General features: G+C 40.8%; 1 protein-coding gene across 1 annotated transcript; it reads left to right on the top strand.

Annotated features, from left to right (window-relative positions):
- The first annotated feature begins 59,656 nt into the window (after window positions 1–59,656).
- On the top strand, window positions 59,657–113,564 carry LOC148011134 (uncharacterized). The gene is made up of 2 exons (XM_087670638.1): window positions 59,657–61,068; window positions 112,881–113,564. The coding sequence occupies exons 1-2, from the start codon at window positions 59,754–59,756 to the stop codon at window positions 113,246–113,248; spliced, it is 1,683 nt and encodes a 560-aa protein (XP_087526764.1). The 5' UTR covers window positions 59,657–59,753; the 3' UTR covers window positions 113,249–113,564.
- The last annotated feature ends 30,615 nt before the right edge of the window (window positions 113,565–144,179 follow it).

Genomic DNA, 144,179 nt, shown 5'->3' with positions numbered 1-144,179 from the left:
ACTTTTCAATGAAGATAAACTCTAAAGATTGTAAAAAAATAATTGCTATCTAATATAGAGAAAATATAGGGATATTGAATAAATATTAATTAAATAAAAATATATAAGTCAAATAATTTCTTTATTTAAGAAAAGTGTGAGTTTTAGGCATCTTAGGATTAAAATATTTCAAAAATAAATAATACTTAGACTAATTTGCATTAAACAAAACTTCAAGTCTCCCTAATAATCTAGAAAATGTAGTAGTTAAATATCCCAGCTAAAAAATAGAGAACAATTGACTAAATCAATACTTGAAAATGATGAGAGAGTATTTACAAGTTTACAAAATTACTCTAAGAGGCTAATGTTGTCTAAGATTAACTTCAAAACTATGTATATTTAGTCAAAAACATCTCTAATAGTGATTATATATATATGTACAAGCTTTTGTTTTAGAGTATATTCAAAATCCAATTGGAGTAAAAGTTACCTTGCTAAAAAGTTAAGTATCTATATTTCTTTGATTTTGAAAATTTTATAAGTGTGGGTTATTTGCAATGTCAATTGTTGTCATAAATAGCTTTATAAGTCTATACAATCACATCAAAATCATCACTGGACAGTTATAGATAACAAAAAATTCTATAGTTCATGTATTGATAATAAGTTGCTAATTCAAAAGGTAAGGTTATCAAACTAGAATATTCCACAAAGCACTCCTATAGCCTTGAATATACCTATAGATTGAGCCCACAATCTCCGTTAATGAAGGTTAATAAAGGAAGCATAATAGCAGTAAGTTTTAGAATAGCAGTGCCCTACTATAATATAGCCTTATAAAATGTTGCTTTTAGCAATGTCGTGGCACTGCGCGTCTACCATTGCAAACCTGATCAGGGCGGAATTTTCTACCAAGATTTTGAACTCTTAAGTCAGCATCATTATGAGTTTGATTTCCATTGTGTGTATCTTTTGTGTTTGCATTTCCATGACGCACGAGCACCTATAGTTAGGCTAGGCACAATTTCTTCAATGCATTCATATATTTTTTTAACATCGCTTGATTGGTTGCATATCATGGATCATACGACATTTTGTATTTTCTTGAAACATGAGAGGATGAACATGAAGTTTTGTTTAAAAGCATTATTTCTTGTTAGGGCACATTGCATGGAAAATAAGGTTCTTTGGATGTGATGAAAGATGTTGTAAAGAAAACTTGGACCAATGTTGATTTTCCACTGCCATTTCTTCTTACAACACCTAACTTATGCTCATTGGCTTCCTTTCAGAATTCTGAGGGGCCAACTCAACAACTTTTCAAGCAATTTCTACTTCCTAAAGCTCGTGTACTTGACTGGAACTCTCTAGGAGCTTCATTTTTTCCAAAATAATCACTAGTGCATGCATCTCAAGGTGATCTTAAATCGATTGCATCCAAGAATCCAATGGAGCTGACTATCCTTTTTGAGCAAAAAATTTTGCATCTAAGGAGTACAGGAAATACTATGAAAAGTTGGAAAGTTCAATAATCACATGTAGAGGAAAAGTGTGCATATCAAAAAAAGAGGATTGTTGCAATTGAGAGGAAGCAAAGAAAGAGTAGATAGAACTCGAAAGTAAAATAGTAAGGAGAAGGGTGGAAGTGGACAAAAAGTATCCTAAAATCTTGAAACTTAAGGATGAGTGAAAGTGAAAAACACTGAAAATAAGAAACTGCGAGAAGGATCTAAAGACTTGTGTAAAATCTACTCTGAGTACTTGATCTGCTTCCGACCGAATGGTATCCATACACCTTCTAAAATAATTTGGTTTTATCGAGTCATGAAGTAATCAATTGTAAAAAGTTTGTCAAAGGTTGGTGACAGAAAAAGCTTTTTTATCTGTAAGCTTTCCCTGGAGGCTCGTGATGGCCTAATTGGCAACTTGATTTGTTTCTGTGGCTTGAGAGGGGAGTGCCTTTTCTTGGCATTAATCTATTGGCCCCCTCGTGAATATTGCTTGAAGGCTGATGGTGTCCATGTCAAGAGGAGCTGCTATAAGAACCAGCCAAAGGTCTTTTCTACTATTCTGAGGTTTGATCGAAGGACATTCCTAGACAAAGCTAAAGTGTCCAAAAGCTTACATGAGAAAGCAAGAACAATAGCCAATTTCTCTCCTCACCTCTATCTTTTCATAAGCTTAAACATTGCAATGAGTAACCTAAAGAAATAAATTGACTTTCTCCATATCCAATGACAATTTATCTATTTTGTCAATCTATTCATACCTAAACTCAAACTCTCACAATAATTCTATTGTTGGACTTAACAATCCACTCCAAGAAGGGTCTTTTTGTTCTTGTTTAGCATCCTCCATAAAATACCCATCCTTGAGTGCTTTTGAGAAATCATTCTAGCTATTCCCGTGTTCTTTTAAAAATAGCTCTAATGTGCCAAATCTAATCTCCAAGACTACAAGCCGCACAAATTAATGGCTCATCTAGTTTATAGGAAACCCAACAAAATTTGATTTCTCTACATAAAGCCATGAAGATTGAAAGACATCTCGAACTTCAGATTGCTTTAGTTTCGTTTCGTTTCACTAACTCAAGCACATTTCTAATAGCCTCTTTGTGCTTTAACATCCCATATGTTTGCATAATCTATTAGAGATCAGTCTATTGTACAAATCTTATATCCATATGAATCATGCATGATGTAGAACTCTTTCTTTGGCTTCATCCAAGATATTGAGAGACTTGGCATGTATGGGCAAAAGGCATTGGGTCTTGTGAGAAAAGAGAGCTCATATCACAAAGTTATATATATCATTGGTAGAAGCTAAAAAGAAAGATAGAAGGTATGTAGATCTACACATAGGGAGTTAGATGTGCTCAAAATATAACCACAAATGCCATATATTCTATAAGAGGACAACATGTATGCCTACATGTATATCAATTTTTCAGACTTTTTCTCAACATAAATTTGTGTATAATTAGCCTACATACATATACTTCACTGTACAAAATTTTGGACAGCAAAAAATGTTTCTATAGACCCAAAATCATACTCATTTAGGAAAACATTTCAACCATTATGTATTAGTTTTGCAATCCATGATAACAACGATTCAAGAAAGTATCAAGATAGTCCACTATGTCTCTTATTTCAAGACAACCAAGTACATACATTAGAGGAGGGACTTATGATGGATGTGAACTAGTCTAAAATCCTTGTTTACATTAGTTCATAATAGTACTTTTGAGCATAAAACAACCCTTAGATAGAAGCCCATAAGTATGAAGTATGCAATCCATACATGCCTCTTGATAGTAGTGAATAAGAAGTAGATTTGAGACAACAATATGCCTATGTCTAGTTTCTATTTTCCTCACTTTACAATGGTAAATTTCAGCATATAACAGTCCACAGAGAACCCATGTTCAGACTTGAAGTATATCTCAAGATTTAGCCCACAATCTCCCTTGATGCAAGAAAACAAAGGAAGCATAATAGCAATAGAATTTAGAATATCAATGCCCTATCATAATTCAACCTTGTGAAACTCTATTTTTAGCCACAAACATCAACCCTAAAGCCTTTAATATTCAATTGCGTTCCTATTTCAATACTCAACTACAAAGCATGTTACCCAACCCACAAAATCTAGTGGAAATTGTGTTGGCTACCCTATTCATTCCATGAGTACTTATGCCACTTCTCCTTTTTAGATCTTTTCCAATTCCTCCTCACACAATTAACTCAACAGTCCTACTTTTTTTCCTTCATCTTTACTCTCAACCCTCTGTTGAAATATATGACACGTGATATATGCTCTAGGAAGAGATTTCATGAATCCCATAGTGGGCACAATGAGGCAAAATGCTACTGTCCAACTACTATAAGGCTTTATACTTGACTATCACTTTCAAGAGTTAAATGCAATACATCATGATGCTTTCTTCTTTCAATTAGTGTCATTGTCATTGTCAGTCTCTTACACAAGATTGTGTTTATGAGTCCAAGCTTCCATCTTGGAACCTAATTCACTTGTGTAATAGTCAGTCCATTGTCTATCTCATCATGAGTCTTGTATTCATCTTCCAACCTCCATAGCTCCTGCCATCCTCTAGATCCATCTTTGCGAAACCCTCAACACCATAAAGATAGGTTCATACGCTCTTTTCCACTCTTCACACATGCATGTAGGATGCATAGTATTATATCCAAAATGTGTCAAATTTCCAAAACAACTCCAAAGCCTTGAATTCCTACTTAGATGATAGAGAAGCAATAAAAATACATTTTCACCCTATTCTCTTTTTTTGTGCATGATCTTTTTGCTTTTATAAATGAGGCTATTGAAGCTTTCTATAATTGAACCACGTAAAGGAATTAGTAGAGCATTACAAAGAAAGCTTATTTTGACAAAAGCACATCCTAAATCTAATATGCTAATATTATACATATTAGAATAATTATTCAAACATATTAATGATAACCCAAAAAATTTTTAATCACTAAAATTTTTAAAGTTTATAATTCATAACTAAATCAATATTTTTTATAATATACTATATCAAGTGTATACATACCGTACTATTATACATTATGCTTGCTATGTTGATTCACTTAAAGATTATTTAGACTTGATAATTTTTCAAAAATATTAATTTTTCTAATTTTATGTAGTAATCTACTCACCACAATTCCTTGCCATCTATCTAGCAAGCATAATGCAATGAATGTCGCACTTAAGAGTTACATGTAAAAGTCATGATTATGTAGCAAACAGGCAATGCATATTGCAAATCCACAAATAAATAGATATAAAACCATCTTATTTTCATAGCAATTTCCCTAATAAGAATGCACCAAAAATTCTTAGAAGTTGTAAGATAAAGAAACACGCATATAAGAAAATGAAACATATACACAATACAAATGTAGTAGCAATTATTACTATTAATAGAATTTAACTAATAAATAATCGTGTATCATACTCATGAATTTGAGAATAACACTGTGATGGGTGCTGAGAATGGCTATGGGTTTTTCCCCATGCATTCTTGTAACAACTTTACACGCATTTTATGTCGTGGATGTGTGCATATCCTTATATTATGAGGAGAATTATATAAAATAGAAGAGTCGCTCTAAAGAGAATAAATCCTCTCTACATGTGCATGGTTATATTGAAAAAAGAGGATGGCTTGCTAATAATAAAGATACATGGACAACTTTCACTAAAAATAGGGATGCTTAATCTTTACTCGCTAAATATTAATTTCAAATTAGAAGCATATGCTAAATCATGCTATTAATAACTTATATAAGTCTTGCTAATAAATTGTTAAATATAGTATAACATTGCTAATATAATTGTTGCCAATAAAAATAATTAAATAATGTGATATCACAACATGTCTTGGGGATGGTGAAGAATGTTTGAATCTTTCTCAACGTGCATTCAAATGATGAGTCTAGTGGCAATTACTACTAAAGGAATCATAAACATTCAAATAGAAAATAACAAGAAGTTAACAAGCAAGTAACTTTACAAAAGTCATTATAAAACAAGTAGATAGGTCTTAGATTTTTTGGATAATTATATTGTCTTACTCTTAGATATGGCTAGAAAAAATTGCATTCTCAACAAAGCTCTTTTGTGGAAATCAAAATCTACACATATATGTACTACACATAAACCAAGAACAGTCCTTTAGTGTACTAACTATGAAGTGTGAATAACCTTCAAATATATGTATATGTCACAATTAATTAGCATAGATTTTCTAAATGAGTAAATCCCCATGTATATGCCAAGTAATGTCAACAACAAAAAGGAATGGGCATTTCCATTTACTTTTTTCCCAAGAGGAGAATCATCTAAGGCCATCCACCCCTTGAGAATATGGCCAAGTATACCAAGGAGAACCTTAGAGCTGATAAATGTTTCATGGGGCCAATAAATGCTGCTTGAAATAAGCATATCCTCAAGGTAGATATAGCAATTATCCACATGCAATATGAGATAAATAGGAAAAATGTAGAACAAAAGGTGAGAGCATGGTTGGCAACCAAATTCTAGTCATCCCTAGAGAAAATGTCAAATCAACAACAATAGAAGTTCACTCAAGGCTAATACTTTCTTATATGAATAGAAATAAAACGCGTCACATATCTAGAAAATATTTGACAAATGTGAAAATACAATAGTTAAGAGAGACTTAATAAAGCCATGCCTCTTATCTAGTTTTAAAGTTTCAAATTCATATATCTTGCAAAAACTATTATTTAAGTGAAGTCTACACTAGCTTCAAAAAATTTATGATCTTATCTATATATATTTTAAGTACTTCATCTTTGTACTATTGTTTCATTTTGAGTTTTATCGCTTTATTTAGTTTGATGTGGATGATAATACAAAAACGAAAAAACCAAGGTGTTGGCAACAAAATTATAGCTCCACACTGTCACAAGAGCCTTTTTTAATGCTTCATAGGAGACATGACATTCCTCGGTCCACTCCTAGGTAATTAGTAGCTTGTAGAAAGGGTGAGCAATAGCTATGTACTCAAACACAAAGTGGCTATAGTACCCAATGTGTCTGAGAAAGCAATGCACTCCCTTAGCATTGGATGGAGGTGGTAAGTTGATGATGACCCTAACCTTAGTAGTGTTTATTGCAATTCCATTTTTGGATACGACATGGACAAGGATGGTGTAATATTCCTAAAATGGGGTATAAGTTAAACTATTTCAAAGTCAGAGTCCATGTCTCCATTTATATCTAAATTGGAACCCATTGTGGCTTCTTGCCGGTAAGGTTGGGCTAGAATTAACTCAAGGTTGGAGTCTAAATCATCATCTTTCTTAAATGATTTGAGAGTGGGATTTTAAGCCTAGAAAAAAGCCAAAAACATGCCAAATTTTGTTCATTTGAGGTGGAAATAGAACCTCACCGGAAGCAGCGGATGTGGACTTGACAATTTTAAGCAAACGTGCAAAGGTGGGATTTAAATGCACTTTTGAAGATAGACCTCACAGTAGTATTTAATTTTTAGTCATTTTTTGAGGTGACGGAGTGAAGTGAAGCAAGTTCCACATAGTGTGGGACTCTAAGACAATCATGCAGAAATTTTGAGATTTCAATTTGGCCGCCAGAAACTAGAGCTACAAGCCTGAGCAAAGGGGGTCAAAAAAGATCAATGTGAAGAGACTTTAGAGGGGGGTGTGACCTTTGGGGCCTACCCACCCCCAATTTTTCAGCAAGGGGGGGGAGGGGGGGGAGGGGGGGCAAGGGGGCATTTTTTTAATGGCGGCGAAAAAAAATTAACCCCTCCTGGGTGAGGATTATTTTTTATAATTCATGATTCAAATCATGTTCATATGTGATGAGAATTTTTTTGAAGCTTGGCTGTGATGTATTTGATGTCTATGAACCTTAAAATGTAGAATTCATAATTGTGCTTGTGAGTTATTAGCTCTAAGAAACTCGAAATACATATTTTAAGTGGAACATGATGTTTTTCTTGGTTTCGTGTGATCAAATCATGTTCATATGCGATGATATTAAATGGGATGATGGATCAAAGTTTAAATTAATTTTTTAAATCTAAAAAATATAAAATATAGCAATTTACATAAAGAACATTAGAAAAAATATCAAAAAATATGATTTTGGGACAAGGAAAATAGAAAAAATTAGTTTTTGTACGTAAAAAATATGAAAAATTAGGGCTATGTTTATGCAAGTGTAATGGAGGTAAATCATGAGTATTTTTCTTATTTTACCCCCATTTTTATGTTTTAGTGCGTATTTATTGCTTTCATTATGAAAAAACATACATGAAAACACCTCTAAAACCTACCCATTTGCGGCAAAACCCTAAATGGTAGGGAGAGGGAGGGTTTTATGTGTTGAATATGGTTCAGAATATGATTTGATTGCCGCACTTTTTATATAGGTTTTGATCTTATTTTAAGTATTAAGAGGTACAATAGCAAAGTCGATAGTGGAGTAAAATCATGAAAAGAATGTTTAAGCACATTCACAATGCTGATGTTGTTTAAGTAAAATCTTGGTGCACTCAAAGTCATCCACTTTGCATTGCATTGCATCGACATGGTATAAAGAGAACTATCTCCTGGATGCATAGCACTTGGTTTTTCAAACTATTGATCCATGATGAGTGTAAGGCTCCCTATATTGTAGCTTTAGTATAATTGTTTCCTTGGGGATGGATTGGTGAGGAATATGCTATCTCCTTGAATAAATATTATGAAGAGTGGACTTTGTGCATGGTATGACATGTTATATATAATGATGCATCCTAGGGCCAACCCGTGGGGTGTAATAGAGTCGTAGTGGGGCCATAACGATAAGCTAGGGGGTGTTCCATTTGTTTATGTTATGAGCTGCTAGCCACCTATATGTTTGGGTACTCCCTCTACTTGGAGTCAAGAAGTGCATCACATTGGACTACAATCTAGAGATTGTATCTACAAATGCATTCTTTTGATAAATCGATCCATAGTATCTATACACACTCTTGACCGCAAGGCCATGGGGTTGTTTAGGTGAGTATAGTAGGCCCAACTAAAGCTCTAAAACCAGTGTTGAGCCCATTTCTTGTCCCAACAAGATTTTTTATCAAATGGATTGGAAGTTTAACTTTAGCATTCCTAGATTGGGGTTGTTGAGCTATTTTAGGGTCAAAGTCCATGTCTCCATTTGTATTCGAATCCAAACTTATTATGGCTTCTTGTGGGTAATTGTCGTGAAAGAAAATACCTTGATATTTTTGTACTTTTGAATCATGCTAATTCCATACCTTGTAATTTCCAGCCTGAAATGTGAGAAGGATCGAAGCTTGCACTCGAGAGCTATGGCAGGAGAGCAAGAGCAAGAAAAAGAGAGACAAAAAATGGGAACTCCAACAGTCACAATGTGTGAGCAGACCTTTTTTTATTCAAACTATCACTAAAAGAATAAAGAATAAAGTGACGGTGATGGGTGCCCGCCACCTGCAGTGTGCAGTGGCGGTGACTGTTAGTGTAGTAATACACGGGCAGTTAGGCGGAGGCGCCTTTATCCCCAACAACCTCCCACTTAAAGGCGAATCTGCCCTAGTGAGGAGTGAAAAGAAAAAGAAAAAGATAGTACAACATGTACACATGTACAACATGGTGAGGAAAGACGTCATCTCATCCCACACCCATCAACCTCCTGAGGAAGGCAAAGCGCTCTGTAGAGAGGCTTTTTGTGAGCAAATCTGCAAGATTCTGGTCAGTTGAGATCTTGACAAGATCAACAAACTTGTCCTCAACGACCCCATGTATGAAGTGATACCTCACCTCAATGTGTTTCGTCTTCGCATGAAAGACCGGATTCTTGGCTAACTGAATAGCACTCATAGAATCTGAATGCAGTGTAGGGATAGCATCAATACCAAGGTCAACAACCAAACGACCCAACCAAATGGGCTCTTTGCAAGCCTCAGTGGCTGCAACATACTCGACCTCTATAGTAGAAAGGGACGTGCATTTCTGCACCCTAGACATCCAAGAAACAACACCTCCAGCATAGGTGAATACATAGCCAGAAGTGGACTTCCTACTATCTGCATGTCCTGTGTAATCAGAGTCAGTGTACCCCATGACTCCTATATCCTGGCTGCCATAGCATATGCACATATCTGCAATGCCCTTCAGGTACCTCATGATACCCTTCACGTCATCCCAATGCTTCTTGCCAGATGTAGCCATATAGCATGCTACAACACCAACTGCAAAGGCAATATCTGGACGAGTGGCGATCATGGAATACATAAGACTGCCCACTGCAAATGCATGGGGAATCTTGGCCATCTCGACCCTCTGCTCATCTGTCTGCAGACAATCAGCCTGTGATACCTTCACATAAGAAGGCAATGGGCAGCCAATAGGCTTTATGTCCTGCATGCGGAAGCGCTCAAGGACTTTATGAATGTACTCCCTCTATGACAAGTAGAGGAGTCTCTGATGCCTATCACGTCTAATGCGCATACCAAGTATGTGAGAGGCATGTCCCAGATCTTTCATCTCAAAGCTCTTCTTGAGCTGAGCCTTGAGAGCGTCTAGCTCATCATGAGCTTTCCCTGCTATCAGCATATCATTCACATAGAGTACCAAAATCAATAAAGAACCATCAGGGCTTTCTTCGTGTAAAGACACAGATCCATAGCACTCCTGCTGTAGCTTTGTGAACTGCATAAAGGCATCGAACTTATGATACCACTCCCTAGGTGCTTGCTTCAAGCCATAAAGACTTTTCTTCAATTTTCACACTAGGTGCTCCCTGCCAGGTTTTGCAAAGCCCTTAGGCTACTCCATATAAATCTCATCATTCAAGTCCCCATGTAAGAAAGTCATCTTGACATCCATCTGGCATAAATCCAAGTCAAGCTGAGCAACCAAAGCCAAGACTAAGCGCAGGGTGGTCATCTTAACCACAGGAGAAAAGACCTCATCGAATTCCACACCATGCTCCTGCTTAAAACCCTTTGCTACCAGTCTAGCCTTGTATGCCGGCTTGGGGTGTCCAAGGGTACTTTTTAGCTTGTATACCCACTTGCATGGCAAACCCTTCTTGCCCTCAGGCAAGGAAAATAAATCCCAAGTCTCATTCTTATGCAAGGATTCTATCTCAGACTGCATAGCCCTCTCCCAGGAGTAACTGTCCCCCCTGTGCATAGCCTCATCATAGGTGAAAGGCTCTCCTGCATCTATAACCAAGACATAATGCATCAAGGGCTCAGGTGGACATTTGTCTCTAGTAGACCGTCTCACGGTAGGCTCTACAGCTTGCCCAGCTTCCTGTCCAACACCTTGACCATGAGCATCTGCTGCAGCTGTAGGCTGTCCAAGTGGCTATGCGGGAGCTCTCGGCTCCTCCTGAAATATGACCCTGCAGATCTCAACAACTATCTCAGGATGCCTATGCATCTTGTCTTCATGGAAGACTACATCATGACTGTGGATGCCTCTTCTGCAACCTGGAAATCCAAACCACTAGAAGGTGATCTGTTTATGACATGCATAGCTATACTAACTGCCTCAGTCCAAAAGCTATGTGGTAGGCCTGCATGGCTAAGCATACTGCGTACACGTTCCTAGATGGTTCTATTCATCTGCTCAACCAAACCATTCTCGGGGGGTGTAGGGGGCGGTCAACTGACGCTTAATACCCCTCCCGTCACATAATTGCTCAAAAGTACGTGAGACATACTCGCCCCCATTATCTGTCCTTAGGCATTTTAGCCTATACCCAGACTAGTTCTCAACCAATGCAAGTCATCTCTAAAACACAATCAAGACATCAGATTTCAACTTAATGGGATAAGCCCAAACTTTTCGTGAAAATTTATCTATGAAAGTAACAAAATACTTTGCACCACCCACAGACTGACAAGGCATAGGCCCACAGACATCCGAATGTACCAATGCCAAGGGCTCACTCATGCGTGGCCTACCAGACTTCTTATGCGTAGACCTACTCTACCTGCCATAAAGACAATGCTCACATGAATTAAAACATGCATAATCAAGGGGTAGTAAGTACTACAAACCAGAAAGCATTTTCATTCCCTTCAAAGATATATGGCCCAAATGGGCATGCCAAAGAGATACATTTGGGATAGAACCCATAGACAAAACATGATCAAGGGAAGAAGCGGATACAATCAAGGGATAGAGGCTGCCAACCTTGGCACCTCTCGCAATCACAAGTCTGCCATGAGTGATCTTCCATGCAGAGTCTCCAAAAGATACATGATAACCTGCGTCATCAAGCTGTCCAGCTAACATGAGACTGCGTGGCAAAGCAGGTACATGACGTATATCCTGCATAACAAAACTGCTGGCAGAAGGAAACTGTGACCTTACATCACCAATGCCCACAATATCAAGAGAGTTGTCATCACCCAAGCACATAGAACCCGAAATAGTATGGTATGAATGAAACCACTATCGCCAAGGTGTCATATGGAAGGACGCACGTGAGTCCAAGAGCCAACATTGTGCATACATAGAGTGTATCTCTGTCATCTGCAAAGCACTAGAAGAAGCTGCAAGGATATAATCATCATCAACATCCTCAGGCTGCATAACATTAATCTCTTCAATTTTAACACTGGACTTTGCAAGCACTATGCTGCGATCAAAAGACTTATCCCCCTGGACAATAGGGCAAGACCTGACACTAGTAGGTATATGCTCACAAGAGTGCAAATCCCAAGCTCAAGTCAAAAGCAACTCCGAGATATCAGTGCATGAACCATGCAACATTTAAGTGTAAGAGATCCCAAAGTCTCAAGTATCTGCAAAATTCTCAAAATAGCATAAACCTCCTACTCAATGTCGATCAAGCATACAAGATGCTCCCACTGGCATAAAAGGTGGATAAATGAGCTCAACAACTCAATCAAACCAAGTCAGAGTACCAAAGACAGGTAACCAAGACAATGCCTCAATAGCATCCAAGGGCGTAATGGAAAAATCCAAGTCGTAATAGAAAAATCCAAGTCAATGTCCAATTGCTCAAGGGAATACTCAAATGAATGTCGAGACAAGCTCAAACAACTGCCATCCATAGCCAAAGCATAAAGCATTCACCAAGACATCATAACCCGTACTGGGTAGCCTAGGCATAAACCATGTCATAGATGAAATGCCAGCTACAAAGAAGTGATAGTCAAAGTCAAATCGAGCTCTAATCTCATCTCAAAAGCATTTCGGAGCATAAACAAGACATGTGGCATAGTCCAAATACATCATGACATCATACTGAGTAGTCAGGAGCGCCCCGTGGTGACCAATAGGCATAACCCAACTGTAGCATAAATAGCTTCAGGCCTGAAGTTTTGAGCAGCATATAACCTCTGTAAACTAAGAAAATCGGTGCTCAATCCAAGCTCAAATCCATAGGCAAACCATAGGCATATATTCCCGTATGTATAGGCACCAACCGGGCATCAAATGCCAAAACCTATATGCATAAAATTGAAGTAATAGGTGGCTACCCTATTTTGGACAGATCTGGGATTGTTCAAAATAGTCAATGGCTGAGCTAAATCAGCTCCAAATGTGTCTCACATAAGAGGCATAACATCCACAAGTGATCTGGTATCAATAGACATCAGTAGAAGCATCACATAAGCCATAGGCATACAAACACATGCTGTCTCAGACCTAAAATCTATTGTAAAATATTCTATCATCATAATTTTGCATATTTGACATCACCATCGCGTCTGGAGCGTGCCAAAACCCCAACTTAGACTCTTACCTTGCCTGAATCGGGTTCTGAATGCCTGAGATATGACGAAAAGAGTGTTTTTTGCCAGATTTTGAAAAATGCGCAAAAAAAACGTGAGCCAGCTAGGGGGTTTGATGTCCCATGTGTCAACAATGGGGCCTAAAGGGGGCACAAATGGGGGCCAAAGAAGGCCTACACCAAGCCTCAGCAAGCCTTGAAAGGCTAGAAGCAAGATCCAGGTGAAGGAAGCTCCAAGAGGTGTGAGCTATAGCTGCCCACAACCTGTGAAACCTTGTTTACCTAGACCTATGGACTAAAGTAAAACTCTGAAATAATGAAGCAATACATCAATATCAACGCCCTGATGGTGCCTCAATAGGCCGGGAAGAATCTCGGGAAGCCGGGGAGTGACGGGAGCTCAAGAGAATGAGCTATGGCTGTCAGGAAGGAGACCCAATGTGAGTGGGGAGTCAATGGGAAGCTAAGAATGGCACGAGCCAAGCTCAAGAGTCGGGAAGCCGTGCTCTGATACTAGTTGAAATGTAAGAAGGATCAAAGCTTGCACTAGAGAGCTATGGCGGGAGAGCAAGAGCAAGAAAGAGAGAGACAAGAAATGGGAGCTCCAACTGTCACAATGTGTGACCGGGCCTTCCTTTATTCAAACTGTCACTAAAAGAATAAAGAATAAAGTGACGATGGCGAGCACCCACCACCTGCAGTGTGCAGTGGCGGTGACTGTCAGTGTAGTAATACGTGGGCGGCTAGGCGGAGGTACCTTTACCCCCAACATAGCGAAGACATCTTTTGGCTCATTCTCTAAGTTTCATTGTTTACTTTCTTGATGTTAGCTTCCTTCTTGCTAGATGAAGCATCAGCCATGGCTATCATGTATTTTTGGAGCTCTCATCATTAATACATGGAAGACGTATTGGTACAATAGTTTTTTTGTTATTTCATGTCTATTTTAGTTTTAGTTAGATTTCTTTTCCTGGTTGAATGCTTCATTACATTGGTATCAGAGCATTAGTTTAGATCCTGTCAGAAGTCATTTTCATGCAATAGATTTAGTTGCAATGACTAGGGAGTGAAAACCGCATTTAAAATTCAATCACAAGAGTTAGTTCTTCCATAACCAAGGCCTGACATGGAGAACTCTTACAAACTGTGACTAAGATGGAGGTTCTTGTCATGAACCAGTGGACAATGGCGGGCTCCAACCAATTTGGCAACTCATGACTAAGTTTTGGACCAAAAATTGGGGTAAGTTGGACAAAACAAAGGTTACAAGACTTATTTTGGTTCAAACTTGAGTTACTTTTCAAGAACAAGGGTTTCTTCCTTTTTTCTTCAAGCTTCTCTCACGAATCCATGGCCAAAGGATGAGCAAGATCTCTTGCCAGTGACTTCTATCATGCAAAAGGACTTCATAGCCTTGTCCTCCATCCCTCAAGCTTTCAATGGAATGGTGGAATGGCACCATATGCTTCATTTCTATCCATGTACACAGTAGTAGGCAGCAGCGTGAATTGCACCTGCTACATATTCTTGCCTATTTCTTGCTAAAGATGAGCTATGGAGCTCAAGTTGCTTATGATTCATGCTCTGCAGCACTTGGCAAGTGATCTCCTTCAAGCTTTGGCAATATTTCTCTCTATTGTGGACTCTTCTCTTTCCCATGGAACCCTATTATTGACAGTTTTGGATAGCAAGCTTATTTTCACAAATTTCTTATCAAGATCATGGGCGTTTTGGTCAATTTCACTTCCTGAAGCCTCTACACAAAGGATAGTACCAACATTGCATGGATTTCCCACCGTTGTGGAAGAATGGAGTGGATTCTTGAAGGATTCATGGAAGGGGCAGAAAATATCATTTGAAGGAAGGAAATTATTGGATTCTCTTTCAAATTTTAAAGTTTCTTTGAAGCCTACTTCATACAACGAAGAGTAGTTAGCATCTTCAACTCAAGTGGCATCTCTATTGAAGCCTTCTTCATCAAATTTTGGGTCCAGTGGTTCATGGGAGCACTCTTCATGAAGATTCTTGATCAAAAAGCTGGATATTAGCATTGGAAAGCTAAAATGGGGATTTCTTGGATTAATAGAAGCTGAAGTCAAGCTCTATTTGCTGAAGCCAAGTTCTATTTATGGGAGATTCCTTCATCAACAACAACACTCTTCTCCTACCAGCTTAAGAGGTACTCTAATCATTTTAATCTCTCTTTAAATCCTCTTGTTGAGCTAAGTCCAATTGGTGAAAGAGGGATTAAAATGATAAAGAATCCCATCCATTCTATCAAATGCATTTCATGGGAAATTCATAGAGTTATTTTAGTGATGATTGATCATTGCATAATCACTCTCATTCGCTAAAATAATCACTTCCAAGTGCCTCAAATTCTCATTTCATTTACCTAACCCTGATATTGAAGTGTTTGCTCTTTTTGTTTCATTGACATGAGTCAAAATTTTACCCAATGGTGAGTGGAATAACAATTGTTAAGCAATGAGTCACTGTTGAGGTTATACCTTACCTATCCCCATTTCAATTTCAGACTATTCCATTCAAGTTCTTGCATATCATAAAAGGGGCAATCAAATTCTTTTCATTCCATGCATTTCATTCCCTATTGACAAGGACCCTGAAGGGGAGCACAAACCGGCTTGAGAGGAAAATTTGTACACCCCTCAAGTCTCAGATCCCACGCATTTAAAGTTTAAGTGCAGGTACCACTCAAGGGAACAAGAATTCAATTTTCAGCATGGTAATTTTGACATTGGATAAGCATTGAGGTTTTGAGACAGGGTATACAAACAGGGTCCCATTAATCTTGCAGCCTATAGTGGACTATTCAACCATTTTGGTTATTGCAGAGGGTATTTTCAACTTTGGCAGATGTATGGAGTTCCCTTACATGTCTATACGGTTGGTACATGCATGAAAATTGAAGGTACAAGTCATTAAATGATCAAAACAGAGCATTCACAGGTTGCAAGAATTTTCAGACAGCTATAGTAAACTATTTACAGAATTTCTATAGTCAACTACTTTCAACACTTGATAGTTCGTTAAAAAGGGGGCTTCTTAAGCTTCAAGAGCCAAATATTTTGTTATTCGGAGCACTAGAACTCAAGATATTTGAGTTTTTCTTCTGCTATATATACAGGACAAGAAGTTACTCATGGCAAGGAATAAGAAAAATGATCCTATTTTGGAGACCATCAATGAAGAGTTGAGAGAATACCAACATGAGCATGAACATGAAACCCCTCAAGAAGCTATATGCCACAGGAATTATGAGAATGAAGAGGTTGACGTAAGCTCCACTCATTCCCCTATCAGTCAACCAATGAACGGAGTTGAGATGTCCCATGCTTCCATGAACTCTAAGAGCCTACGACAAGTCTCAAATGATATTAAAGAGATGAAATCAGGCTTTGATGGTATGAGGATGGGTATTGACAAGTTAGTGGCTATCTTTAGTGAAAAGATGTTGCCTACAGTTGGTCCCAATGTTCCAAACCCTCCTTTGGCTGAAGAGCAATCCAAACCCTGTACTCCAAAGGTGGTAGGACAATTTGAGATTGGGGAATCCTCAAAGGCTAAAGATTTTATTTAGCCCACTTCATTTCAGCCTCAGCCCTATCAATCAAAGGCCTATTCTCAGCCACATGGGCAAGATCCACACGATAGGGCTCAAGCAAGCTCTAGGCATGAAGAGGACATCCATGGTTGCCATCCATTTTATAAACAATTCTATCCTCAACTAAATATTGGTGGGCATGAACAAGGGCATGTGAATTCATCCCCAAACTCCTATGGACAGCAACAACACAATCCTCATACTCAAGTTCAACCTAATAGGCCAAGCCCTTTATCCAATCATGGTTGGCCTCAACAAAACAGTGGGCAGCAACCACCATTTAATACTCCTATGCATGGACAACATCAACGGTACCATGGACAACCTTCCAATATGGGCAACACTCATTTTTAGCCTCAAGGACATTATTTCCAGCCACAAGGTTATGGCATGCAATATGGACAGCAAACCCCATATGCACAAGGAACTTGGAATAATGAATTCCCTAGGCAAGGCTCATTTGGGAACTCTTTTGGACAACAACACCATAATGGACAGCAGCACCACAATGGGCAGCCACCTCAATATGAGAGAGAGTATAAAGAGAAAATTGTCATTTCAAATTTCAAAGGAGAGAATCCTTCACCCGTGGAGTTGGAGGAGTGGTTTGACAAATTGGAGATGTACTTTTCCCTTTATCCAAGGCCCAAAAATGCCAAAGTGAAGTTTGCAACCCTTCATTTAGAAGGCTATGCACATACTTGGTGGAGATATATGATGAGAATTGGGCATGACTTCTTATCTTGGGAAGCACTAAAGAATGCTATGATTGAAATCTTCATCTCTCCCATTGAAAAAGAGCACTTGGAAAAGAAATGGTACACCCTTGAGCAACATGGTCTCTCGATTAGAGAGTATTCAAATCAGTTTTTAAACCTCTCAATGTATGTTCATGGAGTCTCTAATAGTGCCAAATTGAACAAGTATATATTTGGTTTGGAGTCTACCTTATCATCCAAAGTTGGAGCCATGAAGCCTACATCTTTGCAAGCTGCCATTCAATTGGCTGAGCATTATGGACAGAAATACAAGAGTTTCCAGCCAAAAACAGGGCATTTATTTCAGCCTACATAGTTTCTAAAGACATCAGGCCATTATGGGCATGTAAGGACTGAATGTCAGCATGGTGGGAAGCCAATAAATGTTCACAGCAATACCTGCAACAAGATACCAACTTTCCCCACTATTTATGGACCAAAGCAGGGCAGCAATTTCAGATCTAATGCTGAAAATAAGTTTGATGGAAAAATGATTGATATTAGTGCCAAAATTTTAGCCCCTATCCAAGGCAAGCATGTGTCTAATGACAAGCTCAAAGAAATGTATGCCAAAGGACCTTGCTTCAAGTGCGGGGAGAAATGCTCACCCGACCATGAGTCCAAGTGTAAGGCTAAGAATTTGAAGGTTAGTATGATTTTTGAATATGGCCTAATGTTGAATCTATTGAGGGAATTCTAGCACAGCTTGAAGGCTCTACTACTCAAGAAGAGTCCATTACGAGTTTTATGACCCAATGGATGGCTTTCCTTTTGATCCGGGTGGTCATTACATGGATGATTCATGGACTGATTTACATCCTTCACTATGTTCCATATCAAATGATGCATGGAGTGATTCAAGAGGGGACAATACCCTACGCCTCAAAGGCCAAATCAAGGGGACCACTCACATACTCATTGATACGGGCAGCACGCATAGCTTCATCAATTCCAAATCACTCAATGGGTTGAAATTGAGTACACAGGATATGCCTTCTTCCCTAAAAATCCAAATGGAAAACTTTGAAAATAGTAATCTATGATGCCCAAATGTTCCTATTACTCTATCTCCATTGTGCACTACATCAGTGAATTTGATCACATTAGAAATGGGTCCCATTGACATTATCCTTGGTTGCAATTGGTTAAAATCTTTGGGCATATTTACTATGGATCTTAACAAGCTAGAAATGGAATTTCAATGGTGTGGACAACAAGTAATTCTACCTGGTGTTGAGAAGAAAATGGAGGTGATCAACCCCAAGAAGATAAAAAAGGAGATAAATGCAAAGGCATGCATGTTCACTATTCTTCTTTCGAAGATTGATGAGGATCAGCCCTCTCCTCCTACCAATGACATAGACCCATGTCTTTGCAAGTTGTTGAAGGATTATGATGATATTTTTCAGCCACCTACTTCTCTTCCTCCCAAAAGAGAAGTGGATCATCCTATAGACTTGCTGCCCAACTCCAAGCCTATTAACAAACCACCATATTGCCTCTCCAAAGTGGAAAGGGAAGAGGTAGAGCGCCAAGTGAAAGAGTTATTAGAAATGGGTCTCATCAAGGAAGCCAATTGCCTTTTTCCTCTCCGATCCTTCTTGTAAAGAAGAAAGATGGTTGTTTTCGCATGTGTATTGACTACCGCAATCTTAACAAGGTCACTATCAAGAATAGGTATCCAATACCTAGAATAGATGACCTCCTAGATAAATTGAAGGATGCTAAGGTGTTCTCCAAGATTGACTTGAGATCGGGGTATCATCAAATATGCATGAAGGAAGGGGATGAGTTTAAAACAGCCTTTAGGACGGAAAGAGGCCTCTATCAATTCATTGTTATGCCTTTTGGTTTATCCAATGCTCCAGCCACATTTCAATCTCTTATGAATAAGATACTTCAGCCCTTGCTATTTCGGATAGTTTTGGTATTCTTTGATGACATTTCGATCTATAGCAAGAACAAAGAGGACCATTTACAGCATGTAAAAGAAGTCTTCGATATATTGAGGAAGCACAAAGGGTCATATAGTGGGAAAATATGGAATCAAAGTGGATCCTAAGAAGGTGCAATGCGTCAAAGAATGGCCTACCCCAACTAATGCTACTTCTTTAAGAGGTTTTCTTGGGTTATCATCTTTTTACCGTAGGTTTATGAAGAATTATGCTCATGTTGCAGCTCCTCTTACCGATCGGCTAAAAAAAGAGACCTTCTTTTGGGACGAAATCGCCGACAAGAGCTTTAATGAGCTGAAGCAATTACTTGTTTCAGCACCAATACTAGTTTGCCCTGATTTTTCCAAGACTTTTACCATCTACGCGGATGCTAGTGGTAGAGGTTTAGGGGCTGTTTTGGTTTAAGAGCATGGTGTCATTGCATTTGAGAGCAGAAAATTTGATGATAAAGAGAGGGAGATGCATGTGTACGAGCAAGAGATGCTTGCTATTCTACATGCAATCAAGAAATGGCATCATTATCTCTATGGAACACATTTTAAAGTCAAAAGTGATTATAGGGTGTTGAGGTATTTTCTTTCACAGCCCAACCTTTCTCCCAAGCAAAAGAGATGGTTGGCTAGCTTGCAGTCATATGATTTTGAAATAACATACATGGCTGGAAAGGATAACGTTGTGGCTGATGCGTTATCTAGAATGTGGGCATGCAGTTTATCTACAATGTCTACAATTTATAAGGATTGGATAAATGACATCCAAGAAGAATATGTGCTGGATGAGCATGCTGTCCAGATTTTACAGAAATTATAGCAAGGACATGATGAAGAATTTCCACATTTCAAAGTGCATAATGGACTCTTATGGTTTAAGGGTAAAGTGTACTTGGTTCCTAACAGTAAATTCAAGCTGAAAGTGCTCCATGAGATGCCCTCATCACCAATGATTGGTCATTTGGGTCTTTTCAAGACCTTTGACAAGGTCCATAAAAGTTTTTATTGGAAGGGTTTATGGAAGGACTTCAAGGAGCATGTATCCAAGTGTTTAGAGTGCCAACAAAATAAGGACTCCACTTTATTATCAGCCAGACTCTTGCAGCCTTTACCTATTCCTATGGGCAAATGGATCGACATTTCCATGGACTTTATAATGGGATTACCTACTACTAGTCATGGATGGAATAGTATCTATATGGTTGTTGACAGATTGACTAAATCATCCCACTTTATTCCAACCAAAATACAATATTCAGCAAGGCAAGTGGCTGAGCAATGTATGGAAGTTGTGTTCAAGCCGCATGGTATGCCAATGAGAATAGTATCGGATAGAGATAAAAAATTCATGGGCAACTTTTGGAGAAGTCTATTCTCTTCTATGGGTACTTTTCTCACTCCTAGTACAGCCTATCACCCCCAAACCGATGGGCAAACAGAGAGAGTCAATCACTGGGTGGAAGTGTACCTTAGGCATTATTGTCATGACACACAAACTTTATGGGATCGTTGGATCCATCTTGCTAAATTTTGCTATAACAATACGTATCACATGAGCATAGGTATGTCCCCATTTGAAGCACTCTATGGGTACAAAGTCCAAATCCCATCAGTTTTGTTTCATGAAGATATCAACCCCCAAGCAAAGGAAGAGTTGGAAAGGATGGAGACACTTATGAGACAATGCAAGGACAGCATAAGGAAAGCACAAGAATTAATGAAATCCTATACCAATGAGAAGAGAAGACATTTGGACTTCAAAGTTGGAGATTGGGTGTTTCTTAAAGTGCCCAAGACACACTATGCTTCATTGAAGGGTGGGAACAATAAGCTTGCTCACAGATTTTATAGACCATATTTGGTAGTGGACAAAGTTGGAGAGCTTGTTTATAATCTCCAACTACCTTCTTCCACTAGAATACACGATGTATTTCATGTTTCATAGCTTAAGAAGTATGTTGGACCTAATGTGCAAGTATTGGAAGAGTTGCCACCAATGGATGAAGCAAGACTTGTCATATATGAACCTGAAAGTATTATTGGAAAGAGAGAAAAAGTGCTCAGAAATCGTACTCTTACTGAGTCCCTCATTAAGTGGAAGAGCCTACCTATAGAGGAATATTCTTGGCAACCATCCACTTATGTGAATGATTTTCCTTGGTTATTGCAGGATGATACATGGCAGACTGTGTAGGGACAACTTACTATGAGATATTACTATTGGCAATAAAACTATCCTGACTTTATCAAAAATTGATTTTGACGTTAGGCGATGATACTAGGGATTGTGTACTTCATTTCTATACTTCATATGTGTCATTTAGACCACTCTATCAAAAGTTATGACAGTTTTTGTAAATCAGCCATGTTTGGACAATAGCCAGTTTAGTCTCAGTTTGGTATACATAAAGGTCTCTCTTATATGGAAAGTGCTTTCCTATCATATCGGAGCTACATGGACATGATTACTATCATCCTTGCTTGGATTTGGTCCATTTATCCTTGGTTTTGAGGACAAAACCATCTTAGGATGGGATGGTTTGTCATGAAAGAAAATACCTTGATATTTTTGTACTTTGAAATCATGCTAATTCCATACCATGTAATTTCCAGCCCTTGTAAATTCAGCCCTTACCTATGTAAATGTACCCTTAACTTTGAAGATGAGGAGTTAGATAAAGAAGACAAGAGGCTAAGAGAAGACATCTTTTGGCTCATTCACTAAGTTTTGTTGTTTGCTTTCTTGATGTTAGCTTCCTTCTTGCTAGATGAAGCATCAGCCATGGTTGTCACGTATTTTTGGAGCTATCATCATTAATACATGGAAGATGTCTTGGTGCAATAGTTCTTTTGTTATTTCAAGTCTATTTCAGTTTTAGTTAGATTTCTTTTCCTGGTTGAATGCTTCATTACAGTAATGTTGGGCTAGAAGTAACTCAAGGTTGGAACCTAGATTGTCATTTTAAGGTCTAATTGGATCATGATCCACGATCTTAAGATAGTCCAACCATTCTAATTCAAAAGTAACTTTAACAATTCCACCATCAATGAGCAATATTGGCGTTGAGATAGTTTTGAGTCTAGTTGGATTTGTTCTATGTCATAGCCCTTAGTTTCATAATCCATTGAATCTAAGTCATAATCCTCTTCATAGTGATCCTTCTCCGAGTCACTAAGGTCGTTAGCTTCTATGCCTAGCTTGGACATTAATGAGACAAAGAGGTCATTTCCAATCACCGAGTGTAGTAGTGGTCCACTCAATGTCTGGCCTATCTAGCCACTCGTGCCAATTCTCCTACCCACTAAGTTGGATGGCCAAGTGTGCAAGGGGGGAAGCCTTATGCCCACATGACTACACACATGTTTAGGCAGATGCACATAGTGCAGGTAGAAAAATCAATATCTTCCTCTTTTACTCAAATTACAAAATCAATAATAAAAATTCAATTTCTTTATGTTGTATGTGTAGCAATCAATGCACCGACACAAATGGAGTAAGTGCCAAACCTTCAAAGCTCATGCATGTACCAAGGAATGGTTTTCATGTGAAAACATTAATGATGCTTAGGTGGCCTAACACACACCCATCCTTTCACAAGTAATCACTCACCCACCAAGAGGGGTGGGAGTCACCGATAGGGTTAGGTGGGCTCATGATTTGTTATGAACACTTTATTTCTCAAAAGCTTCACATGAAATGATTGAAATGTGCTACCTATAATTGTGGGATTGCCATGGTTTTTGTGGAAATGTTGTTCTTATCTGTGGCAACTTTGTGCTACTCCTCCTCCTTTGATAGTGGCAATGCTCCCTTCTTGATGCCCTCCTTGTTAGTAGCTCTAATTTTCTTTCTCTTCTTCTCTCTCATAGCATGGCCAATGATGTAGGGATTCTTCTGCTTTATAGTGTTGGTGGAGTGACAAAGGTGATGATGATAATGCTAATGGTGGAGAAAATGATAATGAAGGTTGACAAGATGATGGTGAAAATAATGATGATAGTGCTGAAGATGATGATAATGGTGATGATGATGTGGGTGAAGATGATGGTGGCAAGAGCACTGTTGATAATGTTGATGGTGCAAGAGGAGAGGCCGAGAGATTATGTTAATGATGGTGGAGGAGTCAGTGGCCCCAAGATGGGCTAAGGTGACTGCAAACATGACAATGGAAATATGCATTTGTAGCTCATTAAAGATCGAGGAGGTGCGATTGTGGCAAAGGCTAATAGTCACGTGGGGGGGCAAAGAGCAGGGCATGGCATGGTGGCATCAACACACGTGCAAGGTGATGAATACCTTGGTATCTAGAAGGTGCACGGTGGTTGCACACAATGTTTAGTGGTACGATACATGGTGATTGCATACAGAGAGTGGTGGTGATGATGCTGATGGTGGTGGGTATGGAGGCAACTGGGTTGGTGATGGCGAGCATGGCAATATGATGGTTGCAACATGTAGGTTGATGGTCCATGGAGATGATACGCTTGTGAGAAGAGGGTACTTTGGTCGCATGCAAATGAGCCTAACCACATTGAGCCGTGTGGAGAGCAAGACGGTGGCAACATTGTGGTGGCTACACAAGGTGGTGGGTGTTGAGTAGGGTCAAGGCAACGAAGGGAATCACTAGTTGGGTGGGGAAGACCGAGCAAGAGGAGATGGTCACGAGGTAGAAGCAGTGGCGGGCCTTATAGGCGATGGTAGCTTTGGGTAGCCCTGAAGGTGGAGACAAAGACAAAGGCTCCATTGAGGTGGTGAGAGTCAGTGGAGCTGATGGCAGATGTCGCACGAGTGGTCATCAAGGATGTGTAGGTTTGGATGGGCACAGCGCTATCATATAAGAAGGACTTCTCGATTAGTGCTGAGCTACATGGATGTGGTGTTGATGATTGGGGAGCTAATGGGAGAGGTGGGTGCCATCATCATGCTGAGCATTGAGCATGGCAAGGTTGGGAGGCCAAGATGGAGGATGTAGCCATGGTAGGGTGGAGATGGAAAGCTAAAGATTATACATACACCAGCATTGCAGGCAAGTGAGGGAGAGATGGGAGAAGAAGATGACGATAATAACTATGATTGGAGGGGAGTAGTGGTTAATTGTGGAAAGACCTCCTCACTTACAAAAGCAAAAAACTTTTTTTTTTAAGAAAAAGCCTAAGCCCCCCTTTCACATAGTGTGTACCATCATCAAGTATGTTGCATTGTGCAGACACATGCAAACATGGATTCCTCTTTGTATTGCATTGGCTTGCACATGAGGGTCCAACTAACTCTTTGCTCTTTCTCACACTATGATACAAGCATGACTATTGTACTTGGAACAACTTATTAATGGATGTTTCCTTTCAAGAAACTCTCTCTCTTTTCTTATGAGGCACTCTTTCACTTATGCACAAGAGAGGCTATCATTATTAGCAGAATGTCCTAGAAATAAAAGTAGAAAGAACTGCATGAAAAGCATGCATGTTGACATATCTTAAGCTAGCAAAGTCAACTTGTCTAATCCATAATCCACATGCAATGCGAATGTAAAAATCATAAAAACAAAAATTGTAACCAAACTTAACTAACCTTTTACACATGTTTTCAAGTTGATGCAACTAGCACCCTTCTATTTTGGGGCAAAAACCTATGAGTGATCCATGGTACATGTGCTTGATCCTGGCAAAGAAACCAAATTGTTGTGCTACATGCTCAGCATGTTGGGAAAAATGGGCACACTCTTATTCTTTCAAGAGTTTGAACACATTCATCATAGACTAGATCTCACCTAGTCACTCGCACATGGATTATAATAAACCATTGTGTCAAGCATAGGGTCACATACCTCCTACCAAAAAGGTTGCAAGGCCTAGCTCCACAATCCAAGTGAGCACTCCATTGTCCCTCAACCCTCTACAGTCCTCATCATGCAAGAGAAAGCATGGTGGGCATGAGAGAGTATAAGAGAGAAGGCTAGAGGTTTCACTCTCCTTATTTCTCACCACTCACACTCTCTTTCTCCCTCAATCTCACTCTCACACACTCTCTCTTTGTCATGCAAGAGTTTAGAGCAAGAAAGTAGAGGAGCAAAGTTTCTAGACACAAGAATAACCATTTCCATTCAACCTCATTACTTTTATACATAAATTCTAGGGTTATGGTTTTCCCTTTCCCTTGGGCATCTTGCCCAACTCATGGTGGTTAATTGATTAGTCTTCACTCTTTTCCACACTTTTAGTCTCTTTATCTATGCTACTCGTTGACAATTTTCATGGAAGGAGAGATTCGCTCTTGAAGAATTAATACAAGGCTGTGAATAATTGATACAATTTTCCAAAAATCATGTAGCAGTACCATCTTAGAGAATTTGGGAATCTCCCAAGTTCCACTTTCAAATCAGGAGTAAAGATTTGACCAAGTGGCTAAATCTTAGTCACATATTTGAGAGTGGGACTTGGGGGAATTGCTTATATAGTATCTAGGAAAAATTTCACCTTCAAGGGGATAAGATTTGACCATGTGTCTAAATATAATCATATTAGGAATTCCCAAACTTTATGAAAATTCCCAAATTCCTGAATATGTGGTTTAGCCATAAGATCCAACATTGTCATGCTTCTAGACCTGTCAAACAATGTAACCATTTGACCCAAGTGGAGGTTATGGATGCATGTTAATGCAATTAGCAGTTTAGATCAACTTTAATGTTTTTAAAATATATTCTAAGTTAGAGAGGTTTTATAATGGCCAACACTTCTAAGATGGGTGTTTATACATAGGAAAGAGATGCACTAAGTTTGGTTGTCCGGAGTCAGTATTATGCGAGAGCTACAAGATTTAGAAGGTCAATGTTTGTTGACCATGACTATGCATAGGAAAAAAGAGTTCTAGGCTACACAAATTTTTTTGGGGGGTAGAATCTTTTGCAATTATATCCTTGTTTTTTCATAAAAATTACATATTAAAAGTAAGTTATATTTTTGTAGAAGAAATCTCAACAATGCAAGTTACAGATCAAAAGTTATGAGTATTTTTTTTAAGGTGGTCCTAATTAACAATTTTCAAACCATGGAGTGATTAATCTTGATGGGTACAAAATACTATCACTGAAACTTGGAAATAATGCCACATGTAAAATTGAGAAATATGATGATAATTGATCAAATTGGTGAAAGTAATGGTACATATGGAACAAAGTGATGTATCTTGGTTGCCATGATTGTGTTTCTCTATTTTATCATAAAAACTTCTAAATTTATGAGTAATTATGTCAAAAATAATTAAGAAAAATATGTAAAAATAGAGAAAAAATACAAAAAATAGACTTTGAGCCTTTAAAAATACATAAAATTAGGTAAACATCATCGAATGTATGGGAATTGGGGTTTAGCCTCAACCTACACTCCCTTTTCTGTTAAAGTGATCATGTAAGAGTAGTTTCTACGAAAAATGATACAAAATATAAGAAATCAATATATGCGAGATACAAACATAAAATGAATGCTAAAATTCTAAATCTTTGCAATCAAGAAACAAATTCTTGTACATTGTAGTGTGGCATTTAGGGTTTTTTTGAATATTTAAAGGAGTGGAAGCATGGGTTAGCTTGGTTCCATCTCTTCAACACTACACCATGTTAAAATAAATCATGAAAAGAATGGTTTTGCACATCATGTGGCTATTGTTTTTATTCGTTAGAATTTTTTTATCACCATGTGGCATGACACATTGCATACGCATAAAAACATGGTATACCTCCTAGCTGCATAGCACTTATTTGCAAAATTGTTGACCCACATTAAGAGAAAGAGAATCCTTATGATAAACATTGATAAAGGACTTTGTTTTGATGCGTTCTATTTTTAAGATGGTGTATTTTGGGGCCAATACTTAGGGTATAAGAGAAGAGAGCCATAGAAGGCCACAACAGTTTGCTAGGGTTTCCCTTTGTGTGTGTGAATCAAGGTGAAGTAGTCGCCTATGGTAGGAGGCTCCCTTTGCTTCAAATTGGGAAGGGCGATTCATTGGACTTCAATTTGAAAATCACATCTATAAATACACCGTTTAGAAGAGTTATGAATAGTACCAAGATACTCGTGGCCATGATGCCATGTGGGATCATCTGGTGTGTGAGAGCCCGGTTGATAGAGTGAGCGTCTTTTTGGTCCCGACAATTGCTCCTCATTTTATCTTCATTTCCTAGAATATACCTTTTATTGCATTAAACCAACACGAGTGCACTTTTCAAATCCTAATGGTATTAGCATGTGGATGTCTTCTTGCCTTACTTCTTCTTTGTTTTTCTAGTCCTCCTTGCACATTCATTAGTCCCCCTTGTGTGACTTTGAGATTATGGTTCTTCTTCTTGGGTCTCCTAGTTCAAAGGTGTAGGTCTGATCATAGGATTGTCTATATTGGTAGGTTGGCTTGTTACATGGGGGTGACAATTCTATTTATTTTGATGGAGGTTCCATGGATGATGTCATTCAAAACAAGGTAATGGTGTAGGGATAGATGTGCTCATGGATGAAGGTGAGACATTTAGTGTTGGTGTAAATGGTACGTGCACATTACGGGAAGGCACATACACGTCATCATGTGACATGTGCTATGCGATTGCAAGCCTTCAATCAATGAAGAAAGAGCTACAATGCAAGTATTGGAGAGCAAAGTAACACATTATACATTGGGCAATGATTCACAACATTGGCTCCTTTCCTTCATAAATACAAACCTATAAGCAAAACACACTGTGGAGAAATTGCACAAAGATGAACGAACCAAGTAATGGTACATGATCAACCTAAAAGTAACAATATGTGATAGACATACAAGCAACGTAAACTACACACAAGGACGGAAAATGAATAATATGGACAAAGCAAATGATAATGAGAAAGTTGGATAAAAGTGACAATATAGGGTGAACATGAAGGTGAAAATGTGGGATGCACACAAAATCAAAATACTATTTGGGGTAGAAGATCAACATTAGAATACATACATGGGCACAAGGAAGTACATGGGCCACAGTTAGTAAATCAAAAGAGTTATATCAAGCATGGATCATGAAAAACATAATAAAAATCTAAAGTGTAAAATGTATGCATCGTGAACAAAATAATAGGAATGCAAAGTATATAATACATGATTCGTGAAGAAAGTGAGCATTTTACAAACATTAGCTGCTTCATGGATGGAACCTTGAGGGGATTCACTCGAAAATATGTAAGCATATCATATAGATTCAAAAGATGATATTTTCAAAACATCATTTTTACCCATTTCTTACATAGAGGAGCGTGTTATAGATTCAACAAAAAATGAGTGTGTTTTATTTCAAAGAAATTCATAGATAAATGTAATTTTAAATAAGCCTTGAACACATGTGATATAGAGGGTTTACATATATTGAACCTTGGCCTCCCCCTCACGTCATGAGGATGGAGCAAATGTGGCAAAAAGAAGCCTTTGTACCATAATGAGGTAGCAACTTTGATATTTAATTTTACACTTCCATGGGCTTGCGTCCATTGAAGGATAACATGTGAACCATTTGAATGTGCTTGCATCCATTTCCAACACTACAAGATATAGACCTTATACCGATGTTTAAAGCGACGAAAATACAAACAATAAAATTTGCCCCCGTCGTCGCAAAAAGCGTCATTGACGACGCCATAGAAACGTCGCTATTGGCGTCGCTATATGCGTCGCTATATCCATTGCATTTGCGACGCATATAGCGACGCCAATAGCGATGCAACCAGTAAATTTGCAACGGACATAGCGACGCGAGCAGTAAATTTGCGACGCAAATAGCGACGGTAACAGGGAAAAAAAAATTTGTGGCAGGGCAGCTTGCACATATAGCACACAGTGCTATATGAGAGCCATACAAAATAGTTTCTGCACTACTGTATACAAAGAGCTTGCAAACAAAAAGAATGTATACTGAAATCATAAAACTGATACATGAAATAAATACATGATCGCATAAAAAGTGATTGGTACAATCATGATAGGATATCACTAATATATAGAAAATGTCTACATAGATCAGGCGACTAAAAAATAAAGGTGTGTGAGCTCCAAGGATCCAAGGGCGAGCTACAAATCCTCGTCCCCCGAAAGCTCGTCCCGTCACAAAGGAGCATCGAACGGATTCTGCAAAAAAAAAAAACAACACATCAATCCACCATATAATAATGCATTCAAATATCTCATGGTAACTACGGACAAGAAAGATGAGTGACTTACAGGGCCGCCGCGTCTATACAATCGGTCGATCAATGCATTGAGACCGTGCCTCTCTGCATATTGAGTCTCAAGGCCTTGTGGATCGCGATTTGTAATGGAGTGTTGCAAAGAAAAAAAAATGCTAACTATTAGAAACATGATTGTTAGTACAAAGAATATTTCAAAAAAACAAACAAGCAAAACAAAAGAGAAACTTACAAAGTCCTCCAAATATGTCCTGTGGCCGCCACTCCCAAGATGATGGACCACTCTGGCCTCGAGTCATGCCCTCGCCGCCTCGCGCTGCTGACTCCAACGTCCTGGCAAATATGTAGCCTCCTCCCTCATTCGGCACCAGTCGTCTGCATCTAACCACTCGGGCTTTGCAGCCCCACTCTTAATTGCCTTGCGTGCGTCGGATCGTCTATGTGACATGTATGCACGCATGCAATCCATCATCCAGCCTGTAGAGAATCTATCTACTGCGGCTGGCACCGGAAACTCCTCGTGCAAGGATGCTAATATGTAGTCCTTGCTCCCCTCCGGTATGTTCTTCCAATGATCCAAGACGTTGTGTCGAAAAACTTGTTGGCACAACTCTCTCATGCGAGCCATCACCCTCCTCCCCTCATCATTCATGATGATGGCTCCTGACCTACTATCAACCAGATATCCATAACCCCTAGGAGTCTGCCTAAGATGGGTCCTCTCCCATCTTCGTCCACGCTCCTGGGCATATCCAGGAGACCCCTCTACATCTGGTGTACCGACGGGGGTAACCTCTCTAGGAGTGCCACTCAAAGGGGTGCCACTTGCTGACGGCTGCGCAAAAGCCGGAGTAACTGGAGTAGACGTCCCCACAGGTGTGACAAATCCTGGAGGTGATGTAGCTCTAGCTGAACGACGAGACGGAGACATCACATCCGTGTCTCCATAGCAGCATCCCCCTGATCCCGATGCAGTCCCTCCCTCTGGCCCAAGTCGTGAGCGTCGAGATTATCTGCTCGAAGCTGAAGCATCTGATCGCACTGAAGCAGATCTAGCAGAGCGCCCTGACGAAGAACGAGACAGCTCCTGGTCTGCCATCTCTCTGAATCTCGCGAGTTGGTCTAGAGACATGCGTGCCATCATGTCCTGAAACTCCTCATCGCTCATCCCTCGACTCATCTTGAAAATATCACCTGCACATATTAAAAATGGTGTTAGAATAATCAATTTAAACTATACAAAGCACAGTAATATAAATCATTTTTTAAAAATCCCTCTTAAAATGCATATCTTATGTACCTTTATAAGAGATCTAAACAACGAATTGAGTAAGTGGATACTCCAAGAATGAAGTATCCTATGGTCCCATGTTAATCTCCTGACACAACTCTGCATACACTGGAAGGTCGATAGACATGTCACCACAAAAGAATGAGTCTGCCTCGTTCTCAAAAAATTCTTGGACTCCTGTATTTCCATCATTGTTAGCCGATGCGGGCTCCAAGCTTGCGGCGGCCTCCACCCCTTATAATATCGACCCCTCTATTTGCATATTATCTTCATATATGCTTAGAACATCACTTTGATCATATACTCTCGCACTTCGAGGAGTTGAAGGTATAACATACCACCATCGAGGTTGTCGGGGGTTTGGATAGAAGATTACATGTTCACAAACACGTACAAAGCGAGTTCAAACCATTGTGACATAAAGCATGTCGTATTACAATTAGCAAGCAAATGACTCTATGCACCTGTTCACAATGGGCTGGCAACATAAAGGTATCGCGCAAATTTGTCCATTTTTTTTTGGAATCTATTTCGAGAAATCCAGATGGACCTCGTCGAACTGTTGCTCCAGCTGCTCCAAGTACCACCTTGAACCACTACACATCGAATAGTATAATGGAGAAGCTACGGTAATCCACCATACTAATACTTTGCAAGTTCCCAAAATACTCCATCTCATCCACAACCGTATTCGGATCCGTTGCTTGTCGCCGGCTCTCTTGCTCAAACCTTGCCATGACACCACAATCCATTGTGGAGCGCATTTTGTCAATACGCTCCACGCGAAAATGTCGTCCGCGCAACCACGCTACACTATATATTTTGTACTGTACATTGAAACACTCAAATTAGATGTCGCATATAAAATTTAGATATGACATATTCTAAACCCCTCATCACCTTTGGACTACATCCACTTAAGAATTCCCACTCCTCCATTGAGACCTCTGTCCCTTCGCTGGATGCTACGGTCAAGGCTCCATGCAACCAATGTGTTGACATAAACCGTGGCATCTCCTCCATGCCTTCGGGATATCGAATCGGTCGATGACTCATACTGCGTTAGAATTCAGCTCGTGCTTCCTCTCGATCTTGCCTTGCAATCTAGTACTTGGCGAGCCACGTCTCCATGGAGGCATGGTGCAACATACAAAAGCGATTCACCTTCTCTTCCATTGAGACATCCATTCTTTTTTCTACCCCATTTCCAACCACCACATCTCCAATCAGTCTATCATCGTCCTTCAGCGTCCATAGCATTTCATTGTCTGGTTCCATCATTGGTAGCCATTGTGAGATATGCACTAACACCTCTGACACCAACCAACCTTCGGCCATGCTACCTTCTGGCCGAGCTCGTTGTCCCACAAAGCCTTTCAGGGTTTTCATGAAGCGCTCCAGGAAGAACATCCATCGCGTATGGACAGGTCCATCAATCTCCACTTCGTCCACAAGATGCACAAGAAGATGGACTTGTATCGTGAGCATGCTAGTGGGCATGTATTTCTCAAAGAGACAGACCGTCTCCACTGCTCCCCGCCTCACGGATTCAATAGAGGACGTCTTAATCTATTTCTGTGAGATCCATTGCACCAAAGTCACAACTTGTAAATGGCCCTGCGAATTTCTAGAGTAAGGCATCCTACGATCGCGATCGATAGGACAAACTGCCACAAATGAGAAAGCATTATGAATAATGGCCACTTTTCAAATTGCAAAATGCCCACACTAATTACAATCCGTTATGTTCACAAACCTGACATATCTTATGCCAATCATGGGATTTTAGCCCCGACAATTGGTCATCTTTAGAAAATGTGGACCTGAGAGAACGCATCATACCCGTCGGAGTGCAGATAGACTTGATTACTTGCTTCACAATGCGCTCTTCTTTGGTGGACAAAATCCAAGGAGCGCGAGGAAGCTGCACTCCACCATCAGCACTCGACTGCGGGGCCAAAGCGCCTCCATCTTACCTACCTCCTTCAAATCCATTCGTGACCCTATAGTGTCTCTCTTTCCTGTGATGTGGTCCCATAGCAAGCTGCCCACATTCTTGAAAATATGCATGGGATCCAACAAGTGGTTGACCTGTAAGTGGGTCCAATATGGCAACTCGTAGAAAATAGAGAACCATCGCATTCCATTTGGATGTGACTCCAGGTTTACCATTTTCAGCTCGTACCAGCTTGCGGCGTTCATATGTATTGGAAGTCGTCCAAGAAAACCTTCCCTAAGTTCATGATCCTCCGGCAAGAAAGTAGCGTGTCCTTGATATACCATCTTCTTTATGGTTCGTGACCTTCGGGAGTCTAACTATGGCCCACACAATGGACATGCATGATAACCTGAGGTAACCAGACCTGTAAGGCGAGCCACAACCTAGTGAATACTTGATTGAATGAGATAAAATATAGATATTACCAACGAGAACGGAGGTTTGCTCACCTGAGCACTCTCCCAATCCCAAAAAGTCATGCATCGTCCACATGAGAATGGCTCGAATGTTGGCTGACCGCCGCCGACCATCGCGCCTGCTCATATCTTGCACAGTGACCCCCTCCTCCCACAAAATCTTAAGCTCATCGACTAATGGACGAAGATACATGTCCATATTTTTTACTTTGTAGCGGCCTGGGACGAGCAAGCTAAGGATGAGATGTCCTTTCTTTGTAGAAATCCATGGAGGGATGTTGTAGTTGACAAGCACTATAGGCCACACACTTTAAGAAGTTGAGCGGTGCAAACCGAATGGGTTCACACCATCCATTGCGAGACCGAGCCGAAGATTCCTTGGCTCTCGCACAAAGCCTGGGAAGGTAGAGTCAATGTGGCTCCATACGTGCGAATCCGCTGATATTCGTTGAACTCCATCCGTGGACCTATTCTGCACATGCCACATTGCCAAGCTTGCCATGCCGGACGTGTGAAACATGTGGTTTATGCGGGGGATGAGCAGAAAGTGTTTGAGAACTTTTTGAGGGATGGTTTGCCCTTGCAAGTCCTGTCGATACCTGTGAGCACTACACTTTGGACATGTCTCCATAGCCTCGTATTCATCTCGAAACAGTATGCAGTGATACATGCATGGATGTTATTGTAGTCCATGCCAAGCTTCCATAAAACATGTCGTGCATCATCACGAGACTCAGGCATGGTATTTGCAGGTGGTAATATATGATACTTCAATAACCTGAAAAAAAATCATAAAACACCTTGAAAAAGCACAAATGTTTGTCATAATAGTGTCAAAAAAAAAAATCAATGAAGCCTATGTGCAAGGTACCTGAATAACTCGGTCACACTCATATCGCTCCACCCATATTTTGCTTACACACTTAAGAGTGCAAGCAATGTCTTCAACCAAGATACTTGGCACCCATCATATAATGGTATGGATGCTTCCTCTCTAAGTGGGTCAAATGTCTTGACATCCATGGGAATCAATGCATCGATCATTGCCTCCATCTCACGCTCCAAGATTGTAGGTAGGTCGGGAAGGTTGTATGTCTCCTCTGGCATTGACGATATAGATGGGCCTTGCGAGTGGTGGATTGGCTCCTGCAATCCATCCATCACACGTCCACGAACTCTTCTAATTGGCCGCAAAGGGTGCACTCCCCCTTGGGTCGAGACATCACCCCCTGGATAGAAAATTTGCCAACAAGACCCAGCCATTATTGTGTACCCCATTTTCAATTAGCTTGCGAGTACAATGCATGATTAATATTAACTTCAAATTACCATTTGCTGAAAATCCGCAATCACCTGATCAATGATCTCAGATTGAAACTCGCCAAATCATCGTACGTGTTCTATAGACAATCGGCGTTTTCGTCTAATTGCCAACTTGCATTGAGAGCAAGGACATGGGACACGCTGATTAAGATATGCCTTGCGATCTTGAACAATAAGAACTTCTTCGTTTTCCATCTTATCTACATTACAGCAAACAAGGCTCAAATGGATAGCTTTATGAAGATGTATGTCAAGTTGCAAGTTGACCATAAATCTTGCATTGTACATAGTAGTTGAGAAATTTATTGATGTTATATCTCGGCCCTATATCATGCTCAAGGATTTGTTTGTCCCGGTACATAATTATTCATTATTGTAAAAAAATGCACTAGAGGGCTTTGAGTATAAGTAATCCATTTATGAGCATCATTGACGATCTCTTAGTCTAATAATAAATTAGTCTCAATAAAAAGCATCTTAGAAATGTGGTTTTTTTGTCCTAGGATCGCGTATTAAAATTAATGCCATCTATGAAATTTATCAACTATAGTAATAAAATTTGTTTCAATCAATTCTACTCATAGTCATAAGACCTGAGAGAAAATATCCTATACTCAATTTAAGGGATTCTTCTTCTATAACAATACTTTTGAGTTCATTTTGATGAAGTACCGTAATGACCATTAGCTAGGGTATCATTTTCTTTTAGTCCTTCCGTTGACTAGTTGGCATGATTTCTAATTTGTTATGCCTATAAAGTTAATACAAAAACAATGAATTATGCATATCACAATTAGATCCCCTACTTGGACATTATGAAGGACATGACCAATTTTAAGCCATCTTAAAGAGTCACCAATGTACGTGGCCCATGGCAAAGCACATTGCATACCATTATTGATAAGTCTATTATCGTACATCTTAAATCTCCTAATTAGACTTTATAAAGTGTATGTCTAATTTTTAGCCCTCTTAAGGAGTCGATGTAATGGTACCCATAAAAAAAAGCAAAGTGGATACCATTACCATAATCAACAATAGGTTTCATTCCAATATATGTTATATTTCTCTTTCTCTCCCTCTCTCTCCCTCTCTCTCCCTCTCCCTCCCTCTCTTTCTCTTTCTCTCGCATTTCCTCTCCCTCTCACAATATATCTTAACACTCTCCAAAAGCAAAAGGGAGAGGGAGAGAGAGAATGCACTCTCCCTCCCTCTCCCTCTCTCTCTCCCTCTCTTTCTCTTTCTCTCCCTCTCTCATTTCCTCCCTCTCCCTCTCCCTCTCCTCTCTTTCTCTCTCTCTCCCTCTCCCTCTCCCTCTCCCTCTCTTTCTCTTTCTCTCCTTCTCCCTCATTTCCTCTCCTAAACAAGCAAAAAAGAAAGTGATTTAAACATTTAATAAGCAAAAGGGAGAGGGAGAGAGAGAATGCACTCTCCCTCCCTCTCCCTCTCCCTCTCTTTCTCTTTCTCTCCCTCTCTCATTTCCTTCCCCTCGCTCTCTTTCTCTCCCTCTCTCTCCCTCTCCCTCTCTTTCTCTCTCATTTCCTCTCCTAAACAAGCAAAAAAGAAAGTGATTTAAACATTAAACAAGCAAAAGGGAGAGGGAGAGAGAGAATGCACTCTCCCTTCCTCTCCCTCTCCCTCTCTTTCTCTTTCTCTCCCTCTCTCATTTCCTCCCCCTCCCTCTCCCTCTCCCTCTCTTTCTCTTTATCTCCCTCTCCCTCTCTTTCTCTCACATTTCCTCTTCTAAACAAGTAAAAAAGAAAGTGATTTAAACCTTAAACAAGCAAAAGGGAGAGGGAGAGAGAGAATGCACTCTCCCTTCCTCTCCCTCTCCCTATCCCTCTCCCTCTCCCTCTCTTTCTCTTTCTCTCCCTCTCTCTCCCTCTCCCTCTCTTTCTCTCTCATTTCCTCTCCTAAACAAGCAAAAGAGAAAGTGATTTAAACCTTAAACAAGCAAAAGAAAGAGAGAGGGAGACTCACCGATGAGATATGGCGAGTGTGGGGCAGCTCCTCTTTGCGATGAAGGCTCCTCTTCTCCTTCGCGAACAACGGCGGCAGCGGTGGCGGCGGCGGCGGCAAGTCTTCTTCCTCTCCTTCTCTCACGACGGTCGCTCTCTCCCTCGCTCTCGCTCTCAAAATACACAAGCCGCAAACACAAAATGAAATCGCGCTTGGTTTTGGCCCGCTTTTTTTCCCTATGGAGCATCGCAAATGTGACGCAAATAGCGACGTCAATAGCGATGCCGCTACCCGCCGTCGCTAATCGGCATCGCTACTAGCTCAAATCCTTGTAGTGCGATTAGTCTATAGTGTCTATTTCAATCCCATAAACACTAATTAATAGCTGCGAACACTAATTAACAAGACAAAAAACTTCAATTAGCTATAAGATAGCATCATCAGGTGGTGACGAGGCAAGGTGGTGGTGCCAGTCATTGCCCTATGATGGACTTACGACAATGGAGCATTGATCGTTGCAGTCCACGTAATCAGGTAGCTCCTCTACAAAGTAATCCTCCTCTTCTTTGGTAAAGATGAAGGTTAAGTTGGCGATATTATTAATCAATATTCAAGACCATGATTAGATAATGAATGGATGCTACCTCGATATGCATGAATGGCTAATGTTGGCAGGGATGAGCATGTATGCAAAATCATACAATGAAGAGAGAGCACCACATTGGCACCTAATTAAACCATCCATGTAGTAGCTACATTACAACCAGTTAGGTTATATTTGTACTTAATGTTAAAGAGGATATGGTGGTAGTTGTCCAAAGTAACCCCCAAGTGTGTGAAGTAATTTGATTCCTATTAAAGTTACTAGAGCTCATGATGATATCTAACTAGCACTACTCCCAACCTAAATAGCTATTCCTCATGATCGTAAAGCCATAGATTGTTATTGGGTTTCCTCCTTCAAAAGAATGGATTGCAAATTTAGTGTTGTTTGGATTTTAAGCCCATAGTGGGCCTCTTGGATTCTTTATGTTTTAAGGACCACGTGTCAAAACCAACTCCTAAATTTATGATTAAGGTGTCAAATGGGGTCTGGTAGTCTAGCGTAGAGGGTGTTAATATATACTATATACATGTGTGTATATATAATGCTAATATGTGATATGCACACTTGAGGGTGCACATATAAGAGATCATTCATATAACGTGCATTCACAAGATATTAAGAAATACCCTTTCTTTACATGTTGTAAGGTCATAAAATGATCCCTTTTACTTTGCTAAACTTATAGATTTTTTCTTTAAATTGTATTGAAAAAATCTCATTTGTAAATATAATCCCAAGTAAAATTTACTAAATAAAATACCCTTTCTCTTGAACTCACGTGGTATCTTACATGTTCTATAAGTTGCACCTTCTTATCCCCCAAGTATGCATGTGGGGCTATGAGTTAAACCTTAGGTATAATACATAATAAAATCGGGTGGTTATAATATTGTAATGTGTCCACCTATTCCCTTTCAGGACACGTCCTAGCAGCCCATCGGAAAGAGGGTCTAGAAAGCTCCACCCAGCACTCCCATGGAATGTTACGGGGTTTGCGATCTAGGTCTTTCCGAGTCTGCCACATAGCGGAAGTATTCCAGTCGTTCCCACTTAGGACCGACCTGAATCAGGGTTTTCCTAGTGGTCAAACTCCTAGAACGGCAGCTAGCGTCGACGAACCCCGGGCGAACTACTTTTTACGGAAACACCACGGTCGAAGCGGATTCATGCTGCACTTGGTTCAAGGAGAATGGAAAACGAGAGGGATGCAAAGGTCAATCTCTCTGCCCATAAGGCATAGTCCCATTTCGTTCCCCTAAAACAGCATAAATCAAGATTCTAGTAACCTGAACTCTAGGTCAGCATTGCCTGCTGTTCATTTCCTTCGAGAAAAGTTCCTTGCTGTCCATTTCGCTTGAGAAAAGTTCCCGATCAACTAGGACCACCCATCCGTAGGATGGACCCATGGCCACATCCACCGCACTTTCCTCAAGGTTGCTTTAGTTGTCTAATTATCTACCACATTTAGTTGGACACACATAAAATAGCTTCCTTAATTAACAAATTAGACACAGGTTCCTTCACATAATCTTAGTACTGACATAGAAAAACAGTGTCAAACAAGTTCCTTTTCAGCAAGTTATCTTATTATCTTCGGAATACATCCATATGACCCAGCCCGTAGGCTAATCCATAATCCGCCCGAAGGCTATCTAGCAATCCACAAGGATTACTAATCTAAGATTCCACCCGTAGACTAGTATGCGGGCCTCAAGATCCAATCCCGAGTCGCGTTGGCCTCTTGTGCAGGGCCAGGAAGGCAAGGGATTTATGGCCAGAGCCCCCCCTGGCACCCAAGCATCCTCCTGCTCCAAGTAGCGCCCAATGGAGAGACCTCTCGCGGTGGGTTCGGTCCACCTTCCTACGCGGCTAACAACCCCTTTGGTTAGGGTCAGGCAGACAGTCGAGGGTAACTGATGCTGCCTCTCCCTTCAGGCCTTCAACCTTAAGCATTAATTAACTTTCCATCTTTTAGTTCCTTCAGCAAACAATGCAAACAATGCTCTAGACTGTTACAAGCACAATCAATCCAGTGTTCATTTATTTGTCCAACTGCTAAGGAGTAAATCTTTCTCTCCGAATGCATCCAGCATTCGATCCGGAATCAATTACAACTTGGAAAGATCCCCAAGGGTTTGTTTGTTCACCCTTTTGTCCTTGGGTTAGGGTCATACCCTGTCAACCCAAATTAACCAACACCTTAGGTTCCTTAAGTTGCGAGAATGAATCCTAGCAACCACGTCGCTCCAACCTGTTTGATCCTTTGCTTACTAGGCAAAACATAACTTTCCTTAGCTTGGCAAATTACCCCAAGAAAGGTGATGTAATAGGATGACTACTCATCCTCTTGCAAGTTATACTTGCGCTAGAACCTGCTAGCCTCGTTACAAGGAGTGGCAAATCTCTCTTGTAATTAAACCACAAAGCTATGCGACGTTGCAACTTGTTGCACAAGTGTCACACCTAACTCATGGAATCATTTCACCCATCGAACAATGTTTCCTTGTCAAGGAATTATGTTTAGACAAGACGCAGGGTTTGGGGTGTCTTCTTACCAACCCAACCCTATTTGTACGGTCCTAGGGTTTCCAAACTCAATCCGAGTTTTAGCATTAGGTCGAACGATCCTTAGGATAGAAACCCTAGATCGTTGTTTGCATGAGCATCTAATTGACCCAAACATTCTGTGAATGTGGGTAGGACCTTTGGGTTTGAGGGCTTCGACTTGGCGTCCAAGTACGATACTAGGCTGCATTTCTGACGTGCCAAGTCCTAGCTATTACTTGAGGTATTTATCGTATCGACCAGTTATGCCTATACGAATCCCTTGCGGGTTAGGTGATTTAGATAAATTGATCTACTTGTCTTGCGACAAGGGCAATCCTTTCCTAGAGATGCTAGCATTGTTCTAAAGGTGTAAACAGATGGTAGATACCACATTTCGTGCAAATATACGATTTTTTACATCTATGTTCTATAAGGTATGCAATAACCCTTTACTTTTCTTACTAAAGTCACGACGAATGATAACTTGCATGAAACCTACTAGGGTTTACATCAAAGAATCATGGCCTGGTTGTCTAAAACTGCTATCATAAACCACTACCCAATCCCCATCTTGTATAGTTATTGGCATCAATCTATGTCTTTTGTCAAACCATTTCTTGTTTTGTATCCTTGCTGCCCTTAACTTTGCAACTTCTACCTCTATGTCTTCTTACTTTCTTTCTAATTGTCTAATACGTAAGGCCAATAACTCCTTTCGATTCAACTCCTCTTTCCAAAGGTAGCATACTCTAGGTGACTGTCATCTCTTCTATCGACATGATAGGTTTCTGACCATATATCAATTCAACATGCATATATCCTATAACATCACTATGAGTTGTTCTATCAGCCCGCAAAGCATAAGGGAGGAATCCTGCTAGTCTTTTACCTTCTCTCCACATGCTTTTGCCAATGCCTTCACAATAGGTGGATGACCTCTTTCACTTTTGCCATTTCCTTTAGGGTTATAAGTTAAAGTTAAAGCAAGCTTTATCCCCAACCATGCAAAGAAATCATGAGCTTCATCTGCATCTAGTTCACCCCTATTTGTTGTAATTTTTCCCACATAACCATACCAACAAAAGATCTCTTCTAAGAGAAAAGTACACACTGCATTTGTTGTCTTAGTATCTAGAGCTCTCCCTTCCACTTGATTAGTCAAGTATTCACAAGGAAGTATAAGATATCTCATTTTTCAAAGACCTATAGGCATCGTGACTAAATCCACCATCCACTTAAGATGAAGAGACAAGGAATATGTGGGCTGCAATCCATCTTGATGTCTCACAGATGAATGCATTTGACATGTTGTACATGTTTCCACAAAGTGAGCAACATCCTTATACATGCCCTGCCACCAATACCTTTCTTTGATCTTTGCAAAAGTACCCCAAACGCCTCTATGGCAAGCCCATAAGCTTTCATGAAATTCTTGCATAATGTTTACTTGTGAAGATTTGTCGCCCAAAACTCTCAATGGCATACCTTGTTTATTCTTAGCATGTTTCCATAAGTATCCATCTTTTAAGAAAAACCCATAGGCTTTCCTCTTGATCTTCTTAAACTCCTCATCCAATCACTTGTCTCTCTTTGTTAATGTATTGAGGTATTGACCAATTCTCAGCCACTCTCCTGCATATTTGTCTTCTAGAAACACTTCTACACAAGATACGTAACATCTAAAGTGTATTCTCTTTGTTGTCCAAGCTTCTATTAATGCTATAGCAACTCCTTGCATTGCTAAATTCACTCTTACAACATCATTTTTAGTTGCAAGTACACATCTGTACTAACCCCAAGGGAGTCTTCATGGTTGTGATATCCCTACTCTCAATTGCAAGCTAAAATTGATCATACCCCGAGTAAAGATAACCCAAAGAATAGATCGCTCTGCATGCAAAAGCCTCTACAAACTCATTAACCATAGGACCTGCACCCACATTTCCAATGGTTAGTTTATTGACCGACTGCATGTCTTGAATAAATCTCAAAGCCCCATTCTTTTTGGGCATAATAAACCAACAATTTGAGTATGGGGCTAAAGAGAGCTCCAAGATCTTTATGCAAATCTTTTCATTTAGCAAATCCATTAGCTTTGGTAGGTAAACTTTAGGCATTGTAATAGGCCTCAAGTTCCATGGCACATGCGGCACAATAAATATTACCATAGGAGAGGCAACATTCAAATCCACACAACCTAGTTCAGTTGGTTGAAATGCAAATGCTTTTCCATACCTAGCCAACATCTACATAAAACAATCTCTTTCAGCAACAAGCAGAAGAAACTCTTTTGCACCAACCTTCAATTCATGTAATGTTTTAGTTGTAAACTAGTGACCTATATTTTTAAGATCATGTAAGCTTGGATGCCTTGACACTTTTTCATACAAACCCTCACTTTCTAGGGGAAGTGGCAAAGCAACTGGTTCCATCTTTTTGTCAATTGTCTTATACTTAGTCTTCACAAGTGCTTTAGCCCATTGTAATCTTTCTTATTGCTGAGCAAACAATGCTATAGTAACATCATACATGTCCAAAGAATATACTAACAACAATCTACTTTTAGCCTCATTTTCTACATGCATAGTTGCTAAATTTTCAACCATAATGTTAGTAATATTCACCCCATAAGCAAAGCCTGAAATGCCTTCATTTTCAGATAACAACCCTAGTACTCTCAGTTCCTTAGTAGCCTGTTTCATAGATATACATTCAACCTTGCACATAGCTTCCATAAGCTTAAACCAACATGAGTTGTTTGTTGTAAACTGAGAATAACCAAAGTAAATACATGCTTTATTCCATCAAGAGGCGAGTACATCCTCTGAACAGCACTATTGTAGCCCCGCATTACAGCAATGCTCAATCCGGGTCTTTGAATTCCCTTGCATTTGGAGGCAAAGAAGATTCTTAAAGCATATCTCAATTCCTAGGATGATTAACAACAAACGGTAAGAAATATGACCGCTTTCGTCCCATCCTTGCTTTTGACTCTTACATAAGTAGAACCATTATCAAGCACCTTTGTTTCCATATGCACTCTTGTAATATAGAGGTGTCCCAAAATCGCTGTATGTGAGGATTTTTCTTGCACAAAGAAGTGTTGCTCTTCTTGTACATCACTAATCCTCACTTTTACATTAGGACATACATCATAGAGCTCCCCTGAATAATTATTTGTAGCCCTCATACGCCAACCACGATCAGTGTCCACAGGCCATGCACCGTTCTTATACAATCCACACTTGATGACATTAATCTCAGACCTGTGGTCAAGCAAAGCAACACAAGGAGTTTCACGCTCCCCTATTTTCACTATCATTTCAGTGATAGCCCTGGCCTAGTGATTTCTTGTGTAATGACTTTGAGGAATAAATCCTGGAGTCTCTTCCCCATATTGTTGCATTTGCCTTACTCCACCATGCATATTGCTACAAGACAATGCATTTTCAGCCACTTTCTTCTCTTTTCCACATGCTATCCATTAATAAGTAGCATCTTGCATAAATAAACCAGTACTTATATCATCATGCTTGTATTCAGCCCAAATATCCAACAAACCAAATTCCTATTCAAATTGCAACAATGCACTAGTGGTGATGCCAGGAGGCATATTTCATGGTGAATTCCGTGCCACGGTGGATTCCGTGAGGTTTTACGATGGATTCCGTAAAATTTGTTGACCGGGGCTCATACACAAAGTGGATTCTTTATGCGAGAAGTTGATGGGGATGCCTATCCTTTTCGGACGTTTAATTAATTTAGTGTGTACATGGGTGATTACATAGCGGGTGATTCCGCAAAATATATATTAAATTAATAAACGTTTATGAGTTTAGAGTGCGTACTCATGATAAATTTAGGTTAGGATTGATTTCTAACCAGTTGATTTATTTATGTAGCTGAAGACTGCTAGGTATTCACTTTTGTCTGTTTAATTGTATTATTTTACTAACGATTATGAATGCTTCAATTGATGTGTAGAGATAGCAGCAGTGGCAGAGAAAAGCATTGGAGAATAGCGTGTATTCGAGTTATCACTTATATTTTGATGGGCGCATACCTTAGACATGGCACCTATATTTTGTCCCACCTATTTATTAAGGTGTTGGATATTTATTTATTATTTTGTATGCGCATGGGCACACGATTATGATATTTGTATTTGGACATTGTATTGGGTATGTCTGACTCTTTGGGCATCCGTCCATTAGCTTTATTTCTATTTTGTGCTATTTTTGTAATTTGGGCTATTATTTGAGCTTGAAGATGATTAATACATAAAATACATGCTTTGTGGAGCGCTCACACAAGGCATGGGGGGAGATTGCACCCAATTGGTCTCTTGTTCATGTCGTGCATGCTTTCTACCTTGAGTTGTGCAAAAAGTAGAGTTCTTTTGTTCTTGGGGACCTTTTGGCATTCATTACGCGAGCATACAGCATCCGATTTGTGCACCAGTGGTATCAGAGCGAAGCTGAGATCGAGAGCTTCCAATCGTTACCCATCTTGCGCGAAGGCGGAGCTCTTGGAACGATCAAGCTCTGCAGTCAATCTCATCGCGAACGGTCGATAGAGGTGGATTCCTAGCGGTCAATAACCTCTGTCTACAGCCTTTGATCGCGAAGGACCGGCCTGAGAAAGCGAAGGACCACTCCTACATCTCTTCTATCAAGTCATTTTTTTTCCATAGTTACAGATAAGCTTCCATAATCATCAAGGTTTAAGCTTAAGCTAAAAGCTTAAGTAAGCTTAAAAGGCTTACTTAAGCCCATAAATTCAACGATTTTGAAGGCGGCAGCATCCCGAATTTTACGGTGCTGAAAAACGCCCCCTCCCCCCAAAAATTCATCATGCTCAGTACATTAAGCTCCAAGCTTAATCCCATAAGTCTCAAGTCACAATAAATCTTCAAAGTTTGACAAGTTCATTAAGTTTTGCAACTCTGCAAATTCTGCAAGTCAGCAGAGGTCAAAACTAACTTATGCTAAAAACTCCCATAAGAACTGTTCCTGCACAGAAGCACTGAACTGCAAAGTTGTTCCCTGGAAGACTCTGTTCGCATACATAGACTTGCTGAACCAATTTTAGCACATGCAGAAGGTCATACACGGATTTTACGAAGATTTCAAATCCCGCAACCGCAAAAGTCGAAGACCGTGGAAGCCAAACAAAAATCTATAAGCCTTGTACACCCGACTTTGAGCTACGCTCATCCCGCTAATTGGATTTTGAGAGTGTGAGGTCTTTTGAATTTTTACAGGATGACGAAACAAAATATGGATGATTTAATGGCTGAAGGCGATCTTCATGAACCTACCATGGAACAAAAATTGGATTTAATTATGATGTAGTTGAACAAAGAACGAAGAGCTCGACAAGCCTTGCAAGTTCAATTGGCCAATTTACAAAGATCAACTACTGACAAAGATGGACCACAACCCGAAGATCTTATCCGACGAACCATTGATGCGACTCTCAAAGCTCAATCCATTCGCAAAGAAACAAAGATAAGTAAAAGAAATTTCAAATTTCATACTTTCAATGGCACTCGAGATGGAAAGATTGTTCTTGCATTCATCAGTCAGTTTGATGATTACTTTCATGAAGAGACATACGTTGAAAAAGATAAAATCAAGTGTGTCACTAATCATTTAGTGGATAGAGCATCTCTTTGGTGGACCGTGGTTCATAAGAGCATAGATTGTCCCACTACCTGGGAGAGTTTCAAGAAGAAGTTTATGCAGAATTTCCTTCCTCCACAATTCCATGAAAAAGCCATAAAGCAATGGGACCTTCTTCAGTAAAGAGATCGTGAGCCTATTTCTCAGTACACCGAATGCTTTTGGAATGCCTTACTCCAACTACGCATGCTTGAGGACGTACCTGAAGCGACTCACAAGCGCAAGTATATGTCTGGATTACTTGGGCATTACTACGCTGAAGTCAATATGTTCAAGCCTGCAACTCTTGAAGATGAAATTTCTTTAGCTCATGACACTGAAGACAAGCTTCGAGGAAGAGACAAGCGTCCACAACAATTTCAAGCAAATGGTAACTATGGTTCTAAGCAATTCAATTCAAATTTTAGAATATTCAATCAAAGTCGATTTCCTTCATCATCTTTCTGTAAGTCTTGGACAAAACCACCTGCTTTGCCATCAAATACCAATCAAAATCCTAAGCCATCTCCACAGCCAAATCCTAATATTCCTGGACTTCCTGCCATTGCAAACAATGTATCTAAAGCCAAACCTATAGCGTGTTACAAATGCCATCAACCTAGACATCTAGCAGCCAATTGCCAATCGAAGAAGCCACCTGTCCATATCAACTATCTTGGAGCAGTGGAAGATAAAGAACATGAGGAAATGCCTGACTTTACAGAAGACGAGGACGACATTGCTACCCCTTCGAATACTTTACCAGGTATACCAACTCCACATTCTTTGTTGACAATGAAATGTTTAGTGCATGGAAAAGAAAAGATTATTTTGCATGATGATGATAGTACATATGATTTTATTTCTACAAAGTTAGTCAAAGAATTGAAATTACAAACTATTCCTACGCATTATCGCATTAAAGCAGCATTCTTAAGCACAAGGTATAATGGAACACAAGAGGTGCATGATTTAGAAATTCAAATTGGTGAATACACTGAAAGAAGGAATTTCCTAGTTGTACCTTTACAGTCTAGTGATATTATCCTAGGTATGCCTTGGCGTCATCAGCATAATCCTGACATAGATTATTGCACGCATTCAATTAAAATTCATTTTCAAGGAAAACACATTACATTGTATGGTATGCATGCATCTAACAATTTTCCACTGCTTACTTATACTCAAGCTAAACGTGCATTACATAAAAGTAATAAATCTTATCTAATTTGGGTGAATGAACTTCAAGCTAAAGAAAAACATATGCACCCTAGGCATAAAGACTTCCTTGCACAATTTAAAGATTGTTTTGCTAAAGACTTACCACTTAGACTACCTCCTTCACGTCTTAAAGACCACAAAATAGATTTAATTTCTGGTACACAACCACCTTGTAAAGCACCATATAGGCATCACCAGATTGAACAGAAAGAAATTCAAAATCAAGTTGAGGAATTATTAAACAAAGGATTAATTTGACCTAGTAGTTCTCCATTTGGCGCACCTGTTTTGTTGGCAAAGAAGAATAATAATACCTATCGCATGTGCATTGATTATCGTGCCCTAAATAAGATTACTGTAAAAAATAGATATCCAATTCCTAGGGTAGATGATCTTATGGATAAACTACAAGGTTCTGCCATATTTAGTAAAATAGATCTTAAATCTGGTTATCATCAGGTGAGATTAGATAAATTTGATATATTTAAGACTGCATTTAGAACACAATTAGGTCATTATGAATTTCTAGTGATGCCTTTTGGATTGACTAACGCACCTGCTATATTTAGTAGAATGATGAATCGCATATTTTTGAAATATCAACATCATGTTATAGTATTCTTTGATGATATCTTGGTATTCAGTAAAAATGAGAAAGAGCATTATGAACATCTATCTTTGGTTTTCAAGTTGTTGAAAGATAATCAATTGTATGCTAATCCAGAAAAGAGTGAGTTCTTTCAAACAGAAATTGAATATTTAGGTCATATTGTGTCATCAGAAGGTATTAAGGTTGACCCTAAGAAGATAGAAGCAATATTGAACTGGCCTATACCCAAAAATGTGCATGAGTTACGTTCTTTTCTAGGTCTTGCTAGTTTTTACATGAAGTTTGTGCGAAATTTTTCATTACTTGCTTTGCCTTTGAGTAAACTTTTAAAGAAAGGTATTGTTTATCATTGGTCTGATAATCAACAGAAATCTTTTGATTTATTGAAACATGCATTAACCTATGCTTCTGTTTTACAACTACCTGATTTCAATAGACCATTCTTTTTGGTAGTTACTGATGCTAGCGGATCTGGAATAGGAGCCGTACTTATGCAAGATAATCATCCCATAGCCTATTCTAGCTATAAACTGAAACCATCCGAACTTAAATATTCCACATATGATAAAGAATTATTAGCTGTGGTACAAGCTTTAAGACAATGGAAACATTATTTAATGGGTTCTGAGTTTATGATTAAGACTGACCAACAAAGTATTAGACATCTCCTTAGTCAACCCCAAATATCTGACCGACATATCAAATGGGCAGCTTTTATTTAAAGTTTTCATCCCCTTATTCAATATCAACCAGGTAAAGAAAATGTACTAGCTGATGCTTTAAGTAGAAGACCTACCATTTATAATATCTATGTCATATCATTTGATTCTCTAACCCTTATGAAAGATACTTATCATCAGGACATTACTTTTCATGCTGATTGGAATAAATTAGTTGGAAATAACTGGATTCCTATTGATTCACTGTCTTACAATGATGGATTCATGTTTTATGAAAAGAGATTATGTGTTATAGTTCCATTTAGATCTTTTGTTTTGAATGAGATTCATTGTCCTCCATATCAAGGTCATAGAGGTATTATATCTACTTTACGTATATTAACTGAAGATTTTTATTGGCCACATATGGACACTAATGTATCTAACTTTGTTTCTGAATGTTTGGTTCGTCAAAGAGTTAAGAGACATCATGGTAAACAGTATGGTTTACTTATGCCTTTATCTATTCCATCAAGACCATGGGAACAGATTTCTATGGATTTTATTACTAGTATATCTAATACTAAAGCTAACCATGATATGATTTGGACTGTTGTAGACAGGTTTAGTAAACAAGCATATTTCATTCCATGCAAGAAAACTTTAACAGCATCACAGGCAGCATAATTGTTTTTTAAAACTGTTTTCACTAATCATGGATTACCAAAAGTTATTATTTCTGACCATGATTCTAGATTTTGTAATAACTTTTGGATTACTTTGTTTGCTAACCTAGGAACAAAGATTGATTTCTCATCTGCATTTCATCCTAAAACTAATGGACAAACAGAAGCCACTAACAGTACTATTTTATATCTTTTACGTGCTTACGTTACACCTGTTGCATCTTTATCAAATAGAATTCAGAGTGCTGATGATATTGCTAACATGCACGCTACTATTTTTGATGAGGTTAAAGACATGATTGCCAAAGCCCATCAATCATATACAAAACAAGCCAATAAGAAAAGACAGGCCATGAATTTCAAAGTTGACTATGTTTGGTTAAGAATAGACAAACGTAGATTACAAAGTGTAGATAAACACCGAGTTGTGAAATTAGCACCTAGATTCTATGGACCATTTAAGATCATTCACAAAATCAATGGTAATGCATTCAAGTTAGAACTACCACCTCACTGGAAAATTCACAACACCTTTCACATTAGTTTATTACGACCCTTTAGAGGCCAATTACCTGTACATCCTGTTTACGAAAACCCACCTTTGTTAGATGAAGAGACTGAAATACTTGAACCTGAAGCTATCATAAATACTGACTTTATGACCACTAGAACTGGCCGTAGATATTCTAGATACTTGGTCAAGTTTAAAAACCATCCTGTTGAAGAGGCCCAATGGATGCACGCTAGAGACTTAAATGCTTTCCCCACTCTGTTAGCTCCACATTGAGCTAATAGCAATTGAGGACAATTGCTATCCCACCCTAGGAGTACGATGCCAGGAGGCATATTTCACGGTGGATTCCGTGCCACAGTGGATTCCGTGAGGTTTTACGGTAGATTCCGTAAACTTTGTTGATCGGGGCTCATACACAAAGTGGATTCTTTGTGTGAGAAGTTGATGGGGACACCTATCCTTTTCGGGCGTTTCATTAATTTAGTGTGTACATGGGTGATTCCATAGCGGGTGATTCTGCAAAATACATATTAAATTAGTAAACGTTTATGAGTTTAGAGTGCGCACTCGTGATAAATTAAGGTTAGGATTGATTTCTAACCAGTTGATTTATTTATGTAGCTGAAAACTGCTAGGTATTCACTTTTGTTGGTTTAATTGTATTATTTTACTAACGATTGTGAATGCTTCAGTTGATGTGTAGAGATAGTAGCAGTTGGCGGAAGAAAGCATTGGAGGATAGCGTGTATTCAAGTTATCACTTATATTTTGATAGGCGCATACCTTAGACATGGCGCCTATATTTTGTCGCGCCTATTTATTAAGGCGTTGGATATTTATTTATTATTTTATATGCACATGGGCGTACGATTATGATATTTGTATTTGGACATTGTATTGGGTATGCCTAACTCTTTGGGCATCCGCCCATTAGCTTTATTTCTATTTTGTGCTAAAGCAAACTCAAAAGCCAAAAGCGTGCTATTTTTGTAATTTGGGCTATTATTTGAGCTTGAAGATGATTAATACATAAAATACATGCTTTGTGGAGCGCTCACACAAGGCATGGGGGGAGATTGCACCCAATTGGTCATTGTTCATGTCATGCATGCTTTCTACCTTGAGTTTTGTGCAAAAAGTAGAGTTCTTTTATTCTTGGGGACCTTCCGGCATTCACTACGCAAGCATACAACATCCGATCTGTTCACCAAGTGGTATCACCAAGAAACTACCGCTTCCTCTTAATTATGTCAATGTTCCTGCATGGCCATGCCAAGCACCTCTCCCAAGGTGAATTCCACCCGACTGTTTAAGATCCGTTCTTCAAGAACCCTCTTAAGATCCATGATTGTCTCAATATTAGACTCCAGCTTATATCCTTGCTGCTTGCCTTTCTTTTTGCCCTCTTATTTGCTATCATGTTTTTGCTCATGACCAACCTCTTCCATAACATGCTCAGGAGGTGGCTGATTTGTAGCTTTAGGCTAATCCACACTTCTTCTTGTCACTCTTTTAGATGTCCCTGCATTATCTTCATCTCTCTTTTGTTTCTCTTACACAAGTACATTCATGTTTTGCACCTTTGCTAAATATGCATACACTTCATATACATCTACCGATGATTCCCAACCAGTTATGTCACGAATGTCTTGCCCTACATGAGACATTTCATTATCAGTAACTTTCCTCTTTTCAGCTACATGCAAAGCATGTGTCCAAATTGCAACCTTCAGACTAGCCATCACTTGGCCAACCAGTCTATCCAAGTGCAAACCAAAAGTAGAAGCATGTACAATCGCATAAGCATTTTGGACAACCATGTCTTCCAACAACTTTTGTATACCTCCCTTTCCAAAATTCAAAGCAATAGGCAATCATGTTTCTTGTGCATGGATCTTGCCATCTTTCCAAAAGATGAGCTATCGTGCCAAGGCCTCCTAATAAGCAGCACAGTCCTTCCTTTCATGCTGCAAACTATCACACCACATACATCTTTTCCCTGGTTTAGGGGCTGCTGCCCATCCCCTTTCCTCTTGTCATTTCTCATTCAATTTTGCGACCTTCAATTGAAGATTCCACATACCTTTGACCAATTCATCTAATACATCTTCTCCAACTGTGCGAACAATAGGTGTGGCAATAGGGTTAGCCGCAAAAGTAGGTGGCTTACTGGATACATATTTTGCCCGTAATAGTGGGCAAGCTAGATACAAACAATCTTTCTCTTCTTCTATGCTTTTTAACCAGTGTAGTAACAGCTTCCTTAACATGCCTTCACTTTGTTTTAAGACATGTCTTTGTAGTCTAATCCTCTAGTGAATCATCAAGCTTCTCTTGAAGCTCAGGATCTGCTACTTGTAGAAATAATTCAATTTTTTGACTTGCAAGAGCTTGTTGTTCTGCAAGATCTAACTACTCAAATTGACATTCAAATTCTATTAATAACTCTATAATAACTAGAAGACCCTTATTGAGTTGTAGAACCCATTCCTGGAAAGTCTTGTGGGTAATCAAACATGTGTCTTCAATGTAAAATTCTTACCTGAGTGTCTTCTTGAAAGCTACCTAGTCAGCATCCTGCATATATAATTTAGTAACTCGAGCTTTTAATTCATGTACAGTGACCCATACAAAATATTGGCTCCATGCAAGCTGAGCCATCCCAAAGAACTTCATCTTTTGAGCATAGGTATGCAATTATGCAGATGCATTCTTGCCATTAAACAACTTCATCTCACGCTCTATTGCTTGCAGAGCATTCATCTCACAATAGTTTTTGTTTGAGCAGAAGCCTGCATCACTTGTTGTTGTTGTAGTTGTACTTGCATAAGCATGTATTTCCTTCTGATGACCTTTCATGTTGGGTTCACCAATGTCAGAGGGGTTTTAATTGAAAAGTCATATCCACCAGGGATCAGAGAGAGAAATACGTAGAGAATAGGAGATAGAATAGAAAAAAAAGAATAGACAAGAGGTACACAAGATAAAAACAAAGATAGAACCTAAGAAGATAAACAAATCCCTTATCAGGCACTACTTAGAAGCAATCTTCAAGTATTAGATATCATGGAACTCCCTTGTAGACCAAAAACATGCATCAAACAGTAGCTTTTTCTCTGCTGCTCAGACCACAAATCTAATGGTTCTCTTGGCTTTGAAAAGGGGGATAAAACTCCAGGACACCTGATCAAGATTCTTCCAGATCACTTCTTCTTCTTCTCCCATTTTGGAACGTTGTTTGCTACCTATAAACTGCGATCGTGTGTCGCACGATTTCGGAAGTCCTTCTTTTTGCATGAAATCTCCTAAACTAGTTGAAAAAACCACTTGCTTTTTACATGTCACCCTATTTTAGAAGTTTTTTACATCTTTTTAGAATATTTATAATAAATAATATCCAAAATATCAAAAATATGCTAAAATTATCCAAAAATCTAGTATTTTTAAAACATCCATACTATAGACACTGACACTAATGACTAATATGGCATTGACTCTCTAGATCAATAAGAAAGTCGGATGATAATGCACTCTAGAGTTTTTCACACTATGTCCACGTAGTAGCATGACAACGTGACCTACGAGTAAGTTTATAGTTTACAGTGCACACCCCTCTCTCTCGATCTCTCATCTCTCTCCTTGTCTCACTCTATCTCACTCTCATTCTCTCATACACTCAATGTCCCCTTCTCTCTCTCTCTCTCTCTCTAATTAAGATTTTCTCGCTTCTTCATCTATCTCTCTCGCCTTCCCTTTTATACATTCTACTCTAAAACACAGCTAGAAATGGTAAAGAAAGCAAATATTAAAATAAACATAGCAAGCATTAAATCTCCCATCTTCTTTCTCTCTTCTCTCTATCAAGAATGGCATGTTGGGGGGACTTACTTGAGCTACTATACCAAACACACAAAATACACATAAGAGGAAGCTAACCCAAGACACAAGAAGAGATGGAGGCCAAAATATATTCTTACTAGTTTTTCTTCATTCTTCCATACATAATGCAAGTCACAAAGCATAAATAAGATACAATATAAAGAAAAATGGCCTACTAAGTCAAATCGTGCATAACTAACTATACTAATCGCCTGATGCTATAATTATGCCAACTACAAATAGGTGTAAGAGGATCATAATGACTACCAATGTGCTATATGTAGATGTGTGGACCTATCTAACCAAGCGATTCATCATCAATGTCCACACATGTTGAGCTTGCTATCTCAATACTCCCCCTCAAGCTCAACAACATCTCTGCAGCTCCAAGTAAGCTTGCTTCTCTGCACCCAATGCCTTTGTGAATATGTAAATTATTTAATAATGTACACTCTGATATATACCAAGTCAATCTTTTTAACAAATATCTACTCTATCACAAAATGGTAATGCATCTCAATGTATTTTGTCTTAGCATGGAACACTAGGTCTCTAGCTAATTGTATACTGCTCATGTTATCTCTGTGAATGAGAATTGGACCATCTCCTTATACATTCAAATTACCCAATAATTTTTGTAGCCATACCACCTCGCATGCTGCCATAGCAACACCTCTATACTCAGCTTTTGTACTCAATAAACCAATCTGTTGCTTTTTACTGCTCCAAGTAACTACACCACCACCAAGGGAAAGCATGAATATGCTGGTAGATCTTCTATCAGACTTATTACCAGTCTAATCTGCATACCCAAACACCTATACATCCTTATCAGCCTCATAAAAAAGTCCATAATGCAAGGTGGACTTCACTTACCTCAATATGCATATGACTGTTTTCAAATGAGGCTTCCTAGGTGCCTACATAAACCGACTCACAAGTCAAATAGTATACGGCCTTGTGATTGTCATATAGATCAGACTCCTCACTATCTTCCTAAACATATTAAGGTCTTCTATCTCATCCCGATATTAGCACTTAACTTTACATTTGGCTTCAATGGCACTGGAAGAGGCTTACATGACATCATACTACACTTGGTTTACATATCCATGCCATTCTGCCTTAGGGATAGCCATATCCATCTGCACATTTGATCACCTCAATACCAACAAAGTATCTTAGCTCACCTAGATTCTTCATCTTAAACTTTTTTTTCAAAAGGCCCTTGATATTAGCAATCCCATTGCCACTATAACCTATAATAATCAAGGTATCCACGTACATGACTATGATGACAAAACTTGCATCACCCTTTCTCACATAAAGTGAGTGATTTGTATTAGAGATATAAAAGCCAATGTTAACAAGGTACTCTCCATTATTGTCAGACCATGCTCTAGGTACTCGGTTTAGTCCATAGAGTGCCTTCTTTAACCTATACACGCATGTACACCTCCTCTTGCAAATCACCATGCAAGAAGGCATTCTTCACACCCATTTGTAAACTGTAACCTTTGACTATTGCCAAAGTAATCACACATCTGATAGTTGCCATCCTAGCAATTGGATTGAATGTCTCTTCATAATCTATGCCATATACCTATGCATAGGCTCTGTTTTTCCATCTACTTTTGCCTTTAAAGTTCCCCATGCCTGTAGAATAATTACCATAGCCTCCCCAAATTTGCATGTCACTAAACTACTAGTTTAACATGTTTTGTTGGTTACTACCAACATAACCCATATCACAACCTCTTGAAGAGAATATGCTATATCCCCTTTCTAAACTTGAGTAAAATTGCTTGGACATGTTTACCACTTCTTTCAAATAATTCACCTTGCATGTTGATCTTTTCAATGATCATGAGAGAGACCAACCTATCAAAGTTCGGAAATGGCTTATGTACATACACAAAAGTAACAAAAGATTTCTAGGTCTTTTCATAAGGCTACCTAAAGTAGATAAAACCAAGTTATTATCATCAAGCATTGCATCAATAGCTTCAAAGGCATCTCCAATGAGAATTCAAAACTTACTCATTTACAAACATCTTTCTTTTCTTCAAGGTATTCGATTCTTACTCGAGTTGAATCTTTTATGCCTTTGTATTTATTGAGAATATATTCTTGAAGGTTATCCAAGTTGCACCTAAAGTTTTTGCATTCTTGATATGTCCCAGCATAGCTATCAATGACAGAAAATAACCAATACATAATCTTTTTGTCTTTTGCATTCCATTCTTTCCACACCTTTAATTCTTCTATAGTCGTACGATTACTTAGCACTAGTTTTTTTTTTCACATGAAACGAACTTGTAGAGGTCTTCTTCAATAAGGAAGTTCATCACATGGAACTTCCATGATGGGTAGTTGTTCTTATCTAGCTTCTCAATAATTGAATTTTCGCTATTCTTAGTCATTATGACACAATTGAGTACCAAATAGCAAGAAAAACCTTTGCAACCCTTTCGAAGATGTGCATAACAATAAACCAGATAGCCTTTTTCATTGACTTCTCAATAGCACATACAATCTGCAACCTATTTGCAACTAAACATTGTATTTGCTTCTTGACAAACACCTCAAAACTTGTAGATTTGAAACATGTGACCTATGCATGAGAGAATGACCAACACATTTGAAATTACAATATGCCCTAAAACTGTTGTCCCCCGCTCCCTGCGGAGCTAAAACAGGGGTGAAATGACCTTAGATGGCCAAAAACACAACAAAACGGTCCTAAACAACTAATTTGCAAAATATACATCATTTTGCTTACTTACCAAATCTCACAACAATCTAAATTTTTGCTCCACCCTACTTTTAAGGGAAAGAGAGAAAGAGTATGAGAGCTTCTTACTAATTGCTTACTTGCTTCAAGTTTGTAAACTATGCAGAGGAAGGGAAAGTTTTGATCGTAGTATCTTTTACTACATTGATATTGTGCTAAAAAATGCATTGCTATACTAATGCTAGTTTTTCACAAATAGCATTGGAACCTAATGTGGTATACCCCTCACCCCTTGTAGTATTAATGATTTTTGTATTTACAAGTGGAGCACCTTTGGTACGCATGATTTTATTAGTTTTGGACACTATTATTACATGAATCTATTTATGTGCTTATATGCACGATTATTTATTATTTTTGTAACCTCTATATTATGGCCTTAGGGTAAGATAATTGTTGTTACAAGGTTAGATTTATTATTTATGATTTAGCAAAAATTACACTTCTTGGTAGTTTTCTTGCCAATAAATGATCCATTCAAGGTTATTAGCCCCTCAAGGAAAGCAAAAGACCAAAGGATGCTTTTCATGATTGTTGAGCATGAAAAATGAAGAAATACAAATCCAAAAATACATACATAAGGGAGATGCTCAAGCATACATGGGAGGAGATGGTACCCACTCTCTTGTCACACATTACTGTCTTTCTCTCTTGCTCTCAAGTTGTCTGTCAATTTTCAACTTAATTTCTATTAAAGTATAATGAAGGGAATAAGATTAGAAGGGATTCAAGCTTGGAAATCTAGAGAAAAAGCAATGACTAAAAAAAGAATAACTTTGAGAGGCATTGCTAGGGGGGGAATTTTGCCTTTGACATTTATTTCTACCAAATCTACTTAGATTTTCCTATTGTGTCACGTGAAAGGAATAGCAACTAGAATCTAGAGAACAACCCAAAGATAGTATCGACTGCAAACAATTCCAAATCCCAAGTAGAATACACCAAATTATAGCTCATACTAAACTACAGCTTAGCAACTCGAAAGGTTTGATGCTCATATAAAATAGAGAATATAACTTTGATCTAGCTCGATGAAGATTACAATATCACAATCTTTAGACCATGACTAAGTGTAGCATAGTATATAAGGGTATGTCCACACTCAGAGATGAACTTGATGTCATTAACTCTTAAGAGGAAAACTTCTAGATATATGCACCACCTCATGTATTGTAAATTCAAAACAACTCTTCCAGATCTAGCTCAATGAAGGTTACAACATCACAATCTTTAGACTACGATTAAGTGTAGCATAGTATATAAGGGTGTGTCCACACTTAGAGACGAACTTGAGGTCATTAATTCTTAAGAGGAAAATTTCTGGATATATGCACCACCTCATGTATTGTAAATTCGAAACAACTATTTTCTTCAAACATGATAGCTCCTTTATACTCATAGTTCCCATTCAAAAAGATTATACTCTTGACCCATAGCTCACGAATTAGTAACATTAGCATCACAATCCCCTGCAATCTCCTAGAGTAGTTGGTAAGTAGAAGCTCTCAATCCATTGGAGACCTCAATCACGAAGCTGCTATTGTGATGTTATGAGGACACAGTGTGAAAAAGTATGGAATGCATCATCATCCGACTTCTTTATTGATCTAGAGAATCAATGTGATCTAAGCCATTAGTACTAGTGTGAGTTGCATGGATTATCTGAAAATACTAGATTTTTGGATAAATTTAGCCTATTTTTTATATTATTTATTGTAAAAATCCGAAAAAGTTAGAAAAAGCTTCTAGATTAGGATGGCATGCAAAAAAGCTAGTTGCTTTTTCAGCCAATTAGGGGATTTTCACAAGGGGGACAAATTGACGAAATCATACGTGTCACATCACGATCACTGTAAACAGGTTGAAAATTGCAGATTGAACGGAAAGAATAAGAAGGAGTGATTTGGGAGATCCGTGACCAGGTGTCCTGAAGTTTTACCCTCCTTTCAGAGCCAATGGAGCCATCAAATTTGGGTTCCGAGCAGCAGAGAAGGAACTGTAATTTTTATGCACGTTTTGTTCTATGAAGAAGCTCCTGCCTGGAGATTGCTTTTAAGTAGTGCGAAGATTCTAGGTTCTTTTAATACATATTGATTCAATTCATTGTGATTTGTCTTTGTAGTGTTTATCACTTGGGTATTCTCTATCTTCTCTTCCATCTCCTATCTCTACTTCCTTCTACTTCTGATCCTTGGTGGATTCGACCTTTCGACAAAACCCCTCTTCCATCTCCTATCTCTACTTCTTTCTACTTCTGATCCTTGGTGGATTCGACCTTTCGACAAAAACCCTCCGACACCGCTTTAACAAACAAAGATCACATGAGCCACCTCCACACCTCCATGATCAAACTCTCAAGATTGATAAACCTTTAATGAGAGCAATTAGGTCTTCTCATGCCCCTCCATACATAGCTTCATCCCACTACTCTATCTACACATTACTATCGCTCCACGAATAATACCTCCTACTATTGCCTTAGCTCAAGTGCTCAACTAACTCCTCCACTAATTTTGCTTTCTCCATAAGCACTTAGCCAACCAACACCTTCTAGCTCAACAACACATTGCCTTCCATCTTGAAAGTAGTCAACATCTTTTGTTTTATCTCTATAATAAGCTTTATGACTTTTAAAGCTTTAGACCTCATAAAAAGCAAAGCTTTGTTCCCATGCTTTTGAACCATGGGCCTCATAATCTTAGTTCACATAACATCCATTTCTTCCTAGGAACCCACACTTACAAACTCATCCTCCATAGCAACATGATCATCTCGAGTTGCTGCAATAACACTTCTACACGAAATGTTTTAGTTACACACCTTAAATAACCACAAAATCTTACATGTTGGCTAATTGCCCTTGTACTTTATCAAAGCTAAGTCCACAATGATACACCTGTCTTTGAGCTCAAAATATCAAGCCTCAACCTTTGAGCCACCCATCTAGTCCAAAACCTGAACCTTGAGTTATAATGATTGCAATGCAAAGTAAAACATATGCTAATTGATAAGGAAAACTATGACATCATGTCCTAGAAAAACAAAGCTTCACGTTATCTAAAACCTTCATAAGCTCCCCCTTGCCTTAAGGCATAAAACTTGATTATTCCTTCCTTTTTTCTAATCAGTGAGTTAGTATCTCCTCCTAGCTTCTTGCAACTCCTTAGAAAAATATGGCACATAGTCAAAATGAAGTGATCTTATTTAAAATTTTTCATTGGGGTTAAGGGCATCTCTCGAAAACCTTGGATTCCAACCAGTCTAGGGAAAAAAGGGTTTATAGATGGATTTTTTAGTGCATCTCCTTGTAAGCAGTGATCTCATTAGAACAATTGATTACTATCCTCATAACAGCTTGATTGATGCGATTGATTCCTTTCAAATATGGGTTGCAAGTGACGAATGAATAGGTGGATTGGTCTTGCCATTACCTTTACTAGGGTTATCATAATCCTCTATCAAGCATCAGACGCCACTTGCGAGGTGGGTCTCTTGCTTTTGGCCACTACCTTCGCCAATGGTGAGGTGAGTCTCTTGCTTTTGGCCAAAGCACCTGCAGTCGCCTATGAGCGTGTGAACGGCTAGGAAGGGTACACGGACGTCATTGTCCAAGAGGATCTGAGAGAGAAGGGAAGTGTCTCATTGGGTAGGGTTGCATGCAAGAAGAGAGAAGTATTTAGGCAGTCGGTTTTCATGAATATGTATGTGGGCTAAAGCCTCTTCTTTGAAAAAGACAGCAGCATACACAGAGAGAAAGAGAGAGAGAGATGGACACAACGGCAGCCGCCGAGCTTGCAGTGGCCATGGCGGGGCCTGGCGTCGATGGTGTTGCGTTCTGGGCCGGGGCTGGCGCCGACGCCGACCCCTGGTCTGAGGATGACACCACCACCACCACCTCCTCTGCTGACACCTCCTGCCGCGCCGAGTGGAGCCGCGCCCACCTCCGCCCGCACCCCCACCGCCGGCCGGCCCTCCATCACCCCAAACGACCTCCCTCTACCCTTGACCTTCCCCCAAAACGTTCCTGTACTGACCCCTGCGGCGCTCGCACCCGCACGCCTGGTGACTCGGATAATCATCAACATCATCATGCCTACGCCGGACGAAGCACTCATGGTGATTCAACGTCATCTGCTTATGGCGCGAAGGTGAGTCATGGAGACCTAGATCCACCCCCTGGAAGTCAGGTTTTTGATGGCGGAAATGGAGATTTGGACCCGCTTGGAAGCCATAGGCATACTGGCAGAGGCTCATCTGAAGACACAGGACAATCTGGTAGCCAAGGTTATGGTGGACGTCCTGCTGACAGTGACCATCCTGTTACTGATTCTGTTTTCAACCACAACAGCTACGGTACACCGCCGGAAGATTATGACAATGGCAGTGGATTTCAGGGACACCGCACAAACGGCTATGGCTCAGGTCTGCAAAAGCAGGGCAGTATGAAAGGGAGCAACTCTTTTTCAGGAGAAGTAGGATCTGTTGTTGAGTCCTCGAATCTAACCTCTTCAGCAGGTGGTGTGTCAAGCGCAGTGTCGTCCACATCCAAAGGGAAGGGCACAGGCAGCATATTCTTCAAAACCAAGCTCTGCTGTAAGTTCAGGGCAGGTATATGCCCCTACAACTCTAATTGCAATTTCGCCCATGGTATGGAGGAGCTAAGAAAGCCACCTCCAGGATGGGAGGAAATAGTGGCTGCCCAAGAAGCGGAAAGAGCTTCACGTGGTAGTAGAGAAAGCCAAGTGCAGGTTGTTATTGAAACTACAGGATCTGGAGGATCAGGTGATACACAGAGATTTCACAAAACTCCTCGTCCTTGCAGAAAGTATTATACAGAGGATGGGTGCCCTTACGGGGATAGGTGCATCTTCATGCATGATGATCAAGTCTCTCAGTCAAGAGCATTAAGGGAAAGCAATGCCATCAGCCTCGGGCCCACAAACAGTGCATCAAATGGTGCTGGAAATGGGGTTAATGGAAGTGAGCGCCCTTCCAATTGGAAAACAAGGGTCTGCAACAAGTGGGAGACAACTGGCCACTGCCCCTTTGGCCAGAAATGCCATTTTGTCCATGGCGGCTCAGGTATGAAGGATATGCCCCACTTAGCTTTCCTTAAAAAGCTCAAAAGCTTGTGACTATATGTTGTCAAGTATAAGTGGTTAGGAAGACAAGAAAAGTACTGTGTTCGTTGAATGCTGCTTGCCCATCATGCCTTGTTCCTGCAGCTATTGCAGTAGAAAGGCAAAAAATGATGGAGCTTGTGTGATTTGTAGAGCCCTTGTGTAAGCTGTATAAGATATTGCAGTCAAAGGGCTATCTTGGGTTGTTTGTTGGTGATTTGTTAACTTTTATATATTGGTTACTTGATAGCAAGGTACAATCATTCAAGTGATTTTGAACATGCCTCTTTCTTCAACGATCATGGATGATGCCACATTGGTTTAAGTGTGCTTGCTACCTTAAGGGATGAAAACCACTCTTGGAGTTGTTAGAGTCCCTTAATTTTTTCTCATGAACAAAACTCTCGAGTTGTAAAGATTTCATTGCATGTTTGGTCTTTCTTGCAATCACTCAGTTCATGTCAAGACTTGTATGCAGAATACCAATCCTCCTTTGATAATCTCTCTTCAAATGAACCTTGGTTTTTAAATGTACGGGCCTTTTTAGGTGACAAGGGAAGTTTGTTTCCATAAGATTCTCAAGACTCATTGTAGAGACTCAAATGGTTCTAGCCAATAGGTTTGATGGTTAGGAGTGCATGATGTTGCTATTTTCTTATTAACCCATGCGAGGGGAAACTTCCTTCTTTTGCAATGCATGAAGGGATGAAGCAATTGGAGCAAAGCAATGTACAAATGTTCTATAGTACAAACATTTTCCCAAAAAGTTGCGTACGTCTTTCAGGGTCTTGAAATGAGGCTAGTTGCGTGTTGTTGCCACTTTTGCACGATCCATTCTAATACCATCTTTTGAGACAATATATCCTAATAAGTGTATCTTTGGCTTGAAGGATTCACTCTTTTTTGCATTAATAAACTGTTTGTATTTTTTAAATTTCATTAAACAAAGTAGTAAAGCGCATCTAATGTTTTGTCTCATTCTGTGAGTGGTGTGATAGGGACTTGTATTATGTATGATCTAATATTTACTATACATGAGGTCAAGCATCAAACAATTTGTCTAAGGCTCAAAAACATGGTTGCACATGCATTAGAATAGTTTGGTTGTCATGAGGACACGGAATTCCAATGCTTTGCTTAGCATTTGATTAAAGAGTTAATCAAATGTGCAAATGTGACTTGCACGTAAGGTGCAGGTTAGTTATTTCACAATGTGAACCTTGGGAACCCAATATATGAGTGAGTGCCAAAGGAAAAGTTGCAACACATTATATCGGATAGGTACTAGGTAGAACTTGGCCTAGACCATTTAATTTAATTAGCCCTAAGTGTCAATGATGACACTAGAGAATTGATATTAATTAATTAATTAATATTAGTTTCGAGCTAATGAGTGCTTAGGATCACTGGGGTAATAAATTGGCCTAGCCAATTTAATTGTTGGTTGGTTAGATTTTTTGAGCCATAAATAAATATTAAATTAATTTTCAAAGTCAATATCTTTGAATTGATTTTGAAAATTAAATTAATAAAGTTACTTAATACTGAAAATTGTTTTGAAAGGTTGCCACTTGGCAACACTTGTCTATGCAAGTGGGAAAAACGTTTTCAGAGGTTGAGAAAGGATCATTTCAGCCTTGTGCAAGGTGAGAGAGAGAGAGAGAGAGAGAGAGAGAGGAGATTGCCATTGTTGTTGCAACAATTGACATGCCATTTCTAGCCAGTAGGAGACCCTCTAGGAGCAAGTGATGTGTTAACAATCTATCCCAAGCTCATGTGTGAGTTTGGGCTATGTTGGGCATTACCGAGGTATTAGTGGTTAGTATGATGCTTATTTTGGAATTTATTGCTGGCCTCATCTATTGCTATTTATGGCATTATTTTGTTCTATATATTTTGCTTTGTGGTGACCTACGCGGAGTAAAGGTTTGATGCTGAGCAATGGCAATGGCAATGGCAATGGGGAGAGAGAGAGAGAGAGAGAGAGAGAGAGAGAGAGAGAGAGAGATGCACGATGTGTGGGCACAAAAAAGTTGTACCACTCTTAGGTTTTGTGATAGTTATATGTAAAGTACAAAGTATAAGTGTGTTCACACTTGAGTATGTATAAAAGAAAAAATGACCCTTTATTCCCAACAACCTCCCACCTAAAGGCAGTGCGTTTGAAGGTTGAGAAAAGAATCAACTAAGTCTAAGTATATACAAAGCTGAAATACATATACTATCCAACTCCCATCATTTGTTGGCAATGAGCAAACCGCTTTGTTGGAAGCGCCTTCATGAGAAGATCTATAGGGTTATCATTTGTATGTACCTTGACAAGCTCAATGCTTTTGTTGTCAAGTACATCTTGGGTAAAGTGACACTCCACATGTATGTGCTTTGTCTTTGCATGAAAGACGAGATTTTGTGCTAGCATGATAGCACTTTGATTATCACAATGGAGGACAGGAGTCTTAGTAATGCCAAGCTCTCCCACTAGACGTGAAAGCCATAAAGTCTCCTTGCATGCCTTAGGGGCAGCCACATACTCTACCTTTGTAGTAGACAATGCAACACACTTCTGTAGCTTAGAGATCCAAGAAATTGCTCCCCTCTGTGAAGGTGAATATATATCTTGAAGTAGACTTCCTGTAGTGAGCATGACCAGCATAGTTTGCATCCGTAAGGCCAATGACAGATGCCTTCTGCTTGCCAAAGCAGATGCACAAATCCTTTGTGCCCATAGTTTGCATCCGTAAGGCCAATGACAGATGCCTTCTGCTTGCCAAAGCAGATGCACAAATCCTTTGTGCCCTTAAGATATCTCATGATACTTTTCAATGCTTCTGAATGCTTTCTACTAGGATGTGCCATGTATCTACTAACCACTCACACCGCAAGTGCTATGTTAGGACGTGTAGTAACCATAGTATATATCAAGCTACCCACAACTGAAGCATATGGAATCTTGGTCATTTCAGTCTTTTCATCATCAGATGTAGGGCTGTTCTCTGCAATGAGTTTCACAAATCGAGACAATGGTATACCAATTGCTTTTCCCCCCTCCATATTGAAACGGTGCAAAATCTTGCATATATACTCCTGGTGTGACATGTAAAGAAGACCTTTTGATCTGTCCCTAAGTATATGCATGCCAAGAGTATGATTTGCTTCACCAAGATCCTTCATATCAAAGGTGCTATGTAGGTTTTGTTTCAAGGTGTCTAATGAATGAACATTTCTACCACTAATCAGCATGTCATCTACATACAAAATCAGTATAATAAGGCTGCCATCTGTTGTCTTCTTGGCATACAAGCAATGATCCACTTGAATTCTCTTAAATCCTTGAGATTGCATGAATGTATCAAACTTATGATACCATTCACCCAATGCCTGTTTCAATCCATACAAGCTTTTGTCGAGTTTACATACCATCTTTTCTTGCCCCTTAGCCACAAAACCTTCTGGCTTTTCCATATATGTCCTTGTGCAGATCACCATGTAAGAAAGCAGTCTTTACATCCATTTGTATGAGTTCCATATCCTCACATGCAACCAAACCCAATATGGTTCACAAAGTAGTCATTTTGACTACAGGAGAAAAGATATCATAAAAGTCAATTCCATGTTCTTGCTTGTACCCTTTAGCAACAAGCTGTGCTTTGTACTTTGGCGAGGAACTAGGGGTGACCATCTTGTAAACCCATTTGCATGGTAGGATTTTCTGCCCCTTAGGCAAATGCACCAAATCCCAAGTACCACTTTTCTTTAGAGATTCTATTTTTGATAGCATAGCTTTGTGCCATTTCTTGTTGTCCTCTCTATCCTTTGCTTCCTTGAAGTATAATTGTCCACCACAATCTGTCATCATGACATAATTAACAACATAATTTGCACTAGGAATAGACGTATTTGGCTGTTGGTATTTCTGGTCAACCTATGGACCCAATAATCAGTGTTTGCTAGCTGTTCAGCTTGCAAATTTGCATTAATAGCTTGTTGTTCAAAAGGTTCAGCATGCTGTCTTGCCTATTCCGGCTGTTCCAATGGCACATTTTCTTACTGAAACTGTGGTATCATGGGCAACTTCTTGTTGATCAATTTCAGCACCATTGCTTGTATTTATAGGGTCATTTGCAGCAGTTATTTGTTGCTGTATAACATGTGCTCTGTGCCGTCTTATAGGTATTTCTTCTCGGAACATAACCCGTCTCACTTCCTCTGTCTTTTCAAGTTGTTTACGCATGCGATCTTCCCAAAAGATCACATCATTGCTACGTATAATTTTCCTTTTTTTAGGATCCCATAACTTATACCCATTTCTTCCTCGTTATTATATCCTAGGAAAATGCATTTACATAACTTTGGATCCAATTTGTTGCGTTGTTCTTTGTGTATGTGCACAAATGCCTTGTAGCCAAACACTCTCAAGTGTGTATACAAAGGTGGCTTGCCCGACCACACTTCTTGAGGGACTCTTTCTCCCAAAGACCTGTTTGATGAGATTGATTTATTAAGTTAACGGTTGTCATAAAAGCCTCTGCCCAAAATCCATGAGGTAATGTAGTATGAGACAGTATGGTACGGACCTTCTCCTGAATAGTCCTATGTATACGCTCTGCGACCCCATTTTAGGGTGGATTTTAAGGGACAGTAAACTCCCTTTTTATCCATTTGCTATCACAAAAGGCTTGAAAAGCTTTGGACACATATTCCCCACCATTGTCAAAGCAAAGACACTTTAATGTCTTGCTTGTCATATTTTCAGCAAGTACCAAGAAAATTTTTTACTTATCCAAAGCCTCATCTTTACGACAGATCAGATAAACCCATACTTTGCATGTGGCATCATCAACAAAATTGATAAAATATTTCTTTTTTCCTAGAGATAACTTTGGCATCTCACATACATTTGAATGTACCAACTCTAAGGGTGAAGATTTTAATGAAAGAGACTTTTATGTGATGTTTGAGCATGCTTGCCAAAAATACAATGATCACAATGGTCAAAATTTGCATACCTTAAACACGGCAAATAATCCAAACGAGAAAGCACTTTCATTCGAGTTTGACTCATGTGTCTCAACCGGCTATACCACAAAGATACACTTGGTTGCTCGGTTATGGTGACAACATGATCACGCACACTAGATACATGTAATGGATATAGAGTATCACTTTTAGAGTCTTTAGCAACAATCCTAGAGCCCTCATATATCTTTTATTTGCTATCCCCAAAAGTGGTATGATAGACTCATCATCTAGTTGCCCAGTGCTTATCAAGCTCTTCTTGAGCTGGTGTACATATTGAAATGCCAACTGCACACTGCCAATCCCTGCAATGTGACATACGTAATTGTCCCCCACGTGGACAACACCATATCTGTCACCACTGTAGTTAGAGAGCCACTTACGATGTGGTATTACATGGAATGAGGCACTTGAATCAAGAATCTAGGTGTGCATGTCATCATTAGAATTTGCAATTAATGATTGTGCACTAAAAGAAGAAGCAAAGAGTACATCATTGCCATTGTTACTCTCGTGATTGACTACATTGATTTCTTCTATTTAAATGCCCATAATGAGTATGCCAAAGCAGTCCAAGTTTGTGGAAAGACCGCGTAGCAAGGGTTGTGAGTGTGGTTTTCTTTGCATGTTGGCTATCCTTTTTCTCATCTTTGTCATCACCTATGTTTTTGTCTTTGCTCTTTTCTTTCTTCTACTTAAAACAACTTGCTTGAAGTGCCCTTTCTTGCCACAATGATGACACTTCACATTTTTACCATGAGACTTGTTGTGTGCTTTTTTGTCAGAGTTGTCCTTCAGTTGGGATCTGCCTCTAGTATGTAGTGCATTGGAAGACTTGTTTGCTGAAATATTTTTCTCATTAAGCTTCTCCATGAGTAAAGAGCCCTCCACATATGAATATAACAACATAGCATTAGAATTACTCATTGCTGTTCTAAAAGTGTTCCAACTTTCAAGCAAAATGCATAGCAAAAAGATTGCTTTGAACTCCTCATCATTATGAAATTCCAAAAGCAATTGACTCGTTGAAAATAAAGTTAAACTCGTTCAAATGTACAGACATGGTTGTACCTTTCTTCATATGAAGGCCCATTAACTTTTTCAACCAATAAACCTTGTTGGCTGCACTTTTTTAAGCATACTATTTTCGAGATTAGCTTGTGTTCATTGTGTGTGAACTTTGTTTAGTGCAATCTGTTGTTGGTTTGGCTTTACTCTCAGTCTCCTCTTCTTTTCTGTATTTTCTCTTTCTATCCTCTCCAAATGACTCCTCCCTGTTGTTCCACTGATGAGAAATTACATGGCCTTGACTACCTAACATGGAGTGTTGTTATGAAAGCATGGTTTGTGTAGAAGTGGTTATGGTACATTTTTTCTAGAGCTTTTGAGCATCCTACTTCTCTTCAAGCCAATGACGATGACAACTATGAAGCAACTGTGCTCACATGGGATACTGATGATGCTTTTGTCTATTTTGCTATTCTTCGCTATATCTCCAAAGAAGTTTTTCTAGCGGTCACCTCTTATAAGACTTCTTTCGAGATTTGGGGGAAGCTTCAGATGTTGTACGAGGTCCCTTCGACCATGCTTGTTTTCACCATAGAAACATGAAACGGGGAACGGGAATGGGGAACAGGGACGGGCACGAAGACGGGAACGCCAAACCTAGGGAACGGGGACGTGGGAACGGGAACGGCATTTAAAAAATCAAAATTTATGAAAAAAAATTAATATTTCACTCATAATCCATGTGGACTCTGGAGTGTTAAAACTTAAAACCAAGGTATATAATCCACAAGGACAAATCATTTTAAGTTTTAACTTTAAGATATCATGCATTATTCTAAAACTACTCATTAGAAATTGAATTGCAACTTACAAGGCTCAAGAGGTAAGCTATTCAATTATAAATAATAAAATCCATAATACATATGCCAAAAATCATAAATGATAAAACAATGAACAATGAACTAAACTTAAAAGTCTAAGCTAAAAGAACATGCCTATGGTACCATTGCCAAAAAACTTAAAAGATTACAAATATGAAATTGAAGTCTAATCTTTGAAAGAACATGCTCATTGCCCCAAAAAAGACTGCAAATATAAAGTCTAATCTCTAGACTAAAGCAAAATGCGGCATGCCAAAATAGCCCAAAGGGCAACTGCAAGACTCAAGTACAAATATAATATCGGCATGGCACAACTGTCAACAACCCAAGTGTCACAGTGTCATCAATGATCATAATATCATATATAATGTAAATGTGTCATGTATCATGAGACTCGTGATAAGTAAGCTAAATCAAAGATCATGATCATGATTTGAGGCTGCTCTAGCCACTCCTGAAGTGCCAGCCTCATCATCATGTGTACCATGAATTGTTGCATCTCCCTCAACATCAGCATGTGTCTCCTCTTCTTGCTGCATCTCCCACTCTGTGAATGGATCAAGCTTTGGTGTCATACTGTTACATAACATCCTCAAATTAGCACTAACGAATACTAGATCGTTTGCCCTCTCCACACCAAGACGGTTCCTCTTCTTTGAAGCAATGTGAGCGTAGGTACTCCACAATTGCTCCAAACAAGAGGAGCTAACTAATTGACTCAAAATACGGATGGCTAGTTGTTGCAACTCAGGACCATCCGAACCATAGTCCTCCCATCACAAAGCTGCCCCAATCTTACAGCGATCCTCCTGTGCATCCCCACAACCAAAAGAACCCCGAAAGGTCCTATAACATGAAAGTTGATCTCTGATCTTTCGTCTAGTGCCATGATCATGTACTAGACGAGACAATATAAGTCTCCATGCATCCATAACCTCACTGTCATTCTCCTGACCCTTGCCTTGGAACTCAGGATCCACAACAAATGCAGCTGCATGCATGGATGAGCTATAGGAGTTCCACATCGTCACAACTAAATGGTGTATTTCCTCATATGCCTCATCATTTGGTGCCAACTCCTGCAACTTTTCATTCAGCCTATCCATAGCCTCATATACCTTGCCAATGCAAGGTTGCATAGCATCCATAACCCTCAATAAATGTACAATGGGTGATACCATAGCATTTATTAGCTTTACATCATCCCAAAAAGTGGAGTTATTTGCTTTCTCCAAGCATAAGATACCTGTAGGAGTATCTGCCAATGTTGATGAGATAAACTCATCACTAAGAAATAACTGCCTCAAGGCACCACTGCATTCTCTTAACCTGCCTAGCATCAGGAAGTTAAAGGCAAATCTGGTATCAGAGTATTTTAAAAGTGTCTTCTTCGACCGCAAAGAGAAGTGATGGCGAAGAAACTGGTGATTCAAAACAAAGCTAACCATTTGAGCTCCTTGCTCTATGACAGGTGCAGTCCATGACAGGTTACCAATATCCTTTAGTAGGTTGTTCAAGCAATGAGCCATACAATATGAAACTGTGATATGTGGATAATATCCCTGAATAATAGCACCTGCTGCCCTATTTGCAGGCTCTCCATTTGCAACAAATCCCACAACATGCTCTGGGCCAATAAGCTCAACACCTGTAACCCACTTTGCTGCAAGTACATCTGTTGACTTTCCTGTCCCCGATGCATCATGTGAAGATATAAAATACATTTCCCCACGAGAATAAGCAACCATACCATGAATGGATCGCTTGTGTGTATCACTCCAACCATCAGCAATCAAGGAAACTCCATTTTTAGCCCACATGCTCTTTCTAGTCACTGTTGCTTGCTCAACAAGGCGCTTCTCCTTGTTGAGCAAAGTGGTGCGTAAGGTCTCTGATGATGGAGGTACATACGAAGGGCCATACTCACCAATCTTCTTGCATATCAATTTAAAATACTCTGACCTGGCTGCACGAAATTGAATGTGGTCATGATAAAAAAAGGGTGCCACTGATGTATCCACCTCTTCCTTCTTGGGATCCCAACTAGCATCAAGTGTGCTTTGTCTACGTGCAACATGTGGCGTTGTTGATGCTATGGCCGATACAATGCCTGTAGTAGGTGTGGAGGTAGCACTTCCTGATACTAACCTTGCTCTAGATACATCTGATGGGGATGGTGTCACAAAAGTTGCAGGGTCAACTGCAACACGTCGTGGTCTAGATGCAAGATAAGCTTGTTGACCTGCTACACGGTCACGAAGCTCCCTTTGCTTCTCCAAGGTCACATTTGGACAAAACTGTACCTCTGAATTTGGCTCATGTAGGAGATGAGCTCGGACCTGATTATGCATAAATATTGAAATTTAAAATGGAACAAGTGGCAATTAGTAGTCCATATTCTAATATTTAAGTAACTTTGAAAAATTAAAATCAATAAAAATTTGAAATACAAATGCTCGGCTCAATGGATTACCTTGTTTGCTCCACTAGTTCGCTTGTATGGGCAAAGCTTGCAAGTCCATGGTCGAGATCCTCCACCACTCAAAGGGCGGTTAGCATTTACTTCTTCCCACCATGACCAATCATCAGACCTTCTTCCTCGACCACCAACTCGACGAGCGGGGCGGGAAGATGAAGCCATTTATAATTTCAAGCTGAAAATTGAAGGCCTTAGGTTCAAGAGTCGAGAGAAGGAAAAATTGAAGGCTGAAAATTGATTATTGAAGGCTCGAGAGAAGGGAGAAGGCTCAAGAGTCAAGGGAAAGGGAGAGAAGGGAGAAGAAGAAGAAGATTCATGGAAGGAAGAAGAGAAGGGAGAAGTGAAGAGAAGGTAGAAGGAAGAAGAGAAGGTAGAAGGAAGAAGAGAAGGAAGAGAAGAAAGAGAAAGAAGAGAAAGAAGAAGAAGGAAGAGAAGGAAGAGAAGAAAGAGAAAGAAGAGAAAGAAGAAGAAGGAAGAGGACACTTTGGTGGTCTTGGCCAAAGGCGGTGAATCCATGTTTACTTATGCTTAGAGGCATTTTTTGTCTTGTATTCAGTAGTTTATTTCGGCATCTGTTTATGGCATATGCTTCCATTGCTGCATCCACTTTTGACAACATGCCCAAAAGAGGCTACATCAGTAGATGACAACAGTTTGAGGCTTGTTCTAGTCAAGCAACATCATATATGGTGTGTTTCATCAATAGAGACATCTTTCATGGATGTCTAGACAAGGCAGCAGAAAGCTGATTTCTTTTATTTTCTCATGATGGAAGTCTGGATTTTCTCTCTCCTCAGCATTCTCTCTCATCCTCCAGCCTATTCATATTGTTGCTCAGCAATTTTTAGTAGATTCAGCCATTGGAGGCGGAGATTTAGGTGAATCCATATTGTAAACCTTAATTTACAGCAAAAGTTACAATTTGACAGCTACCTTGGGAAGGGTGCTCGTAAATTGAAGGCCTAAAGACCTGAATTTCAGTCAATGAAATTGGGGTAATTTTAAGAGATTAAGTGGCCATTTAGTCAGCAAACATTTGGGGCTGAATTTGTCACCCAAGGAGCACAATTGAAGGCTAATTCCAGGCAAATTGGTTTGGAGGCTTGGTGGCCATTTATGATAGTAAGAGGCACTTGGAGAGCGGAGGAGATTGAAGAATCTTAGAGTACACTACCCTTTTGCAATAAAAGACAAAGAAATATTGCAAGGGGCCCCAATTTTTGGGGCCAACATGCTGTCCATTGTCTAAGATTAAGTAGTAACATTTGTATCTTCAGTTTATGTCAATTTCATGCTTGCTGTAATTGTTGGTTAATCAAGTCATTACCACTCTTTTCAAGAAGGAAGACCAGTTTCATCGGTATCTATGCAGAACCCTTCTTTCAGCCCAAAAAATCTCTCTTTCAATCCACTACAACATTAGGTCTAGAAATCCCAAAATAGTCCACACAATTTTTTTATTCAAGACAACCAAGAGTAGTCTTCAAGCATAGATTAGAGGTAGATCTCTCCAAGAGCTCTATGAACATCAGTGGCTGTTTTGGGACTGGTTGACAACATGACCACATTGTAAAACATTTTCAATCGATCCCAATATTTCTCTTGTACTTTCCTGAGGATGCCACCTAGAATCAAGGTTTCTTGCTCTAAATCTTTGTTTTGGATAGTCCACAGAAGAGAGTATTCACATAAATCAGGTCCCAAAACACATCAAGAGTTCGTTGTGTTTGCAGTCGTGAGTCTTATGTGGTCATCTCCTGCCTGTGAGTCTAAGTGTGAGTTAGGCGAGGACATTAGGAGCTTTGACATTGTATTTGTCTGTCATTTTGTGTGTATTTGATACGGTGCATTTCTTTTTGTGCAATTTTGGCTATGTTTTAGTGGTTTGGCCACATTTAGGGTTTTGTCTCTTTTTTGCCTATATATAGGCAGCTTGCCCTTTCACTTTCATTATTCATCATTGATCCTTCGTGATCAGCTAGCTTGTCACAGGGATGTGAAATTTTTAGATGCTCTAATCTTGCCGATAACATTTGATTAAGATATGAATCAAATGTGCAAGGTTATTTAGCACGTGTCAAGGGGAGAGAGAGAGAGAGAGAGAGAGAGAGAGAGAGAGAGAGAGAAAGGAGAGAATATTGTAGAAGAGGCGTAGAAGAGAGAGAAAGAGTGACGAGGAGAGAGAGATTAGAAAAGGAGAGAGGAAGATTGAAAGAGAGAGGGCAGCCATGAAAGGTGAGAGAGGAGGAGAGAAAGGAGACTTGTATTATGTCAAAAACTGGATACAAAATACCCTATTTTCCATCTCTTATGAATTTTTGAACGTAATGATGTAACATCTATGACTGTGGAGGAGCACTGGATGTTGAATTTGTAGAATAGTATTGACCCCTCTGGTTTCTCCTCCATGCTACAAGAATATTGAGCTGTAGTTGCATTTGGTGCAATTTCACAATCAAGAAAATTGTAGATTCATTTAGCTTTTGTTCTACAAAGCATTGAGCAAAGACTTGTCAAATCAGCCAACAGAACATCAGTAGAGATAGTAGCAGTAACTTGGTTACAATGGCAAGTGAGATCAATAGCTCTAGCTCTATTGAACAATGTTGGCTTCAAACACACGCTAATATTGATAAACTTGGAGCTTTTAGTTGATCAGTATATTGCTCTTATGAAGGCGGATAGAGAAAATAGAGCAAGACTTGAATTGAGTATGGATTTTCATCACCTTGAGTATTATAAACAGCATGATGAGTATTATGGTCATGATGAGTGTTCTTATGGGCATTATGCACCCGATGCTTATGCTTATGGCTATTATGTATATGTTGATGGTACACACTATGATCTACATGCATCTTATGAACATGGGCAGCAGCAACATGCAGACAAACATGAGCAATATAGTACATGAAAGCTGAGAAAGAGAGGAGATGAAGGAGACTTGAGAGAGAAAAGATGAAAGAGACTTGTATAATGCCAAAAACTGGATACAAAATGATTAGTAACTTCACCTTTTATACCTGTCCCTATGCACCCTATTTTCCATCTCACGAATTTGTAAAAGTAATGATGTTACATCTATGACTGTGGAGGAGCACTGGATGTTGAATTTGTATAACAGTGCTAACCCCTTTAGATTCTTCTCCATGCTATAAGAATATTGAGTTGCAATTGCATTTGGTGTAATATCAACAATCAAGAAAAGTATAGATACATCAAACTTTTGTTGGACAAAGCATTGAGCTAAGACTTCTTAGATCAGCCAACAGAACATCAGTAGAGATACTAGCAGCAACTTGATTACAATGGCAACTAAGATCAATAGCTCTAGCTCTATTGAACAATGTTGGCTTCAAACTGTAATGAAAGAGACCTAACTGTCCTAACTAAGGGGAAGGAGAGAGAGAAGGATTGCAGAAGAAGAGGGAGAGGAGAGAGAACGGCAAGAAGAAGAGAGAGAAAGAGGAAAAAAGGAAGAAGAAGAGGAAGAAGAACTAGAAGCCATGGAAGCTTGAGAAGGTGAAAAGAGAGTTTCTTGATAATTTCTGTGATGCCTCAAAATACCCTCTTACACCTTATATACCGTCAGTGTGACTGGTATGTTCCCATGCCATGTTCCCATGATCCCCGTTCATTACAAACCATCCCGTCTCATAAAGTTTTTGTCCTAAAAAACAAGGGATGTAGTCATTGACTGTAAGGGTGTGCTGTAGGAAATCAGCCATAACTTTGTGTGAGAAACTTTGAATGGGACAGTTGAGGTGTCGTTACGGAGCCCATGAGATGTACTTTCAGCCCATGTGGGTTGGGTGGGGCTATAATCAGGTCAGGACCAAAACTGTTACAAAATAGAGGGCTGTCCAGGAATCACTAGTGTGCTGTCCCAGATGGTATGGTTGGAGAAAAACAGCCATAACTTCCACTAGGGAACTCCGATCGGGGCAAGTAAGGTGTTGGCACGGAGCCCTCGAGGTGTACTTTCAGTCCATGTATGGAGGATGGGGCTGAAAATGGACCAGGACCAAAATTGGTACAAAACAGGTGGCTGTCCAGATGTAGACTGCAGCCCAAAACAGGTGTTATGGTTAAGTTCTAGCCAATACGGCCTCCTTGAGGTGTGGAAATTCATCCAAAATAGATATTGGGCGCCAAGAGGCTTCCTCTATTGGTAGGCCTTGCCATTTGATCAGGTATTCATGTATGGAACGGGTGCGGCGTTGCTTTTCGCGTTGCCCAATAACTGCTTCAGGAATATACTAGATAAGGCTCTCCTCATCTATGGGTGGTAGTTCCTCTACATGATCTTTGGGAGTGCCAATGAAAGGTTTCAATTGGCTCACATGGAAGACATCATGGATCTTAGTAGTGGGAGGGAGTTGGAGACGGTAAGCCAAGTCCTCGACCTTCTTAATGATTTTGTAGGGCCCATAGTAACGGTGTGCAAACTTGTTGCAAGAACCGCCCTTTAGTGTAGCATAACGGGACTTGGGAACCTTGAGTACCAATTCACCCTCTTGAAAATCAAGGGGTCTTCTTTTTGCATGAGCATGGAGCTTCATGTGCTCTTGAGCCCTTTTGAGGTTTACCTTGCATTGTTGAAGTAAAGCTTGCATGCGGTCCAACTCTTCTTTTCCAAGGGGGTTGAGCTTTTAATTGAAGATCACGGTAGGAAGGGGCACTCGATAACCATACAATGCTTCGAAGGGAGAGACTCCGATGCTCGAATGAGTGGAGTTGTTGTAAGAAAATTCAGCCAAGTGCAGCCATACATCCCAAGAATTCTGCACGTTATGACAAAAATGTCGTAAATAGGTTTCAAGCCACTTATTGACTCTCTTGGTCTGCCCATTCGTTTGGGGATGATAGGTTGTAGACGGAGCCAATTTGGTCCCCATGGAGCTGAAAATTGTTTGCCAAAACTGACTTATAAATTTGGTGTCCCGGTCGTGTACTATGACGTGGGGTAAGCCATGCAACTTAAAAACATGCTCCATAAACTGAGTGTTATCTTTATTTTGTTGACAAGGCACACATCTAGACATAAAGTCTTTAACATCCCGCCATAGGCCTTTCCAATGGAAGCTTTTTGAAACTCGGTCATATGTTTTGAAGACCCCTAAGTGGCCAGCAATCGGTGAAGAATGTATCTCTTCAAGGATCCTTTGGGTGAAAGGAGAGGCATGGGGAATCACAATATGACCATGGATCCAAATGAGGCTGTTGTGGAGCTGATATTGGGAGTTGTCATCCATGACACATTGCTGTAATTTCTGGAAAAGAGGGCTGAATTCAGCATCAAGCAAGTATGCCTCTTGAAGCTCTTCAATCCAATCATGGTGGAGTTTAGTGATGGATGAAACCTTGCATGCCCACATGCGAGAGAGTGCATCAGCCACTACATTGTCCTTGCCACGGGTGTGGGTAATCTCAAAGTCATAGTTTTGTAGGGTAGCCACCCATCTACGTTGTTTGGGAGTGAGGTTGGGCTGAGTCAAAAAGTATTTGAGCACACGGTGGTCACTTTTCACCTTAAATCTACTGCCATACAAGTAGTGATGCCACTTTATAAGTAGTGATGCCACTTTTTGATAGCATGAATGATTGCCAACATCTCCTGATCATAGACATGCAACTCTCTCTCTTTATCATCCAAATTTCGGCTCTCAAATGCCATTACCCCGTGTTCTTGCAGCAAGACTGCACCAATACCTTGTCCACTAGCATCACACTGGATGGTAAAATCCTTTGAAAAATCGGGGCATACGAGGATGGGGGCTGAAGTAAGCAAGTCTTTCAGCTGCTGAAAACTGCGGTCAGCCAATTCAACCCATAGGAAAGCCTCTTTTTTCAGCCTATCTGTTAACGGGGCTGCAATCGTGGCATAATGGCGAATAAATCTCCGATAAAAAGAGGAGAGGCCAAGAAAACCATGCAAGGAGGTAGTGGTAGTGGGGGTGGGCCACTCCTGGACACATTGCACTTTCTTAGGATCAGCTTGGATGCCTTTTTCACTGACAATGTGTCCCAAGTACTCAACCTCTGTTTGCATGAAGACACACTTGCTTTCTTTGGCAAATAGCCGGTGCTCTCTTAGTACATCAAAAATTTGCCTGACATGCTTTAAATGCTCATGCAGTGACTTGTTGTAAATGAGTATATCATCAAAGAATACCAACACAAACTGGAAAAGCCATGGTTGCAATATTTTGTTCATTAAGCTCTGAAATGTGGCGGGTGCATTAGTGAGCCCAAATGTCATGACAAGGAAATGGTACAAGCCACGGTCAGTCCGAAAGGCTGTTTTGACTTCATCACCCACCCTCATTCTGATTTGGTGGTAACCAGATCGCAAATCAATCTTGGTGAAGTAGCGTGCTCCCTTGAGTTCATCAAGTAAGTCATCAATTCGAGGGATGGGGTATCTATTTTTGACGGTGATCTTATTGAGATCACGGTAGTCAATACACATCCGGAAAGATCCATCCTTTTTCTTAACCAATAGCACCGGGGAGGCATAAGGGGAAGAGCTAGGCTCTATGAATCCCATCTCAGTGAGCTCCTTGACTTGCTTTGCTACTTTCTCTCTCTCACATTTAGAGAGTCGATATGGGGGTTTATTGATGGGCTTGGCATGGGGCTCCAAGTCAATTGGGTGATCCACTGATCTTTGAGGGGGAAGGGTATTGGGGGGCTGAAATAGGTCCTCATATTCAGCCAAAAGCGCTTTTAGTGCTGCATTTTGCTTCCCCAAGGTGTGTTGGTCATCATTATCCTTATGCAAATGCAAGACAAAGATTTGGGAGCGTTTCTTGAATTCTTTTTTGAGTTGTCTTGCTGTTATAAGCTGAAAATCTGCAATTTCTTTGATTCCCTCCAAGTGTACAAGCTGCCCATGCATTACAAACTCCATATACAGTTGAGAGAAGTCCATAGAGATTTTTCCCAGCTGCTGTTGAAGCCAATCACATCCCAAAACAACATCCATGGGGCCCATATCAAGGGTAATTAAGTCCACCTTTGCTGTGTAATTTTCAGCGAGCATAAGAGACACTTGTGTGCATACATGGGAGCTCACTTCCTCATTGCCATTGGCCACTTGAACCCGAAGAGGTTGCTATAATTCAGTGGGAACACATGTCAAACGGCCAAGAGTCGATTTATTCACAAAACTGTGCGTGTTGCCACTATCTATGAGGATGTATACACTCTTGCCATCAATGTTACCATGTACTCGTAGGGTGTTCGGGCTCCTAGAGCCGGTCCATGCATCCATGGAGATCGAGCAAGCTGATATAGTGGTGAATGAGGGGTGCTAAGGGTCATTCCCAAGCATGTCATCAATGGGGCAGCCACCGGGGTCAAAAGGGAACCCGTCCGGTGAGTCAGAAAACTAATTGGTATCAAGATTCTCTTCATATTCAGCATTTTCAGCAAGTGTCATCATGGGAGAGTTGTCATGCAAGTCCTTTTCTAACTTGTCACTATCTTCTAGCACATGCATGCTATTAAACTTGACAATGGCGTTCTTAAAGGGGCATTTGGATACATGATCAGTCGTGTACTTATCCCCGCATTTAAAGTACAAGCCTTTGGCTTTTCTGTCCTCGACAACTTCAGGAGGAATGAATTTTTGACCGTTAGGACTAAAGCCATTTCTTGTCTTATTTTCAGCATACTTTGGGTCACTTTTGGAGGGTGGTGCTATCCCAAAACTGCCATATTTTCTTTCAGTATTAAAAGTGGGGTAAGTAGGGATTTTGGGGCTGCCATTCCTTGCATTGTTGCTGCGATAATTACTAGCATATGGGGGTTTCCTGATAGGGTATCTTTGCTGTCCTGCAATGGGCTGCGTGCCCTCATTGCGATGGTATTTCCGACCATAGTGTTCAGGCAATTCTATGGTTGCAAACAGGGTGGATAGCTTTTAAGCCATTACATCAGCTGAGAGATGCGCATCTAGCCCATAAATGTATTTATGCAATTTGGCCTCATCACTGACTGCCTCAACATATATGGGTAGGTTCATAAATTGGTTGGTGTACTCCCTCACTGTGAGATTTCGCTGATCAAACTGATACCATTGCCTAGCCAAGCGTTCTTTTTCCACCGAGGAGACAAAAACTTGGATCATATGCATCTTGAACTCTTCCCAATCACGAAACTGCTGATTTTCTCTTTGAACAAATCTCCACCATGTGTGGGCAAAACCTTCTAAATGAAGGGAGGTAAAAATAATCTTTGCCTCATCGGTACGGGGGTAGATGAGAAAATAGGCTTCCAATTTAGAGGTCCATTCCTCTAGTTTAGCTGGGGATGAGGACTGTCCATTGAATTTAGTAAACACAATTTTGTCACGCAGCTCATTTGGGCCTTGCTGCCCATGAATGCCATGTGCTACATGCTGCCCATACATGCCTTGTTGTCCAATCCCCGGCTGTCCAAAATTTTCATGGGGGCCATGCTGCCCTTGCATTACATGAGGACCAAATTGTCCATTAGGACCTTGCTGTCCAAAATGTCCATGCTGCCCATTGCCATATGCATGCTGCCCATTGCCATGTGCATGCTGCCCATGTACTCCGTACATTCCATGCTGCCCAAGATTTGTATTGGAGCCATTTCCCTGAGTGTGCAAATAGCTTCCGTTACGGGGAAGTTGGGGTGCCAAGGATGGGCTTGAAGGATTCGCAATGGGGGAGGGGCTCATCATGTCGAGTGGAAGGCTCACCCGTCTCATAAGTGCTATGGTGAATGCCATGGGTACCACCGAGACCTTGTGGGCTACGCCCGATCTCCAAGGGGGGAGGGTGGTTAGCCTTACGGGGAGGGACATACTCCTTGGGTCGATCCGAGGGGGGGGGCAATGGCGGCAATGAGGGTGCCCATGTGCTCTATGAGTAAGTCCATCTTGGCCATAATCTCGGAATGACGGTGATCTTGGTGGGTTTCCATCTCCCTGTGGCGTTGCTCCATCTTTCGATGTCGTTCAGCATGATGTGTCTCATGTTGGCATAAGGTTTGGTTGAGCAGAGATAAGCGGTCTATCTCGGGGGCACCCTCTTCAAACATGTCTTCACGATCCTCTTGGGCTGAGCTAAGATCGTTCATTGAGGCATCCTTATTTCACGCTGAAAGTCCTCATGGGCCTTTGCTTTACCCTTGTGGCTTGCCATCCCAAGTGCAGTCCACCAGACCCCTTGTTACAGAAATGACGATATCTTGAGCTAGGAAGCTCGATCGCCAAACTTTTTGATTCAAATGAAAGCCCTCGATCCCCTCTATGAGGCTATGTAAAATATCTTTGACAATAAATGATCAGGGCTTTGCTGTAATCACTTTTTGTGGGCTGACTGTGTAGGACTGCTATCTGTCACACAGTACCTCTGGGTACAAAACTGAGTGTATCTCCCAAACCGTAGGGCGGAATAGGGAGGTTTTTAGTTCAGATCGAAGGGGAGGATGCCTTCTTTGAATCAAGCTATAGAACTTGCACTCATGCACACAAGAAGGCTTTGCTGTAATCAACTTTTGTGGGCTGACTGTGTAGGACTGCTGCCTGTCCCACAGTACCTCTGAGCACAAAACTAAGTGTATCTCCCAAACCGTAAGGCGGAATGGGGAGGTTTTTAGTTCAGATCGAAGGGGAGCATGCCCTCTTCGAAACAAGCTGTAGAGCCCACACTTAGTCACACAATAAGGCTTTGCTGTAATCAACCTTTGCGGGCTGACTGTGTAGGACTGACTGTTTGCAATACCCTGCAAAGACTCCCTCAAGGAGCATACCTTATCCCAATGGTGAGGGTCTTATCCCAAACATCTAGGGCCTCAACGGTGGCTGTCAATGCCACATAGAGCCATACATCCTTTGCATCCATGACATTACCAATGCACGTAGAGGGCTATAGACTCAAATGATCAGGGCTCGGGCTATTTCATCAAATGTACCTGCACCTGCAATAATTCTTGGGCTCTGGATCATCGGGAGGTGGGGCAAAGGTCCCCCCGAGCCAAGTTGTGCATCCCTTCAGGGTCTTTGATGGCAAGGTGGGGTCACCCCTCTTTTGTCTTGCCACCTCGCTTGGCATCGGGCTTTTCCTCACCTGGAATATACATGGCAAGCATTTATTATTAAGCAACCAGCATGATATGCATTTACAAATTGAAGATTGGGCTTTTCATGATATGTATGATCAATAAGGAAATGGGATTGGGAAGGGGATTACCTCTGCAATTCAGTGACTCATTGATTGCATGACTTACCCTTCTTACAATTTTTTTTTATCAATAGGAATCAAACAAGAGCACGGTTAACGATTAGAGTAAAATCTTGATCGATGGGAAAGAGATTGAAGATTATCCAGCTATGCATGCATTCCCAGGGTGTGGACTGAGGTGGGAATCCCATTGGCAATCATTGACCCAAGCATTTCTTCCATCTCTCTCATCAAGTGGCTGAGCTCAACAAATGGATGTAAAAGAGAGGGGAAGAATTGATTGACATACCTTGTTCAAGCCTGGGGAAGAGTTAATGGCTGCCTCCTTCAAGAGCTCCGTGGTTGCCCCTCTTCTAGCTGCCCAAGGTTGTATGGGGGGTCTTCAATGTCGTATATCTTCACTTGTTGAAGCTTGTGGCTGCTCCCAAGGCTCCCGGGAAGAGTAAATTGAAGGGGGTTCAGAGTTTTATGAGTGAGTTTGAACCGAGTGGCAAAGCGCTTAAAACATCTATCTATCTATCTATCTACTATAAATAGGTGATGTTAATCAAGGACAAAGCTCTGATACCACTTGTAATGAAAGAGACCTAACTATCCTAACTAAGGGGAAGGAGAGAGAGAAGGACTGCAGAAGAAGAGGGAGAGGAGAGAGAAATGCAAGAAGAAGAGAGAGAAAGAGGGAAAAGGAAGAAGAAGAGGAAGAAGAAGAAGAAGCCATGGAAGCTTGAGAAGGTGAAAAGAGAGTTTCTTGATAATTTCTATGATGCCTCAAAATACCCTCTTACACCTTATATACCGTTAGTGTGACTGGTATGTTCCCATGCCATGTTTCCGTGATCCCCGTTCATTACACAAACACACGCTAATATTGATAAACTTGGAGCTTTAATTGATCGATATATTGCTCTTATGAAGGCGGATAGAGAAAATAGAACAAGACTTGAACGAGCATGGATTTTCATCACCCTAAGTATTATAAACAGCATGATGAGTATTCTCATGGGCATTATGCACCCGATGCTTATGCTTACGACTAACATGTATATACTAATGGTACACAGTGATTTCCATGCATCTTATGAATATGGGCAGTAGCAACATGCAAACGAACATGAGCAATATGCAAGTATATCTGGATAGCATGTTAATGCTTATAGATATGATGTACCATGTCATAATGCAGAGTATCATTCCATTGAACCTTGGCTGCAGAATGGCTGCTAGGGGCAACATGCTTATGCTTACGAGCATCCATCATTTCAGCAACATTGTCATGATTATACTTGTGAACCTTCCTTGATTTAGTTGCCGCCTCCTTATGGATGTGACGATAATGGATATGCTTATCATTGCTCTTCTAGATTCGATCATTAGCAAGTTCATGACTACCATGGTATCCTATATCCCGGTCAGTTTATACCTCATGATCACTCAAATGTAACGATGAGTTCTTTTCAAGGTGTTGATGATGAAGAAGAGAGCAATAAGCAAGCTGAACAACAAGAAGCGGATAATGAGCAACATGATCAACAAGAAGATGAACAAGAAGAAGGCAACAATCAAGATGTACACGAAGGAAACAATGACGAGCAAGATGTACAAACTGATGACATACTAGTTGAAGAATCACATGAGGCACTCACAAATGTATATGGTATGTTGAAGGTTTTAGAGTCTTGGAGCAATCTCGTGATGATCTTATTGAGCATCGGCTTACACTTAATCAAGATGAAGATCATGAAGACCAACCATAGGAAGAAGACCAAGTTGATTAGCAAGATGATCCTCTAGTAGAAAACAATGTATATGAAGATGATCACTTGGTAAGTGATTAGCCTAATGGACCATTCGAGGAAGAATATGAGTGTGCTGAAAATGAAGATTCTTAAATTCTTGATCATGCTTATGATGGATTAGTTGAGGATATGCATCAGCTCACACTCAATCAGGGTTTTCACCAACTAGAAGATGAGTGGTATGCATATGATTATGATTATGAAGACTTGAATAATGATTTTGATCACTAGTATGCTGATAATGAGGATGTACATGAGACTTATGATGGCTATAATCTGATGGATGATGGATATGATCATGGTTATGATTATGGGAATCTTTTTTCCTACCCATTTGACCTGGATGGTCAAGATTATGAGTTTAAGGACAGTTTTTCTCCTCTTGATCATTATTATGATGGTATACCTTTTGATCCAGGAGGTTAATTGTTATGGGCAAGATTTTGCACCTTCATTAGGCCAACATCCATATTGGGGTCCAAATGTTTATCTTTCCGAGGTTTATTTGGCTGAAGACTAGTCAATTTATCTCGTATTCTATTGCAGACAGTTTGTAGATAGCTCTCTGTTTGGGCTCAGTTTTAATTCTGATTTGATTACAGAGGAGTCACACTTATATGGCCTGAAAGTATATTCAATGTGCTTTCTTTTGACTCATAGCAACTTGATTTGGCTGTGCCCATCCAAAGATATATGGACATTCCTTTTTGTCTCGCATACATAGGCAGGTCAGTGGTAGAGCTATGGAAGTAATCAACAGCATGCCTGCAATTCTGATGCCATTATTCAGGAAAATAATCCCTCTGGTATATCTGATCCTCCTACATAGCAGTAATACTCTTGATGCTGGAGGCTAGATGGGCTGGTTTGAATCCCTAGGCAGCTCTTGGACGGATTTGATTAATGGAGATCACCATTGCAATGAAAAAGGACATATCACAAACATGGAGGACCTATATACAGCATATTGGTATGTTGAAATCATGTAGCTCAAGCCGATATAATCTACAGTACTTGGTTATGATCCTGAACTATCTGGATGTAGAAAGATGTGTCTGAGACATTGATGCTTGGGTATTTGAAAAATCATTCAACAAATGGGCGATCAAGGCAGATTAGTTTCCCCACCCTTATCATGGAGATAAATTTATTGCTAGGGTGGCCCTTTTTCCTCAAACAAAAGAGCTGCCATTTAAGTCTGATGAAGAACTGCAAATCTCTTCATTTTCAACTGCCAGTGATTGCTGCCTTGCTTTAGCTGTCCTCCACATTGTAGCACCCGAGGGTGTATTGTTTAAGTTGGAGCCACTCGATGTTCTCACAGTTCCATATCCAGGGGATATGAAGATACTTCAATCTGCTTGTTTGAACTTAAGACAGCTGTGATTCCCATGTCTGAAAGACCGAACTTCGCTTGGTGCCAATGAATGGGAGCAAAAAGCAGTGTCCATGGCTTGTGCTGGACCATGCTCAATCTGAGGTGTCTGGCTCTTGTTTTTGATCTTGATGAAAATTTGGTTGTTGCAAACATGCTGCGCTCATTTGAAGATCGCATTGATGCACTTGAATCAAAAATCAAAGTTGAGACAGACTCTCAGAAACTTTCAGGCATGTCCTTAAAATCTAAAGCATGTAAAAGAACAGCATATTCATTAGGGATTGGGCCATGTGAGGGGGAGAGAGAGAGATCTTCTCAAGCACATTCACCAATTGATGACAATGGTTTGCCTGGCCTGCTTGCTTCCCATTTTCCTCATTCCTTACTGAACGTCTTGCCCAAGATCTTGGACTTCTTCGTGAAAAAATTCTATGGTTTGTTTGGTTGGGAGTACAAGCCCTCTGTGCGTGCACCACCAATAGCACCCTGGAGATGTTTTAATCTGACAAGAGAGCAGTTTCAAGTACAATCATCAAAAGAAGCTCAACCTCTTGTTGGCTTGTCTTGCCTCAATTCTGTCCTTCAGTGCCTAACCTATACAGTTCCTTTTCATCATCTACTTCCCGCTCATTGTGCTTGTATCCATATCCGTTATTGGCTCAATTGTGTTTGGCATTCGAACTGGGCATGCCATACCGAATTGGTGGTATCTGAGACTTGATGATCCCACTAATTATTTCCACTAATTACCCTGATCCAGAGAAACCCTTCTTAGCTGCCTTGTTGCAGCTCTTGATGTTAGCAGATTAGTCAATTCATGGTTGAGTCTGTACATGTGGTACAACAGGCTGGGCATAGAGATATTTTAGGCATTTTATTTGCCATCATTTATTGTGTTTTCGCATTATTTGCAGCCAGTCAACCAGCATTTAATATTGGCCAACCAGTCATATTTTTGGCATTTATTTGGTTTGTATATTCTGAGGCTCCCTCCTCCACATTCATTCATCACTTGACAGTTCTTGGGGAGAAGGAGCATGCGTGAGTGCCTCCACAGTCGGTGACTCACATTGCTTTTATATTATCTCATGTCTTGGTATATGGATTCCATTTCCCGAGCATACATTTGAGTTCTCATTAGTATTGTGTTCTTTCTTTCCCTTTCTCTTTTGTCTTGTGTTTTGGTAGTTTATTGTAGCTTATGTTTACGATTCCATTGCTGCACCACTTTTGACATGGTATCGGATTTCAGGATTTGTGTTCCTGTTGTGTTTTCTTGTTGATTTCAGGACTGTTTTCACTCTTGCTGATTAGGCGGCTGTTGCTCCAACTAGTTGACCTGTTTTACCTGCGTTTTTTGCTGACATCAGCATCTGTACAGGCTGTGCGTCCGTACAGCCTATGCATCTGTTTCAGCCTGTGTTTTGGTGCCTCTACATCTCCTTGTGGTTGGGTGCTTGTGTTACCAGGCCGTTTTTGCTGTTTTTGATAGTTTTTGACTGATTTTTTGACTTTTTATAGCAGCTTTTGTTTTCTTTTGGTTAGATTTTGGGTTATACTGTATGGAAACTCTTGCTTTTTGTAGTCTGTGCTTGTGTTTTGGTTGTGTTTCCTCTCCAAATACTTTCTTTTTTTTAATTCTCTTCTTAATCCTCTATAGATGGCTTCTCCATGCACATCCACTTATGATATGGTTCATGGAGATTTCCATGAGGCTTTTGCAGCTTTAGAGAGGGGTTCGAAGACGAAGAAGTCAAAGGCCCAGTGTTACCATTGTGGCAAGAAAGGTCATTTACGGAAGGACTGCAAAGAGTTAGCGGCTTTCAGGAAGAAAAAGGAGCAGATGTTAAGGGTAAAGGCGCCTCCGTCTAGCCGCTCGTGTATTACTACATTGACAATCACCGCCATTGCACACTGTAGGTGGCGGGCGTTCGTCACCGTCACTTTATTCTTTATTCTTTTAGTGACAGTTTGAATAAAGGAAGGCCCGGTCACACATTGTGACTCTTGGAGTTTCCATTTCTTGTCTCTCTCTCTTTCTTGCTCTTGCTCTCCCGCCATAGCTCTCGAGTCCAAGCTTCAATCCTTCTCACCTTTCAACTGGTATCAGAGCTCGGCTTCCCGACTCTTGAGCTTGGTTCGTGGCATTCTCAGGTTTCCATCGACTCCCCACTCGCATTGGATCTCCTTCCCGGCAACCATATCCGACTCCTTCGAGCTTCCGTCACTCCCCGGCTTCCAAGCACCTTTCCGGCCCCTTTGGGCACCCTCAAGGCATTCACACAGAGGTATTGCTTCACTCTTTATAGGGTTTACCTCAGTTTTCAGCCCTCTTGAAATAGGGCAGCCATTACACTCTCAGCTTTCATTTCATATGTGGGTTGCTCTCCCCTTGCTGGAGCTTGTTTGAGGCCTTCCTTGGCTTTAACCGAACCACTCCGAAGCTTGGCCACCATTTTTTGCAGCCCCAAGACCAACATTTACAGTTAGCGAAATCACGCAGCCCTCCCATATGTGTCTTCAGCATTGATAGTCACAACAACAGCTCTCCTCCTCCATTGGCACTTGGAAAGGCTCCATTTTGGGCATATGAACATGCTTTGATGCTTGGTTTTGACGGTTGATGTGTTGGCATAGCATTTGGACTGATTTAACACTGTTTTGGGACTATCACAACAGTCCACAGGCAGTTTATGACAGTGTTATATTGGCATTTGATGCTACAGCTTGTTTGGCATTGTCATTTGATGCCCGGTTGGTCCTGTTTGATGCCCGGATGTTAGGGGAATGTATGCCTATTGTTTTGAACAGTAAATCACTTCTGTATACAGTTGGGTTGAAGTCATTTTACTCATATATGCTTATGTCTATGCTTTTTGGGCTATGTTTCGAGCATATATGGTGATGTATTGACACTTGGGGCTCGATATAGAGCTTGGTTTTGATTCGGGATCGTTGGTTGAGCTTGAGCTCGCTTTGCAAAGCATTTGGATGCTCCGTCTTGGATGTACTTATGATATGTATGTTGCTTATGTCTGACCGGTCTTGACATGCTTAGCCTATGCCATTACTACATACTAGTTACATTGTTTGGAGCCTATTGCTACTAGAGCTCGATCTTGGCTTGACCTTGGATTCCCGGAGCTTACTTGAGCTATTTATTGGCTTATCAGAGTTGTATCTTGGGATGTACTTGATGTCTTACATACTTATGGATGCTATATACGGATGCTCTACCACCTACATGTTCGGGATGTACTATTGATGTATTGTCTTGGACTTATATCATTGGCACTGTGTCTTGCCTTGGTTTGAGCTCTTGAGCTCGTATATACGGCTTTTGTGCCAGTGGGAGCATTCCTGAATGCTTATCAGACGTTGAGCAGGTGGTGCTTTTATGCATTGAGCATTTACATGCTATTGAGCAGTCACAGATACTTGAGACTTTGGGATTTCTCATCCTTTGGGATGATGCATGGTTTATATGTCTTGGTTCACTGTATGCTTATGAGCTGAGTTCCAGATTTGGATCCGTATCTTTGTGAGCTGACATCTACTTGTGTCAAGTTTTGGTAGTGGCAAGAACACTTTGCCCTGTTGACTGGGGGGTGTGCCTACTCACTGACAGATGTTTGTATGACATACTTGGGTGTTGGATTCATGCTTATCGACCATCATATGCTTATGTTATGTCCTTATGATGCCGGCTTTGGTCTTGGCAGTATTTGATTGCCTTGGGATCCGAATTTGGTATTGTTAGCTCTCATTTATTGAAATTTGTAATTTATTACAGCAAGCATATATGTATGGACTGACATGGATTTTTCATGCTAAAACATTCTGAAATGATGTACTTTCACTAGTACTTGGTGGACAGCAGCTTTGATTATACTTCTCTCTCCATTTTCTCTCGATTTTTGGTGATTTTTGGTCATTTTCTGCAGTAAACAGCAAGCAGTTTTGAACTGTCTACAGCCTTTTAGTCTGCATTATGGCGAGTTCGTTCACTGATCATGCTATTTTCAACATTACTAAGCTTAATGGTACGGATTACTCTTATTGGAAGAGCCAGATTTGGCAGGTGTTAGTGCAGAAATCGTAGATTAAACCTTTGAGGTTGAGCGGGCATCCGCTTGTAACTATGCCAGATGAGGAATGGCTTGAGCTTGATGAGTTATGCAAGTCCACCATTGTATTATCTCTCATAGAACAGGTTCACTACAATGTATTTGAGGAAGAACAGAGTACATGGCAGCTGTGGGATAAAATCAAGAATCTCTATGATAAGAAAAGTCCAGCGAGTCAGATGTATTGGCTGAAGCAGCTTATGGATCTACGCATGAAGGAGAATGTGACTATGTCTGCTCACCTGAGCCAGTTCCATACTATACTCAAGAACTTGACTTTGCAGGACATCACTTTTGTAGAGGATGTCACTCTTCTTTTTTTGCTTGGTACTCTTAATGAGTCATGGGGTGTATTCCACACTGCATTATGTGCCTCTACTGCTACCTTGAAATTATCTGATGTTGAGAGTGCTCTTCTGCAGGAAGAGGTTAACCGTAAGAATTTCGATGCCTCTCATGTATCGCATGCTATGATGGCTAGAGGCAGGAATGATGGATATGGAAAGCATGACAGTGGCAGTGGCCGTGGACGGGATTATTAGAAATCTTGGTCCAAGTCTTGTGGGAAGTCACGTAGCAAATCCCTTGGCAGGAATGCAGATGTTACTTGTTACCATTGTGGGAAAAAGGACCATATTAGGCCACAATGCCATGAATTGTGCAATGAAAGGCGCAAAGATAAGGGGAAATACAAAGTGCAGGATAAGTCTTATGATCGCAGCATAGTGCTTGCAAAGTCCAATATTAAAATTGAAGAGATCAATGTTATGCAGCCCGAGGATGTTGATAATGATGATGATTATATCCTTGCAGCTTCTTCTAGTGATTTGCAGATGATAGAGATACACTCTATGTATGCACTGTGTTGGCTTTTGGACTCAGGTGCGTCCTTTCATGTGACACCTTGCCGAGAGTGGTTTCATTCATACTGTATTGTTTCGGGTTCTGTGTGCTTGGGTGATGACAACTCTCTTGATATTGTGAGCATTTGTGATGTTAGGTTGTAGTTTTCTTTTGGCAGCAGTTCTGTTATGCAGGATGCACATCATGTACCTGCTTTGATACGCAGTCTCCTATCAGTTGGACAGCTTGATGACACAGGTTATCATGTATCTTTTGGAGACTCTGTATGGAAGATTACTCGTGGTAGACTTGTGATTGTGAGAGGTGCCAATGATAGCAGCCTCTATCTCTTGATTGTATCTGCTTCTTTCCTTGATTATGTTTTGTTTGTGGATTCTATTCCACATGTATCTCTTTGGCATGTCCGTTTGGGCCATATGTCTTTGAAGGGAATGAAAATGCTTTCTAGTTTGCAGTACTTACCGCCCCTTGATTATGCATGTTTTGATTCATATGAGCATTGTTTCTATGGCAGGCAGACTAGGTTTATGTATAAGAAGTCTGGTAGGCCACGCATGAGTGAGCCCTTGGTATTGGTACATTCGGATGTCTGTGGGTCCATGCCTTGTTAGTCTATGGGTGGTGCAAAGTATTTTGTTACGTTCATAGATGATTTTTTATGGAAAGTTTGAGCTTATCCCATTAAGCTGAAATCCGATGTCTTAGCTGTGTTTCAGAGATGGCTTGCATTGGTTGAGAATCTGTCTGGGTATAGGCTAAAATGCTTAAGGACAGATAATGAGGGTGAGTATGTCTCACATGCCTTTGAGCAGTTATGTGATGAGAGGGGTATTAAGCGTCAGTTGACCGCCCCCTACATCCCCCCCAAGAATGGTTTGGCTGAGCGGATGAATAGAACCATCCAGGAGCGTGTATGTAGTATGCTTAGCCACGCAGGCCTACCATAGAGCTTTTGGGCTGAGGCAGTTAGTACAACTGTGCATGTCATAAACAGATCACCTTTTAGTGGTTTGGATTTCCAGATTGCAGAGGAGGTATGGATTGGAAAACCTCCCTCTTATGTGCATCTCCGTGTCTTTGGATGTGGGGCATTTTGCCATGTGCCCAGGGAGAAGAGAAGTAAGCTGGATTCTAAGAGTATCAAATGCATTTTCGTTGGTTATGGGGATGCAAGCGAGATGGGTTACCGTCTCTGGGATCCGTAGGTGCGGAAAGTCATTTGCAGTCATGATGTAGTTTTCCATGAAGACAAGATGTATCGGCAGCCTGAGAGAGTTGTTGAGATCCGCAGGGTCATATTTTAGGAGGAGCCGAGAGCTCCCGCACAGCTAGTTGAACAACCTACAGTTGCAGCAGATGCTCATGGTCAGGGTATTAGACAGGCAGCTGGGCAGGCAGCAGAGCCTGCCATGAGAGGGTCTACGAGAGATAGACGTCCACTTGATAGATTTCAGCCCTCCATGCATTATGTCTTGGTTACAAATGTAGAAGAGCCTTTCACTTATAATGAGGCTATGCGCAAGGGTGACAGTCACTCCTCGGAGAGGGCTATGCAGTTTGAGATAGACTCCTTGTATAATAATAAGACTTGGGATTTGATTTCCTTGTCTACGGGCAAGAAGGCTTTGCCATGCAAGTAGGTTTATAAGCTGAAAAGTATCCCTGGACACCCCAAGCTGGCAAACAAGGCTAGATTGGTAGCAAAGGGTTTTAAGCAGGAGCATGGTGTGGACTTTGATGAGGTTTTTTCTCCTGTAGTTAAGATGACCACCCTGCACTTAGTCTTAGCTTTGGTTGCTCAGTTTGACTTGGATTTATACCAGATGGATGTCAAGACAGCTTTCTTACATGGGGACTTGCATGATGAGATTTATATGGAGCAGCCTAAGGGCTTTGTAGAACCTGGCAAGGAGCACCTAGTGTGCAAATTAAAGAAAAGTCTTTATGGCTTGAAGCAGGCATCTAGGGAGTGGTATCATAAGTTTGATGCCTTTATGCAGTCACAGGGCTACAGCAGGAGTGCTATGGATCCGTGTCTTTATATGAAGAAAGCCCGTGATGGTTCTTTATTGATTTTCGTCCTCTATGTGGATGATATGCTGATAGTAGGGAAAGCTCATGATGAGCTAGATGCTTTTAAGGCTCAGCTCAATAAGAGCTTTGAGATGAAAAATCTAGGACAGGCCGCTCACATACTTGGTATGCGTATTAGACGCGACAGGCATCAGGGACTCCTCTACTTGTCACAGAGGGAGTACATTCATAAAGTCATTGAGCGCTTTCGTATGCAGGACGTAAAGCTTATTGGTTGTCCATTGTTTTCTTATGTGAAGGTATCACAGGCTAATTGTCCGTAGACAGATGAGCAGAGGGCCGAGATGGCCAAGATTCCCTATGTATCCGCAGTGGGCAGTCTTATGTATGCCATGATAGCCACTTGTCCAGATATTGCCTTTGTAGTTGGTGTTATGGCACACTATATGGCTACACCTGGCAAGAAGCATTGGGATGCCGTGAAGGGTATCATGAGGTACTTGAAGGGCAGTGCAGATATGTGTAAAATATTACACGGCGCAGCGAATAGAATCTGAGAAAGAGATAGAGAGTACACAACAGATAAGAGGGGAATCAGTAAATTCTTTAACTCCAAACAACTGATACAAAGATGGCTCTGTCCACCCGTGTGCTTCCACTGTAAGAAGCTTAGATGGCGATCTAGACAGAAGATAGGTGAAGAGCTTAAGGCTAGCTGGAACAACAACTCTGACTAGGTGAAAGATGAGTGAATGATGACTGCGAAGGGGTTTAGCTTTTATAGCCCGCGAAGGTCGTTAGGTCGGCCTGCTGACCGACCTACCATATGAGCCTCCACTAGTCGACCAGGGAATATTTCCTTTATCATCGGGCCGGGGGCGCTGCCCCCGGACCCCCGCCAGGGGGGCCGTTGGCCCCCCTGGGACCCCCCAGCCAGGGGCTGCATAATAGGGGCCCCTTTTAACTCCCTTACATCACAACTCGATGCAATGCGCCTCGAGTTGCTACCAGCTTAACCACTCCATCTAACCCAAAGATTAGATCCACAATGGTCACCTTTTTGCCATCCGGTCACATAGACCTCATCTGATATACAAGTCAAGACTCCACCAATGTCCGGGCTCACACTTGGCTTCTCCTCATAATAGGGGCCTTACAACTTTGAGCACCATGGATTATTGGTAGGACCTAATGAGGGTGGGGCATTGATCATATCCAACATATGTGCATATGCTATGGCAGCTAGGATACAGGAGTCGTGGGGTACACTGACTCTGATTATGCAAGACATGCAGATAGTAGGAAGTTCACTTTCGGCTATGTATTCACATATGCTGGAGGTGCTGTTTCTTGGATGTCCAGGGTGCAGAAATGCACGGCCCTTTCTACTACAGAGGCCGAGTATGTTGCATCCATTGAGGCTTGCAAGGAGGCGATTTGGTTGGGTCGTTTGGTTGCTGATCTTGGTATTGATGTTATCCCTACACTGCATTCGGATTCTATGAGTACTATTCAGTTAGCCAAGAATCCGGTCTTCCATGCGAAGATGAAACACATTGAGGTGAGGTATCGCTTCATACGTGGGGTCGTTGAGGACAAGTCTGTTGACCTTGTCAAGATCTCGACTGACCAGAATTCTGCAAATCTGCTCACGAAAAGCCTCTCTACAAAGTGCTTTGCCTTCCTCAAGAGGTTGATGGGTGTGGGATGAGATGGTGTCTTTCCTCATCCTGTTGTACATGTGTGCATGTTGTACTGTCCTTTTTTTTTTTATAACTCCTCACTAGGGCAGATTCGCCTTTAAGTGGGAGGTTGTTGGGGGTAAAGGCACCTCCGTCTAGCTGCCTGTGTATTACTACACTGACATTCACCGCAACTGCACACTGCAGGTGGCGGGCGCCCGTCACGGTTCCTTCATTCTTTATTCTTTTAGTGACAGTTTGAATAAAGGAAGGCCCGATCACACATTGTGACTGTTGGAGTTCCCATTTCTTGTCTCTCTCTTTCTTGCTCTTGCTCTCCCGCCATAGCTCTCGAGTCCAAGCTTTGATGCTTCTTACATTTCAGCAGAAGACGAAGCGGGATGCGGACTTCTTTGATGAGTCATCATTTGTCTCAAATTTCGACTCAGATCCTCCGGCCAATCCCATGAGGCTTTTGCAGCTTTAGAGAGGGGTTCGAAGACAAAGAAGTCAAAGGCCCAGTGTTACCATTGCGGCCATAAAGGCCATTTACGGAAGGACTGCAAAGCGTTAGCGGCTTTCAAGAAGAAAAAGGAGCAGAAGACGAAGCGGGATGCGGACTCCTATGACGAGTCATCATTTGCCTCAGATTTCGACTCAGATCCTCCGGCCAAGGCGAAGTCCAAGGTGCGGAAGAGATCCTCTTCTTTGGATCGTGGGAAGGGCATGGTGGCCCCTTCCTCAGCTGCTTTCTAGTGGTGGTGATGAGGTCATCTCTCACGACCCTCCAATGCCAGAGAGGGAGTGTGAGAGGGTGGTGAGATGGGGCAGCCATGCCTCATCTATGTTGCTATACAGATGCACAGGATCCAGAGAGGGACATCCTTGAGGCATCGACCAAAGTTTGGCAGGTTCAAATCGTGGAGCTGGGATTGACGTCCAGGTTCATGATGGGTTGGTTATTTGATAGAGAGCGGGTGGCTTTCATTTGGAGCTCAAATGAGGGGACACTTTGTCGGTCTGGCCAAAGAAGGGGAATCCATGGTCATTTATGCACTGTAGCATTGGTGACAAGATGGTCACGTGTGCTGCATCAGAGGCATTGTTGACAGATATTGAGAGCTGCTATGATCTTCTTTATCTTCAGGAGCTGGTACAATCGGCATCGACATCAGGTTCTCTTTGAGGCACCTTGGTGGTGGCTTGTGCACCCACTACTTGGGTATCCATGGTTCTACTCTGATGAACATTGTTGTATGTACTATGATGCGACATTATCATTGTATATTGTATTGTATTAGATCACCCATGATCTGAGAGAGGGTGTTAGTAGATTAATTAGTTCATGGTTGAGTCTGTACATGTGGTACAACAAGTTTGGCACAGAGATATTTTAGCCATTTTATTTGCCATCATTTATTATTGTGTTTTGGCATTATTTGCAGCCAATCGGCCAGCATTTAATGTTGGCCGACCAATCATATTTTTGGCATTTATTTGGCCTATATATTCTCAGGCTCCCTTCTCCACATTCATTCATCACTTGATAGTTCTTGGGGAGAAGGAGCATGTGCCAGCGCCTCCACAGCTGGTGACTTACATTGCTTCTATACTGCCTCATGTCTTGGTATATGGATTCGTTTCCCGAGCATACATCTGAGTTCTCTTCTGTATTGTGTTCTTTCTTTTCCTTTCTTTTTTGTCTTGTGTTTCGGTAGTTTATTACAGCTTATGTTTACGCTTCCATTGTTGCACCACTTTTGACACTTGACAGTGTTTATCCTCTATAGTTACCTCATTCTAATTTCTCTGTATGTGCCAATAGAGGTAGTGAAAGTGTTGATCCAGAGAAACCCTTCTTGGCTGCCTTTTTGCAGCTCTTGACAATGCTTATCCTCTACATTTACCTCATTCTGATTTCTCTGTATATGTCAATAGAGGTAGTGAAATGTTGCGAGCAAGGTTTATCAGCCAAAGTCTTCACATGTACCATGATGAGATTGACTATTGCAAGGAAAGCACTCAAAGCAAGCTAGATTGCATTACGACGATCAACATCATGCAAGACGTTTTGCCTCTTTTGTTGCAAGGAAAACCATCAATGCAGACCAGACTGGCTTTAGTGGGGAAGAACAGCTCAATCAACATGGTGCAAGTCCTTTGGACCTCAAAAGGATGCCAAGGCAATGTATACACTATGTGGTTTTGAAAGATGTACATCTGCTGTTTACTGTCAAAATTTCAAGAACTGTGGTAAGAGAATAGAATCCTAGAAACCCTAGGAAGTTGAGCAAGGTGGTTTTCAGGAGAAGCCTGCAGAAACCATTGTTGCAAATGGGGACTCCAGGACTTCCTCTTATCCAAAATCTCCCTATAGAGCTTCTCCATACAGAGCTTCTCCCTTCAACGCTTTCCCTTTAGCTTGATCTTTCCACTCCAGACGTTGTTACCAAGTACAAGCTCGCAACAGAAATTGCAAACAAGGCTTTGCAGCAGGTTATTACTGAATGCAAGCCTGGGGTAAAGGTCATGGACCTCTTGGGTGCCGCATTGATGGTTTCATAGCTGTTGTTGCTCATACGCATGTTATTCAAGAGGGGCCTGTTACAGAAAGAGCTGCAGAGATGTTATGGCTGCCACTAGTACAGCGGCAGAATATGCTCTGAGGCTGATCAAGCCTGGAAAGAAGAACAAGGATGTGACTGATGCTCTGCGCAAGGTTGCTGCTGCTCATGACTGCAAGATTGCTGAGGGTTTTTTGAGTCAGCAAATGAAACAGTTTGTCATTGATGCGAACAAGGTTACAGTCAGTGAGTAATCCAGAGACTAGAGTTGATGATGTTGAGTTTGAGGAAAATGAAGTCTATGCTTTAGACATTGTCAAGAGTACTGGTGGTGTACTGAGAGAGCTCTTGATTGGGGTGCCGGTGGAGCCAAACTTGTTTGTCGATGATCAAGCCAGAGAGAGTTGCTAGTTTGGCATACCTTCCTCCATTTTACCTCCAGCTTCTGAAAAGTCTTCAATGCTGCATGTTTTCTTCTTGGAAATGTCTCTAGCTTCTAAAAAGTTTCAATGTTGTTGGTCTTCTTCTTGGGAATGTCCACTGGTCACTCCAATGCTCCTTGCCATGTCTGTACATGTGTGCCTAACGTTCTTGGATTTGTGTGAGTGAAAAGGGGGGACTAAATGAAATATGACTCACTAGGTCAAGAACCTGAGAAGCTTTGATACCACTTGTCGAGGAGAGGATTGGAGAAAGAGAAAGAGGAGAGAGAAGATTGTAGAAGAGAGAGAAGAGGTGCAGAAGAGAAAGAGAGTGACGAGAAGAGAGACTAGAAAAGGAGAGAGAAATACTGAAAGAGAGAGAGGGCAGCCATGAAAGCTCAGAAAGAGAGGAGATGAAGGAGACTTGAGAGAGAGAAGATGAAGGAGACTTGTGTTATGTCAAAAAGTGGATATAAAATGATTGGTACCTTCACCTTTTATACTTGCTCCTATGTACCTTATTTTCCATCTCTTACATTTCATCCCCACTCAAAAGAAGTTTTTGTCCTAAAAAACATTGGTTAGCTGAATGTAAAGGGAATCAGAGTACTACTCTGTTACAAGTGACTACAAAAATAGGAAAAGTACTAATATATACTAAGTAATAGATGGAATCAGAAGTGGAAAAGCAGATAGACCATATGGACATCTATTTGAACTGATAAAACTGAGAACTAGACTACCATAACTCCAAGAAAAGACACATGCAAACAATAGGCAACTTGTTGTATACTACAGACCCCGTTGTAGTAAAATTGAGATATCTTTTGATGGGCATAGCCAAATCAAGTGTGCTATGAGTCAAAAGAAAGCACATTGTATATACTTTCAGTCCATATAAGCGTGACTCCTCTGCAATCAAATCAGAATCAAAAGTGAGGCCAAACAGAGAGCTATCTACAAATTTTCTGCAATAGATTAAGAGATAAATCGACTAGTCTTCAGCCAAATAAACCTCTGAAAGATAAACATTTGGATCCCAATATGGATGTTGGCCTAATGAAGGTGCAAAATCTTACCCCTAACCTCCTGGATCAAAAGGTATACCATCATAATAATGATCAAGAGGAGAAAAACCGTTATCAAATTCATAATCTTGACCACCTAGGTCAAATGGGTAGGAAGAAAGATCCCCATAATCATAACCATAATCATACCATCATCCATCAGATTATAACCATCATGAGTCCCATGTACATCCTCATTATCAGCATACAAGTGATCGAAATCATTACCCAAGTCTTTATAACCATAATTATATGCATACCACCCATCTTTTAGTTGGTGAAAATCCTAATTGAGTGTGATGTGAACAAACGTGGGATCTAGAGTATGGCAGTAGCTATGGTGGATCGAAGAGAAAGATTAAGCTCATGATGACATAGAAAAGACTTGACTTGTTACATAAGTGAATTAGGTTCTAAGATTAAGACTTGGACTCATAGACACAATCTTGTGTATAAGACTAACAATGACCAAGACACTAATTGAAATAGTAAAGTATCATGATATTGCATTCATCATATATTAAAGTGGCAGTTAAGTACAATGCTTTATTGTTGTCGGATGGGTAGCAGTTTTCCTTTCTGTGTATATGGGATTCAGTCTGCTTGCATGTCCTAAGTCTAAACTGCCTCATAGAAAGAGGCCACAGTGGGTGTGATTGTAAATCTCAACACGTGAGCTGATGCATATCCTTAACTAATATATCGTAAGCATGATCAAGAATTTCAAAGTCTTCATTTTCAGTATGCTCATGCTCATGCTCAAATGGTCCATAAGGCTAATTACTTACCAAGTGATCCTCATATACATTGTTTTCTACTAGAGGATCATCTTGTTGATCAACTTGGTTTTCTTCGTATGGGTGGTCTTCATGTTTTTCATCTTGATTAAGTGTAAACTAATGCTCAATAAGATTATCACGAGGTTGCTTTATCATGAAGACATGTATTTTTGAAACCTCACTTAACACGCGGATTAATATTTAATCACATGATTAAGTAAATGTTGCACATGTGAGGTGCGACAAGGGTTAAAGTAAATTTACAAGCCCTAAACCCGAGGAAATCATGGAATGTCAAAGGCAAAAGTTGCTATAAGTTATGCCGCACAGGTACTTGGTGGTATATGGTGCCAGTTATTGGCCTAGGTTATTCAATTGGTGACACTAGAGAAGTGGCATTTAATGGTACCTAACGCCAATCTAATAATCAAAGATAGCATAGAGACACTTGGGAATGAAAGTTCCCTAGCCAATTTAATTATTGGCCAATTAGATAATTTTTTAGGGTATCGAAATAATTATTAGATTAATTTTCAGTATTTAAAGATTGAAAATTAATATTTAATTATGGTTAATGCTGGAAAACCCATTTGGAAAGGTTGCCACTTGTCAAAAATGCCCATGCAAGACTAAAAAACGTCTTAAGAGACCGGAGAGAGGCGTTTTTAGTGTATTTAGCCTGCAAGAGAGAGGGAGGAGATGCTGCTGGTTTGATTTGCAGCCATTGGAGGACCTTCTGAGGTAGCCAAGGGTTGGAGAAGACCAATAAACAGCAGGTGACAGCATCTACAGGCTGTTGAGATAGGGCAGCAGCAATAAATGATTGATTTTCTTTAGTTCTTTGCATCTACAAGCTGTTGTGGCAGGGCGATTCTTCGCGACAACTTTGAATTTTCTCTCTCTACAGCCTTCTCTCTCATTTCCTAGCCTTGCTTTAAAGATCTCAGCATTTGGACCCTTAGAGGCTGAGAAATTGCAAATTTCTATGCTGTAAACCTTAATTTACAGTAGAAATTAGGGTTTAGCAACAGCCTCCGGAAGCATGTCAAAAATTGGAACCTCCAACATGGATTTTTCAAGGCTGAAGGTGAATTTCAGCTAAATTCAGGTGGAGGACTAGCCAGCCATTGAATTTGGGGCATTTCTATTGTCTACGAAGTAGGTGAAGGCCAATTAAGTGCCCGAATCAAGGGGCAAATCAGATTGAACTTGCTGGTCACTTTGGACAGCAAGGGGAGTTTGGATTGCGAAGGGGATCAGGAGAATCCCATTGTAAATCAACTTTTTTTTCAATAAAGCTAAAGAAATACAAAAAGGAGCGCTAATTTTGGGGCCAATTGGGTGTGCATTGTCCAAGATCAGTAGGTAAATTTGTATTTTCAGATTTGCATTAATTGTTTGCTGCTGTAATTAAGTTGTAATCAAGGGTTTACCACCCATCCACGAAAGGAAGGCTTGTTACATACTCCAAGACTCTAAAATCTTCAACATACCATCTTCATGTGTGAGTATCTCATATGATTCTTCAATTAATATGTCATCAGTTTGTACGTCTTGCTCATCATTGTTTCCTTCTTGTACATCTTCTTGAGTTTTGTCTTCTTCTTGTTCATCTTCTTGTTGATCATGTTGCTCATTATCTGCTTCTTGTTGTTAAGGTTGCTCATTGCTCTCTTCTTCATCATTAGCACCCTAAAAAGAACTCATCATTACATTTGGGTGATCATGAGGTATAAATTGATCGGGATATGGGATACCATGGTAGTTATGAACTTGTTGATGATCAAAGTTAGAAGAGTATTGATATGATAAGCATGTTCATTATCGTCACGTTCGTAAGGTGACTGCTGAATCAAGGAAGGTTTTGTCAAAGTGAAGCAATGCGGAAGCGAATGACCAAGACAACGGGTGAATAGAGAGAGAAAGTGAAACACAGAAAATCTGCAGTGAAGAATGCTGGATAAGGATGCATAAATATACACGGGTGCAGAATGAATATTTGCGTATGTCTCTACCTTGAAGATCTTAGTCTCCGTCAGCCTTGAGGGCAGTCTCCAAAGTGTGCAACGTGAAATCTGTGAAAACAACTGACCAAGTCTGCTGAAATCAAAGCATATAAATAGGCAGGAAAAAATGCCATAAATAATGCAGGTTGGTTGCATTTAATGTACATGATTGGATAGCAGTTGTCTGATTGACCAGCTGCCACGTGGCACTCCATCTGCACCTGTCGCCTGTTGCATCAGTTGCTCTTGTTGCTCCTATGTGTCTAAGGAATGTCTAGCTCTGACGCCCTCTCTCAGATCTTGGACACGGTAGAAGACTAAGGGATTTGGAGTGCTGTGGAAATAAATCCTGGGGAAGCGCCTTGGTAAACAAGTCTGCAAGATTGTCCTCTGTCTTGCAATAGACCAAGGGAAATGGTCTCAGCTTGAAGCTTCTCCCGAATTGAAATGGTATCGGATCTCAATATGCTTCGTTCGAGCATGAAACACAGGATTCCTGGCCAAGGCAATGCAACTCTCATTGTGGCACTGAAGAAGAGTAGGACATGTCTCCGGATAACTAAGCTCCTCTAGTAGCTTGCAAAGCCACACTGTCTCAGATGTAGTAGAAGGCGCTACTTGATACTCCGCCTCAATCGAAGAGAGGGCAACCGTAGGCTGCTTCTTGCTGCTCTAGGAAACAACATCAGCACCCAAGGTAAGACAATTACATGTGGTGGACCTTTGATGATCCACATCACCAGCCCAATTTGAATCACTCCAACCTGTAAGAACCAAGTTCGTAGCATTTGTACCAATAGGATAATAGATCTCAAGGTCAAGAGTCTCCCATAGGAACCGCAAAATCCTCACCTATAGCATAACATAAACCAACACGGGTATTAAGAAGTCTTGGTTCCTCTGAGAATGCCGCGAGCCATCCTGTGCATCATGAAGAGTGTCACGAGCCCAACAACGAGAAGGCCAGATCTTGCATCGTCGCTCTCCATCTGTTGACGTTTCTGGAAGGTCCACCGACAGTGGGGGAGCAATCAGTGAATCCAATAGCTGAGAACTAAGCTCCTCATCAGAAGAAGAGTCCTCAAGAGGCACAAGCTCCAGAGGAAGAGTCGCTGGGGCCCAACTATCATCGAGATCTCCAAGAACAGGGTGTTCCGCACCCCCCTTTGGGGTTGGAACTTCCACAAACCAAACATTACAGCTTGTGTAGACATCTCGCTTAACATGGTCATACAATCGGTAGCCTTGAGACTATGAGTTATAGCCCATAAACACCTGTCTTTTGGAAGCCGCTTCAAATTTCTCAGGGTGTATCTTGGGATGTGAACATAGGCATTACACCTAAAAACCTTGAAATAAAAAACATTTGGCTTGGACCCAAAGTACGCCTCATATGGAGTCGTACCAACGATTAAGGATGTGAACTGCGGGAGCAGCAACCTCAGCCCACAGACATTGAGGTATTTGACAATGCTCCATCATGGTACGGGCCAACTCGTCTTGGTTACATTGCGATTCTTCTGCTTCAAGATGTTATTCTCCTGAGGGGTGTTTGTATTGGCAAACTCTTGGTGAATACCACGATCTGCACAAAAACGAGTAAACTCATCAGAATCAAATTCTCCACCCTTATCCAATCGTAAGGTCTTCAGTTTCCGGTCCGATTGATTCTCCTCAAAGAGCAACTAATCCTTAAAGTTGGAGAAAGCCTTCGACTTCAGCTTCAAGAAATAAGTCCATATAATCCTGTTGTAATCATCCACAATGAGCATGAAATACAAGCTCCTGCTAAGGGACTTTGTCCTCATCGGTCCACAAAGATCGGTAGAAACAAGCTCCAAGGGTGCGGAAGACCACTTCGAAGCCTTGTTGGGAACATCACGAGTTTGCTTCCCACGGATGTAGGATACACAAGGCTGTTGGCTCACCACAATATCCGGCAAACCTCGAATAAGCTGTCCCTTGGATGCCTTCCGAAGGTAATCATAATTAAAGTGACCAAACAGAGCATGCCAAAGCTCGGATTGAGTTTGGGAGGTAAGAAGAAGAGAAGTCAAGGTAGAAGAAGACCGTAACTTGTAGACTCCATTCTCCTATTGACCAGAAGAAAAAACCTATCTCGATCCATGATCAAGAATCTGAAAAGAATCCTCATCAAATTCGACCAAAAGGCGGAGGGCACAAATCTTGTGCACCGAAAGAAGATGCTGTCCCAAAGCTAGTACATAAAGTACCTTGGACGTATGGGCAGTGCCACGTCCATTTGGAATAAGATGCATGTTGCTTTGTCCCTATATAAAGGAATAGACGAACTATCCCCAAAAGAATCTGGCCATGCGAAGGTTGCAAATGAGCAAACACCTGCGGAAGGAGAAGTTGTGTGCCCGGAGGCATCACTGTCGACAATCCACTCCCGAGTGTATGGGGCTGTCAACGTAGTATCAGAAGCCATTTGGGTCGAATCATCAACCAACTCCAAGTGGAGAAAAGCAGCTGATGAGGGAGCAACTCCGAATCCTTTGAAGATTTCTCCTTCTTCTTCTTCTCCTCCTCCTCCTCCTTGTTGGGGCAATCCTTCCAATGACCTATTTTGCCACAAATGTGACAAGTAGACTCCTTTTCTTTGTCCTTCTTAGATTTGTCCTCCTTCTTTTGATCCTTCCCCTTCTTTTAAGAGAATTGACCAACCAAGGCCTCAGATTTTGAAGCATTGGTCCCTTTTAATTGCTCCTCTTGGTCCAAGACCATAGGAACCAACTCTTCCCACCAAAGAGTCTCAGACCTCCTTGAAGCAATTAAGGCAGAATAAAAACCATTGAAGCAAGGCGGTAACTATGAAAGAAGATTATTGCCATGTCTTCAGAAGTGATAATCTTCCTTGCGTTTTGAACCTGCATCTGAGGCCGCCTCAACTTGTTGATATGCTACTCCCGCATAGAAGATGACTTGTTGACACTCATTGTTTGCATTTGCACTTCCAAAGAAACTTGCTTCATGACGGTCATCTGATTGTACATCTGATCAAGCTCCAACCATATCTCTCGGGCCACCGTCAAATGCTCGATATGAGAGATAACAACTATAGTACATGAGAGAAATAAAAACGAGCGAATGTTGGGAATAAAGGCCTCATGCCTTTAAATGTGCTCGGGTGTGAACACACCCTTAGCACTTGTACTCACATATATATATCTATCTAAAAACCTAAAGGTACACACTCGTCATTGTACCTAAAAACGTGCACTCTCTGCTCTTCTCTCTCTCACTCACTCACTCTCTCTCTCTCCGCGACTAAGTAATACCTACTATCTCGATCTTCATGCCTGACCCGACACTACAAACTAGTATCAGAGCAGGCAAGAGATAGCTCAGGTGTTATAGGAGTCCTAGGTGGACTCGAGAAACGTCCGTAGACAGTCAGGTACGAACGGCAATCATTGGCAGGCAACAGTTGCAGGCAGTGAGAACAATCGACAACTGTAAACATCGTGGGTAGTCGCAGGCAGTGAGGATAGTCGACAGCTACAGGTATCGTGAACAGGCGCCATGTGAGACTCCAGCGAGGAGACAGGTCACGGTGGGCAGCGGAAAGCTCGTGATGGGGCAGTAGTCGGCGGGACAGGTCCAGCGCGTGGTGTCATGGGACGGCGGTCGGGTAGGCGATGTGACGCCCGACAGGTCACGGACTTGGACGTGGGTCAACGAACCCCTCGTCACTTTTTTTTTTCAAATTTTGAGTTTGCGTTTATCCTCTCTCCTTCAGGTGTCCGCGCGTGTAAGCACTATGTGCAAATCTGTGCAGGTTTAGGCCCAGAAATTTGGGGCTTTTCTCGAATTTGGGGATCTTAACTTAGAATTGGACAAAGTGACTTGGAATTTGTAAAGTTGGTGCACATTTGCTCGGGAATTTTGGGGCTTTTCACATTTTATTGAAATTCTTTCAATTTCTCTGAAATTAGTGCATGCAAGACTTGCAAAACTTGGGGATTTGTCCAAATTTGATGCGAGCAAGATGCAATAGTGTTATTTGTCTCAGAAATTGCAGGAATTTGTGACATTTTGTCCCCGACATTTGGGGCTTTTCATGTACGTGCATAAATTGGGCTGAAATTTACCCAATTTCTCGACATTGATGCACATTGGACCCCCATGCAATTTGGGGCTTTTGCAAATTGAGAAAAATCTGTGCAGCATTTGGTCATTTTATGTACATGGAGGTTCAATTCCATGCAATTTGGACATCAACACTTGGTAAAATGTGGGGGTTTTGCTTAAATCGCTCTATTTTGGCAAAATTGGCATGTTCTATGCATGACAAAGAAAATGCAGATGTGTGGTTGATGCTTTGAGCACAAAAATTTTGGGGCTTTTGACCGTTCGTGTCAAATTAATGCCCGTGGGTACATGTACAACAGAAATTGTAGCTAAAATTTGGGATTTCTCGTGTAATGTGATGCATATGCCCTTGGAACAGCTGTAATCAATTGTGGAATGCTACAGCACATGGTTTGGTGCTTCTGAAAATTTAATTACAGATCTGAAATCTGTGCTTCTAAGTGGTCATTTATTGCTGGTTGGTACTTGTTTGTACCTTAGTCACTTGGGTGACAGTTTTGGGTCTGTATTTGCTGTTTTTTGGTCACATTTGGGCTGAGAATCATGGCTGGCAGCAATGACAGCAGTAGTCTAATCTAATGCACATAAAGCAGCTTGAAGGATCACATAACTTTGGAGTCTGGCAAAAACAGTGCTACAATATCTTGTTGCAGAAGAAGCAAGCAGAGCCAATTAAGACCAAAGGGGCAAAGCCTGTAGATATGGAAGAGGAAGATTGGGATGAGTTAAATGAGCTTGCACGCTCAACCATTGAGTTGTCGATTTCTGATGCCTTGCTGTTTAACATTGAAGGTTTGGATTCTACATATGCTATTTGGATCGACTGGAAGAACTATGCATAGAAGAGTATTGTAAGCAAAGTATATTGGCTGAAAAAGCTTATGGATTTGCGTATGAAAGAGGGTACAACAATGTCTATTCACTTGAGTGAGTTTAACTCCATTTTCAGCAAGATGGTTGCCTTGAAGTTCATGATTGATAAGGAATTTAAGGTTACTTTCTTGCTTTGCACTCTACGAGAGAGTTGGGATACTTTCAGGATTGCATGAGCAATTCTAATGTGATCCTTTTGGATGCTCATGTAGAGAGTGCTCTACTCATGGAAGAAATGAATCGGCAGAACAATGCATCCAGTAAGTCTTCCAATGCTTTGCATACTAGGGGCAAATCACAGAAGAAAGACAAATATGATAGCAAGGGACGCAGTAAATCGCGTGGCAAAGATGTTGAATGCCATCATTGTGGCAAGAAGGGTCACTTTAAACGTGATTGTCACAAATGGAAGAAAGAGAAAGGAAAGGGCAAGAAGACAGTGATAGCAAGGAAGAGAAGAAAGACGGTCAGCCTAAGTAGAGCAATGCCAAAATTGAAGAGGTAAATGTAGTCACTCATGACAGTGATAGTGGGAGTGACGTACTCTTTGTCTCTTCACACTTTGGTGCACATGCTTTACTTGTAGATACAGATGATGACATGCATACCTGGATTTTCTATTCAGGTGCTTCCTTTCATGTCACCCCTCATCGTGAGTGGTTCTTTTCCTATACAGGGGGTGGACATGGTGTTGTCCATCTTGGGGACAACTGTGTATGTGACGTTGCAAGTATTGGCAGTGTGCAGTTGTTGTTTCAACATGGCTCTATCTTTATACTTCAGCATATACAGCATGTATCTCAACTCAAGAAGAGCTTGATTAGCACAGGGCAGCTAGATGATGATGGATTTCATACCACCTTTGGTGATGGAAAATGGAAGATCTGTAAGGGATCTAGGGTTATCGCCAGAGGTTGCAAGAGTGATACTTTGTATCCACTTCATGTATCTAGTGTGCATGACCATGCTGTTGCCGTGACCGAGTAGCCAAGCGTTTCCTTGTGGCATGGCCAGTTGGGACACATGAGTCAAACATGAATGAAAGTGCTTTCTCATTTGGGTTACTTGCCTTGTCTTCGCTATGCTGATTTTGAGTAGTGTGATCATTGTATTGATGGTAAACATGCACAGACGTCTCATAAAAAATCTCTTTTTTTGAAATCTTTTCCTCTAGAGTTAATACATTCGGATGTATGTCAGATGACGGGATTATCTTTAGGGGAAAAGAAATATTTTGTCACCTTTGTCGATGATGCTACACGAAAGGTATGGGTTTATTCTATTCGTAGCAAGGATGAAGTGCTTGACAAGTTTAAAAAATTCTTGGCATTGGTTAAAAATCAGACTGATAAGACACTTAAGTGTTTTGGCTCTGACAATGGTGGGGAATATGTGTCCAAGGCCTTTGAGGCATTTTGTGATAGCAAAGGGATAAAGGGGGAGCTCACTGCCTCTCATAATCCACCCCAAAATGGAGTTGCAGAGCGTATGAATCGGACCATACAGGATAAGGTCCGTACGATGCTGTCTCATGCTGTATTACCCCATGGTCTTTGGGTAGAGGCTATTATGATAGCCGTACACTTGATTAATTTGTCACCAAACAGGTCTTTGGGAGGGGAGGGAGTTCACCAAGAAGCATGGTCGGGCAAGCCACCTTCATATGCTCATCTGAAAGTATTTGGTTGCGAGGCTTTTGTGCACGTTCGTAAAGAAAAACGTAGCAAACTTGAGCCAGAGTCCTGTAAATGCATTTTCCTAGGATATGGTGACGAGGGTTAAATGGGCTATAGATTGTGGGATCTCGAGAAAAGGAAAGTAATACGCAACAATGATGTTAACTTTCGGGAAGATCGCTTGCATAAACAACCTGAAAAGACTAAGGAGGTCCATAGGGTTGTATTCCAGGAAGAAATACCTTTTGGATAGCAAAATGTGCCCGTTGTACAACAGCAAATACCTGCTGTAAATGAACCTGTAAATGTGGAAAATGATGCTGGAAATGATCAGCCAGCTATTGCTCTTGATAATGAGCTACTACATGTGTAGGAACAGCCAGGACAGCAAGCTGATAATGTTGATTTGCAGGCTGAAATGCCAGGACAGCAAGCTGAAAATGGTCAACTACTAGCAAACAATGATCATTGGGTTAGGAGATTGTCTAGGGCTACTAGACAACCTGATAGATTCATTCCTGGTGCAAATTATGTGGCTGATTATGTCATGTTGACAGACTGTGGTGAACCGTCTTGCTTCAAGGAAGCAATGGACAGACAAGACATCAAGAAATGGTATAAAGCCATGTTGTCAGAAATGGAATCTCTCGAGTAAAATGGCACTTGGGGGTTGAAAATCATGGCTGGTAGCACTTACAACAGTAATCTCATGCACATTAAGAAGCTTGAAAGAGCACATAACTTTGCAATCTGGCAAAAACAGTGCTACAATATCCTGTTGCAGAAGAAGCAAGTAGAGCCGATTAAGACCAAAGGGGCAAAGCTCGCAGATATGGACGAGGAAGATTGGGATGAGTTAAATGAGCTTGCACGCTTAACCATTGAGCTGTCGATTTCTGATGCCTTGCTGTTTAACATTGAAGGTTTGGATTTTGCATATGCTATTTGAACTCGACTGGAAGAACTATATTCATAGAAGAGTGCTGCAAGCAAAGTGTATTGGCTAAAAAAGCTTATGGATTTGCGTATGAAAGAGGGTACAACAATGTCTATTCACTTGAGTGAGTTTAACTCCATTTTCAGCAAGATGGTTGCCTTGAAGTTCATGATTGATGAGGAATTTAAGGCTACTTTCTTGCTTTGCACTCTACGAGAGAGTTGGGATACATTCAGGACTGCCATGAGCAATTCTAATGCGATTCTTTTGTATGCTGATGTAGAGAATGCTCTACTCATGGAAGAAATGAATCGGCAGAACAATGCATTCAGTAAGTCTTCCAGTGCTTTGCATACTAGGGGCAAATCACAGTAGAAAGGCAAATATGCTAGCAAGGGACGCAGTAAATCGCGTGGCAAAGATGTTGAATGCCATCATTGTGGCAAGAAGGGTCAGTTTAAACGTGACTGTTACAAATGGAAGAAAGAGAATGGAAAGGGCAAGAAGATAAATGATAGCAAGGAAGAGAAAAAAGGCAGTCAGCCTAAGAAGAGCAATGTCAAAATTGAAGAGGTGAATGTAGTTACTCATGACAGTGATAGTGGGAGTGACGTACTCTTTGTCTCTTCACACTTTGGTGCACATGCTTTACTTGTAGATACAGATGATGACATGCATACCTGGATTTTCTATTTAGGTGCTTCCTTTCATGTCACCCCTCATCATGAGTGGTTCTTTTCCTATACAGGGGGTTGACATAGTATTGTTCATCTTGGGGACAACTATGTATGTAACATTGCAGGTATTGGCAGTGTGCAGTTGCAGTTTGAGCATGGTTTTCTCTTCAAACTTCAGCATGTACGGCATGTACCTCAGCTCAAGAAGAGCTTGATTAGCACAGGGCAGCTAGATGATGATGGATTTCATACCACCTTTGGTGATGGGAAGCGGAAGATCTGTAAGGGATCTAGAGTGACTGCCATAGGTTGTAAAAGTGATACCTTGTATCCTCTCCATGTATCTAGTGGTGCCTTCTTCGATTGTCTTGCCTTTCAAGCAATCTTGGCTTATTAATAGTGGTGCCTTGAGTCATATCACTCCCCGAGGTGATTTGTTACAAGATCTTTGTCCATTAGAGGGTATTGTCACTATTGGTGACATTTCTTCAGTGCTTATTGGTGGTTTTGGCACCTTGCCTCTATTGTTTGAGTGTCCATTGACCTTTGTTTTTGAGGCCCTATATCTTTCGAATTTGGGATTCCCTCTTCTCTTAGTTTGTGGCCTTTCCTGTCTCGAGACCCACATTGTTTTCACGGACCCAGCCATCTTTGTTAGGGATTTCTCTATAGAAGCCACTTTTGTGACAGGTTGGTAAGAGAGTGAGCTATCTATGCTTCATTTCCCTTCCATTGTGCAGGGCCCTTCGAGGCACCTTTCTATTACCACACCTATTTGCAATTGTGCACCATCTATTCCACAGTTTTCATCCCATCCGCCACCATCTCCCTTGGTAGTTCCCTCACACCTTCCATCGCTTTCAGAAGGGGATGATATTGGTGATGTGGCTCTTGATTTTCTCGCCCTTTGTGTTTCAGAGGGGGGCTTCCTAGGATCGTGAGGAGTTGCTTCTAAGTTTCTAGTCTACTTTGGGCCTTTCCGTTATGCAGCTACCTCTTTTCTTTGTCATGGAGCCACCATCCCTTGATACTTGGCTCTTGGTCCTTGTTGCGTCTATGCAACTTATGACGCTCTTGATAGTTTCTCGCTTTCGTCTTATGGTTGGGTTAGAGGCTTGGCTCACCCATCCTTGACTCGAGTTTTTTTAGCGTGATCCATTCAAGGCTTCTCCATTTCCATTTCCCTTTGGTGGCCTTCAGTTTGATCGGATTCTTATATAGAGAGGGGCCCCTACTCCTTGGCTGGTTTTCTTCATCGATGGACTACATGGCCTTGGTACTCTTCTTGCCACCCTCGAATCCACATCTCCTTTGGCCTTCTGTCACATCCAAGATTTGAGAGGGGTGTTTGCAGTCATGTGTGGCTTGTGTGGTGGTCTCCTCTTTGCGAGTCTCAGTTTGAGTCAAACGAAGACATTAGGAGCTTTGACATTGTATTTGTTTGTCATTTTATGTATTTTAGACACTGAAGGGCACGTTAGTGCATTTCTTTTTTTGCACTTTTGGCTATTTTTTAGTGGTTTGACCACATTTAGGGTTTTGCTTCTTTTTTGCCTATATATAGGCGGCGTGCCCTTCCCACTTTCATTATCCATCATTTATCCTTCGTAATTAACCAACCCGCCTTATTCTCTCATCCCCTTGCTACCGTTTGGCGCCCATAGTGATGTGTAGAGTTGGGTGTTGGGGTTGACTGTTGCAACCTTGCACCTTTAGTCATTGCAATTGCATCATAGAGACATGAAACGGGGAATAGAAGCGAGGAATGGGGACGGTGCTGGTGACGGGGACATGAAACTTAGGGATTGGGGACATGGGAACGAAAACAACATTAAAAAATGAAAATTAATTAAAAAAATAATATTTCATTCATAATTCATGTGGAGTACTAAAGCCAAGGTATATAATCCACAATGACAAATTAATATTTCAAGCAATTCATGTGATGCCATAGAAACATGAAACGGGGAACGGAAATGAGGAATGGGGACGGTGTTGGTGACGGGGACATGAAACTTAGTGAACGGAGACATGGGAACGGGAACGGCATTAAAAAATTAAAATTGATTAAAAAAATAATATTTCATTCATAATTCATGTGGAGTACTAAAGCCAAGGTATATAATCCACAATGACAAATTAATATTTCAATCAATTTATGTGGTGCCATGGACAGAGCCAAGGCAGGCATGCGAGCGAGAGACAGGTAGGCCGCAGGCGATGGTGGTGGGAGATAGGCGTGTGATTCGACAAGTGGTAAATTGGAGTAGTCAACTGGTCACTCTACAAGTAAGTTTTGTGTCACGTGGCGTTCCCTGTCATGCTCTTGACCGGGAATGTTCCATCCAATAGGGACACGATTCGAAACAGATTTCGGTCTGAAATGACATTTCGGCATCCGAGGGGGACTGTTGTGACCATTCCCTGTCACTGAGTCACATTGTTCCTTCTCTCTCTCTTCTGCGTTCTCTTTTGGTCTCCTCTTTGTGTGCACTTCCTTCTTTCGGTTGCGTACTCTCACACCTTCACCTCTTACTTCATGCATGTCTTGTTTTCCTTGCCTTTCCTACACATTAGCAAGCACTCATGTGTGACCACTCTGTTCAGCTTGCTAAATAGGTGCAAATCATGCAGATTTTTGATGTCCATCTCTCCCTTAGTTGCTCTCCAAAAGGCCCTATCACACACGTGTAAAGTGCCCCTTAACAATCTAAAGTAAGGCTCCTCAATCTTGGGTAGATAGGATAGGAGACTGTGTTAGTAGTCATGTTCGTCTTGCAATGTCATCTGCTTGTGAGCCTCAATTTGCATCAGATAGGGACATTAGGAGCTTTGACATGTCTGTCATGTGTTTTGATGGAGGAGAAAGCTCTTTCTAGAGCACGCATTTCTTTTTTAGTCAGTCTAGGTGTGCTCACGTTGCACATGCAACTAGTTCTCAGTCTTTCTTATGGCCAGAAATCAGTATGTGTGTGTGGAGTAGGGCGGCAGCATTTTGTACATCAGATGTGGTTGGTTGGCCAGTTCATCTGGTTGACCGCAGTTTTTAGGCCCTAGTCTGCTGGTTGGCCAGTTTTAGGGATTTTTGGCTATATATAGCTAGCCCTCCACTTGGCTGAAACACAAGTTTTCAGCCTGTTGTTTGCTGTAGAAAACACAGATTTTTTGTGATTTACAGGTGCTTTCAACAAAGGTGAGACCTCTACAAGTTTTTCTTTGCATGTGTAGTTGGTTATTTTCTTAGTTTGGGCTCTTCTACAGCCAAACACAGCAGATTTAGTGTGCTTGCGGTGGTTCCAAGGCTTTGATGACTCAAATGAGGAGTCTTTACATTCAACATTAGGGATCTGATCTTATTATTCTTGTACTTTATATGGATGCCATGCTTGTCAATATGACCAATGTTGGTCAAATTGCAGCATTTAAGGCTGATTTACAGCAGACCTTGGGCATGATAGGTCTTGATCAACCCCACTATTACTTGGGTATCCAATTTGCCAATTGAGGGGAGCATCATTGTGACACAATCCAAGTATATTGGACAGCTTCTTTAGCACTTCTAGTTTGAGGATTGCAAGCTTGTGTCTACTTCCTTGGAGCTTGGTTTCAGATTCACTTTTGATGATGGTAGTGAATCCTTTGACACTACTTTATATTATTAGGTTGTTGGATGCTTGATTTATCTATGTCACAAGAGGCCCAATCTTCAATTTGTTGTCTCCTAGTTGAGCAGGTTTATGTACATATCCCTTCAGTACTTCATTGGTAGGTAGTAAAGCGTGTTTTTTGGTACCGTAAAGGCACCTAGGACCTGGCCTTTTCTACAGTGCTAATTCTTCACTCTCTTTGTATGGATATTTTGATAGTGATTGGGTTGGATGTTTAGGTTCTAGTGTCTCTCATAGTGACAACTACTACTTTTTGGGTACATCTCTTGTCTCTTGGTTCAGCAAGAAACAAACTACAATTGCTACTTCCAATTCTGAAGTCGAGTATAGAGCAACGTTCACAGCCATAGTGGAGTGTGTTTTGGCTTCGCAGGTTATTTGCAAATCCTCATGTACACCAGACGACTCCGACACTTATCTACACTAATCGCTAGAGTGGTTAAGCCATTAGGGTTTCATATTATAATTTTAGCCTAATGGCATTCTCATTGTGATCCTCTTTGAGCGTTATACTTTCTCTCACTCATTAATACATCGCTTCTCATTTGTGATGGAGTGTTGTTGCGCATCGATTAATTCATTCATTCTTCATATAATTAATCACACAATTACTCCACACTTGGGCCAACAAATGGCATAAGTAGCTGAGGAAATAGTGCATGTGAAGCTTGAACATTCACTGAAAGGTTGTGCAGAAAACACGAAGGTTGATGATGGCTTCTGCGTTAGCATACTTACAGAAATATTGTGCTTGAGATGCCACAACCTTTTGTGGTTTGTTTGAAATCATAGCTTGTGTGTTAACATACTTCTATAAACATTGTGCTTAGATAGCTCACCTTTGTGTGAATGTGTCTGCTAAGTCGATAAATTTAGATTTATAGGATAATCCCTTTTGGAAAGATTTGTACTGTAACCTGTTTGCAGAATGTTGGATCCGTAAGTAGTAATCTTAATAAAAATCTTCACATAATCTGTGAAAATCGTTAAACATAGGAAAGATTTGGCTCCATAATTTTATATTAAAAAAATCAAGGAACTTGCTACTTGCTAAACCAAGTTGGTGAGACACTACTTGTAGTTATTTCTGTCAATGTGCCCTTTATGGTCATTGGATATCTACCTTTGTTATGGGAATATTGGCTCTAGAGAATGGGGCTAGCAGTATAATAGGATAAACATTATCGTATTTGGAGTGTGTTGATCAAACTATGCATCGGCTTGATAGGGGTGTTCACATGTAGCCTAAGCTTATTGAGTCTTGCAAAGCTCTTCAGTTGACACCCTTGATATAATTTTAGTTAGAAAAGTGTCTTTAATACTGTCACATTCCATAGTTCACTTGTCCAGTGTGGAAATCCGATTCTACATTGGTGAAAGGTGGAATTCTGCAGGATTCTTGTGATGCTCTTGCATATGGCCTACATGTTGTCCCCATCTTGAGTTCAATGTTTGTGTCACAGTTTATTCAACCGTTTCTGATTTTGTTTTTACTGTGAACCTTCAGATGGTCATACTTTGGCTTCAAATACAAGGCCTGGAATTGTAGCTTCAGTGCAGTTTCAAAAGCAAGGATCCAAAGTTCTACCCAAATGGAAAGGCCCTTCAGATGAAATCTCAATGATCTATGGTGATTGGATTGAGGAAGATGAATGGGACAATCCGCTTACAAATGTGATATTAGACGGTGTTCAGCAAACTTCTAAAGTTCATAAGGTTATGGATCCCAAAAGTGAACGTGTTCTCCATTCTCAGCAAAGCTATATCCAGTCTGGTAATTTGCTGGGGATTTCTGTGCAGAAAGAAAGACAGGAAATGATTAGTCTCAATGGAAGCAGCTCTGTAGTTGAAGATGGATGGGATGGAGAGCTATAATTGTTTTTGAAACAGTGTTTCCTTGTACGTATGGCTTGAGGTGGTCTGTTCTGGGATATAGTGATCCCATCTTTTACTTCTTTGTCGAAGGAACTTTCTGTAATCTCATTGGCTCCTATATGTCTATTAAATGGATGAGCTGGATTTTTGGACTAAGGACTATTTACGCGGGAAATTCAACTAGGGATCCTGTGCACACATGCATTTATGCACACTAAATTGATAGTTGGTGTGTGCAGGTTGATATTCATGTCAATGAGGGTAATGGCCAGCTTCACCTCGTCAATGAGGGTAATGGCCAGCTTTTCTTACACTGCATAAATCACAAGCATTCAGCAATTTGGATTTTGGTAACATTTGGGTAACTTTATTGTGACGATTGCTAGTTGAGGGTTTTGGTTTATTCAGTTAGTGTCTGCAGGTTGATATTCATGATGACATATGCATGTTCTCAATTGTTCGCTATTCTTATAATCTTTTAAGATCTAGAACTGGGCATTGTGAGCTTTCTGCAAGTCGAGGGTTTTGGTTTTACTCTCTTAGTATAAATTTATTGGGGCTTGGAGTCTTAGAAAGTACAATTTTCAGTTAGGATAAGACAGTAGATGTGAACTTCAGGTTAGCATTATTATTGGGGCTTGGAGTCTTAGAAAGTACAATTTTCAGTTAGGAAAAGACAGTAGATGTGAGCTTCAGGTTAGCAAATGTTCATGGGGTGTTGGGAGACAATAGTGTCTTTTCGATACCTGAAATCTTTAAGTCAGTGCTGAAGTTTTGATTCAGCTGACTGACTATATGTTGGGAACTCGCATGGTCTTTGAGAAGCTGCTCCAGGATATGAAAAATGTTTCAAGGATGTGCAAATTGGCTATATCTCGATTCTAATAATTATTGTTGTTACCTTGTTTAGGCCACGTGATAGCGTACTCACCCGCATAGGTTGAAACTAGGGAGGCTGCTTAACCTTTTGCAAACTTGTGTGAGTGAAGCGCAGATGAAATGAGTTTTTGTTCACATTGTCGTGTTTGTTCAGGTTTACATACAGGAATGTTTGATGCGGACAACTTTACAGAAAGTTTTGCACTAGTCTAAATGTGCCATGAACTGGCCTTATGCTAGTCATTCAGCAATGCTTAAATTGTACCTTTCAATGAGTTTCCAGTTGGGAAATACCCCTTTGGTTCGCTCTATTTTCAGCAATCTCCATCTTTCACCCTCAGAAATAGGCTTCCATTGTTGACCTTTTGATCTGTTAGATGCAGGTTAGTAGAGGTACATTTATATTGACGACTTGGCATTGAATCAATGATTATTAGATTGTTACGATGCTTTAATATAGATCATGGTCTTCATAGTTAGAAGCACACACAGGTTATGGCATGATGGCCACAATTAAATAGAGGATATGGCTTGACAGTCATAACTAATTGCCATGTCTTTTTTGGATGGCATGTGGTTCAACGAGGCTTATAAGACTTGGCTTTTATTATAGCCTTTGCCTAAGAAAAGGCATTTGCTTGTACATTAGTAGGGGGAGATGTGAATAGTAGAAGAGAGAACTCATAGTTCCTTTTATAAATTTGATGCTTTGTGCGAGAGAGAGAGAGAGAGAGAGAGAGAGAGAGAGAGAGAGAGAGAGAGAGAGAGAGAGAGGCCTTAGGGTGCATCGGACAAAACAACACAACTCAAGATTTTAGTTACAATCCACTTGGGGGTATCATTGGTGCAAGTGATGTTGAAGTGCTAAAGTTACAAGCATTATCACATACATTGGTGATAATGTTCCTTTGATTTTTTGAGATAAGTTGTTATGAACTACACAAGAAGAGTGAGAAAGGTTGTGGAATATACATGTGAGACACGAGATTACAGACTCTTTAAGATGAGTTGAAACAATGGGAAGTTGGGACAAGATGGAAAAACAAGATGGTCTGGGATGACTTGAAAGAGAGAGAGAGAGAGAGAGAGAGAGAGAGAGAGAGAGAGAGAGATTTTAGGTGTTTAGTTACAAGTTTGTGGTTCTTGTAGTTGTGAAAATTTCTCAAGTTTGCTGAAAGTCCCCCATAGGATTGACTACAGTTGGTCAAATTAGATCATAGGAATTGACCAAAAAGTTCCAAGCAAGGCTACTTGGAAGTTAGAAATAATGTCTAAAGATATTGGAATTGCAATAATATGATTGAAAGAAGCTAGTATGTGTTACAAGTTTTGACAGCAAAAGATCAATGCAGGAAATGACACCCCATTGTTGCCTAGTTACCACAATGGCCTTCCATGCACACAGACTTGATAAATTTCCCATTCACTAAGTTAACCCTTTGATGCACAGAGCATTTTGTAGCTATGTAAAAAAGGTGAATCATAGTTGGTCATATTCATAGGCTATGAGGGTGATTACAGATGTTGATCGACTTTCTTTAGCTATGAGGTTGAGCTTCGAGCTAAAATAGGCAATATTTTGTAGCTTTTCTGTGCTCTTGACATCATTTTGATATCCTTATTCAGGAACTATATGTATTGTGGTGCCTAATATTTTAGCTATTTCTATGGACAACAAAGAAAGTTGTGGGAGAGTTCATGGAGAATTTCTAAACTACTTGATTGGAGAATAAAATTGACAAAGATCATTGGCTTGAAATCTTGTATAATAAATCAAAATCTTGTGATTGTCTTGAAGACCAAGTTATTTCTAGGGTGACAATGTCAATCACCCATTGATGTAGATTTTAAAGTTCTTACATATGCTTTTGCTTCAATAGTTTGTCAAAGTGGAGCAAAATATGCTATTTGGGATGAGAATCTCTTCTATATGTAGAATGTTCAATTAGTGGAGATATTTGTGCAAATATTCAAATTTTTATGTGGCCATGACAAAATGAAGCTCTTATTCAAGAGGTAGCTCTGCTTTTAGTGTTGTACATCAAGATATATAGATATTGAGGCCAATACGAGGAGAATATGATGATTGCAATACAAAACCTTTCTAGGCAAATGAAGGATTTGACTTTGCACATTATAGAAAATACTATAGAAGGAAGAGGATGAGGATACATTGGAGGGCTTGACATTGTTAAATGAACATGAAAGATACAAATTATAGGATTTATGTGTGTGATGTGAAAAATAGAGTCGATGACTATGTAGTTGATTTAAAGAAAATGCTAAATGTAGCAGATTTATAAATGAAGAAAAAGGGAAGAAAGTTGTATTGTTGGACTTGAAAATAGAAAATGATGATGATGATGCTAAAAAGAATAAAGAAAATCATGTTCAACATAGAAATAGAGGGCAATCACATCAATGAAAAAAAGAGGTGTAAAAAAAAGTAGTAAACAAAGGATTAGCTTTGGTTGAAGGATAGAAAAAATATAATTTATGGTAGGATATATAAATCTAGTGGAGTGAGTCTAAGATAGGAATTGTAGTAGTGCATGAGTGAGCCTAATAGAGGGATGGCAATATTGCGTAAGATTGAGGATCTATAATATATTTTTTTCTCAAGTGCATGCTTAGCACAAAGGAAGTAGTATTCAAGAGGCATATGTAGTCGGGAGAGAGAAAGCTTGTTGCATAACTCAAACTTGGACAAAAAGCCTTAAATTGGGCTATCAATGTTTAGAATTTAATAGTGTGGGGATAATTATACAAAGATATAGGTTATGCTCATAGGTCTTGGAGCTTTGCTTTGTTGGGGAGATCACATTGTGGGTGGCATAAAAGATTGGGTGAAGGGAGCATTGAGAACAACATTTTACACATCTATAAGGTCCCTTATGATGATGACTATAGTTCAAAGGATGAGAAGATTAATTAAATTGGGGACGACCGCACAATAGGTGCCATTGATGATTGGACGAAGGTATGATCAACCTTTATGGCCATACATGATTGAGGGAAAAATCTCGTTTGTTTAAGTACTAGATTCATAATGGAGGAAGAATATGGAAAAGAAAAGAAAGATGACAATGACTACACTTCAGGAAATGAGAAAAATGTCTCAAGTCCACATCTGGATACATGTGAGAGTATGTGTGTAAATCTTATTTAGAATATTTGTAGCTTGGATACTGCACATCTAGATAGAGGTGAGAGTATCCTTATGATTGGATGCTATCCTTGATGAGGATACACAAACACAAGTGAGAGTAGAGTTTCGTAAGAACATATAGTTGATTGAATTAGAATAGCTAAATGAGGAGAAAGAGACCAAAGGTTATGATCACAACCTGATCATTCAAAATAAATATGGATTTGATAAGGAATATGGATGGGGTTCTTTAAATATTCACATCTAGTAGAGGTTACTTTTTTAATGACACATGTTTTCGTTTTGAAAACCGGATTCGGTGACCAATTTGGGATGAAGAGCTGATGATAATCCAACTATGGGTTTGGCTTTAGATACATTATTGGCAATGGCAGGAAGTTTAGGAATATTGGGATTTGGCTGTGAGGATGGCTTAAGGTTTGGATTGGTATTTGATGGCAAAGCAGGTGGTCGTGTCTAAGACTTATGGAATGAAGATGGAATAAAACGACTTTGATTGAATCTTCTAAAATTTGAATTGAATTGTTTGGAACCATAGTTACCATTAGTTTGAAATTTTTGTGGACACTTGTCTCTTCCTCGAATCTTGTCTTCAGTGTCATGAGCCAAAGAAATTGCATCTTCAAGGGTTGTTGGCTTGAACTTATTGACTTCAGCATAGTAATATCCAAGTAAGCCAGACATAAAATCGTCCATATTTTGTTCTGTCATCCTGTAAAATCCAAAAGACCTCACACTCTCGAAATCTGATTAGCGGGATGAGCGTAGCTCAAAGTCGGGTATACAAGGCTTATATATTTTGTTTGGCTTTTACGATCTTTTTCTTTTGCGGCTGCGGTATTCGTTATCTTTGTAGAAGTTGCGTATAATCTTCGTATGACCTGCGTATGAACTTCTGCGTTGCTGAAACTGATTTAGCAAGTTTGCAAATAGGAACACGGTCTTCCAGAGAGCAATTCCGTGATTCTGTGCTGCTACGTAGGAACATTCTTTATGGGAATAGTTGGATAAGTCTGTTTTGATCCTCTATGACTTACAGGAGTAATAGAACTTGCATAACTTGAGTGATTAAGCTTAGTAGACTTTTGAGATTAGGAAGCTTTAAGCAGCTTGAGCCGTCGTGGAATTTTAGGACATGAATATGTCCTTGACGGATTCAATGCCGCCCAGTATGTCTTCTTGCCACCATCCGTAAATTCGTTGATTTGTGGGGCCTTAGCTTTCTTATTAAGCTTACTTAAGCTTTGACTTAAGCTTTTGAACTTTTTTGAGATATGGAAGAAGAGTTTACTGTCTGTTGAAAAACGACTTGTAGAAGGAGCTTTCCTTGTGGTCCTCTGCCTCCCCATGCCGGTCCTTCGCAATCAGAGGATGCAGATAGAGGTTCTTGACCGCCAGGAATTCATCCATATCAATCGTTCGTGATGAAATTAAGTGTAGAGCTCGATCGTTCCAGGAGCTCCGCCTTCGCGTAAGATGGTAAGCGATTGGAAGCTCTCGATCTCAACTTCGCTTTGATACCACTGGTGCACAGATCGGATGCCGTAAGCGCGCGTAGTGAGCATCAGAAGGTCCCCAAGAATAAAAGAACTCTACTTTTTTACACACAAATCAATGTAGAAGACTTGCACGACATGAACAAGAGACCAATTGGGTGCAATCTCCCCCCATGCCTTGTGTGAGTGCTCCACAAAGCATGTATTTTATGTATTAATCATCTTCAAGCTCAAATAATAGCCCAAATGACAAAATAGCACGCTTTAGCTTTTGAGTTTGCTTTTGTGCCAAATAGAAATAAAGCTAATAGGCGGGCGCCCAAGAAGTCAGGCATACCCAATACAATGTCCAAATACAAATATCTAAATCGTGCGCCCATGCGCATACAAAAACAATAAATAAATATCAAATGCCTTGATAAATGAGCGCGACAAAATATAAGCGCCATGCCTAAGGTACGCGCCCATCAAAATATTGACGATAACTTGAATATACTCTATCCTCCAATGCTTTCCACTGCCACCGCTGCTATCTCTACACATCAACTGAAGCATTCACAATCGTTAGTAAAATAATACAATTAAATCGACAAAAGTGAATACCTAGCAGTCTTCAGCTACATAAATCAATTGGTTAGAAATTAATCTTAACCTTAATTTATCACGAGTGCGCACTCTAAACTCATAAACGTTTATTAATTTCAATATGTATTTTGCGGAATCACCCGTTATGGAATCACCCATATATATACTAAATTAACAAAACGCCCGAAAAGGATAGGCGTCCCCATCGACTTCTCGCACAAAGAATCCACTTTGTGTATGAGCCCCGGTAATAAAAGTTTACGGAATCCACCGTGGTACGGAATCCACTGTGTAATATGCCTCCTGGCATCACTTTTGGCGCCTAAACATTGATGTCATGAGAGATTTCTTCTTCATCTTAGGACCAACCATGGGGATTACCTACATGACCAAAGTGTCAGCATAGCAAGGAACCTTCTTCCTATGCACAACCTCTCATCTCAATCATTAGTTGGTGCTTTGGACAAAATTTGCTCTTGGTAAGAGAGCCTTGTCGAGGACCTTGGGGAGCTACATCACCAAAGTTTGGTTAGAACTCACAAACTCTTTCAACCAAAACAAGTAACTAAGAATAGCTAACCCAAGGTATAAAATAACCCTTTTAAGGCATTTGATCCACTTCAAGGTATTACAATTGCATAGTTCCAATTATTGCATAAAAATGGATTCACACAAGCACTATGTGCTACTCACCAAAGCAACATGCTTATCATGAAGGAACAAATATATGCTTTTAATCTCAATTGTCCCCTTTCAAAGGGTCTAAAAATAGTGTTTAAGATACCCTTCAATAAACTCATATGATAGGTCCTTCATGACTATACCCTTCAATGAAGTCTTATAATAGGCCCTTCATGACTTTGGTTTTCTAACAACAATAAGCCTTTGTAATTCATTAGATGAAATCCACTATTTACTATCAAAATCTAAAGCTACCCACAAGTTTCTTTTATAGAACCCATTGCCTCTTTGTATTACATCCTTTTAGGAAACTCTAAGGCTCATGTTTAGAGGGATTTATTTATGAAAAATTAACTACCTTCCAAGACCCTTGTAGATGTACTAGATCATGAGTTTCTATTGATCACTACTTAAACATTCTCTCTCTTTTAACTTTGTCATTGCACCTTTTGTGTCTCTTATGAGTCTCCTTGTCCTACTAGGGAGTGACTAAATCTGTGACGGAACTTGATTGCTACTGGTTTAGTTAAGGCCATTGGCGAATATATATCCAAAAACTTGTCCTCCTAGGTTTAGTATGACTTGTTTAAAGCTCCCTATTTGTACACTTTGCATCCTTAGGCCCATGGTGTACCTTTCTCTTCTCTTAAGAATACCTAAGATTACAGTAGTGCCTTCAAGTAGATCCACTTTCCATTATCGATGGCTTACACAATTGAGTATTTCTTTTTATCCTAATCTACTATTCTCATGCACCATCTACTATCCTCATGTAAATATATAATGCTAGTATGATGTTTAATGGAGTTAAATTCTAGTAGATAAGTATGTGGACACAACAATTTACCATAAATGTGGTGTTTCATGGAGTTGCCCTAGATGTAGGCCTCAAAATAGATACATGCCTCTTTGGTGCCATTATCTCATCTCATGTTCCACGATTTATGAGATTTTTATTCCTCAAGTGAATGATTGGTTTTGTTATAGCTTCAGTAATATCCTTGAGGAAAAAATAGCTATGAAGGTCTAATTATATGTGGGATATGAATGATGAAGATATGACATGAGGATTTGGAATGCTATTAAGATGGTGATAACATTGGCCTAAGCTTATACGGTTGACAGTGATGAGAATGGCAATTATAAAGGGGTTAGGTAAGGGGGATGATGAGAATAATGCCAAACAACCTTTAATGAACTAAATATTGATGGTGATGATAACGATGATGATGGTGAGGAAAGTGATAATGAGGTAGAGATTGGATATTCTTGCTTTCTCTTTCCTTCTACTCTGTGTGTGTGTGTGTGTGAAAGTGTGCATGTGCATGTGCATGCATGCGTGCATGCTTGTATCATGTGCTGGGGGGAGGGGAGTGTGAGGCGGTAGGTGGAGGGAAAGCAGTGAGGTGTTTATGAATTATTGGGGTAGTGGTCATGGGGGGGGTCATATATGTGAGAGATGGGGATGTGGCAATTGGAGAGAGGGGTCATAGATGGCTTGTGGAGGGAGAGGAGGGTTCATGTATGTTGAAGTGGGGTGGTGGGGGGGAGATATCACAAGTTGGGTAGCTATGTGGCACATTTTTCTAATTAGAAATGAACTAAAAAGAGCAAGTCGTGACAACTTAGTTGGACACATGGATTGAAGTAGGGAATTTTACGTGCCTTTTATGGAGTTAGATTTAGAAGGTTTTGAGGAGTAAAGATGCTTGATGCTTTCTAGGCCAGTGTTGTAAAGTTTTTCTTATGGGTTTACCTAGAGCTATGGAAATGAATCCAATGTTTTTGGATGTTACTTTGAATAGTATAATGCTTGGATTTGGGGTTCCTAGCATCATATGCTATAGTAAAAGCATTTGCCCAAATCACAAACTTGAATTTCATAGTATGGAAGGCCAAATATTATGTAGTTGATATTGTGTTAGAGCTTATATGGTTTGGGATGAATATATGTAGAGGTATCATATGCTTTCAAGGAATGATATAAATGAAGAGCATAATGATGTATGTAAGGCTACATATGCCATTCTAGGTCTTGGGGTACATTGGCTTGCGACTTAATAAGGATATCATAGGATACATCAATGTGAGCATATGCATGACATTGCTATAGGTGGATGACTCATGGCAAAAAGCATATGCTTCCAAGGAATGATATAAATGAAGAGCATAATGATGTATGTAAGGCTACATATGCCATTCTAGGTCTTGGGGTACATTGGCTTGAGACTTAATAAGGATATCATAGGATACATCAATGTGAACATATGCATGACATTGCTATAGGTGGATGACTCATGGAAAAAAGCATATGCTTTCAAGGAATGATATAAACGAAGAGCATAATGATGTATGTAAGGCTACATATGCCATTCTAGGTCTTGGGGTACATTGGCTTGAGACTTAATAAGGATATCATAGGATACATCAATGTGAGCATATGCATGACATTGCTATAGGTGGATGACTCATGGCAGAAAGCATATGCTCTTGTCATACGTGGAAGTGATGCCGCTCAACCTTTATGAGATGTTTGTCTTGGACATAGCTCCACAAGATTCTGGGTGGCATGCTTTGAAACTTTATTCACATGGGCTTCATATAGCATATGGCTAAGGTGTTGCAGAGGTTATGTAGATTTAGTGTGGGATTCATGGCATTGTCACCAATGCCAGCTTGTTGCGAAGGGTTTTGTGTGGTTGTTTTGGTGGATAGCAACAACAATTTATGATCTTCAATGTTGTTCATGGCATCCAAACGTGCAATCAAGATGCTTGTTGGATAGCATGTTGTTTGTTCTTCCATCCACATAATTAACTTTTGAGCCTTCGATAAACGCAAACTTTTAAGCCCTATAGCCTTTGCCTATAAAAAGGGACTAATTGTACATTGTAAGCTCATATCTAAGGAGAAGATGATAATAAAATTTAGATGTTGCTTTCTATAGCTCTTTTTGTAAGATTCATTATATGTTGTTTTCTATAGCTCTTTTTGTAAGATGCATTTAGTTTGAGAGAGAGAGAGAGAGAGAGAGAGAGAGAGTGTGTGTGCGTGTGCGTGTGCGTGTGCATGTTTGCATGCCCATGTAAAGAGTAGAAAGTGATTTACAACAAAACCTCTTCCAACAGATAGGAGTGAGAAAATGATAAGTAGAGAGAAAATTCACATAAAAGTATGTTAAAGCTATAAAATGGCTAGGATGCAACTACAATCCCATCAAATTTCTTGTACCTGCCTACATGCCATGTAAAAAGTAAACATCTTCTTTAGAAGGAGTGCATTCGCACAAAAGACACAGGATCAAGGTCGCATGGAGATAGAGACCTATGCTGATCATGGAAAGGAGAAAGCTGCTAAGCTCAAAGCCTTGGCGCAGCAGCTCTGGTATCAGACATGCAGAAGGTTAACAATGCAAAACGAGCTGTTACTTCTGGTGCGCAGAAAAGATCTTTCGATCCCGATGGTACCTTGCCTATGGATTCTATTTTTGCTCGGTATCATGAGTTCACTTCTTGTGGCTTGTTTTTCTTCTTCATGGGAACAGTTTCCACTGATGAAGAGTTTAATAGATGGTTTCTCAGTGTATTTCAAGTGCATGTTTCACTCGGATTAAGTTCATGGGGAAAGGGTTTTACCAAGTCTTGGTTGACAACAAGAAGGAGTGTATCCTCACACGCTCCATTGTCTTTAAAGGAAATTTGGTTTACTGTGTACCTTGGTCGGCCATGTTTTCTCCCGATATGAGCTGATTCTTTCGGAATGTCCGGTTTAGGTCAGTTTTCCTAACTCACATCCGATGTCTGAGACAAAGGTTAAGAGTATTGTTGGTGCACTTGGAAAGGTACTTTATGTACCTCCCCTTCCTACAAACCCCAAAGGGGAAGGGAGAGCATGTGTATTGTAGGACAGGAGAATCAAGCCTCCAGAAGCGCTTGAACTACAAGTTGAAAGAGGTTATGAGATTGTGTGTAAATTTAGATTTTCCTACTTCCCTGATGCATGTTACTACAGGGAGATATGTCTGAGAATGCAGGCAATGTTGCTGAAAAGTCGGTGGGAAATGCTGGAGGAGAAGAGGTTAAGTCCTTGGCCTCAAAACCAAATCTTGCAAATGCTAAGAAGGTTGAATCTAGAGGGAAGGAGCCTGAGAGAGGTGGCTCTCCTGAGTTGCAAAAATTATGGAAAGACAGTAGTGCTACTATTGTAGGCAATAAAGGTGAGAAGGTTAAGGTGGTCAAGAAATCTAAAGAACAAGGAAGTAGTAGTAAGGAAAATAGAGTCCCAAAGGGTGGGAAAAGAAAAGAGTCACTGAAATGAATGGCAAGGAAGGGGCAGACCTTCACGAACATGTATGGAACGCTTGATGATTTGGACCCTAATGTCTGAAATTAAATGCCAAATGGAGAGAGCAACGAAAAGGTTTACCTTTATAACTTGGAACATTGGAGGGTTATGTGCTATTGAGAAGCAAAAAGCATGTGGGTGTCTTTTAAGGTACAGGAAGCTTGATATTCTTGCTTTCCAAGAAGTGAAGGTTGGCATGGAGACAGACATAAAATTTGAAGGATACATTGTTTTTACTAGTTGTTGCAGTAGGGGAAAAGGGGACACAATGTCAGTGGCAAAGCAAGCATTAAATCCTACAATGGTTTTTGGAGAATACTATGGCTATGTGATAGCAATCAGGGTGTGCATGGATGGTGGGGAAGTAGATGTGGTGGCTGTATATGCACTGAATGTTTCCCAAATGAGGGTTGAATATTGGCATTGTTAGCTAGCAAGTTGGAGAGGGAAACGATAATACTCTGTGGTGAGATTGGAACATGACAGTGGAGCATACAAATAGGTCACATGGATGTGGGAATATGACAAAGGAAGAAAGATGTGCCTGGATGTGGGATCATGACTCTGTTCTAGTTTGGGATCAACTGCTACAATTACTTTAACTAGATGTGAATGAAAAATGCTGACATGGCATAACAGACATGTTGGTGATACCTCGATAGGTGCAAGATTGGACCACTTGTATTTAGGTGGTAATGCTGAATGGATTGCTCATGATATTCGTTATGAGATGCCGTATGAACAGTAGATTTCGGATCATCTCCCAGTACTATTTGCAAGCAAAATAATTGTAGTGAGGCAAACAAATAAGGGAACACTGCCATTTAAATTTAATATGTCATTTTTTACAAAGCAAGGTCTTTGTCTCGAGGTTAAAAGAGAGTTGGAAGAATGCAGCTGCAAAAAGTGCTAATCCAGAGGACAAATGGAGACTTGGCATTGCAGCCAATAACACAAGTTTAGCAAAAGCATGGTAGCAATCATCCAGAGTGGACATGCAAACCTTGGATATTGTTGTTTGCTTTCATGATTGTGTTTTGTACTAGCTTGATCTTAGTCATGGGTGATGATTTTTTAATCGATTATTGCAAGATTTTGAAATTTTCATTCAAAATAGGCAATCTGCACGAGCTGCAGCGGCTAAAGTTCAATTGAGAGCAAGGGATTTACTGAAAGGTGAGATATCTCATCATTATTTTTTTCACATATTGAAGGCAAAGCAAAGAAGAGATACTATAGTGATGCTTCAAGAGGACAATGGAATGATTGATAAGGATGATGAGGCCATAACGAATTCCGAGGAGTCCACCTTATAAAACATGTAAGATACCACATGAGTTCGAAAGAAATGGTATTATATTTAGTAAAATTTACGGGATTATATTTACAAAAGGGATTTTTAAATTATAATTTGAAAAAAAACTGTAAGTTTAGAAGAGTAAAAGGGATCATTTTAAGCCATTGTAGCATGTAAAGAAAGGGTATTTCTTAATATCCTTTGAACGCACGTTAGATGATTTTTTATAGTTGGACCCCATAGGTAACTAATATAATGGTTCTTGACATGTGTCATCCATCATTTACACAAATCCGGTAATGGCTAAGGGGTATGAGTAGAGGCTAGCCAATTTTATTCACCATATGATCACAAAGACAGAGAAAGAGGTAGCTTTATCCTTAGATAGAAATTTTCCAAATGAAGAGCTTCTATTTGTAATTAGGAAAATGAAAAAAGAAAAAGTTGTGGGATTGGACGGTATTCTGCTTAAGGTATTGCTTGCTATATGGGATATTTATTGTGACCTCTACAGATTACTGAATAAGGTTAGGGACTTGTGGGTAGATGCTACTTCAACAAAATGTAGGATTGATTAAATTGATTTCCAAGGGAGGGATAAGGATGAAGCCCAGTCATTATATACCTCAAACCATGCACGATGTTGCTTATAAGGTAATGATAAAAGCAATGGCTCTACAAATCGAGTGTATTCTGTCTAGAATACTACACCCTTACTAGTATGGCTTTGTCCACTCTCACAGAATACATGATACAATTTTGAATTTGGTGTTGGGGAAGGAGCATGCTATGTCTCTTAGGATAAATATATTGGCTCATTAACATGGATTTAGATATACAATAGGGTGGGTTAGCTGAAGGAAAGAAAGGGATGCATGTGATCAGGTGACAACATGTAATGCATGTCCTCCGACTTGTCTGAGTGGCGCGGCACTGCGCTAGGTCTTCTCGAATGGCATGAGAAATGCTTGAGTAGTGCCCCTTGCTTGCTCAGCAAGCAACCAACACCCAAGAACAACACCTCAACAATCTTCTTCTTCTTCTTCTTCTCTCTCTCTCTCTCTCTCTCTCTCTCTCTCTCTCTCTCTCTCTCTCTCTCTCTCTCTCTTTGCCTGCATGCTGCCATGGCACACCACTGCATATTGGTAATCAAACAATTCCTTATGGGATTAATCATGGCGAGTGACTATGACAGTAAGAAAGAAAAGGAAACATGAACATAGAATGAAAATGAAGTTGGGAAAGGCAAGACAAATACGTGGACCTTCTCAACTCTTTTACTTTTTTATTGTATTTGGTAGGCTTTCTTGCTTTACCCCCATGGCTTCCTCTGGATGTAAGGAAGAGATCCTTGTTGCTTTGAGTGGCTTAGGAAGAGCATGTACATCTGGTCCTCTCTGTCCACAATTACCATCATGATCTTGCACAATAGGTAGATCCACGCCACTACATCATCATCGGCTACTACAATGGTCTAATAATTGGTACCGGTTGTACAATAACAAGAGACTCTTTATGAAATGATCACCTTGTGCACTTCAATTACAAGCTTTGGTTGCTTATGCATCTTCTCCTCATGAAAAACAACATCATGGCTACAAATAATCTTTCGAGTATGTAGATCCCAAATATGATAGCCTCTCTTACTTGTATCACCCCATAACTTAAAAAAAATGCATTTTATGGATTTCGAATCTAGCTTATTTTGGCAATATGGCATAATGCCTCACATCTAAAGACTCACAATTGAGCATATGAGGGAGGTTTTCCAGACCATAAATCCTCCATAATTCTACCACTAAGAGTAGTGTAGGGGAATCTATTAATCAAGTGAACAGTAGTAGTAAGTGTCTTAGCCTAAAATGCATGTGGTAAGCCTACCTGACTAAGAATACTACTACAGACTCTTTCATGAATAGTTCTATTCATGCACTCTACAACACCAGTTTAGGGTGGGATGTAAGGGGTAGTCAATTGATGCTTAATACCCCTCTCATCACAAAGCTACTCAAATGCCTTAGGGACATATTCACCTTCATTATTAGATCATAAATATTTCAATCTATGTCCAAACTGGTCCTCAACCATAGCAAAAAAGCACTGAAACATAGTCAAAATTTCTCACTTCTACTTTATGGGATATGTCCAAACCTTATACAAATAATCCGATAAATGAATGGAATGAAATATTTAGCATCACCCAAGGATTGACATGGAATGGAACCATAAACATCCGAATGAACTAAAGCCAAAATCTCACCCATGCGCATAGTGCGAGACTTTTAATGCATGTTACGTGTCTACTTGCCATATAAACACATATCACATAAATCAAAACATGAAAAGTCAAAGGTGGAGATACTACAAATGAGTCAAGACTTTCATTACTCTTAGAAACATATGCCTAAGATGGTGATGTTGAAGAGATACACGTGGAAGATCGGTCACACCCAAAACATGGTCAATAGTACCAAATATAAGTAAGGAATAAAGCCTATCAATCTTAGCACCTCTAGGCAAAGTGAGGTTGCCACGAGTGATTTTCCATATAGAATCACTAAAAGAAACACAATACCCAACATCATCTAACTATCATATAGAGATAAGGCTTTTATTCAAAGCTAGCACATGGCATACATCATGCAACACAAATGATGTACTAGTGGTAAACTGCAAATGAACATCCCCAATGCCAACAATGTCATAAACATGATTATTCCCCAGTCTCATTAAACTTGTCATAGAACGATAAGTATAGAACCAAGCATGATGTGGGATCATATGAAAGGAAGCCCTCGAATCAAGCAACAAACACTGGGAGAAATATGGCTGAGTATCAGCCAACTAGAGATTATGAGAATTAGTAGCCAAATTTACTCATCAAAATTGTACTCTAATACATTTATCTCCTCAATCTTGATAGTAGACTTTGTGATGCTAAAATGATCCGAAATCTTAGCATTATCCTACACTTTTTCCTTGTCTTTATCTTGCCTATCTTGGCACATTTTATGATACTATGACCAAATATGCCCTACTATCCACAATAATAACAAATGAGATTTAATTTGGGACCATGATATTTACTGTGACCTTGCCCACGAGATCTTAACTCTAATGTGCCCTACTATGGATCTCTTGCAGCATGATAGTCATTACCATATCTTCCATCAATATGACCTCTAATAATATATGAGAGAGATGGACTACATCAATATTCTTTCTATTTTCTTCCTTTGTAAGCAAGGAACCCTCTATATCCTTGATATGTTAAACCCATCTTCATGAGCATTAGTACTTATGGCCATGTGAAAGGTATCCCAAGACTTGGGGAGAGTAATAAGCAAGAACATAGCTTTGACATTTTCCTCAAAGGTGACCCCCTTGTGAAGTAAGCTAGCTACGAAATGGAATGAAACTCATTCAAGTGAGTAGATGTAGCAATCCCTTTCTTCATACAAATGTCCATGACTTTCTTAAGCCAATATAACTACAAAGAAAGGCTTTGCTTATCATAAAAACCACATAGCTTCTCCCATATCTTCCAAGCATCACCCTCTATCTCAGTGGCATTTAAGTAAACTTGCTTTGACAAAGGTAAGTTAATGGTGGACTTGCCTTACTCACCCAAATTAGCACAAGCATCTAAATCAAACTCCTTAAGCTTTATGCCTTTGCATTTTAAGGATCAGATTTACTTGTTTTGAACAAAAAACTACCAAATTTAGGTCTTTTAATGATTGAAGTTGCTACCATCCAAGTTATCGATATTGAAAATGATACTCTCCTCAAAAGCTAATGCCTTGATAACTGCAAAGCAAAGAGTAATGGGCTATTGTAGTAATCATAAAAAAGCCCCAAAATTGGCCCAAAACTAAATGCAAGCGGTGGGTATAATCAAATGTATAACTATCCACAAAATGAATGCATTAGAGTGCCTATAACAAGTGTCTACTCTCAAAGAAACTATTAAAACTAAATTTCAGTATGACTATCCATAAAATCACAATAAAAGAGTGTATAATTGTAGGAAAAAGACCAAAATACAAAGTTTCCACTACCATGGATATCTCAGTAGTAATCGTCATATACAATGCAACTAGCATCATCAAGAAGAAAGCACAAATCACCAAAGCACCAAATGCTATCAGAGACCCAAAGATGTTAGATACATAGATGCAATCCCAAGAAAAAAAGTAGTACCTACATAAGCCAACTATGCATAAGAGATATCCAAAAGCAATAGAGATCCGCCAATCTATAACTAACTCACTATATATAAATAGTGAAGCTCAAGTACATAACCAAGCATGCATCCCTAGAACTAACAAACCTGTCTGAAAGGAAGAAGTATAGGGTGTACAAATCAAAGGTAAATTATCTCATAATCATCAATTTCTACAAGGATAGTGTAAATTGAAATTAACTGAGTACATATACATAAGCAAAAGACTCCCATTGTCTCAAATAAACCAAGCTTTGCAATGAGAATGCGTTAAAGTACTCCCAATGGAACAAGTGTGTGGATATTTGAGTTCAAGATCAAAACTCAAAGCTCAATGAGAGTGTCTTTAAGCATGTACATCAATGTCAAGCATCCATGAGTCCATGTAGCATCCCCAAGTAGCATATATGCATCAAACATATTAAGTATATGTGGCAGCTTTCGCTCAACTGCCAAGACCCATGGACTGCTTATTGCTTCAAGCGTTCCAAGCGAGCTCTCATGGCTATCTCTCACCTAGCCGATGTGCCGTCGATTCTCTCGGGGTGTAGTGAGCTTACCTTGATGCCGAAATGAGTTGCCTCCTCCCTCACGCAAGCTGGTAGCTCCACGATCCTAGATGCTAGCTCAAGCATCCTCAAGCCTCCATCTCCAAGCTCCATCCACCATAGCCATGTGCGAGACAAGAGAAGAGAAGAGAAGAGAGAAGAGGAGATGGTGAAGAGCTTCACCTTCTTGATCACTCACTCCCTCACACTCTCACTCTCCCTCCCTTGAGCACACACACAAGCAAGATGAAAAGAAGAAGAGAAGAAGAGATGACTCTTGTTAGCCACACACTACAGAATGAGCTTCCATTCACTTTTTGAACTTTATATATACAAACCCTATAACCCTATGGGCGCCCATCCCTTTTTACATGATCGGCCATTGTGGCAAGGTCCCTTTTTCTAATTCCCTCTTCTTGCTTCATGCCCTAAGCCTATACCTATCTATTCTTTTATAAGTGACACAAGAAGGAGCCTGGCGCTCTTTTACAAGAGTTTTTAGAGTTTTTGAGCGCCTTTCCTTTAAAATTTCTCCTTTTGCCTCAGTTTAGCTTTAGAGGCCGTCTCTACGCCTTTGCTCTTTTTTCATTTTTTTTCACTTTTTCCTTCATTTTTTCGCCATTTCGATTTGAGGTTAACATTACCCCCCCTCCGAGGCGGATGCCAGTCCCATGGCATGTTGAGCTGTTTGTTGGGGAAGGGTAGGTGGTTGGCAAGTTGTTGGTCAGGTGATGGTAAGGCCATATATGGGCTGGGCTGCCTTGGAAGCGTGGACAATGATGTCAAGTGGATGATGGGGCCTCCAAAGTTGATGGTTTGGCACATCGTGCAGTATCTGAAAGAAGAAAGTGCGGTGCTTTATCTAAGGGGAGTGTCTGCTTTACTGTGTGGTGCCTTGTGCTCGTGTTGGTGGAATGGGGAGCTGGGTCTAACCACAGGTAGGCATGGGTGATGTCCCACACTTGAGGACCCTGTTCATGCGGTAGGGAGGTGCGGTGAGTGTAGCGTAAGGTGACAGGTCTAACCATAGGCGAGTGTTACCTTCCTAGGTGTGTCCTGCCGTTGGGGTGCCCTAAGCATGAGGTGGGGGCAAAAAAGGACTCAGGGGTTAGGAACGGGACCGGTCGATCGAGGTCACCGAATGCGCCTAACTTAAGGACCCCTAGGTGTAGGGATTGTGAGCCATGTGCTGCGACCTGCGTGTGGATCGGGTTTTTTTTTTTTTTTGGGTTTAGTAGTAGGGAACTGTTAGTCCTCGTCCTTAGGAGGGGGTGGTGAAGGAGATTTAATGGAATGGCTCAAAAATCTCAAGCTCTGCATGAAATTCTTAAGGTTCAAGCGAACTTGGAGGGGAGTCGGTGGAGAGGAAAGGATGGCTGCAACGAGTAAACCGGTTGTCACTCATGTCTTCAAGAACAACGAGGTAGAAAGAAGGGAGGAGGCTGGCTTGCATCATCAGGCAAGTCATCGCGTAGCTATCGATTGTGTTAGGATTAAAAAAGAGCGGGGGAAGGCCGCATTCAGCCGGGGTGGGGTCTTGCCTAAGTAGGATTTTTAGGAGCCCAACATAGTTACAAGTGGTGATGAATGTGGGATCCGGACAGGAGGAGAAATCAACGATAAAGCGTGTCATGGTGGCATCTAAGCTCTCGGAGGTGAAGGTGAGGGCTTGGGCTAAAGTGGTGGTACATGGGTTGTATATCATAGGGAAGTCATAACGGCTATGGGCATTTGCATCGAAGTCTACTTCTATTCGTTGAGGGTATGCCATGTAGGTAGGGTCGTTCCTCTCCGAAGGGAGAGTGTTACAAAAGGCCATCCATGCGAATGCGTTGTCGTCGCAAATGCGCCTTCGCCATAGTGGTTGGAACTCGTATTCGGGCACGGACCGAGGCACTTCAAAAACTTTATTTTGCCAGTATTCCGCATCCTTGGTGCCCCAAAGGGTGGGATTCTTCTCTCTTTCCTTTAGCCACTATTGGCTTAGCCGGCTTTCGACGTTGATCACCTCATCCACTATTTTAGTGGGAAGGACTCTGCGCAGGGCATTGGGGATGAGGAAACTGAAGGTGAAGGGCTGCTTCTCTTGTTCTTATCTCTCCCAGAATATAAGCTTCGCATGAAAACTAGGAGGCATGTCATTTGGGCATGGCGGGAGGGGTACATATGGCTAGGCCATAGGGTTAGCCCTTAATCTTTGTTTGGATTTTTCCACCAATTTCCTCCTCTTCTCCTGCAGGGTAGTTTTCCTCTCCACATATGTGTCTGCTGGTTGCCCTTGCCTTTCAAGATGGGATGAAGGGGATTGTGGAACCACTTCTTCGAATCTCCCTAGATCGATGTGCAATTCTATCTCACTCCCTGGGCGCTCTTACTGTTGTATTCCTTCTACGAACCCTAGAGCATCAATTTCTTGGGGGTTTAGGCCAGTCGATAGCAGATACCTACGTTGTTCCTCCGGGCTTAGCCCCACTGTAATGGGTTGGGAGGGCATGTGTAGCCCTGCTCATAGGGCTCTGTGCGCTATGCTTAGTTTCTTTTTTACTGCCTCCAAGGACTCCCCTTCCTCCTCATGAGTGGCATCCATTAAGGTATTCAGGAAGATTTGTTGTTGAGTATGAAAGGCCACTTTGGCTGCCTTTGCTTTGCCTTTTGCTAGGATTTTCTCTTTCTCCACCAGAGCTAGGCGATGCACCAAGGTCTTCACTCTTTGCCCATTCTGGCATGCCCACTCTTCAGCCCTCTTTTTTTACTTCTTCCATGCCTTCTCCCTGTCTTTGCACCAAGGCTATGAGCCTCTGCTACTAATCTTCCAACTCTCTGCTCATTCTCTCTTGCTCTTCTCTTTCGAGGCTCAGCCTTTTGGTCATTGTTTCCATTTCTTGGTGGTGGTGCTCCTCTTCTTGTTTCCTCCCTTCTTCCCCTGTGGTAAACTCCTTCATGCCCTGTTCGATCCGCCCTATTTTTGCTGCTAGATCCTCGTGTTGCATGATCAGAAGGATATATTCTTTTTGCATCTTCTCGAGCTCTTGATTTTCATCTATGAGCTGTCACTGCCAGCTTTGCTTTTTTTCTTCTTTGGTCTTTAGTTCCCTCTTCAGATCGAGAATTTCCTTTTGTAGCGTAGCCATTTGTTTTGTCTTTTTGAGCTGGAAAACTACTACCACTTCCCTTTATGCCTCCAACTCGGCCAACGTGATCCTCCTTTCCTCCCTTGCCCTTTCTAATTGCGAGAGCAATTCATCAACGTATTCGTCATGATTTGTGTGTGGCATCATAGTGGTGGGGATTGGGGTGGTCGAGGCTTCCATTTTTTGGCATTTTGGCTCTTACCTAGATTCAACATTTGTAGTTGGCCTTTTGTGCCTGTTGGCTGTGGCCTTTCCGCTCCTTCCTTGTGCTAGCTCCTTATTGATAAAGTATTGCATCCATGCCACAAAGCTGTTCACGTCAGTGCTAGCCGGGATGCTTGGGGTGGCAGTGGTGGCTTCGTTGGCGGGTACCAAGGGGGCCAAAATGGGATGGATGGGGGCCTTACCCTTGCCCTCGATGACCATGGATGGCATGGCTTTAGGTACTTGTGCGCTTGAGTTGGGTTAATCTTCCCTAGGCGGACTTAAATTCCCTAGGTCATCAGGTCGGCTCTATTGTTCTATGGACCGGTGAATTGCTTCGGCCATGTCTTTCTCCTCCTCTCTTCTTAACTCCGCCTCCTCTTCCATAACTCTTATTTCTCTCTTCTTCTATTTTCCTTGCTTCCTCAGCCAACCTTTCAACTTATTCCTTCTTCTTTTTCCACTCTATAGCCTCTCTCAAGGATTCCTTTTTTGCACTTTCTAGATCTTATTCTTCCTTTTTTATGCCCGTCTTTTGTTTCTTCTTCTGAGTTGCCTTTCTAGTAAACTCCTTTGTTTTTCTTCGTCCGGATTGAGCCTCCCGCTCCTCCTTCTCTGTCTCGGTTTTTGTCTAGTTGCTCGATTGCTCATCCTTTTGATGGGTCAGCGACCTGTCTGGGGTCTCATCTACTCATTTGTTTCCTTGTTGGGCCTCTTTCATAGCCTCTTAGATGATGGCCATCAATATGCTTCCATACCCGATGAAGGAGGCTTTCGAGGAAGGTTTCTTCCTCTCCGTATTCTTAGATGTGGGAGATTCTCCACCTGCTTGTTTGTTGCCTAGGCCTAGTGCTTTGGCCGCTTAGTCTATAGTTTTGCACATGTAGCCATTCCAATCCATCTCATCCAGGGTGCGGACTGCCACATTCTCCAGCACAGGTACATTGATTCGGTGTATGAGGGAATTATAGCATTGGCTAGAGAAAAGGGTGTGCACCAACTTTGCCTGTATGCGAATCTTAGCATCGGGGATGCCTTGTATGTTGATGCCGTCATTTGTCAAAACTTCTTTCCTCTTCATCTTCAGCAGAGCATACACATTCCTCTTATATTTTTTCTCCACCCTAGATTCCAGCCCTAGTGCTTTCTCCACCAAGGCATGGTTTAGCGATACTTGCACTTGTCGAGCATTGTCCCTCCTTCCCATCGTCACCATTCTACATTCTTGATCAGGGTTGTTAACCGTTAGATGAACAAGGTGGAAAATCTAGAAAGCTAAAGGAGAAGACAAAGGCTAAGGCAAAGTGAAATAGAAGACGAAAGCGCGACATGAAAAATATGGAAACACAAGAAGTGCAGAAAAGTCCTAAATAAAGAAAAAATACACACAAGAAAAAGCGCAAGTCAATACTTTTGTAAAAGACTGCAAGCATATCATGATTTAATTTAAAGAGCACCGGGCTCTCACCCGTGCAATTTGTAAAGGTAGATGGGCGGTAGGAAGGAAGCTAGGAAGATAGGGAAGGACAATGGAAAAAATGGCCTAGACTACAGCCGGCCATGTAAAAAAGGGGATGACTGCCAAAAATGAATTTAGAGTTTTGTATATAAAGTTGAAAAGTGAATGAGAAGCTCATTCTTGTGTGTGGCCAAAAGTGGCTCTTCTCCTCTTCTTCTTCTTCTTGTTTTTGCTTGCTTGCTTGAGCTTGTGCTTGAGAGAGAGAGTGTGAGGGAGTGAGCATGTGAGGGTGAGGGACCGGGGAGGAGAAGCTCTTCATCTTCTCCTCTCTTTTTCTCTTCTCTTCTCTTCTCTTGTTTTGCTCGTGGCAATGGAGCTTGGAGCGTGGAGCTTGAGGATAGAGCTTGTTTGAAGCTTGCACTTGGATCGTGGAGCTATCGAGTGCGTGGGAGAGGAGGTAACTCGATTGGCATGGAGGTAAGCTCACTACACCCGTAGATATAAATGGTGCGTTGGCTATGTGAGAGGTAGCCATTAGTGCTTGGCTTGGAACATTTGAAAAAATAAGCGGTCCGTGGGTCTTGGTGGTTGAGCGAAAGCTCTCACATTTTGGTTCCATTGTCGGGACCAACGGATTCAAGCCTTGAGTGCTTGCGCGCTTCGAATTGAGCATTGAAGTAAGGGTTTTTCCCAAACCAGTGCTTGAGATAGATAGGTAGGAAGCGAGGGAGTTTGAAGATGTATTCAATCTTCTTAGCAAGTAGATTTTTGGTTTTTTGGATTTGGAAAAGCATGTTGGAGTAGTGTAGTTATTTACTTTGTGATTTGGATGCATTAGGGTAGGAAAAAATAAAGAAAAAGAAGAAAAACATGCATCATGGTTTCTGCTGTCATAACAAGGCATAAGGGTTTGATTCAGTTGCCGATTTGTATTTTGGAGTTTATTGGCTATTTCAAGTATATATAACTCTCCCCCTCCATCCATAGCTTTGATCTGGAGGTGTGTGTGATGGCCACTCAGCCCTTAGACAATGACACTCGGACTGGCCGAATTTGAAATTCGGGCAAGTTACATTTGGCCCTTTCTCATTCGGCCCTTGGCCCTTTGCCCTCGGACGAGGAGCCGAATTGGGCATTCGGCCCCTGCAATTCAGACCTGTTGAGTCGAATTTGAATTTTTTGAAATTTTAACATGTAGACCCTGCATAGAGCCAAAACCACATCATAGATCTATCGCTGGGCTGAAATCTAGAGCAAGTAGTTCAAAACTTGGTCCTTCAAATCACGCATGGCATTTACCATAATGGCCCTGCGGGCCAGGGGAGACTGCCCCCCTTGAACCTCCGCAGAGGGGGACTCTGCCCCCTCTGCACCTCCCCCAAGTAGGTTGGAGAGAAAATGTGTGCCATGACAGGTCCTCTAAATTAGACCCTTGTGTAGTAATGGCTCTACACGAGCATTGATTTTTACTTGCAAAAGAGCAACCAAAATCCCATACCTGAACATAGACAAACAGAGACCCTAGAACCTCAATGGGCCAATCTAGCCAACAAGGGAAAAAAGGCCACACTGCAAAAACACGTACATGTTGCATTCGGACTGCATCTAGTCAAAGCGGAAAGCAACAACATCAAGCTAAATAGCGAGGATGACTAGATATGACAGTCCTAACGATAGATGCACGTTGAATAGCACTGCACATGCGATGCAAGACATTAGTGGAGAATCCACATCTGGTCGTGCAGTTGGGGACTCAAGGGCATTTGTTAGAAGGCTGAAATTTATAAGCCAAGACTCGAAAGATGAAGACATGGTACTGCCTGCTTATCTTAGGGTTAAACTCACCGTGAAAAGAGAGCATACTATCGATGCTCTGATTGATGGAGGAGATTTTAATATCTTGACCTATGAAGCATGGACCCTACTAGGCCAACGAGAGCTCACACCGACTAATGCAACTCTTAGCTCACAGGGGACACCCACAAGCACTCGTAGGGAAGTGGAAAATCCTTGCGACAATTGAAGCTGAAAGCTTGCCTATCCTATTTCATGTTCCTCCAAATAGTGCTAATTGCGGGAAGGAAACCCTCCTAGAGGAAGACCCTTCAAAAGGGCGACCAAGTGTGAGGTCGACTATATAACACAGAGGATACACCTGACACTGTCGGGTGTGAGGATAGCCACAATCTTTAGCAAGGGTGACCTCATTGAACCTCGAGGGAAAGGCAAGGAAGGTGCTGACATAACAGTCAAGCCTGCTAACAAGAGCAAGGACTTATTGGAAGAGTTGATAGAAGCACAGGTCGAACAACGAGAACCAGTGAGTAAGGCCATACCTAAAACAAGAAGGTCAGGAGCCAATGCCAAGGACAGGCGTTGGACTTATAAATATCATAGAATACCCTAAAAGAAGTCCAAGCCTTATAAACAAAGGCATCAATGGAGAGCAAATACAACGCCGAGATGGATATCCAAAGCGTTGCTACGTGCTCAAGGGTATTATGTAGGTAATCGATAGATTTGGGTACCAAAACCCCCCTGCTAAACCACCTCTATCAGCTGAAGATCAGATTGCATCAAAAGCAATGAAGCAGAGGAGGAAATCTAAGAGAAACTCTAGGTCTCGAGGCAAGAAACCAAACATGAGTGTTCGAAAGAAAGAGCCTCAATCTAGCATTCTTAATAAGCAAATGTCATATGTAACTATTGAGCGTGCAAAAAGACTACTAGTGCTCAAGGAGCTTTTGAATTCCCAAGAGAATAATGAGCACTAGAGACACAACGCTGCTCGTGAGAAGACTGATTGCTCAATAAAGCAAATGGCACAATCGTCTAATAGCCTCGAGCAAATCATTCAGCCAGTGCCAAGTCCACCTAAGAATCCTAGGTCTCCTACACCCTCTTTTTCCAAACGGACACAGGAAGCACAACATCAGTCGTCAAGGGCGGCTGCTCAATCCCAATCTCTATCTCCATCTAAGCTTCCAAATATCCAAGAGTTGGGACATGACACTATCCGTAGCTCTCGGCCCAAGGATATGCCAGTGCAACCTAATGTAACTAGATCAACTCATGCTTGATCTACACAGGTGATTGCTCAAAGGGCAACAAAAGACACAACTACTTCCGATCGCCCTTGGGACTTGACACCGTAATCCACTAAGAGTAGCCAGTCCACTAGACTAGCTGCTAATACTTCCAATCAGGGATCACAGCAGTCATAGCCCTTGGCGGTGACAATGTCCCTTGCGGAACGTGTCCTTAGTAGTTCACCTGGGGAGGAGGTTCCGTAACCAGTATCATTGACAACTCTAGCACTTCCAAAGTACCTAAAGCCTAGGCTTGAGGAGAAACCTCTCAAAGATGTGGCCAAGGAGATGGCACATCTGACCAATTAACCTAGCAAGGTTGTCCAGCAGGGTGCAATCACGCCCCATGAGGACACACTAGAGAAGGGGAAAGCTGAGGCCCAACCAAGCACATCAACGGGGTTGACCTAGTTCAGGGTCATGATTCGTTAAGTTATGCACCTTCACTGACCAAGAAAAAGAGGAGAAAACAACGAAAACAATAGCAGTTAGAGGTGGTTGTGGACCCCAAGAAGAACATTGAGACCAAGAGCGCTGGAGAGCTAAGGAATAAAGCATCGAGTCCATCCATCAATGAATCCATTGATGTCTCTCCTAATAGCGGTGAAACCTCAGACACATCCGTATGCTCTGAAAAATCAAAGCAGCCGTTACTATCAATGGTTTCTTTCAACACTCAATCCACCGACAACAAAACTCGCATTGACCAATCAAGAGTGGATACAACGCTATCACAATAGGGTGAAAAATTTATACTAGTCACATCCAAGGAAAACCATGACGCAATAATAAAGCCTCGGGAGAAACATGGAAACTCCAAGAGCATAAGTAATCCTAGCATTGACCAATCTTGCTCATCTAGGCCTGAGCCCCCATCTATGCTAAAGCCTAGGCAAACTCCTAGAACCTTGCATGAGATAGCAATTGAGTAAGCTCTCGTTGAAGATAGAAGTGTCGCAGAATGCTTAACTGAGTTGGATGCTAAACTCAAAGTATTCGCACGTATCTACGTCCTTGCGGACATGGGTGCATTCCCCAAGAAGCAGATCGGAGAATATTTGCCATTTTTCCTATCTTGGGAAGAGCAAGAACATCTTAACGAGCACTATGACAGGCTCCTACATGAACGCATGAGACTCATCTCTGACGAGGAAGTCGACGAACTACGCTTAACTGTGACATTCAATGACATGCTCTGCCAACCAAATCTCTTAGAGAAAGAGCAACTAAAGTAACAATTAGAGAGTCGAAGTCACTTTGAAAAACGTTGGTTTGAAAACCGTGTTGCAATGACCGAACTAGGAGCCCAAATTATGACAGTCTCAAAGGAGCGATTGGCCAAATGGTGGTCTCAAAGAGACCCAACCTATGTGGCACCAACTTCCTTTCGAGTGCTAACTGCCATTTGTGGTACAAACTTAGTTGAAACTAGCCAAGAGAACTCTCTGTCTGATAAGGTTCTCATTGAGGAGGAGTTACATGTTGCCAATAGACTTGGACAAGGTTCCATGCTACTTGATGTTGCAAAATATCTATCGTTATTAAGTAAGCTGCCATGAGTACTAGATGTGTATGCCACACTCCAGTACAATCCGGAGTTCTACAATTGGCTTTTATCCTCATAAAGTGACATGGATTCGTAAATATGTATATAAATAAACAATGAATTTTGTAACCCTGTATAGACAATATCAAAACACACAAGCAATGATAGTTAAGCACAGAGAGAAGAGTTGGATTTAACAAGCTACGCTCCTTAGGTCCTCCTCTCACCACACATTTAGAAGTCGTGTGACCATTCCTGCTTCCCAGGTGGAGGGTATGCAACCCTCATTACCGCTATAGGAAGCCCTGACCAACATCTCTGATGGTGTAGACGGGGTACCATCCCTTTCTATATACCTTTCCCCCTTTCTGGTCTATCCTTCTGAGGATGAGCCTTGCCCCACTCCATGACAACCAGTCCCCGCAACTTAGCATACACCAAGATCTGCTAATGGTTGGAGGCAAAATGAACATCATGATGGGAGCCATCCCTCTATAACAAACACTGCATGCCTCACCTCTTCCCTCGTCATATGCGCTTGATAATCCACTGTATAATCCCTTCCATGCGAATAGTTTTATCCTACCTCAGGGCCTAATCCTTGGTTCGCATTTTGCAGGTCCCCCTACGGTAGCAGTCATGGACCACATAGTGCAACTAGCATGCAAGGAAGCTCTCTGCCCCCATTGGAAAGAGCATAAGGCACTAGCGGCCCCACCAGAATGCTACGTGTCTACTCTAAAGAGGTACGTGCCGAAAAGAGACTCCAAACAACACCGCCCAGGACGCAAGCCGAAAATCCCCCAAGCCAAGAGGACGAGGGCTCAAGGGAGCACACGGGGTGTGGCAACACCAGCCGTGTAGTAGGTTTCCACCAGACGCTCCGGCACCAGGTGCTCAAAAGAGGAGAGGGCAGCTCGAGGCAAGCAAGAATTTGATGCATTGTTTAAAAGCATTCTGGAACCAATTGCGGCCAAAAACTACACCATCCGGGTCTCGGTCGATATCTTCACTACCCAGCCTCACAAGAGCCCCTCACCGACAGAGCCTCAGTCGCTTGACCACCCGAACTCGCCTCGCGTCGTGCAAATAGAGTAGCCCCTATGATATATAAGCAACTTAACAAAGGCCATCCTGCCATAACTTTTTGTCTTTAAATGGTTAAAGGGGTAGACTCCCCACTTGTATACACTTTCCTTACCTATTGCTAATATATGCCACGTCTTTAACAAGCACCGAAATATGCATCGAAATCAGCATCATAGGATTTTGATAAAGTAATATATTGACATGATTGTATCTATTCGTTGTACTTGATGTATGCGACTTGCATATACTCTCATGAAGTGACAAGTGGATGCATAGCGACGTAGGTTTTCGTGCAAACGTGTTTAATACCCAAATCACCGCAAGACCACCAATCTCACAAAGAACCGCGTCAAAGCCACGCTGCGGAAAGCAAAAATCACCCTTGTGAGTGTCCACGTCGCATGGCCCAAAGCATGATCTTCACCACTTCCTCTTTCTGGGTTACACTCTACGTCGGGCACTCACGGCAGTTGTTACCCCAATTGTACCAACATCGCATGTTCCAAAGAGGGTTGCAATATCTCAAGTGTATCTCCCAATCTCAACGACTGTTTCTCTAACAACGAGGCTAGGGTACAATCATCACTGTAATATCCATTTCCTGAGCCTTTGAAGCTTGACATTTTCCAACCCATTGAAAGGTTGATAGCCTCAACATATTGTAATGGTTGTACTCAGGCAAGTTCCAAAAAAGAAAGAAAGAAAGAAAAAAGAACAAGAAAAAGAAACGAAAAAGCAAACCGAAAAGAAAAGAAAATAAACAAACGAAAAGATATGAAGCACCCACGATCACAGCACAACACCTAGGGGTCCTCAAATTAGGTACGTCCAGTGACCTTGGTCGGCTGGCTCCTCCCCTAGCTCTTTAGCATCACCCACAATTGTTTAGGACACATCAAGGGCAGGACATACCTAGGGAGCTTATCTCGCCTATGGTTAGACCTGTCACCTTGACCCATTCGCACGATTCCCTCTTGCACTAAATAGCTCCCAGCTATCGAAAGTGTAGTGTCCTTATGTTCAATTATGCTACGTCGTGCAGTCACAATATAAAGGATATCTAATACACCTTCACGTATGTTTCTTCTCAACATGGACAACTTTGCTTTATCCACACATTGTTACGAGAAACCAGCCCGCGGTCTTCCAATTACGTAATATCTAAGTATGCAGGAGCACTCACATAATATGTGCACCAAAATATATATACAGTTTGGGTCCTCAAGTGCAAGACAATACTCTCAGCTTGCTTAGAGTTCAACCTGTCTCCCAAACTAATTGAACTATGTCTTGTGCACGATAGAGAAGACTAGCACTACCCCTAGGGAGAGACCACCTATGAGAGATTTTCAATTGCAAGTATTGAAGACTCCAACGAAAGTGTTGTTCGCTCTTCATTGACAATGGGAAAAAGGGCCTAGCTACGGTAGGCCATGTAAAAAATGGGAAAAGGAGATGACCGCCCAAAAGGGATTTAGGGTTTTGTATATAAAGTTGAAAAGTGAATGAGAAGCTCATTATTGTGTGTGGCCAAAAGTGGCTCTCCTCTTCTTCTTCTTCTTGTTCTTGCTTACTTGATCTTGTGCTTGAAAGAAGGAGTGTGAGAGTGTGAGGGAGTGAGTGTGTGAGGGTGAGGGACCGGGGAGGAGAAGCTCTCAATCTTCTCCTCTCTTCTTCTCTTCTCTTCTCTTCTCTTCTCTTGCTCACAGCTATGAAGCTTGGAGCGTGGAGCTTGAGGATGGAGCTTGCTTGAAGCTTACACTTGGATCGTGGAGATACTAGAGTGCGCGAGAGAGGAGGTAACTCGATCGGCATGGAGGTAAGCTCACTACACCTGTAGATATGGATGGCGCGTTGGCTATGTGAGAGGTAACCATTAGTGCTTAGCTTGGAACGCTTGAAACAATAAGCGGTCCATTAACCCTTAAATGAACGAAGGTGGAAAATCCGGAAAAGCTAAAGCAGAAGACAAAGACAAAGGCCAAGGCAAAGAGAAACGGAAGACAAAGATGCACAATGAGAAGATTCCTAAATAAGGGAGAAAGGCGCACAAGGAAAAGCACAAGTCAAAACCTTTGTAAAAGAACGCAAGCGCATCATGGTTTAATTCAAGGAGCACCGAGCTCTCACCTATGCAATTTGTAAACGTAGACGGGCAGTGGAAAGGAAGCTAGGAAGATAGAAGGACAATGGGAAAAATGGCCTAGGCTATGACTGGCCATGTAAAAAAGGGGAAAGGGGACGACTGTCCAAAATGGATTTAGAGTTTTGTATATAAAGTTAAAAAGTGAATGAGAAGCTCATTCTTGTGTGTGGCCAAAACTGGCTCTCCTCTTCTTCTTCTTCTTCTTCTTCTTGTTTGCTTGAGCTTGTGCTTGAGAGAGGGAGTGTTAGAGTGTGAGGGAGTGAGTGTGTGAGGGTGAGGGACCGGGGAGGAGAAGCTCTCCATCTTCTCCTCTCTTCTTCTCTTCTATTTTCTTCTCTTGTCTTGCTCGCGGCAATGGAGCTTGGAGCATGGAGCTTGAGGATGGAGCTTGCTTGAAGCTTGCACTTGGATCGTGGAGCTACCAGAGTGCGCGGGAGAGGAGGTAACGCGATTGGCATGGAGGTAAGCTCACTACACCTGTAGATATGAATGGCATGTCGGCTATGTGAGAGGTAGCCATTAGTGCTCCGACTTGGAACGCTTGAAACAATAAGCGGTCCGTGGGTCTTGGCGGTTGAGCGAAAGCTCCCACAGTTGTACGTTCTCAAGAACTCTATATACTTCATGTGGTCAGGTTCCTATGCAAACTTCTCTAGGTACTTGTGGAGGTTGCACTGTTCCACTATTCTCCTTGCAGCCTGCTCCTTGGTCACTATCTTTTCAAGGTTGTGAATGTTGTGGAATTTTAGCTGAGTATAAGCTCGATTTTCTAGGCTGATGCCATACTATGCTATCTCTTTCTCCATGAAGGGGAGTCGATGGGCACGGACTTGTTGCGATATCTCTTGTTCCTGTCATGAATCATACTTTCCATTAGTGCTATAATCAATATATATACAATAATTTATTGAAAAGAAAGATTTTTTGTTTGTTGAATGAAAGCATTAAGATCCAATACAGATTCTTCCCTTCAGACTTTCTGTTTTTTATTTCAAAGTTTTTGTGACATTCCTCCTACATCACCAGTTTCTTATGTGTTTATT

This window comes from Lygodium microphyllum, chromosome 28 (genome assembly GCF_053477565.2).
Source record: "Lygodium microphyllum isolate KBCC chromosome 28, Lygodium_microphyllum_v1.1.10, whole genome shotgun sequence".
Taxonomy (NCBI): Eukaryota; Viridiplantae; Streptophyta; class Polypodiopsida; order Schizaeales; family Lygodiaceae; genus Lygodium; species Lygodium microphyllum.
Note: the sequence above shows the minus strand (reverse complement) of the source record. Positions and strands in the feature narration are given on the sequence as shown.

What these genes read in the sequence shown, in the direction of transcription:
- LOC148011134 (XM_087670638.1), top strand. Translation starts at nt 59,754, where the DNA reads ATGGACACAACGGCAGCCGCCGAGCTTGCAGTGGCCATGGCGGGGCCT. An exon ending in TTTTGTCCATGGCGGCTCAG is followed by an intron (nt 61,069 to 112,880) that starts GTATGAAGGATA and finishes GTGAACCTTCAG; the next exon opens with ATGGTCATACTTTGGCTTCA.